Source organism: Lissotriton vulgaris, chromosome 1_2, assembly GCF_964263255.1.
Source record: "Lissotriton vulgaris chromosome 1_2, aLisVul1.2, whole genome shotgun sequence".
NCBI classification, from domain to species: domain Eukaryota; kingdom Metazoa; phylum Chordata; class Amphibia; order Caudata; family Salamandridae; genus Lissotriton; species Lissotriton vulgaris.
In genome coordinates, this window is record NC_141686.1 from 343618472 (window position 1) to 343762650 (window position 144179).

The following is a 144179-nucleotide window of genomic DNA, read 5'->3' on the forward strand; positions in this document are numbered from 1 at the left end:
GTTCCTTTTGTGGGAGGAGGCCTGGGATGTTGTTGCTGGTGCTTTACACATTGTTTCCGGGATAAGCCTTACTGCTCGTGCCATGCTACCAAGGGGGTGAGCAGCGGTTATCTAGGCGTGTAACTCTCTTGCCCTGACGAGGGTGGTGGTTTCTGCCTGGCTTTGGCGCAAGCCTTAGCCAACCAGAAATCCCATTTCTAACAAAATCCAAGATTGAAGGATTCATAATTAGCAAAAACAACTGTTCTAAAAAAAATAAAAGATGCTGATAGTGATGTATTCAAAACTACAAACAAGATAAATTAGCTTAAAAAAAACAGTTCCACTGAAACACTCCTGAAAACACATAGAAAAACCTTACAAGCTATGCTCGAAGGGTAAATGTTAAGCCTATTCTCCGGTGATGATTAACACTGGATTTTAATACAATGTTTTGGGCAGAACCAGTCAGAGAAGGGGACGAGATGCACAGAACTGGCATGAAGTGCAAAATAGCCACAAAGAAGGATTGTCCTCAAGTCAAACCTGAATCGACGGCCATCAAAATGCATCAAACGTCAGGCAATTAAAACAGCTGCACAGTCTGACCTCATTAAATTTATTTAGATTTTTATTTTACAATATTTATTGTAACATTAGTTCCTATGGGATTTTATTTGACGTCTCTACCTCCAATGTTATTTAGGGAGGGTGTTGCAGTTCCAACAGATGGTCGTGTGTGATATTGAAGTTACTCCAGCTCGGAGCTCGATTACATTTAAGACTGTTTTAAGTACATTGTGGCTGTAGTAACTTTAGAAGTGTGTCTTGTAAATTGAAATGGGCTTACTCCTTTAACGGCAAATCTTTTGCCCTTCCCTAAACTCCTCCCTTAGCCGCTCACCTTCATTCATAGGTTTTTCACATTTTACAACCACATCCTTCTGTCCCTCCTACATTTACTACTAAAAGGTATTCTAAAGTGTGGAAACTGGGCAGTTGAGCGAGACAACTCCAACCAGAAAAAGATGGGAGAGGTGGAATGTCTGCACATAGGTTTGTGAATCACATTTATTAGTACTTTAGTCGTCCTATTGTAGTTCATAAATAGGCCTGTTTATCAGTGAGAATCTCTTGGATCTATCTGATGTGATTGTAAAGCGAGTGAGACTGTCCCCAGCAGATGAGTAGCAGGTTCCATTTGTAGCAAAAAGGAAATGATAAGAGGTCACTCGTGTGGTTCTTTGTAGTACGAGGCTGTGCCCCCTTGGAACAGAGGTCAATCGTGTGGAAGTTTGTAATACGAGGCTGTGTACCCTTGGAACAGAGGTCACTCGTGTGGATCTTTGAAATATGAGGCCATGCTCCCTCAAAACAGAGGTCACACGTGTGGATCTTTGTAATACGAGGGTGTGTCGCCTTGGAACAGAGGTCACACGTGTGGATCTTTGTAATGTGAGGCTGTGTCCCCTTGGAACAGAGGTTACTCAAGTGGATCTTTAGATTACGAGGGTGTGTCCCCTCAGAACAGAGGTCACTTGTGTGGATCTTTGAAATACAAGGCTATGTAGCCTTGGAACAGAGGTCACTCGTGTGGATCTTTGTAATATGAGGCTGTGTCCCTTCGGAACAGAGGTCACTTGTGTGGATCTTTGAAATACGAGGCCGTGCCCTCTCAGAACAGAGGTCACTCGTGTAGATCTTTGTAATACGAGGCTGTGTACCCTTGGAACAGAGGTCACTCGTGAGGATCTTTGTAATACAAGGCTGTGTCTCCTCGGAACAGAGGTCACTCGAGTGGATGTTTGTAATACGAGGCTGTGTACCCTTGGAACAGAGGTCACTCATGTGGATCTTTGTAATATGAGGCTGTGTTTCCCTCAGAACAGAGGTCACTCGTGTGGATCTTTGTAATATGGGGCTATGTCCCCTGAGAACAGCGGTCACTCGTGTGGATCTTTGTCGTACGAGGCTCTGACACCTTGGAACAGAGGTCACTCGTGTGGATCTTTGCAATATGAGGCTGTGTCCCCTCGGAACAGAGGTCACCCATGTGGATCTTTAAAATACGAGGCTGTGTCCCCTCGGAACAGAGGTCACTCATGTGGATCTTTGAAATACGCGGCTGTGTCCCCTCAGAACAGAGGTCACTCGTGTGGATCTTTGAAATACGAGGCTGTATTCCCTCGGTACAGAGGTACTCGTGTGAATCTTTGAAATACAAGGCTGTGTCCCCTCAGAACAGAGGTCACCCACGTGGATCTTTGTGATACGAGGCTGTGTCCCCTTGGAGCAGAGGTCACTCATGTGGATCTTTGAAATACGAGGCTGTGTCCCCTCAGAACAGAGGTCACTCGTGTGGATCTTTGAAATACGAAGCTTTGTCCCGTCGGAACAGAGGTCACTTGTGTGGATCTTTGAAATACGAGGCTGTGTCCCCTCGAAACAGTGGTCACTCGTGTGGATCTGTGTAATACGGGGCTGTGTACCCTCGGAACAGAGGTATTTAATACTATTTATGGTGGGGTCAAGAATGGTTTGCATAGGGTTGGTCCTGTCTGTAGTTGCACAAAGACTAGAGAATGATGTGGAGGGATGTTGCAGAGATTAACTACCAGTCCTTTCATCACCTTTAGATTTTCTCAATGATCAGCCCTATGTGGCAAAGGCATGAACAGAAGTGGGTACCATAGTGACCTACGGCAAAGGGACTCCTGCTGCATCTCATGTACATGGGCTGCATTTAAAACTGAAGTATTCATCACATTTAGAGCATCGTTAATTTTCTTTCTCGCTGTGGGTTCGTTCATTTTGAATCAAACGGAATCCCCAGCTGACATATCCTTGGCATTTAGAACAATAACTAGGTTTTGTCTAGTGTGTGTTCTCTTGTGTTGAGTGAGATTACCTTTCTGGCTGAAGCTTTTCTGACATTCAGTGCACTGATAAGGTTTTAGTCCAGTGTGTGTTCTCTCATGTTGGGTGAGATACCTTTTCTGGCTGAAGCTTTTCTGACATTCAGTGCACTGATAAGGTCTTTCACCAGTGTGGATTCTCTGGTGATGTATGAGAGAGACCTTACAAACAAAGCTTTTTTGGCACTCCGAGCACTGATAAGTTTTGTCCCCAGTGTGTGTTTCCTTATGTTGAGTGAGGTGACCTTTCCGACTGAAGCTTTTCTGACATTCAGTGCACTGATAAGGTTTTAGTCCAGTGTGTGTTCTCTCATGTTGGGTGAGATACCTTTTCTGGCTGAAGCTTTTCTGACATTCAGTGCACTGATAAGGTCTTTCACCAGTGTGGATTCTCTGGTGATGTATGAGAGAGACCTTACAAACAAAGCTTTTTTGGCACTCCGAGCACTGATAAGTTTTGTCCCCAGTGTGTGTTTCCTTATGTTGAGTGAGGTGACCTTTCCGACTGAACCTTTTCTGGCATTCGGTGCACTGATAAGGTCTTTCACCAGTGTGAGTTCTTTTATGTTGAGCTAACTTAGATTTACAGATGAAGCTTTTCTGGCTTGCAATGCACTGATAAGGTTTTTGTCCAGTGTGAGTTCTCACATGTTGAATGAGATAGTCCTTACAACTAAAACTTTTTGGGCACTTTGAGCACTGATAAGGTTTGTACCCAGTATGTGTTTTCTTATGTCGAGTGAGATGACCTTTCTGGCTGTAGCTTTTCTGGCATTCAGTGCACTGATAAGGTCTTTCACCAGTGTGAGTTCTCTCATGTTTAGCAAGACTAGATTTCTGGTTGAAGCTTTTCTGGCATTCAGAGCACTGATAAGGTTTGTGCCCAGTGTGGAGTCTCTCATGTTGAATGAGACTGAATTGATAACTGAAACGTTTTTGGCACTCTGAGCACTGATACATTTTGTAACCAGTGTGTGTTATCTTATGTCGAGTGAGATTAATTCTCTGACTGAAGCTTTTCTGGCATTCAGTGCACTGATACGGCTTTACCCCAGTGTGTGTTCTCTCGTGTTTAGTGAGAGCACTTCTCTGACTGAAACTTTTCTGGCATTCAGTGCACTGATACGGTTTTACCCCAGTGTGTGTTCTCTCGTGTTTAGTGAGAGCACTACTCTGACTGAAACTTTTCTGGCATTCAGTGCAAAGATACGGCTTTAGCCCAGTGTGAATGTGCTCATGTTGAATGAGTTGAGATTTCGACTTGAAGCTTTTCTGGCACTCTGAACACTGATGAGGTTTGAGCCCAGTGTGGATTCTCACATGTTGAATGAGAGAGGATTTGCGAGTGAAGCATTTCTGGCATTCAGGACACTGATAAGGGTTTTGTCTGGTGTGAGTTCTCTCGTGTTTAGTGGGGTGGGATTGATAACTAAAGCTGTTCTCGCATCCATTACTCATATTCGAGTTATGTGAGTCTCCATGCTGGGTTTGCTCCTGGACACCGGCCATGTTAAGACTGTATCTGATTATAGAGTCTGTACTTGTTTATGTTACATTCCGCATTAACTTCTAAAAATACACTGCCGATGCTCTTCTTAACATTTGTATTTAACTAAGTATAGCTTTTATCTGGAGATTATTTTCCTACTTTTAAAGGCAGCCTGTCTAACCTGTTTTATAAACTTTCACTGAGGAGCCCCTTGTATTTAGTGAGATGGATTCATTTTCTCCAAGTTATGCCCGGGTGAGTTCTGTCAAGTTAAATTAACTCTTTTTGTGACTCCATTTTATAAAATCTGATTTAGGAGTTTTAAAAGCCCTGATAAGGTCTTTGGGGTTTAGTTTTTGCTGTTTAAGTATATTTGTTCATACAAGTAATGATAGGGGATTAGGGCATGCTAGTGTGGCTTTATGAATTAGCAATACATAGCACTGCCTCCTTTTAAACTTTCTGTCAGTACATGCTTTGTCTCTCTATGGCTATGGCAGGTACATGATCGACTTTGGCGGTCCGGTACACTTTGAAACTACTCAGATCAACCATAAAGACAGAGTTGGTGGGGGATAATGTTTTGGTATTGGAAAGTGTAATCCAGCGTCTTTGCTGTAATGACACTTGAGTAAGAGCATTTACAATTCGTTTTTTCAAACAATGTCTTCTCGTTAACAATCACTTGAGACGTAGACAAATGCTCGTTATTTAAACTGCGTTATAAGTCTTTCTGACAATTCTGTCACATCACGGTCACAGATACATTTTTTTCAGAGAGGTTTGGGTCTCCAGGGAATTTCTTATAAACTAACAGGCAGAATTTACAACACTGATGACTCTCAAATGCTCTGCTTGGGTATCAATTGTTGCCAATGTTCTTCCTTCAACCAATCTTGAAATGTTTCTTTTAAGTGAAAATATTCTTACAATTAGTAGATGCAGACCTTCAATTTACTCTTGAGTTCCATTCATATTTCAGAGATTCCTCAATCTCTGTAACTGACTCTTCGTAAACATTTATTGTCTATTTCTTTAAATATTTGACACCTTTCACATTTAGCAGTTTCTTCGGCTCCAAATTCATCACCATTCCTGGCACATAGAATATGTTTCTCCTCTAGAGCTCGAGAATGTTGTAACTTTCCTTAAAAGAATCCTTTTTATTGTGTTTCACAACATTAAAACCTTCTTTTATCTTTTCATGCTTCGGTCATCTGGAGAAATAAAGTTAGATATTGTAAATCAACATGAAGAAAAAATATTTACAACTTTGTACTTTGCAGTAAGAAAGTATTAATAGAAGCAAGCTAGGCAATCAGTTTGAGTTGCATTTCTGAAAGTGATGAAACAGCTCTGAGACACTGTGTAGAAAGGGAGCTTGAAACCACTAGAACTCAAGGTTGTGAAAGCAAAACAAGTGAATATTTAAGGAAGAATCACAAGTTAGGGATATATTCTGACCCAGATTATCAGACACAACCAATATATTTGTAATACTTTTAATGAATTATCAGATGTTCTTTACTCCACTGCACACTTGGAGTTTTCATCCAATATTTTTTCTAGTGATCTAGGCAATGACATTTTAAAGAACAAAGGAATTGGCCTTGTTGTAATCACTGCTTCAAATGCCACCATAGACTGAGACCGCGTCCAGTTAGCTCAGTGGAAATCACCATTTCAAATTGTGGGGATGATAAGGACTTACTTTGTGGCCTGGAACTCATCACACTTCTCCTACAGGGCCCAGGCACTGCAACACCTGACAAAGGAAAAACATCACAACATTAAAGGAAACCAAAAAGGGCAAGAAAAGAAAAAACACAAAACAAACAGAGGAATTAGAGAAAAAATAGACTATCTTCCACTCTCACCACAAGTACCCAGTATGACCCCTGAAGTGGCAGAGAAGCCAGTAAAGGGCAGGATGGGAGGACGTAAAGAGGTGGAAGTCAGACCCAGAGAGAAAAGACACAGAAAGAACAGGAAGAGGGAGGATAGTATCACGTGCTGTAGAGGAGAAGAGTAATGTACCAATTGTAAAGGAACTGCTCAGCAAAACAGGAGGCAAGTGCTCACAGTCGAGTGCATCCTGACCAGATACGGAACCTGAACTGCACTAGGAGCCAAACATGTTCCATCAGTTTATTATCGGACGTCTGATAGCAACACGAATAGTGTATGGAGGGAGTCAAATGCTGAAGTTGGAGAGACATAAACCGAGAACGAGAGAGGGAAAAGAGAAAGGAGAAACAGGCAACAAGGAAACTTAGGGTGCTAGGAAACACTAACCGATAGTTATGTGTTCCTTCCTCCAAGGGTGTCAGCCTCACCTCACAGTATAGCCTGATCATTCCAGATTACCTTACAAGGAAGTAAAGGGAACATTTTACATAAGATGACAATCACACTTTATCCCATCTTTTAAATTACTGTTATAAACTAAAAAAAACTAAATGAACTGTTGTTCTATGAACACTATTGTGAAGCAACTATGGTTATAAATATACAGACCATGGTCTAGGATCCCACTGCTGGGAAAGGTCTCGGTGCATGTGGAGCGCACCCACACTCTCAGAGAGCAGACCCCAACAACACAGTCCCTTCTTCATAACTCCCATCTGTCCATTTACAGTTCATGAAACTTGCGAAGCAGAACAATCTGGTTCACAAACGGCATGGTAAAGTCCTTCTACATAATTCTGCCCATGAGTCCATACATTAGTCAACCGCACTCTTAGATTTATACAAACCACGCTCTCTGAGAAACAGCAATTCAAGGTCACGCTGATGCAGTGTGGGAATACTGAGAAATGGAAAAGCAACAAGGCATCAACGTGTAGGCGTTTTTTATTTATAAATTATCTAAAGGGATGATGTGGAGGGTCGGTGTCTTGAGAGCCTCAAAGGACGGCGACTCAAGAGCTGGAATTTGGACTCAAACCTTCGCAGGACAAAGCTTAGAACATTGGAATGTTGAGATCTCCATTGAACACAAGGAGCAGCAGCCTCTAAAGCCTGATACAGGCCCGCTGCTCTCAACATTAAAGTGTCTTAATACACAGCCTCTCTCTTTCCCTGGCCTCTCCAAAATATATGTATTGGGCAGAGAAAAGCAAAAGATAGCGGATGTGCACTCGGGCCCCAGGAGCCTTCCCCCCCTTTTTCTTCCTGTAGCTCGCAGTGTCACTGGCGTCTCGGAACAGGGGGGGATTACTGCTCAGCTCCTGCATCTCCCTGGATCACCTGCTCAACAAAAAGAAGTTTAGCCGAGCTCAGGGAGAACAAGGTGAGGACTCCAGCCCCTTTCTTAACTCCTGCTGTTAATGTTCAATAATCAACCACTGTGGCAATGCATGCAGCTCCTAACTGTTGAACATTCACATCAACAGCTGTCAAACAAAGGTTCGGAGTCGCAGGGGTATCTCAACCCCCTCGGTCTCAGTCCCCTTTGTTTTATTAATTAACACATTCTGCCCTCCTTAGTCAAATGATGTAATGGACATATAGTCCACCGCAGCAGGCTATACCAGCCATTAAAGGACCGCTCCCTAGTTAGAGGCCTTTGTCTTTGGAGCTGTAAGGCCACATTAAAGATTTAAAATATTTACAGTAGTCAGAAACATGGTTACTCTTTCAGAGAAATAATCATTATAGTATTTGCAAGAGGATCACATAAAGTATATCAATAGACAGACCAACACAACAACTGTCTGCTAAGAAATGGAAAAAGGTTATTCTGTAACATCAAATAGCAAATTGACAGAGTCTGCTCAGTTAAAATGAAAGGAAAGTTCTTAAGTATAAAATTAGGGGTGGGGTGTAAACTCCACTCCGCCTGCAGATTTCACGGAGGTTTGCCTCTCCACGCGGCAGAGTTTACTGGCATCCATCCTTACTTTTCAGGTGAATCAAGACAAGGAGGCCCCCTGATGTGTCCAAAGCAAGGCCGCCCATGTTGATGATACTTGCACCATATCTATTTTTTTGAATTGGACTTTTCTTTGCATTTGTTGCAGTGCACGACCCCTCGACCCCCAGCTCAGGTGCATGTGCCTCACAATACCAATCCAGTTATCAGGGTGGGAGCTTTCAGTGACACATGGGCACAGTAATGTAAACTTCTCGGCCAGAAGCGAAAAGGCTACTTCTCCAACTGAGAGGGGATGGGCAGTGTGCGGGAGCCCGTACCTCTTGCTGCCCATCCCAGCTGTCCAGAAAGTCCATTTGGGATCACATGCCTCAGAGTTCTCAGACAAAGAAGGTTTCACCCCCTCCCTCCTCCCTTGAGTCTACCCTCCCCCCACCTTGCAATATCCCAACAAAGCCAGAGAAGGGGGCAGCCGGCACTTGAGTGGACTGTGCAGCTCCAGGGTTATGGGCAGGTCCCTTCTTTACCTCACTCAGTGTCTAGCTGGCGCTGTGCAGGCAGAACGCTGCGACCAAGACTGATGCTGCTTCTCGCTGTGATTTTTGCTGTCAGATCAGTGCTGTGCTTGGGTCATCTCCCTGCTGCAAGGAGGGGGGAGCCCTATTCACCCCCCATCAATCTCTGGAGAGCTCGGCTTCCTCGGAGATGGAGGTATGGAGAGACACATCCTGCACAGCCAGAGGGAGGTGATGGGGTGCTGGCCCTGGAGTGCTGTGGTAGTTATGGGCTTAGAGCTGGAGTTTGTTTCCATGTCACACGTTGTGCTTTCTTCATTCTGTCTGGAGCACAATGTCTTTTGCGGGATGACACTTTGTTCTTGAGTGGGTAAGGCTTACAGTGGTTGGTGTCCATGGGGTGAGAATTCTTATTTGGGGTTGAGCCTTTCGTTGAGGTTTATTTGTTTTGACTCACATGGGGCTGTTGTTGCCAGTGCCCCTAAAGTGCAGTTTGTTGACATTTCTAAGCAGGCAAGCGTGAAAAAGATTGATTGTTTGTAAATCTCACGGCTCCGCATGTTACTCTTGGAGGTTTTGTTACCAGTTCCTAAGGGTCAGTCTGTGCAAAGGTGACAGGTGTTAGTAGTATAAATTGTGAGGTTGAGTCGATGGTATGCATGCTTCTGTTTAATTCGATGTTGAGTGCTATTTGAACTTCTCCTCATGGTTACAGAATTATTTCTGAATCCTGGAGCCCCCATATTGGCACCAGCATGTGTTCTTTGCAGAGGGACTAACCTTTCTTGTCCTTTGGAGCCATCAGAAAATGTTGGAGTCGAAATGTGAGTTTTCAGAAGTTTCTAAAGGTTATTTTTAAAAAAGTTAAAGGGTTTCATAGCGATCCTTCCTGCAATGAGACAGGCTACACTCCCTATGTTGACAATGTCTTGCAGTGCCTTAGCCCATGGAATGGAAGGAGTTGAGGGCAGGATTGAATGATTAAAAGATCTAAAGATGTGCCCTTAGCACATGGTGTCCCAGCGATTTCTACCCAGAACAGTGAGGCGCCTACTGTGTTTAGGCTAAATGTGCATACTTCGTACGTCTTTGGGCGCAGAGTTGGATTTACCAACGAGTGTACTCATACAGATGACAATAGGCCCTCTAATGTACCCTTGTTCTCAACACTTCTTGGGAGGATGGGTGTGAGGCTCTAGGATTGCACCACTCGCTCTGACATCAGGGGTCCAGCTTTTGGTTCCTTTCTTCTGTTGTGTGGTTATCAGGTAGGACACAGGGTGTTCCCTAAGCCTCACTGCCTAATTGGGAGTTGAGGTGCTCAAACAAGGCAGAGCTTACAGGCATTAGTATCAGGTGTCTGCAGTGTCACAACTTGCAGGACCACATGCCAAAACTAGCAAGACCTCATTTTTGTCAATTCAATTCAATTCAAAGAAAACTTTATTCGGATTGCAAAAAATCCATAAAAGTCACATAGACATTAAAATACATCTTTTAGAAATAATTTTACACAATTACCATAAAAATAGTTAAAAGAAATGAGAGCAGCAATGATGATGTAAACAGTCAAGATCCGGTTATTAAAGTGCATTCCAATATACATACAGGTAATCAAAGTGCTATTGCATAGGAGACATTCTTCTTAGGTGCATAGGCATTTCAGGGAGGTTCCATAGATTTCCGTGCATAAAAAATAACTTTCAAAAAAGAAGTTGCACGAAAAATCAGATCTACATTGTCTAAGTTTAAAAACATAAGATAAGATTGAATTAGGGAAACTGGCCTTTGTTTTTTAAAATATGGAGCTAAGAACCACTTGATATATTTCATAAAAAATTTACAATGAAAAAAGAAATGCAGTTCATTTTGTCTGCTGCGACCATCACAGGGGCAGGGGCTTGGCTCGTGCCCAAAATTCGAAGTGCTGTAGCCCATGGGAAAGCAGAGTGAGTGTTTTGTAGATCCAGCTCTTAGGCGAAATAGCAGCGACCTCTCCCAGTTTGTCAGAGGGAGTCTGAGGTATAAAGGTATTTGTTGCGGGGATAGATCATTGTTTATATTAATCACATAAGATTTAACAGTTTGTTTTTGTAGTTCTATCTCCAACCTCTTTTCCCTAAAGAGGGCATAAAGTTCGGTTTGTATGACCTTCTTATCTGAGTTCTTAATCTGGGCAGGGTCATTAAAAAGATTGATTTTCCCAATACTGTCCAGGCTTTCCTTTGTTGCCCGGAGCCACGGGATGCTCATACCCTTGTCACAGTTTAGGCATTCAGACACAATATCCTGTGTTAAGGTGGCACGTTCATTAGCCCAGATCGACAGCCAAAATGTTGCGGGTCGCGAGGCAATGAAGTCGGTTATGTAGGGCAGATTGAGCTCGGCGTGACAGATGTACCCAGAAGAGGAAATCGGAGCTCCTAAAACTTTTCTACACAACCGATTTTCTTCTGTCTGCAGGCTTGATGGGCTCACTATCCCCCAAATTTCTGCTCCATAGGTTGCAACCGGAACACATTGCAATTTATAGATTTTCATAATTGCCCCGGTTGTTTCTGACCTTTTTGGTCGTGGCAAGGCAAGGATGGAATTTATGGCCTTTGAGAACTTGCCTGTGGCGTGGGCGAGATGCCCACTCCACAGGCCGTTCGCAGCAAAGACCATGCCTAAATATGGAAATGATTTGGTGGAGTATAGCTTCTCTGATCCAATTGAAATGGAATTCAGTTGTTTAGCCCCTGGCCCGCATGTCATAACAAATGATTTTTTAAAGTTCACCTTCAGGTCCAGTTTCCCCATAAAAAGGGAGAAGCTCTTGACCAGGGCACGGAGAGCATTCGGTGTTAGGCCCATGATCACCGCATCATCTGCGCAGAGGAGTGCGGGTAGCGGGTTCCCTTGGACTTTCGGGACATCCGTTGTCGTCTCTTTCAGGGAGTCACTCAGTCCGTTTATGTAGATGATGAATAACAGGGGTGCTAAAACGCACCCCTGTCGGACGCCTCTTTCTACCTTAATTGCCCCCGAGGTTTCGCCCTCCATTCCGATTCGTACCCGAGCTTTAGTGTCCGCATGTAGATAAGCTAGAAAGTGTACCAAGGGTTCGTCAAGGCCATAGGAGAGAAGTGTCGCCCACAATTTCGACCTATTCACAAGGTCGAAAGCGGACGACAAGTCCATAAAGGCTAGGTAAATAGGAGCGGCCTTGGCTATGGTGTATTTGCCTATTATAAGATTGAGATTCAGGCATTGTTCTGTTGTCCCAATCCTACTTCTAAAGCCCATCTGACATCTGTCTAGCACCCCTGTTTCTTCGGCCCAATCGTTCACTCTGTTGTACAACACCCGGCCCAAGATTTTCAGGGTATTGTCTAAGAGTGAGATGGGCCTATAATTTGCAGGGTCGGATCTTTCACCTTTTTTGTAAATAGGCACTATTGTGCTTGTGGACCAGGTAGCAGGGATGGTACCCAGCGGTACGCTATTGAAGACATTGGCCAGAATAGGCGCCCAAAATTCTGGTCTGTGTTTGATTAAATCAATTGGGAAGCCATCCGGCCCAGGTGCCTTGTTCCCCAGGCTTTGATTAATGGCCAAGAGGACCTCTCCCAGGGTTATGTCAAGTGGGCTCAGCTTATCAAAATTTTGGTTTTCTACAGGAGCAGCGGGGTTAGCATATATATTGGAGAAATGTTGCTCCCAGTTCTGACTTGAAATGGTGCAGCTTATTGGTGACAGCTGTTTACCCATGTCCCGCATCTTCCTTACGGCGGGCCAGAAAGTTGCACTATTTCCCGTAGTAGCAGAAACTGATAGATCTTTCCACTGATCCTCTACCATGGCAGCCTTCCTTATCCCTATGGCTGTTTTGTAGGCATGCCTGGCGGTCCGTACATCAGCGAGGACTCTCGGTTTGGAATTTAATGCCTTGCGAAGTGCCTTGTTTGCCGCTGAGCAACAACTGTCGAACCATCTAGGTTCGTCGTTATTTTTCCTGTGGGGGACTGTCAGAAGAGTTTTAATGACATGGCACAAGTTTTCAAAGTCTTCAATTATCCTGTGGTAATTCCCATCCGTAAGTAGGCAGGAAGCAACTGTTGGTTGGTGATTATTTGTAATTATATCCATAATGGATTCACAGTTCACCCCTTTCCACTTTAGCCTAAGGTTATCTGTTGATGTCGTGATATCTCTTGCTCCCAAAGTGCGGGGAGGTATTTGGGTCGGGCCCATTCTTAGGCTGAGTTCAAGTGCGTTATGGTCGCCAAAGGCTGTTTCTACCACTCCAGCATGGATGACTTTGTCTAGTAGTTCCACAGAAGTGAAGATGTAGTCTACTGTGCTGGAAAAATCTCTCCCTCTGAAGGTTGGAATGTAAGCAGTATCACTATGTGTAAATGTGTCCATTATATTTGATAGGGTGTGGGTATTTATGAAATTTTTCAATTCATTCCCGCGTTTGGTGGCCCTATCTAATTGGTTTGTACTTGCTTTAGTTCTTGATAATTTAGCATTAAAGTCTCCAGCTAGGATGATCCCGTTGCTTGCGCAGTTCTTGGTTGATTCAGTTATCCTTGTTATGTTCTCAAATAGCTCTATATAGTTTTTATTGGGGGTCGAGTGAAAGTCGTTATTATAAAAGTTGATCAGATGTACCGATGATCTACAGGTAAACTCGATGATTTGAATATTTAGGCTCTTAGTTGGTATTGGCCTGATAGCCCCCCCTAGAGTTATTCTGAACCCAATCAGCAAGCCTCCCATGGGGCGACCAAAAGCTGGCTTTTGAGCACAGATGCTATAACATTCAAAGCCCTCTATGGTTATTTCCGAAGTAGCCCATGTCTCTTGGAACATTATAATATCTTTGTTAGATATGAATTTTAACCATTCCTGGTCCAATACCCGTTGTTGGAGTCCGGCTACATTCCAGCTTAAAATCGTTAGTACACTATCAGGGTTTTTATGAATATGTGGGTCTGAAAGGATAGTTGTTATACATCCTACATTATTATCCATTAGTTTGTCTTCCCTTACTAGTGGCAGTGTCGGGTGGTTTTGGACCAGTTGGGTACCTAATGTTTCCTTATCGACCATCTCTATGTTTGTAACCAACTCGGCGGGGCAGCCCTGTTTTGTTCCCTCCAGTTCAGTGTTCAGCAGCCCCGAAAGAGATGGGGGAAGTCAATCAACCATATCGAGACTGCTGAATCTGTTAAAAACTGGTATACCCCAGTAAGCATCTCTGCTTGGTATGTTCCTATAGGGATGTCTATAGTTATTATCTGACTCCCACTCACCCCAGTTGTTTCCCTCAACTTCTTGCCCCGTGTGACACCAGTTTCTCTCAAAGGCATTATGGTGCTGGTTGAATCTCCTAGATGGATAGAAAAAGGAGAGATGTTTTGTTTCTATGCCTTCGCTATACCCCTCGCTTCTCCATGAGCAGATATGTTCTACAGTGCGCGGGTCATCGAAATTAACAATCACACAGTCGCCATGCGTTTTCTGTGTTTCTCGACCCACCCATGGTACTCTTCTAACTGTTAGGATTTTACTCCTACAATATGAAGGTAGGGGTCTGTTGTTATTCAACCAAAAGCTGACTTTATTTAATAGAGACCAGGGTGGCTCTTCGGTGTTGTCCGGTATCTCAGGGACACCCGTCATTACCACTACATATGGACTAGATCCGGGTGGCAAATTAGCATTGAATCTTCTTTGATTACCTTTATTCCTGTCCTTAGAATTGCTAGTGGTATCCCCCTTTGATTGTGTTGGGTTAGGTTGTTTCCCCTGAGTGGATGTGTTTGGGGTGGGTATGGGTGTGTTTGGCTTGTTCGTGACTCCCTTTGGGGGTAAATTTTGCTTATGTGTGATACTAGGGGCTGAGGCTGGGGCTGGTTTTTTCACGGCTTGCCCCAAAGGAGGTTGAATGTGTGGTTTTGCTGCCACTAGGACTGGAGTATCTTTGGGTAGTGGGCTTTTAACTAGGGCGCTTAATTCATTCAGTTGTTTTTCCATATTACCTAGTCTCTTTTCGATGGTGGCAAGATGGGCAGATATAATTTCCCCAACCTTTGTTATAAGTTGATTTGTTGAGGAGCAGTCTTTATATGACCCCTCCTTAGGGGATGGATCTCCTTTATTACTTACTCCTACATTAGGTTTTTTACAGGCCCTTTTTTGGTTATTAGGTGGGTTTTTCCCCTGCTTTCTTTGAGGGAGAGGGCTTCTATTGGATGTTGATATATTTGGACCTTGGGGCGGTTTCTGCTTCTGTACCGCTCCTTCCCTTAACCCTCGCATTGCTCTTGAGTTTGGGGTTGAATCCACGAGTATATGTGTTGTAGCTAAGGCTTGTGGAGGGGAAAAATTTGTAGCCATGGGGTTGAGGTCTGTAAACAAAATTGGGTCAATAGCATGATCACGTGTGGTCTCGGTTAATGAGGTAAGAAGTTCTTGAGACTCTACAATGGGTATGATATCCGAGTTCTCAGGAAAACTCATTGCAGGAATAGAGTTTGTAACGCGATCCAATTCTGTGTTAAAAATATCAGTAACATCTAAGTTAGGTGATTTCTCCAGACTCCGTAAGGAGTCAGAGAGAAGTTGTGTTACTGATAAATCCACGGTGTTAGGCATGGTGTGGATCTCTGCGTTGGCATTAATGATGGCAGTGCCATCAGCAGAGTTGTGTCTAATGGGTGTTTTCGCTGTGGCAAGGAGACCCAAGGAGGAGCGTTTGGCTTGGGCCAGTTCCAGGGATACTCTGCGCTCCAATAATGAAATGCCATGATCAATTGCTTCATTGGCCTTAAAGATGAAGTTGTCAATTGGCCCGGTGACTTTCCCAGCTCCTGCAGCGGTCTTACTGCGACTGCCCCTTGTGGACATTGTAATAGAGTAACGATACAATTTCCAATAGGGACTGCGGGCGTAGGAGACTTACTTGGGGAGTGTTCTGCGTTGATGGAAGTCAGCGGGGTGGCCCGTCCCGTCCTCTGTGGTCCTCGGAGGGCCACAGAGGGCCCGCCCTTTGCCCGGGCTTCGCCCCGGGCGTCCCGCTCGCGTCCCGCGACGCTGAGGGCTCTCCGACTTGTACTGCCCCTCCCGGCGCTTCAGCTGCGTCGGGGAACGCGCCGCCGCTGAGCCTGATGGGAAACGTAGTCCCTAGGCGGCGGCGCGACTGGTGGCGGGGTTCTGGTTCTGTTCTCCGGGCTGCGTGATTCTCCGTGCTCTCTCCCCACACAGAGACGCTCAGGTAGGGCTCCGTTTGTTCCTGCAAGGGCTGTGTATCCCACCCGCTCCACCGAGGGCTCTCCGACTTGTACTGCCCCTCCCGGCGCTTCAGCTGCGTCGGGGAACGCGCCGCCGCTGAGCCTGATGGGAAACGTAGTCCCTAGGCGGCGGCGCGACTGGTGGCGGGGTTCTGGTTCTGTTCTCCGGGCTGCGTGATTCTCCGTGCTCTCTCCCCACACAGAGACGCTCAGGTAGGGCTCCGTTTGTTCCTGCAAGGGCTGTGTATCCCACCCGCTCCACCGAGGGCTCTCCGACTTGTACTGCCCCTCCCGGCGCTTCAGCTGCGTCGGGGAACGCGCCGCCGCTGAGCCTGATGGGAAACGTAGTCCCTAGGCGGCGGCGCGACTGGTGGCGGGGTTCTGGTTCTGTTCTCCGGGCTGCGTGATTCTCCGTGCTCTCTCCCCACACAGAGACGCTCAGGTAGGGCTCCGTTTGTTCCTGCAAGGGCTGTGTATCCCACCCGCTCCACCGAGGGCTCTCCGACTTGTACTGCCCCTCCCGGCGCTTCAGCTGCGTCGGGGAACGCGCCGCCGCTGAGCCTGATGGGAAACGTAGTCCCTAGGCGGCGGCGCGACTGGTGGCGGGGTTCTGGTTCTGTTCTCCGGGCTGCGTGATTCTCCGTGCTCTCTCCCCACACAGAGACGCTCAGGTAGGGCTCCGTTTGTTCCTGCAAGGGCTGTGTATCCCCTTGTCATGTTGTTCCCTAGCAGCTCTCTGCTTCCCACCCAAAATCTAACCTGCTGAAAACAGGACTTATTATACTGGGAAAGGCAGGTTTTGCCCCTGATCCAGGCAGTAATTTATTTCAGCCATGTCTTTATTGTGTTCATTTGCTGGTCTGCACGTGGTGTTCTTGCACCTTCTGGCGTGTCAAGGCAGCATGCTGACATGCAGAAAATCACAGGTAACAGACCATGGGAAGTGCAGTGCACTTACACGTTGGCCCTTTGTATGAAGCCTGAAGCCCAGGAGTCGGGGTAGGGGGCAAGAACTCTTTGTTTCTTGGGTGGTACTGTGTCATAGTCAGGGTGGTTGAGTGGAACTCCGCAGAATCTCACAAAGTTTTTGTAAATCTCACCGGAATTCAATGGAGAAAAACTCAGCGTGTTTTGCCGCCACCATCGCAAATCTATTGGAGGACTGGCATGAAGTCTAACCGATGGAAAAGTGTACAAAAATTCCAGCAAATATCCCAAAAACAGTACATTTGATAGGTTTTCACATTATTGGCATGCTTGATGAGGCAATAATAACAACAACCAATTGAAGTTCGTGAAAAGATAGCGAACCAAATTTAAGTTTTACAAAACACACCTATAAACTGAATAATTAATAGTGACTAAAAGAGAGGGGATGACAATGGACATTATATGTTCTACAATACAATACATCAACATGGGACAGCAATATTACTTTTTCTGAGGTGCTGTATTATTCTCCATTTTCATCTTGTTTTTTTAATTCCCTAACACTCCTTTTAGAATCCCCTGCTCAATAATTTTATCAAGGAGAGGTAGAATTCCCTCCTCCAATCCATGTGTGAGATTGCACCAAGGAGTGTGCGGATTCACTGCAGCCGGTTTCACTGTGGTTGCACTGAGAAATGTGTGGATACACTGTAGTCGGTTTCTTTTTTTTAAATTTCTTTTTATTGTTCTTTCACAGCAAGACTGCAGAGTATCCAATTCACAATTTCAACATTTTCCACAAGTGTAACATAAAAAAAATAGATTGAGTCAAAGCAAAGCTATTACATCCAAATAACATTCATTCCTCATAGTAATCCCTGAACGCACTCCAAATTTTTATGCCCAGTCTTTTTTTCCTCAAGCCTTTGATAGAAAAAAGACTCCACTCCAAATTATATAAACTGAGCATTCTGGCACGCCACTGATGAAAGTCCGGTGGTTTTTCCTGTAGCCACTATGTAGCTTTGCACAGACGTGCTACAGTCATTACAAAGAATATAATCCTGTCCTTTGGAATTGTACCCAGTAACAACATTGCCGGAGTAATAACAACAGATGTTCTAAGCACCAAAGACAACAAGCACTGGCGTTGCCAATAGGTCTCGCAGTAGGAAAGTTGGAGCTATTACAATTGCAAATAACAATGCCTTTTATTTTTGTTTTCATTTTAAAAACATAAAGGGCTTTGTCATTTACAAAACCAATAGCTCCAACTTTCCTACTGCGAGACCTATTGTGCACTGCACAGTGTGGGTGAAAGTGGCACTGCGTGTGTGTGAGTGGCTTTGAGTGAGTTGTGTTGCGTGGGTGAGTGGCGTTGCATGTGTGAGTGGCGTTGCGTGTGTGAGTTGCGTTGCGTGGGTGAGTTGCGTTGCGTGGGTGAGAGTGGGCTTTCGTGGGTGTGAGTGGCGTTGTGTGTGTGAGAGTGGGCTTGCGTGGGTGTGAGTGGCGTTGTGTGTCTGAAAGTGGTGCTGTGTGGGTAAAAGTGACACTGCGTGGGTGTGAGTGGATTTGCGTGGGTGAGTGGCATTGCGTGGGTGAGTGGTGTTGCGTGGGTGAGTGGCGTTGCGTGGGTGAGTGGCGTTGCGTGGGTGAGTGGCATTGCGTGTGTGAGTGGTGTTGCGTGTGTGAGTTGCGTTGCGTGTGTGAGTGGCGTTGCGTGGGTGAGCGGCGTTGCGTGGGTGAGCAGCGTTGCATGGGTGAGAGGCGTTGCGTGGGTGAGCGGCGTTGCGTGGGTGAGTGGTGTTGCGTGGGTGAGTGGCGTTGCGTGGGTGAGTGGCGTTGCGTGGGTGAGTGACGTTGCGTGGGTGAGTGGCGTTGCGTGTGTGAGCGGCGTTGCGTGGATGAGTGGCGTTGCCTGGATGAGTGGCGTTGCGTGGATGAGTGGGGTTGCGTGGATGAGTGGCATTGCGTGGATGAGTGGGGTTGCGTGGGTGAGTTGTGTTGCTTGGGTGAGTGAATGTGATGCATATCCTATTAGTCACTTCAGCGTTGTACACTGTAACTTTTAACGCCTAATAATAAGTAGATACAACTAACAACTACTGCTTTGCTGTAAAACCCCATAAAATATATTTAAAAAAAAATAAAAATAAATATAAAACTAACAAGGTCTTTCCTCTCTTTGCGAGCTTGCCCTTCCGGTTCATTGTGCCCTTGGTGAGGGGGGGGAGGGGCGGCGCTGTCCGCGCGGGAGACGGAACCTGAAAGCCACCGAGACAGCAGAGCTATAATGTTTCATAAAAGAAGGCCACATGAATCACCCCTGGGGAGCCGGAGTGGGAAAGGGGTGAGGTTAGCGCACAACAGGCCTTTTAACCTTGAACATTGAACCTCGAATTGTATCCGTGCAAAAGCTAGTCTGCCAGAACGTGCAGCTGTGACTGTGTCCCTTTATCTTTTGTTTTTGAGGAGGTTCTCAGATGTTTGGTTTAAAGAGTTTCTTTTTGAACGTTGTTATGTTGGACTACATGTGAATGGGAGGCGGAGTACAATGGTGTGCAATCATTTATTAAAAAATATCGCAAGTAAGAATTTTGCTTTTGTGTAGGGCGAAGGTAATGTCATATGGCATTGTTTGAATAGCACAGAATGAAAACAAGGCTGTGTTTGCGGGAGAGAGAGGGGAGGTGCTGGTGTGGGAGGGGGGAGGTGCTGGTGTGGGAGGAGTGCTGCTAGGGCAAGGCTGTGTTTGCGGGGAGAGAGAGGGGAGGTGCTGGTGTGGGAGGGGGGAGGTGCTGGTGTGGGAGGAGTGCTGCTAGGGCAAGGCTGTGTTTGCGGGGAGAGAGAGGGGAGGTGCTGGTGTGGGAGGGGGGAGGTGCTGGTGTGGGAGGAGTGCTGCTACGGCAAGGCTATGTTTGCGGGGAGAGAGAGGGGAGGTGCTGGTGTGGGAGGGGGGAGTTGCTGGTGTGGGAGGAGTGCTGCTAGGGGAGGAGAAGCCCTGGCCGTGAATGCGCATGCATGTTTGCTCGTGAACTGCATGAAAACCGCGGGGCTGAAAGCCCTTGGTTTGAAGAGGATTTTGCCGACTTGAATTCTCCCCATTTCCCATTCCTGCGGAATGGTAAAGGCGAGACCTAAAAACTGTTCAAGATCTACGATGTAACCTCGAAGTTTAACACAACTATAAAAAATATGTATCGCCCCAGCATCATTTTCCCCACACCGGAAACACTTGCCTTCATTTCCCCCTCCCCATTTTGCCATTCCTTTAGGAGTGTAATATAGATCATATAAGGTCTTAAAAAACTGGGCTTTCAAATTTGCAGACATTAAAGCCTCCTTAGATAATATTAGAATGTCTTCCACCTCTATCTCTGGGTCTCCTACTAAATCTCTCCATTTTAGCTTTACTTTTTCTATATCATCATTCTTAACCGACAGTAATAATTGGTATACCACTCCAATTTTAACAGACCTCCTGATTCCTTCAATGACTTTATTTTGTTCCAATTTCCCTCTTCGCCGATTTAAATGATCACAAATTTGTAAATATTTAAAGAAAAAACTCCTAGGCAGCGAAAACTGATCCATCATCTCCTCAAAGGATTTATAAATCCCTTCCCCCTTAATCATATCTGCCAGGATCCTAATCCCTTTCCGCTGCCAAATTAAAGCCATTCCGTCAGAAAAGATACCTGGAAGGAGCCTATATGCGCTAAAGGGCGTGTAATACGATACTTTCCCTATCCCCATTATTCTCGCCAACCATTTCCAAACCTTAAACGCCCCCAGCGCTACCTTAAACCTAGTCCGTTTGTAATAGCTCCCATCAATCTCTTTAAATAAAGATTGCTTTGCACATGCTCCTAACTGAACATCAAAAATATTCGGGGCGTTAGCCACATCAGTTCCTATCTCTCCAGTGATCAAAACCCTCATCCTCCAAAGAAAACAGGTTACATAATACAAATAAAAATCTGGAACCCCCAGTCCTCCCCTTAAATACGATAGAGTCATGAAATTCATTGCCCTTCTTGGTCTTCCTGGGCTCCAGATAATTTCCCACATCTGGCCTGTAATGCCTGTATTTTATCTTTTGAGACTTCTAATGGTATAGACCTAAATAAGTATAGGACATTTGGCAGCACATTCATTTTTAAAACATTTGACCGTCCAATAATAGTTAGATATAGTCGCTCCCATCTATCCAGAGATTGCCTAATTATGGCGATAAGCGTATTCCAGTTAACTTCCCCTAATTCAGTCACATTTGCCCTTAATTGAATGTATGTATGTATGTATGTATGTATAAACCATTTTATAGCGCGCTCCGTTACTTGAGAGTATCCTGGCGCGGGTAAGGGAGAGGCAGACAGCAAAACAAAGAGAAGGCATCTTAGATTACACTCTTGAACAAATGTGTTTTCAGGTGTTTTTTGAATGCAGCCACTGTTGGCATAGAACGCAGATGGAGAGGGAGAGCCTATGTACGTTGCTTCCTTTACTACCCTACAATCCTGCCATACTACAGTCTCAGAGCAAAGAATTTGAGTTTTCGCCTCATTCAGTTTATATCCAGCTACCTTCCCAAAAACCTTCGCCAGCCGCTTGATTTCTTTTATTGCAGTGCCAGGATTTACAGTTGTCACCGCAATATCATCGGCATAGGCAAAAACCGAAAAATAATATTCTTCAGCTTTATAGGGTGGGATCAAAACATTCCAACTTAGTTGCTCTATAAAAGGATTGATATAAAGGGCAAACAAAAGAGGGGAGCAGGGGCATCCTTGACGTGTACCACGTGTAATTTTAACAGTATCCGAAAGAAGGCCCAAAGCGGAAATCTAAGCCATAGGATGTAAATATAATGATTGAATTGCATAAATACATTTCTGTCCAAACCCCATTTTACTCATTAATTTCCACAAATACCCCCACTGTACACGATCAAACGCTTTTTCCGCGTCAAGCAAGATCAGCACGAGATCGTTCCTTTTCACAGCAGCTATATCAAATAAATAAATTACTTTACATGCTCTACCGTCCCTCTTTTTGGTATAATACCATGTTGGTGGTATGAAACTAGAGAGGCCATTCAGTGAGTTAACCGATTAGCTAATATTTTAGAGTAGATTTTATTATCCACATTTAGCAGTGATATCGGCCGGTAAGAGCCTACTAACTCTGGTCGCTTGCCCTTCTTACAGATAACTGCTATAGTTGCTTCAGCCCACGACCTTGGAGGGGAACCAAGCTGGGCCACCTGCATAACTTCTAGTAACTCCTTCTTAATATCATTATAAAATTGTGTGTAGACCTCACTCGGTATCCTATCAGGACCAGCTGCTTTCCCAGTTGCAAGACTTTTCACAGCTTTTTCCACCTCCTCCCCCGTGATAGTACCTTCCAACCATTGTGCCACTGTTGGGTCTAGTCTTTTTAAACCCTCCTCTAACATTACCGCCCAATCTAGTCCACCATCATCCACCTCTTTCTGTTGGTCATATAGTTCTGAGTAAAACTGCTGAAAGATCTTGAGTATTTCTTTTGGATCCGAATGAGCCACCCCCGCAGAGTCTGTCATTTGCACAATATTTCTAGCTGATTCTTTTATTCGCAATTGTACCGCCAATTTTTTCCCTATTGCCTCACCATACTCATGCTTTTCCATCCTGGATGTTAAAAACCTCCTTGCGTTATCTACACTCCAGAATCCCAAAACTTTCGCTCTATCCTTTGCGACTATGTGCTCCAATTTACTTAAGTCGTTCAACCCGCTGAGTACTCCCTTCATCAATAATATTTCAGACTGAATTAGTTGCTGATATAGTCTATCCAACTCCTGTCTCGCCTTCCTTTGATTCAGGGATGAGAAGCTAATACATCCCCCCGGAACCCCGCTTTGAAAGTGTCCCAAATAATGGTTTGCGTGGCAGAGCCCTTATTTTCCTGAAAGAATAACTTAATCCACTTCCTCATATGATCCCTAAAATCACTATTTGCCACCAACTTCCTATCAAATGTGAAATTAAGCTGTCTACGTCTAGATAAACCCGCACCTATCTCGAATACTATAGGAGAATGATCTGATGAGATCCTTGGGTGCACAGTAATTATCGCTCCTTCTAATACAGAGGTCGGGGCAAAAAAATAATCAAGTCTGACCAATTTTTTGTGGGGGTAAGAATAAAATGTATACCCACTGTCCTGTGATCTTATATGCCCCCACACATCCACCAGCCCTTGGTCCTGCACTAGATTATGTAGTGCTTTATATACTTTTGGCTTACGCCCCCTGTACTTAGCAAACTCGTCTCTCAATGAGCTATTGGTCAGGTTAATATTCATATCTCCGCAAAGCACTACAGGCTGAGACCAGATGGCTAATTCCAAATTCACTTCAATTAGAACTTCCGGGTCGTCTAAGTTTGCACCATAAATATTACATAATGTCAACTTTTTAGCATCCACACAAAATTCTGCAATTGACCATCTTCCTTTTTTATCAGCTAGCGTCCTTCCTGATGTTACATTGTTACCCTTACACATAATGGCCACACCACGTATCAGACTAGACTGTCCCGTAGTGATCACTAATGAAAATCCAAGTTCTTTTAGCACGTCGCTTTTTACCCATGGTATGTGCGTTTCCTGCAAACATAGTAGATGTGGTGCAATATATCTCAGCTCAGCTGCAACCTTCTGTCTCTTTATAATATTGTTTAGCCCCGATACATTTAATGAGCAGACCTTTAATCGTTTAGAAGCCATTTATCATATATGTAATATACATGAACTTATCCAAAACCATCACAGACTTTTTTTCCCCATAACTCCATAAACAAAAAAAAGCAAGAATGTAGAATCAAGCAATCCCAATATATTGGAATACTAAAACTAAATAAGACTATAGATTCCTCTGCACCGTACACATTACGCAGTTTGCTGTGTTCAAGAAAATGTTTTCCGCCTTTTCTACCCACACCCCCCTTGTGTACCTCCCCTGAAACCCCCCAACCCTGACCCCCCCCCTTTCTCTCCCTCCAACACTTCATTGAGGCTTTAGGACTTATGGTCCTGTTGATGCGAGCTAGCCCCCATCTACCTGCCTTCGCCCACGGGCATGTTATCCACTCAAAGCGAAATATCCAAAACAAATCAATATTTAAACCGCTGCCATCCGAGAAGGAGCAGCGCAAGAGGGTAAGAAAATAGCAAGAATAACATATATTACTGGCCTAATGAAACATAGCCCATTTATACGCCTCAGTTAGCAATTACAACATATCATATCATATCATATCGAAAAATGTCTTAACCATCCCAAAATAAAGTCCTATCCCATTATATATATATATATATATATATATATGTATCAAACCATTTACATTGTATACATGAAGGCCTTAGCTGCCACAGCCGTCATAAAGTAATGGGTACGCTCTCTGTACACAACTTTCATTTTAGCACGAAACATCAAATAAGCTTGGGTCCCCATAGATTGGAAATCTGGAATTAATTGTCTAAACTGCCATCTCAGATCAACGGATTGTTTACAGAGGTCAGGGCGTACGAAAAAATCACAGTCAAGAGCACTAATTTTCTTGTCCGGTCATGCTTTATTGAAAATGTCCTCACGCGCCTGAAAGCTGTTAAATGCCACTAACATGGCTCTTGGTTTTTGATCCCGGTGATTTGTTCTGATGTTAAAAGGGAACCGGTGTGCCCTCTCCACCTCCCGGTCCCAGTCCCATCTTGTAGACTCAGGAAATGACTTCTTCAAAAGCTCTATCATGAAGCCTCGGGGGTCTGACCCCTCCTTGGTTTCACTGTGGTTGCACTGAGGAGTGTGAGAATACACTGCAGTCAGTTTCACTGTAGTTTCACTGAAGAGTGTGTGGATACACTGCAGTCGGATTCACCATGATTGCACTGAGGAGTGTGTGGGTAGACTGCAGTCGGATTCACCATTATTGCACTGAGGTGTAAGTGAATACACTGCATTCGGTTTCATTGTGGTTGCACTGAGGAGTGTGTGGATACACTGCAGTCGGTTCCAAATCTGTTCCACCATCTTGGAAATGTGCGATGGTGAAGGCTTTGTTAAAAAAACCAAACCTCGACCAGAGCAACTGGTCAAACTATCGCCCCATCTCTCTTCTTCCGTGGCTGAGTAAATTGCTTGAGAGGCACGTGAATAACATCCTAATGGACTATTTAGAGTCCAATAGTCTATTGCGTGCCTCTCAGACAGGCTTCCGTCCTCAGCACGGAACCGAAACCGCCCTCCTTGCGGTAACGGAAGAAGCGAGAGCCGTGCTGGATCGGGGAGGAAAAGTCGCCATCATTCTACTAGACCTCAGCGCCGCGTTCGACACGGTTAACCATGCCACGTTATTACATCGTTTGGCGGGCATGGGCGTGTCGGGCGCGGCCCTAGAGTGGCTGACATCCTTCCTGGATGAGCGTTTTTTTCAAGTCTTTGAGGGTGAAGTGGTGTCTCCCAAACACCCACTTAGGTGCGGGGTTCCCCAGGGCTCTTCCCTAAGTCCCACCCTTTTCAATGCCTACATGGAACCTCTAGACAGGATAGTCCATCCCTTTGGTGTGCGTATCGTCACCTACGCAGACGATACCCAATTGGTGGTCTCTCTAGACCACTCTGAGGGATCGTCCCCCACCTTAGGCCCCTGTCTAGAGGCTGTCGCCAGATGGATGCAATCTTCCTGCTTAAAGCTTAATGAGGAGAAGACAGACATCATCTTACTGGGCAACCCTTCTCCCTCTGCCCTTGCATCCATCTGGCCTCCATGTTTAGGCTCCTTCCCCGTCCCCAAGTCCCAGATAAAGAGCCTTGGGATCTGGCTCGATAGAGCACTCGATTTTTCGGTCCAGGCTACCAAGACGGCCGCCACCTGTTTTGGGCTAATGAGGATGCTGCGGAAGGTGCTCCCTTTGCTCCCATTCCAGGCGAGGAGGGTTATGGTCCAGGCCCTGATACTCTCCCGCCTGGACTATGGGAACGCTCTTTATATGGGAGTCCCCATCTCCGTTACTCAGAAGCTCCAAATCACACAAAACAGTGCGGCGCGCCTACTCTACAACATCCCCCGCTGGCAGTCAGCTAAGAACGCCCTGAGGGAGCTCCATTGGCTCCCTGTGGCGGCAAGAGTGCAATTTAAAGCCATGTGTATTTTACACAAATCGTTCCATCGAACGGGCCCTGTAATTCTACACCCTATGATCACGCCATATGTTCCGTCCCGTTCCCTTCGCTCTTGCACCCTCCAGCTGGCAACGTCTGTCAAAATCAAGAAAGCTCGCTGGGGAGGCCGCTCTTTCTCTCATACGGCTGCGAGACTTTGGAACTCTCTCCCGCTCTCTCTTCGGGAACACAACAATCACATGTCCTTCAGGAAGGCCCTGAAAACGCACCTGTTTGCTAACACCTGCTAATCTACCCCAAGCCCGCACTAAGTAATCATTCACAAGCGCTGCGAGGCCTCCGGGTAGCTATGCGCTATACAAGTGCAATTTTCATTTCATTTCATTTCATTTCATTTCACTGTGCTTGCACTGCGGAGTATGTGGAAACACTGCAGTCAGTTTCACTGTGGTTGCACTGACGAGTGTGTGGATAGACTTACACAACAATCTTGGTGGTAGTGTTCCTCAAGAAGAGAAAACGTCCGCACCTTCTGTTGTTGACTATTTTCACTGTATAAGTAGTACGTGAGGTAACAAAAAGAGGTGCACTGGGAACTTGGTAAGACACCCACCACCAAGGGTGTGAAACAAAGCAACTTAATGCTAGTATCAAAAAATCCGAATTAACCAAGTTACACAAGCACCCTCTAAGAAATCAAATATCCAGGGAATTTCTATAGAGCATTAGTTAGTTCAAGGTTTTTACACCAATGTCACCAAGAGTTCATTTGGAAATGTGGAGCTTCAAAGTATGGGTCCAAACCAGTTGTTGTGCTTCAAAATCTTTATTTTAAACACATTAAAGGTTTTCCAGCTTTACACTGCCGACACGTGTTTCGCCCACTCAGGGGCTTTTTCAAGGCTGGAATCAATAAAAATTACAATAAATAAATATGAAGGGTGTAAACTAAATATATACAGTTTCCCTAAATGTGTGTGGATAGACTGCAGTCGGTTTCACCCTGGTTGCACTGAGGCCTATGTGCATACACTGCAGTCAGTTTCACTGTGGTTGCAATGAGGAGTGTGTGGATACACTGCAGCCGGTTTCACTGTGGATACACGGAGGAGTGTGTGGATACACTGCAGGCCATTTCACTGTAGTTGCACAGAGGATTGTGTAGATAAACTGCAATTGGTTTCACCCTGGTTGCACTGAGGAGTGTGTGGATACACTGCTGTCGTTTTCACCGTGGTTGCACTGAAGACTGTGTGGACAAACTGGGGTCAGTTTCACCGTGGTTGCATTGAGGCGTGTGTGGATACACTGCAGTCGGTTTCACAGTTGTTGCACTGAGTGTGTGGATACACTGGGGTCACTTTCACCGTGGTTGCACTGAGAAGTGTGAGGAAACACTGCAGTTAGTTTCACCATGGTTGCTTTGAGGAGTGAGTGGAAACACTGCTGACAGTTTCACTTTGGTTACACTGAGGAGTGTGTATGGATACTCTGCAGTCAGTTTCAACGTGTCAAAGTGGTTGCACTGAGGAGTGTGTGGATATACTGGGGTCGGTTTCACATGGTTCCACTGAGGGGTATGTAGATACACTGTGGTTTGTTTCACCATGGTTGCACTGAGGAGTGTGTGGATACACTGCAGTCGGTTTCACCATGGTTGCACTGAGGAGTGTGTACATACACTGCGGTTTGTTTCACCTTGGTTGCACTGAGGGGTGTGTGGATACACTGCAGTCAGTTTCACTGTGGTTACACTAAGTAGTGTGTGGATACACTGCAGGCAGTTTCACTGTAGTTGCACTGAGGAGTGTGTGGATACACTGCAGTCGGTTTCACTGTGGTTGCACTGAGGAGTGTGTGGAAACACTGCTGAAAGTTTCACTGTGGTTCCACTGAGTAGTGTGTGGCTAGACTGCAGTTGGTTTCACTGGTTACATTGAGAAGTGTGTAGATACAAAGCAGTAGGTTTCAACGTGGTTGCACTGAGGGCTGTGTACATACACTGCGGTTTGTTTCACAGTGGTTACACTGAGGGGTGTGTGGAAACATTGTGGTCTATTTCACTGTGATTGCACTGAGGAGTGTGTGGATACACTGCAGTCGGTTTCACTGTGGTTGCACTGAGGAGTGTGTGGAAACACTGCAGTAAGTTTCACCGTGGTTGCACTACTGAGGAGTGTGTGGATACACTGCAGTCAGTTTCACCGTAGTTGCACTGAGGAGTGTGTGGATACACTGCAGTCGTTTTCACTGTGGTTGCACTGAGGAGTTTGTGGATACACTGCAGTCAGTTTCACAGTGGTTGCACTGAGGAGTGTGTGGATACACTGCAGTCAGTTTCACAGTGGTTTTACTAAGAAGTGTTTGGATACACTGCAGTCAGTTTCACCGTGGTTGCACTGAGGAGTGTATGGATACACTGCAGTCAGTTTCACAGTGGTTTTACTGAGGAGTGTGTGGATACACTGCATTTGGTTTCACCGTGGTTGCACTGAGGAGAGTGCGGATACACTGCATTTAGTTTCACCGTGGTTGCACTGAGGAGTGTGTGGATACACTGCAGTCGGTTTCACTGTGGTTGCACTGAGGAGTGTGTGGAAACACTGCTGAAAGTTTCACTGTGGTTCCACTGAGTAGTGTGTGGCTAGACTGCAGTTGGTTTCACTGGTTACATTGAGAAGTGTGTAGATACAAAGCAGTAGGTTTCAACGTGGTTGCACTGAGGGCTGTGTACATACACTGCGGTTTGTTTCACAGTGGTTACACTGAGGGGTGTGTGGAAACATTGTGGTCTATTTCACTGTGATTGCACTGAGGAATGTGTGGAAACACTGCAGTAAGTTTCACAGTGGTTGCACTACTGAGGAGTGTGTGGATACACTGCAGTCAGTTTCACCGTAGTTGCACTGAGGAGTGTGTGGATACACTGCAGTCGTTTTCACTGTGGTTGCACTGAGGAGTTTGTGGATACACTGCAGTCAGTTTCACAGTGGTTGCACTGAGGAGTGTGTGGATACACTGCAGTCAGTTTCACAGTGGTTTTACTAAGAAGTGTTTGGATACACTGCAGTCAGTTTCACCGTGGTTGCACTGAGGAGTGTATGGATACACTGCAGTCAGTTTCACAGTGGTTTTACTGAGGAGTGTGTGGATACACTGCAGTCGGTTTCACTGTGGTTGCACTGAGGAGTTTGTGGATACACTGTATTCGGTTTCACCATGTTTGCACTGAGGAGTGCGGGGATACACTGCTGTCGGTTTCTCCATGGTTTCACTGAGGAGTGTTTGGATACACTGCAGTCAGCTTCACTGTGGTTGCACTGAGGAGTTTGTGGATACACTGTATTCGGTTTCACCATGTTTGCACTGAGGAGTGCGGGGATACACTGCTGTCGGTTTCAACGTGGTTGCACTGAGGAGTGTGTGGATACACTGCAGTCGGTTTTGTAGTGAGGGTGTGTGGGTAGGCCTAAGCGACCAGCATGGCCACGTGAGCAGGGGTGGAAGCGCGGATCATCAGCCAGTAAACCACGCACTCATCTCATTCGGAAGTGACGTGCCCGAGCGCGCGTCCATCTTTTATTAGACCCCGCAGGCCACGCCTGGCCTGCGGATGCGTGGATGCGTACGTGCGTCTGCTAGAGTGCTCTACCCAACTCTCGACAATTTCAAACATGTTCAACAAACTGTTCGTGAAAAGAATACACAAAAATGGAGGGGTACTTGCGTGCTCCCCGGTTGCTGGGTTCAGGGGCTCAGGTGACAGACATAGTCAATGAGTCTCTGGTTGGGGCGAGGGTTGGGCCTCAGACTGTAACGGGGTGTGCGGCCCGAGCCTCGATCCCCAGGATGGGCCTGACTCCGGACAGGGGTTGATTGTGTTGTTGCTTCAAGTTCCGGTGTTGGGCCCCCAACGTCTGCTGACGAGCTACTCGCCGTTTCTGGTGCTGTTGCTCCGGGTGTTTCGGAGGTTTCCACCTGGGCTTCGGCGCCTGCATTGCCGGCCGGAGTGACTATTTTAAACCAGGATGAGTTCCTTGACACTTCTTCTCCCTCCTTGTTGGCGGTCACCATCGTGCCCTTCGTGTTGGTGACTGTCCACGGCCCTGGTTCATAGAAGGTCCGAAACTTCCCTCCGGGGCGCCGATTTTTGATAACAACCCGGTCCCCTCGGTGCAGTTGCCTTGGAGCGGCCCTGCGGCGGTGGCTCGTGCGCATATTGTTCATGCACCGACGTCTTTGTGCGAGCTCCTGCATCTCATTCATTTCTTTATCTTCCAGCCTTGGTCCCGGCGGCATGGGGAGGAAATCCCTACGTTGGCCTTGAAACATTAACGACCACGGACTTCTCAGCGTGAAGGGCGGTAGGGGTGACGGATTTGTCGATGTGCAGTTTTATCGGTGCGCATTTGATGCACCCGAGACCCTTGAACAGCTCGGGGAAGCGCTCCAGGAGTTCTTCTACCTGATGGTTCCGTATGTGGTTGGCAAAGGCAATAAGCTTCAGGTCCTCCGCCGTGTGGCTGCTTATCAGCGTGTCAGCCTCTCGATCAATGATGTGGATCGTTGCGGTTACTTCCACTTCGTCAGCCCGTATGGGTATGACTATTTTCCCTTTCAGAGGGAGTGGGGTGTCGGCGCCATACGCAAATATCTTGGTCTTGGAATTTAGGACTTCCGGGCGAGGGCGCAGCTTGTTGAATTCTTGTAGGCCCATGACATTGACGGTGCCCCCTGTGTCAATGACGGCCTTCACTTCGCTCTCACCTACATGGATCACACATGTCGGTTGCGGTCGTCGTCTGATCTTTAGTTCCCTGGCGAAAGAGACTACATACGCCTCCTCCTCGTCCTCAGAGTCCGATTCAACCTGTGACGTTGGCAGGAATTTATCTGTCCTCCCCGGGGGTGATTCTGCTATGGATAGTTGGCGGACTGCTTTGGTGGTTGTCCATGATTTCTGCGAGGTTGGGGGTTTGTTCCTCCGGCGGCAAACCGCTGCAAAATGATTTGGGATTCCGGAGTTCCCGCAGACTTGGCCTTGGGCAGGACAGTCTCTGGCCGCATGGGGTTCGTGTCCACAGTATCCACACCGGCCCTGTGGTGCGTCTCGCTGGACTCCTTTTCTTCCTGGGCCACGTGGTCGTGCCCGTACCGCGTCAGCCCGCTCACTCCTGGTTGTTTCCGGTTTGGCGGGAATCTTATGTAGTGCTTGCTCCATGGCCGTGGCCCTGGCATCTGACAGTTCATGAGCTCTGGCGAGGACAAGGATGTCCTCGAGCGAGATCCCGGGCTTTCGTAGGATGTGGCCCCTCAGCGTTTTGTCCCGACACCCTTGTATCAGTTGGCGCCTGATGGCCTTGGGCTGGTCTTCGTCCGTGGAACTGGCCAGTTCCCGGACCCGAGTGTGGAATTGATTCATGGATTCGCCCTCCCGTTGGCGGGCTTGTCCCAGCTTGAAGACCTCAAAGTCTACATTCAGTTGAGGGTCAAAGTGGTTGTTCAGGGCGGTGACCGCAGCAGCATACGTGGTTACCCCCGCCGAATTGGGTAGGTGTTTGAAGAGTCGGAAGACTTCGTCCCCCGCGTAGTGAGGAAGCAGCGATCGTTTCACCGCGTCGTCCGTTTCTCTGGTGACGACGAAGTAGTTTTCCAGCCTCTCCAGCCACACTTTCCACCGGGGTGATGCTGTAGATGGGTCACTCGCTTCACTGAAGGGCGGCAGCACTCCAGCAGCGGCGTGCTGGAACTGGATGTTGATGACCGGTGCTGCTGCCTCGTCCACCATGGCGGCGGTACCCGAATATTGGTGGGTCGAGCGGTGTTGCGGTGTCTGTATACACCTCGGCGTGTGTCAGGTGCCACGTGTGCCTCGTCAGGCAGCCTCAGGTCACTGGTGTGGACCCACCGGGATGATGGCACGCTGGGGTGTCCTCGCGGTAGGCACCGCGGGTTGGTGCAGGTGGTACCACCCGATGAAGGGAGCGAGGGTCAGGATCCCACCCTCGTCGCCAATGTAGTGAGGGTGTGTGGGTAGGCCTAAGCGACCAGCATGGCCACGTGCGCAGGGGTGGAAGCGCGGATCATCAGCCAGTAAACCACACACTCATCTCATTCGGAAGTGACGTGCCCGAGCGCGCGTCCTTCTTTTATTGGACCCCGCAGGCCACGCCTGGCCTGCGGATGCGTGGATGCGTACGTGCGTCTGCTAGAGTGCTAACCGCACTACAGGTTTCACCGTGATTACACTGAGGAGTGTGTGGATACACTGCAGTCGGTTTCACTGTGGTTGCACTGAGGAGTTTGTGGATACACTGCAGTCAGTTTCACAGTGGTTGCACTGAGGAGTGTGTGGATACACTGCAGTCAGTTTCACAGTGGTTTTACTAAGAAGTGTTTGGATACACTGCAGTCAGTTTCACTGTGGTTGCACTGAGGAGTGTATGGATACACTGCAGTCAGTTTCACAGTGGTTTTACTGAGGAGTGTGTGGATACACTGCAGTCGGTTTCACTGTGGTTGCACTGAGGAGTTTGTGGATACACTGTATTCGGTTTCACCATATTTGCACTGAGGAGTGCGGGGATACACTGCTGTCGGTTTCTCCATGGTTTCACTGAGGAGTGTTTGGATACACTGCAGTCAGCTTCACTGTGGTTGCACTGAGGAGTTTGTGGATACACTGTGTTCGGTTTCACCATGTTTGCACTGAGGAGTGCGGGGATACACTGCTGTCGGTTTCAACGTGGTTGCACTGAGGAGTGTGTGGATACACTGCAGTCGGTTTCACCGTGATTACACTGAGGAGTGTGCAGATACACTGCAGTCGGTTACACCGTGGTTGCACTGAAGAGTATATGGATACACAGCAGTCAGTTTCAATGTGGTTGTAATGAGGAGTGTGCGGATATACTGGGGTCAGTTTCACTATGGTTGCACTGAGGAGTGTGTGGATACACTGCGGTCGGTTTCACCGCAGTTGCACTGAGGAGTGTGTGGATCCACTGCAGTCGGTTTCACCGTGGTTGTACTGAGGAGTGTGTGGATACAGTGTCGTAGGTTTCACTGTGATTGCACTGAGGAGTGTGTGGATACACTGCAGTCAGTTTCACTGTGGTTCCACTGAGGAGTGTGTGGATACACTGTTGTAGGTTTCACTGTGATTGCACTGAGGAGTGTGTGGATATACTGCAGTCAGTTTCACCGTGGTTGCACTGAGGAGTGTGTAAATACACTGCAGTCGTTTTTACTGTAGTTGCACTGAAGAGTGTTTGGATACACTCTGGTCGGTTTCACCGTGGTTGCACTGAGGAGTGTGTGGATACACTGCGGTCAGTTTCACCGTGGTTGCACTGAGGAGTGTGTGGATACACTGTGGTCGGTTTCACTGTGGTTGCACTGAGGAGTGTGTGGATACACTGCATTCGGTTTCACCGTGGTTCCACTGAGAAGTGTGTGGATACACTGTAATCAGTTTCACCGTGATTGCACTGAGAAGTGTGTGGATAAACTGCAGCCAGTTTCACCATGGTTGCAGAGAGGAGTGTGTGAATACACTGCAGTCGGTTTCACTGTGGTTGCACTGAGGAGTGTCCGGATGCACTGCAGTCGGTTTCACCATGGTTGCACTGATGAGTGTGTGGATACACCACTGCAGTCCTTTTACCTTGGTTGCACTGAGGAGTGTGTGGATATACTGTAGTCGGTTTCACTGTGGTTGCACTGAGGAGTGTGTGGATAAACTGCCGTCGGTTTCACCGTGGTTGCACTGAGTAATGTGCGGATACACTGCAGTCAGTTTTACCGTGGTTGCACTGAGGAGTGTGTGGATACACAGCAGTCGGTTTCACCGTGGTTGCACTGTGGAGTGTCCGGATACACTGCAGTCAAATTCACTGTGGTTGCACTGAAGAGTGTATAGATACACTGCAGTCGGTTTCAACTTGATTGCACTGAGGAGTGTGTGGATATACTGCGGTCGGTTTCACCATGGTTGCACTGAGGAGTGTGTGGATACACTGCAGTCAGTTTCACAGTGGTTGCACTGAGGAGTGTGTGGATACACTGCAGTTGGTTTCACCATGGTTGCACTGAGGAGTGTGTGGATACACTGCAGTCTGTTTCACAGTGGTTGCACTGGTAGCGGCAGTCAAACCACTACAAAAAAAACCACTGCCCGGTCCCACCACATTATCTAATCTACGACCAATATCTTTACTTCCAGTGTTATGTAAAATCACAGAGGTCTGTGTAAACAAACAGATCACCAAGTTCCTGGAAGATAATGAAGCCTGGCATCCCAATCAATCTGGCTTCAGGGCACAACATTCCACGGAAACTGCCCTCCTGCTCACCCCGGACACCATTCGTATGGCACTGGACCAGGGTAAGAAGGCCGTCCTGATTTTATTAGACCTGTCGGCAGCCTTCAACACGGTGTCGCATGCCATCCTGATTAATAGGCTTGAAACATCTGGCATCTCTGGCACAGTGTTAGAATGGATTAAAAACGTCCTGAGTGACAGGAGACAAGTAGTCACCCTGGGCGAATTTCGATCTAAGGAAAAACGAATTAAGATGGGCGTGCCACAGGGGTCGACCCTTAGCCCAAAATTGTTTAATGTTTACACTGCTCCTCTAATTAAGCTAATATCGACATTTGGAATTGATGTAGTGGCTTATGCCGACAACACTCAACTGATACTGGTCCTGGACAAAGACACACAGGAATAGGAAGAAAAGCTCAAAGGTTGCCTCACTGCTACATTCAATTGGATGAAGTCTAATCATCTAAAATGCAACACGGGCAAGACAGAGATCGTGCCTATGGGCTTAAATAACAACTTCACTCCCAAAACCTGGTGGCCGGAAAAGGCAGAAATCCCGCCCAACACAACTCAATCGGCACGGAATTTAGGGATCACATTTGACAGCAATCTGTCTTTTAAGCAGCAAGCCCTGAAGGTCGCAGGGACCTGCTTCGCCATGATCAAAGGACTCACAAAGTTTTTCGACCTACTTCCACTAGAGGCCAGGAAGACGGTAACAGTGGCCCTAGTGACATCGAGGATAGACTATTGTAATAGTCTATATGTAGGGACTACCAAAACCACCACCCATAAACTTCAAATGGTGCAAAATGCAGCAGCCAGGCTAGTTCTCAAATGGCCAAAGAAATCATCTGCAACATCGGCACTAAATATACTGCACTGGCTACCAATAACCAAGAGGGTCCTTTTCAAAATATTGATAATTACCTTCAGAGCCACCCATGCCCTAGGACCAAAATACCTACAGCAGAGATTTGCCAGATACCATCCTTTACGCAATCTCCGATCGTCTAGTTCGAACTTGTTGTTGGTCCCTAGTTTTAGGCTTAGCACGAGAGGTGGCAAATCCCTCCCAGTGCTTGGAGCTAAAGCTTGGAATACTCTCCCCCCTTCTCTACGTGCACTAGACAATGAAAAAGACTTCAGAAAGTGACTGAAAACCTGGGTTTTTAAGCTACAGGACACTTGCGCTAGAGCCCTAGTGTAACAGTTGGAGGAGGTCTCACCTACTCCCAACCTGTTTCCTATATCTCTGGATCAGTATCTGGCACCTAGATGCTCCTTGGAGCGATTGCTGCGCGGTACAAATGCTCTGTTACATTACATTACATTACATTACACTGAGGAGTGAGTGGATAGCTTCGGTCGGTTTCACCGTGGCTACACTGAATAGTGTATGTATACACTGCAGTCGGTTTCAACTTGGTTGCACTGAGGAGTGTATGGATATACTTCGGTCGGTTTCACTGTGGTTGCACTGAGGGGTGTGTGGATACACTGCAGTTGGTTTCACCATGGTTTCACTGAGGTGTGTGTGGATACACTGCAGTCTGTTTCACAGGGGTTGCACTGAGTAGTGTGTGGATACACTGCATTCGGTTTCACTGTGGTTGCACTGAGAAGTGCGTGGATACACTGTATTCGGTTTCACCATGGTTGCACTGAGGAGTGTGGGGATATTCTGCAGTCGGTTTCACCGTGGTAGCACTGAGGAGTGTGTGGATAGACCGCAGTCAGTTTCACTGTGGTTGCACTAAGGATTGTGTGGATACACTGCTGTTGGTTTCACTGTGGTTACACTGAATAGTGTATGTATACACTGCAGTCGGTTTCAACTTGGTTGCACTGAGGAGTGTGTGGATATACTTCGGTCGGTTTCACCGTGGTTGCACTGAGGGGTGTGTGGATATACTGCAGTTGGTTTCACCATGGTTGCACTGAGTAGTGTGTGGATACACCGCATTCGGTTTCACCGTGGTTGCACTGAGAAGTGCATGGATACACTGTATTCGGTTTCACCATGGTTACACTGGGTAGTGTGTGGATATACTGCAGTCGGTTTCACCGTGGTTGCACTGAGGAGTGAGTGGATAGACTGCATTCCGTTTCACCATGGTTGCACTAAGGAGTGTGTCGATACACTGCAGTCGGTTTCACTGAGGTTGCACTGAAGAATGTGTAGATATACTGCGGTCGGTTTCACCGTGGTTGCACTGAGGAGTGTGTGGAAACACTGCAGTCTGTTTCACCATGGTTGCACCGAGGAGTGTGTGGATACACTGCATTCGGTTTCACCATGGTTGCACTGAGAATTACGTGGATACACTGTATTCGGTTTCACTTTGGTTGCACTGAGGAGTGTGTGGATATACTGGGGTCTGTTTCACTGTGGTTCCACTGAGGAGTATGTAGATACGCTGCATTTTGTTTCAACATGGTTGCACTGAGGAGTGTGTACATACACTGCGGTTTGTTTCACAGTGGTTGCACTGAGGGGTGTGTGGATACATTGTGGTCTATTTCACTGTGATTGCACTGAGGAGTGTGTGGATACACTGCAGTCAGTTTCACCATGTTTGCACAGAAGAGTTTGTGGATACACTGCAGTCGGTTTCACTGTGGTTGCACTGAGGAGTGTGTGGATACACTGCAGTCAGTTTCACAGTGGTTTTACTGAGGAGTGTTTGGATACACTGCAGTCAGTTTCACCGTGGTTGCACTGAGAAGTGTGTGGATACACTGCAGTCAGTTTCACAGTGGTTGCACTGAGGAGTGTGTGGATACACTGCAGTCAGTTTAACTTTCACTGTGGTTGCACTGAGGAGTTTGTGGATACCTCACAAATCATCTCATTGTGAAAGAAGAGACCTGTCATCAGTAAACATCACAGCCGTTCCTATACCTAGGGGTATAGCATGGGACAGAACTGATTATGACATCTATGGTCCGGTGGAATTGTTGAAGATTCCACACCAGTTTAAGGTTTCTTTGAGTGACCTTGTCGCACCAAGCACATTTTCTGATGATTGGGACTTTGAAACTGTTAACAACATGGTGACAGATTTAGAAATGTCAGCAAAATTTACAGAACATGACTACCTAGAAGGGTCATCAGATTATGAACAAATGTATTGTTTTAATCATTATGGTCACCATTATTTGCATAAATCTGCAAACCCTAGAAATATTTTTACTTACAATCAATGGGAACATTATCCAACGCCGCCAAAAGGTAGCTCAAAAACATTTCAAGAAGAATTTCCGTACTTCTCAGAGTTTAACGTTACAAATCCAGAAACTTTTTATTTTAAAAATATAAATAAGACAGGGATAAAAACTATGTTGACCAATACTAAACAAATTTATTCTGCAAACTTTTATGCTCAGCTGTCTACATTAGGTTTTGACTTTTGGAAAGACAACATTGAGACAAAAACTGTCTGGAGCACAAAAGATTGGCAGGTGCAAGGTTTAGAAGCCCTGTTCAGAGCCTGCATTATTCCAGAACAAATAATGTTTTTAAATGACACTATTCAACAGGCATCTTGTCTTGGCCTGGCTAAGATAAAAGAATTAAACAAACCGTCTATACCTAAGCCCACATCTGACAGTAATGACACTATAGAAAAGGAGATAGACGTAACCAATATTTTTTAACAGAACAGATCTAATCCTGATTGGAAAAAATGGTTAATCTGGCCCACAGACACAAATAACTGTCAAGATAGATTTCTGAACAAAACAAAGGGGTTCACAGTGAATAGGCTAGATCCAGGGATTGTAACTACTTACAGTGTAGGAAAGCTATGCCTTGAATGGCTACATAAATCTAAACTTCCAGAGATCAAACAACACTTATCTTTACTTAAATAAGGCAATGATTTGCGAGATTTCTTAATGGGGCCTCGCAAACCACATCAACAACGTTTCCTATACGCCGGTATATACGCTGCTTACAATGAAGCATGGAAAGTGACGCAAATGGAAACTGCAGAAAGAATACGAGGAATTGATCGTATTAATTTAGAGAAAAGCCTCTCTGTAGTGGACAATGGGTTAACGATTCTGTCCTCCAGAATTTATTCTTTGGACAGCATCGTATCATCTGCAATTGACATAATAGAACAAGACTTGCTAATGTTACAACATGGCCAGTCTCAATTATGTTCTATCATGCTGCTAGGCTGGACATTACAAAATCTCCGTTCAGGCTATGTGCCATGGCGTCTAATCAATACCACCTCATTCTTTACTGTGTTTAACCTTACAGATAAACAAATCCCTTATGCACAAAGAGGAGCAGACTATAGGGTGATAAGCATTGAAAAACTGGAAAGATTACCATTAACAGTTTCTGTGAAACTTGTCATTGAATGGATAATACATGGCACCATCACGATACCAGTGACGACTTTCAAATTCCAGTATTGTCTAAAGCATATACCAGCAGCCCTGTATGAAAGGTTGGGTAAAGAATACATTAAGTCAACCTGGAATTTACCATACACACACAAATGTTGGAATGGGAGACATGAGGTATTCCTTAGTGGTAGCAATTGTAAGAACTCACTAAGTGGTACACTTTTGTGCCAGGGTATTAATTTACACAGAGCGTGTGACGGTGCTGCAAATAACCTCTCTTGCCACCTACACGGTTCACCCTCCATAGTGATAGAACCAATTTTCAGGCAGCTATCCAATGGCAGCTACGTTATGCTCAATGATCACAGCTGTTGTGGCATGTTGCCAGGGAAAGCATATCTCGTGAGTGTGTCATCCAGGGTCACTTGTTGTATGCAAGTATTTTATTCAAAAAGTGAGACAGGAAGGGAGACGGCGTTATGGCCTTCCAGCGACGGCTCGTGGAGGGAGTTACGGTGGGGCAGGAGGGTGGGGAGGGGGAGGGGCAGGGTGGAGGTTGCTAAAAACCGGCATATGGATAATTGCAGGTAAGTAAACAATTTAATTAATAAAACGAATTTCGTAGTGCGCCTTGCATCGCAAAATGCAATGCAGTGCGAGCTACGAAATTCGTTTTATTAATTAAATTGTTTACTTACCTGCAATTATCCATATGCCGGTTTTTAGCAACCTCCACCCTGCCCCTCCCCCTCCCCACCCTCCTGCCCCACCGTAACTCCCTCCACGAGCCGTCGCTGTGGCCTTCACTGAATATCTCTTCTATACGAATTGATACTTTAAGCAGAATGAAAGTCATTATTTTACAAAAAAATGTGCCACTGACCTCGTCTAGAGAAACGTATGATCTGCAAGTTGCAAGGACTTCTGCAGAGATACATACATTATTATCAACAAACTGCCCAGTACATTTCGCAGAAATGTTAAGTCAAATCTTAAACATGTCAGATACTAGTGGCTTCGAAAATGTATTTAAGATGATTTTTTCTGGACTGTTAGCACCATTTGAAGCAGTCCTTGGCATTTTTCCAAATTTCGTGCACTCTGTGTTCGGTGGCCTGCCTCTCATCTTGGGACTCGTAGCAGCAATTCTACTTTTATTCCTTCTGCTCCAATATGGCAAGTTCAGTCACCGGCGATACCCAGAATACCATGGAGGAGACGCTCCTTGCAATGAGGTATCGTGAGAGAATTACACAGATTCTTGGCTTGGCTCGTTTGAGGGATCTGAACATGACTTGGTTCCTTTCGTTCAGACCAATCTGGCTAGATTGCATCTTACGTGTACTACGATGCCTGCTTTGCGGAGAGGAACGCGTGTTGGACATTTGTATTACACTTCCATCAGTCCTGCCATCGGATGTTGACGCTTTGCTAGGTCCGGTAACGACTCATGAATCGTGTTGCCTCCAACGGCTGCCCAGTCTGATGACGGCATTCATTGAGGTCTCATCGGCAAGTCTAACTGAGGGTGAGAGACAAGATATTACAGGCACAATGGTACCACCTACTACGGGCATTGCTAATGCATCAAACGCTGACGGCGATGATCCCCATCTATGCACATTCGACCTGCTAACTGAAGTGGTTCCACTTTCACCTACTATGGTAGACAGTTTATTTGCCAGCCTAGACGATCTGATGTTTTCTCCTGACACTGAGAATAACTTTTGATTCATGCACACAGCGTTCCCTAAACTCTGAGATTCGGCCTTCAGTTTTTCCAAAGCAAACGATATAACGATTTGAACTTTTTACAAAATAGAACTTGTTGGCACAAAGAATTCTGCTTAAAGTAGAACTATTCTTAGAGAACAAGATTTCTTTTGAAAACTTCCTAAATGGCAATATTTGGCTTCAACCTCGAAACAAAACAGTTTGAATATTATGCTATGGGGTGGTCTCTATTTTTTTTTCCGGTAACTTACAGAGATATTTCATGAATGTAATTTCGTATTTCATAAATGTTAGAATGTATGCTCTCTTGCTATGCTTCATATCGGTTGAGACCTATTTCTTTTTACAGTTTATACTCATTTCATGTGAAACAAACCTTTCAAATGCAATTTTGTATTTTGGGGTGGGATTGTAAACACTTGCCTCAGATATGTTCAGTGCTTATACTTCTAGTGTTATTGAACTTAATATCGTGGAGTGGGTGTTGTGTAGGAATCTAGGGCCCTAGTATAATTTTCCCGATTCATACCCATATATAGGTGGGTGCACCATCTGGGGACTGATGTTACCGGGCTTAATGACTCCATTCCCTGGGCAACGCTAGTCAGGGTGTAACTAGTCCACCACGTATACCCACGAGTGACTCTGTCATTAGAACGCCCTATAGCCACCACTGGGTCTACCTTACATCTACCTGTGACCCCCTTTGTTGACCGTCAGGTAGATGTTATTACAACTCTCCACCCCATGAACCAGTTATCTGACACCGGTGTCTGACGAGACACTTATATTTGACTCCTTCCTTGTTTCAACCCCAGCACCCTCCCTTACAAAACTAGGGCGTGCTCACGTGTAGTAATTACTACTATCTTGCCCCGTTTTGAAATAGGTCTCCTAATCTCCTGTAATTACCCAGTGGTGAGTCATGATCAAAGCACACGTTGCTTGCTCACCTCCATCAGTAGAACGCCATCTCCCTCACTTGTTTTACCCTTATCTCTCCCGACCCAAGCAGGCGTTTTGGCATTCCAAAATGCTGGCTGCCGTTACCTTAGTTTTCCCTTACTTGCATGCAAGGCCCGTTGGCCGCGCCTACACAGCTGTTCGCGCATGCGCATTTTGGTCTTCCACCTCGCACACGGAAGTGCAAGCAACGGGCGCCTGCAAGTGTGTACTTAAGCCAGTCTACGTCCACACCTCCTCGCTCCGGCTCCTCAGCACCAATGTCCCGTGAGGTTGACCGATGGCACTTGCACTCAGGCAAGGTAAGTGTGTGCTTACGCTAATGTGCCTGAGTGCTGGTCCTTACGACGGGCCTCCACCCCTGATACCATACCCCTCCCGGTGTCTGGGCTTCCGGGAGTGGCGCCTCTGGGATCCCACTATTTGCACTCTGCAACTATTCGGTAGAACTTCAGAGAACCGCGGTTGAGACAGCCGTGCCCGTGACTATATATGAGCAGGGCATGAGGGTACGCAGGGCTCCTTCCCGTTACCACCACAACCTCTCCCCTGCCTTATTAGTACACTTGGCACTGATGCTCTCTGCGCGTTTTCACAGAGACACTGGGTAATGACAACTGCTTTTAGCTGGGAGCGCATCTCCCGGTTTTTCCGGTCACGGAGTCCCATGTACATTCCCCGTTCCTCCTTCCACCTTCAGGGGGTTAGGATTACAGGAGTTGCTGGTCTGCACGTTGGGAGACGGTTACTCTCTCTCCCTACCACGACAATGGGTCGGCCCCCATACTCACTCTCCCCTTGGTTTCCCCATCCTTGTCTCCCATTAGGGTACTTACACTTGAAGTGCGCCACACACGGTAGAAGACCGCTGAAGCAACGCACATGTACATATTAGGGTGAGGATGAGTTTCTTAGTGTTATGTTCGTCTCGTCAGCTTGCTTTTACTAAATGCATTCATTCACCCGTTGTTTTTAATTATACACATGTTACGGCGGGGTTTATTGTAATCATGATCCTTGCCCACTATACCTTTTGAGACAATAAGGGCATACATGGGATTCAACAGTAATCTCTTTGTGTTTCTCTCCCTGTAACCTTTTGTCATCGCCCCCCAGGTTCGATTATGAAGTGGTAGGACTCCCGGCCTACCCCTGAATTTGCTGTGGAGTAGGTAATATTCGCCTACCACAGCGTGTAGATAGTTTTTTAGTATCTAGGTCCTGATGAATTGCGCTGTATCCTTTCGAACATAATGCATGAAACATGTTGACCGACCACTAGGTAGAGTATACTGTTCTGGATTCTCACACCAGAAAGTCATCTCTCCTCACTGTTTTTAAGAAGGTAGCTAGCCACACCAATAAAGTCATGTAGTGGACTACCTAACCTTTTTTAATCACCACTACTCCCATACATCTACACTTTCACTAGGGCCCTCACACACACATGCACCAACTGGCAGGGACAAAAGATCTCCGTTAAAGAGCCCCACCTGGGTGCCCGTCAGACATTGCACCGCCAGTTTGACGAGGAGCAAAACCCAGATGATGAAGCATGACACCTAGCTTGCTGGGTGCGCAAGGGTTTTGGTCCCGAAAGGGAGGAATCCCCTCCTCCTTTCCTTCCATTCCTACCTGGGGACCTGGCCCCTCCTCTCTCTTCCTCGGTATACCACATTGGGGAACTGCGTACCACACTTTGTTTGGATAGCTATTGCCCAGAGTCACAGTGTGCTGAGCTGATCTGTCACTGGAGCCGGGAATCAAACCGTGAGCCATGTGCTCCGAAGTCAGCTGCTCTGGCCGCTGCACCACACTGCTGCACCCAGGCAAACTATTTTTCTGAACGACATTGTCTGGCAAACAACTTTTCTGGGGTTGGCAAAAATTAAATACTTGAATACTCCCAATATTCCATCACAAAACCTCTTCCTGATTGGCAGTCTTACACATATTATACTGAAGACCAATTAAATGGTATTATACAAAACGGTACCTTTAATTCTTTAATCATGTCTCAAGGTGAGTGCTTATTATGGCCGATAGACACAAATGTTTGTCACTCTTGCTTTTTTAAACACAACATTTGAATTCAAACTAAATAGACCTTCACAAGCCATACACGCTAACACTGTAACAGCATATTCTGTATGTAAATTCCATCAACAGCAGTTAAAACATTACACTTTATCTGCAGTGAAACAACATCTTTCACTCAAGTCCGAAGAATTGGATCTATCGGATTCCCTTTTGGGTCCAAATCACCACGTTCTAAATGATTGGTTTATGCTGCTTACAATGAAATAGTTGCAACTGGAGCCAGCAGTACGTTTACGTCAAATTGACCAAGATAATTTACATATTGCTGTGGTAGACAACATTAATACATTTTCACCTCATATTTATACTTTCGCTAATATTGTATCATCTGTAATTGATATTGTGCAAAAATGAATCATCTTAGATTAATTATGCAATTTACCTGGACATTACAAACACTTAAGTAGGGTTGCGTTCCTTGGCATTATCTTAACAGTACCGCTTTGATCTTACCCTTTTATTGACAGAAACACAGCAAACAATGACAATGAAAGAGGCTAGTTATACTATGTTACACATAGAGAAGCTTGAACAACTCCCCTTCACTGTAGCGGCAACGCCATCAGCAGTGTTGATAATACAAGGGGTTATCTCATTGCCCATCTCAACCTTCCCGTTCAGTGCCTGCATGAAACACTTCCCCATAAGTAGATAAGAACCCCTTGGGAGCAGCTATATACATGAGGTATGGTCCTTGCCCTTTACCTGTTGTTGTCAACATGCTGAAAGAGACATTTTCTTACAGGACAGGAGTGTGACTCGCATGTCGGTCATTCCCTTGGATGTCAACATGTTAAAATTCACGTTGCCTCTAATGTTTCAACCCCAATTTGACTTCTTATTTAAAAGGAACTCCAGTTATTGTAATAATTCCCACTACAACTTTGTTTTCGAGTGGAAGCTATTTAGTCCTTAATAATTAGGGCTGCTGCAGAATGCGGGTGGGTATTCCGTATGTGGTGTCTGTTTCTCAGATAGTCACTAGCTGCAACAATGTCCTGTTTATACCCCCAGATTAGAATGTCGATAGCTCTCTATGGCCTTCAATTCCAACTTTGAAAAACAGATTTCAATAAGCTAATCAAACTCAAAGCGTTATTGTTTCAATAAGAAGTGGGTCTCACTTCGGCTCGCGATACCTTCGATTGGAAGGTGGGAAGAACTTCCAGTGAAATACAGCCATTGTTAAATCCAAATCTCTCCTTATATTTAAGCGAACTGATTCACCAAATATTTAACGTTTCTGGTATCACAGGCCTGGCACACTTTCTAAAACTTGAGGGCGCCAAAACTATTTTGGAGTAACCCCGCTTTTATACATTCTATTTTTTCCAGCGTGTTTGGTGGGTTACCGCTGCTCCTCATTGTACTTTGCAACATTTTTGTCCTGTTCCTGTTATGCCTCAATGAATGCTTCATTTGTGGTCCTGTCAGCGCAGGCCTCACTGCAGCTGTACTGTGATCAACTGCTGCAACTTTTTGGAATGGTGCCCTTAGCAGCTTTGAATGCCGAGTTCTGCTTAACCTTCCGCCACGCCTATTTCACCTGTGAACAACCTGTGTTTCATTGTATCAGGTTCCCCTTTCAATGGGTCGTGGACATCTGCCTGGCTATGGAACCACAAGCTGTTGATGGATTCCTTAGTGACCCATTACAGGTCTATTCCTTGAGTATGCAACTGGTTTGTAGCCCTGCATTATGGCTGATGACCAGAGGTGATTCCTGTGTTGCAGCACAGCGTCTTCTGGATCTCAGCATCATCAAACTTAACACAGGCCTCAACTCCTCTTCACCCAGCTGGAAAGGCCTCACCTCTTCTGCACCCCATGAATAACCCTCCTCTCGTCTGTAACCCATGGACAGCCCCCACTTGCTCTGATCCCTATTGGACAACCTTCACCTCCTCTGCATCCTCCTGCCCTCGGACAGGCCTCACCTCCTCTGCAACCCCATGGACAGGCCTCTCTTCCTCTGCACCTCTGGACAGGCCTCACCTCCCCTGCAACCCCATGGACAGGTCTTACCTCCTCTGCAGCCTCCCTGGACTGGCCTCACCTCCTTTGAACTCCCCTGACAGGCCTCACTGCCTCACTGCTTCTGTACCTCCCTGAACAGGCTTATGCTGCTCTGAAGAGCAGGGATTGGTTAACATCATTCCTGGGAAACAGAAGACAATCAGTAACACTCGGCAACTCTACTTCAACAGAGAAGCAGCTGCGCTCAGGTGTGCCTCAGGGCTCAATTTTGAGTCCCACAATTTTCAATATATACATGGTGCCCCTGCTAGATCTAATATCCTCTTTTGACATTGAGACTGCGTCTTACGCTGATGATACGCAGCTCATCCTTACCCTGGATAAAGAATCCACAGCAGCTGAAGACAATTTCCAACAATGTCTCTTGGCTGTCTTCGAATGGAGGAAGACCAACCACCTTAAATGTAACAGCCAGAAGACGGAGATTCTGCTGCTGGGAAAATGTAATATCTTTTCACCCAAAATGTGGTGGCCACAAACGCAGCCGACCCCCCAATACTGTGGACACTGCAAAGAATCTATGAGTCCGATTTGACACCTCCCTCTCTTTTCACCGTCAGGCCCTGTCGGAAGCAGGAACTTGTTTTCATTTGATAAAAACTCTGAAACAATTCTGTGACCTCCTCCCTGCCATAGCTCGCAAGTCCGTGGCAGTGGCTTTGATCTTATCACGGCTCGATTACTGCAACAGTCTCTAAGCAGGTATAAAGAAGAGCACTCTGAAAAAGCTGCAGATCTGCAGAGCTGCATCTGAGGCTCTCCTAATCCTCCTCTGGACACCCACACACAAGAGAATCCTTGTGATAACACTCAGAGCTGTAAACAAAGTGCTCAAAATACCATAGGACCAGATTAAAAGCCTATCTACCTGCCCGTAATTTGAGGAAAATCTACTAGTACCCCCCCCCCCCCATTTCCATTTGAAGTCCAGAGGAGGAAAATCTATGGCTGTACAAGGGACAAAAGCCTGGAACTTTTTACCCACCCAGTTGAGACTTACACAGACGGAGTACATCTTTAAGAAAAAATTGAAAACTTGGATTTTCACAGTTCCAGATAGTCTGGCTTTATCTCTCATCTGACCACGGCGACATTAGAGACCACACTCCCTTGACACCTAGTCTACCCGCTCTCAGCGCCAAGATGTTCCATTGGAGTGATAGCCAGTGCTTTATAAATGTCATCATTCATTCATTCATTCTGTGGCCCACTTGACAGACCTCACCTCCCCAGGCGCTCTCATAGACAGGCCTCCCCTCCTCTGCACCCCTGGACAGGCCTCACCTCCTCTGCACCCCCGGACATGCCGCTCCTTCTCTGCACCCCTGGACAGGCCTCACCTCCTCTGCCCCCTGGACAGACCTCACCTCCTCTGGCCCTTGGACAGGCCTCACCTCCTCTGCACCCCTGGACATGCCGCTCCTTCTCTGCATACCTGGACAGGCCTCCCCTCCTCTGTACCCCTGGACAGGCCTCACCTCCTCTGCACCCCTGGACATGCCGCTCCTCCTCTGCACAACCTGGACTGGCCTCACTTCCTCTGCGCCCCTGGACAGGCCTCTCCTCCTCTGTACCCCTGGACAGGCCTCCCCTCCTCTGTACCCCTGGACAGGCCTCACCTCCTCTGCACCCCTGGACATGCCGCTACTCCTCTGCACAACCTGGTCAGGCCTCTCCTCCTCTGGAACCCTGGACTGGCCTCACCTCCTCGGGTGCTCTCATAGACAGGCCTCATCTCCTTTGCATCCCCATTAACAGGCCTCCCCTCGGCTGCACATTATGGACAGGCCTCACTTCCTCTGCACCCCTGGACAGGCCTCACCTCCTCTACACCCCTGGACAGGGGTCTTCTCTTCTGCACCCCCTGGACAGGCCTCACCTCCTCTGCACCCCTGGACAGGCCTCACCTCCTCTACACTCCCTGGACAGGCCTCACCTCTTCTGCACCCCTGGACAGGCCTCACCTCTTCTGCACCCCTGGACAGGCCTCTCATCCTCTGCACCCCTGGACAGGCCTCACCTCCTCTGCACCCCTGGACAGGCCTCACCTCCTCTGCACCCCTGGACAGGCCTCACCTCCTCTGCACTGCAGGACAGGCCTCACCTCCTCTGCACCGCAGGACAGGCCTCTCCTCCCCTGACCCCTGGACAGGCCTCACCTCCTCTGCACTGCAGGACAGGCCTCACCTCCTCTGCACCGCAGGACAGGCCTCACCTCCTCCTCCTCTGCATCCTCTGCACCCCTGGACATGCCTCTCCTCCTCTGACCCCTGGACAGGCCTCTCCTCCTCTGACCCCTGGACAGGCCTCTCCTCTCTGCACTCCTCCTCCTCTGCATCCTCTGCACCCCTGGACATGCCTCTCCTCCTCTGACCCCTGGACACGCCTCTCCTCTCTGCACCCCTGGACAGGCCTCTCCACCTCTGTACCCCTGGACTAGCCTCTCCTCCTCACCTCCTCTGGACAGGCCTCTCCTCCTCTGCACCCCTGGACAGGCCTCACCTCCTCTGCACCGCAGGACAGGCCTCTCCTCCTCTGCATCCCCTGGACAGGCCTCACCTCCTCTGCGCCCCCTGGACAGGCCTCTCCTCCTCTGACCCCTGGACAGGTCTCTCCTCCTCTGCACCCCTGACAGGCCTCTCCTCCTCTGACCCCTGGACAGGCCTCTCCTCCTCTGCACCCCTGGACAGGCCTCTCGGTGCTTCTCACAGGAGCTCTCGGTGAAGGATTCTCATTAAGGACAGTGGAGCCCAGAGTTCATTTCACCCCATCCAGCGCTACTGACTCCGCCCTGAACCCGGGGCGCTATGCACAGGCCCCGAAGAGAGACACTGCTCCCCTTCACAGGCCTCACCTCCTCTGACCCCCATGGACAGGCCTCAACTCTTCTGCACCCCTGGACAGGCCTCACCTCCGCTGCACCCCTGGATAAGCCTCACCTCCTCTACATCACCATGGACAGGCCTCATTAACTACACAACGCACCAGACAGGCGGCATCTACTTCGCACAGCCTTCCGGACCGGCCTCACCTCCTCAGCAACCCCATGGACAGGCCTCATCTCCTCTGCACACCCTCCCCCGGCAGGCCTCACCATCTCTGTCCCCCGCCCCCCCCCTCACCCTCCTCCCCCAGCCGCACCTTCTCTGTAACCCATCAGACAGGTGGCATCTACTCTGCACCCCCAAAAACAAGTCTCGCCTCTTCTGCATCCCTGGACAGGCCTCTCCTCCTCTGCACCCCTGGAAAGGCCTCACCTCCGCTGCTTCACCTGGACAGACCTCACCTCCTCTGCACCCCAGGACAGGACAGGTCTCACCTCTTCTGCACCCCCTGGACAGGCCTCAACTCCTCTGTACCCCTGGACAGGCCTCTCTTCGTCTGTACCCCGTGGACAGGCCTCACCTCCTCTGCACCCCTGGACTAACTCTCCTCCTCTGCACCTCCTGGACAGGACAGGTCTCACCTCTTCTGCACCTATTGAACAGGCCTCACCTCCTCTGCTCTCCGTACAGGACTCACTGCCTCTGCATCCCCTAGACAGGACAGGCCTCTCTTCCTCTGCACCCCCTGGACAGACCTCTCCTCCTATGCATAGTCATGGACAGGCCTCACCTAACCTGCACCTCCCCCCTATCCTGGATAGTCCCCGCCTCATCTGCACACACCTCACACTCACTCCCTGGACAGGCCTCTCCTCCTCTGCACCACTGGACAGACCTCACCACCTCTGCACCCCCTGGACCGGCCACACCTCCTCTGTCCCCTGAACAGGCCCCTCCTCCTCTACACTTCTCCCCCTTCCCCAGGACACTGCCTCCCCTTCCCTCTGCACTCTGTGGACAGACTTCTCCTCCCTCACCCCCCCTGGACAGGCCCCACCTATTCTGCATCCCTTGGACAGGCCGCACCTCCTCTGCACCCCTGGACAGGCCTCTCCTCCTCTGCACAACTGGACAGGCCTCACTTCCTCTTCACCCCTGGACAGGCCTCACCTCCTCTGCACCCCTGGACAGGCCTCACCTCCTCTCCACTCCTTGACAGGCCTCACCTCCTCTGCACCTCCTGGACAGGACAGGCCTCATCTCCCTTGCACAGACTTCCCCTCTTCTGCACCCCTGGGTAGGCCTCACCTCCTCTGCATAGTCCTGGACAGGCCTAATCTACTCAGCACCACCTGAACAGGCCACATCTCTTCTGCACTCCTGGACAGGTTTCACCTCCTCTGCACCCCCTGGGCAGACCTCACCTCCTCTGCACCCTTGGACAGGCCTCACCTCCTCTACACAGTCCTGGACAGGCCTCACCTCTTCTTCACCCCCCTGGATAGGACATGCCTTATCTCATCTGGACCACACAGGACAGGCCTCTTCTCCTCTGCACACCTGGACAAACCTCACTTCCTCTGCACCCCTGGACAGGCCTCTCCTCCTCTGCCCCCCTGGACAGGCCTATCCTCCTCAGCATCCCTGGACAGGCCTCTCCTCCTTATGCACCCCTAACAGGCCTCACCTCCTGTGCACCCCTGGACAGGTCTCTCCTCCCATGCACCCCTGGACAGGCCTCTCCTCTTCTGCACCCCTGGACAGGCCTCACCTCCTCTGTACCCCTGGACAGGCCTCACCTCTTCTGCACTCCTGGACAGGCCTCACCTCCTCTGGACAGGCCTCTCCTCCTCTGCCCCTCCTCTGGACAGGCCTCACCTCTTCTGCCCCTCCTCAAGACAGGCCTCGCCTCCTTTGCACCCCTGGACAGGTCCCACCCCCTCTGCACCCCTGGACAGGCCTCATCTCCTCTGTACAGGCCTCTCCTCCTCTGCACCCCTGGACAGGCTTCACCTCCTCTGACCCCTGGACAGGCCTCATCTCCTCTGCCCCTCCTCTGGACAGGCCTCTCGGTGAAGGATTCTCATTGAGGATGTCATGACCTGACATACAGACGACGGACAGGGCAACAGGACAGTAGGGACAGCAACGACGGACAGGGCAACAGGACAGTAGGGACAGCAGACATTAGGACCCTGTGGGTCGTGAGGGAGGTGACCAGGTCACCGGACACCACATCCGGGCAGGGGACAGGAAGAGGGCATTCTGACTAGGACCATAGGAGGGGACAGACGTGCTGAGACCCGCTCCTGTAAGAGAAATAAAAGAAGCTGTAACGACATACCTGTATCCTGTGTTTTATGCATAGCGCGCAAGGACCAACGATACGACATCTGGCGACGAAGGAGAAACGATCGTCACGACGTGCGTGGAAAAATTGTTGTGTGTGGAAAATCATCGTGGAAACATCAAGGTGACGCTAGGAGCTACACGGGAGCCCACCCCGATCAGCGTTCTACAAACAGCAACAAAGCGTGGTAAGGAGCACTTAGGAGCAGTGGAGCAGCGCTAGTGCCGAGCAAAGTTGTGAGGCGATCGCGCTCGCGCATTTAAACGCGAAGTCTCGCGAGAGGTGACAAATCCCGGCGGCCATCTTTGGATCAGGCAGAATAAGCCAATGGGAGCACAGCAATAACGCGGCGGCCATTTTGAAGTCAGGAAAAGCGGGATTTAGAGCGCGAAATCTAGCGAGAACAAGGGGCGGCCATTTTAAATGGGACAAAAATACTAACAACAAGAGGAAAAAGACGGCGGCCATTGCAAGGGCAGGCAAGAAAAGAAAATAGCAGAAAAACAAAGAAAAGTGAAGAATAAAGGGGAGAAAACAAAGAGAGATCGCCCAAAACAAAGAATAACTGTAACATATCATAAACAAGAAAAAGAATAGGAGGCAGAAAAAAAAAAAAAAGTGTCACAATAACAGGAATACAACAAAAGAACAGAAAGGAGAAGAAAAAGAAAACAAAAGGACAAGAAAAGGACAAGAACAACCTAGAGAAGGATAAGAAGAAAAAGAAAGAAAAAGAAGAAGAAAATAAAAGGACAAGAAAAGGACAAGGAAAGAAGGGAGACACATGAAAGAAAGGGGACACAAGAGAAAAGAAAGTAGAAAAAGTTAAATCATGGTAAAACACAAGAAGAAGAAAAAGACGAGAAAGACGACAAAAGGTAAACACAGAAGACAGAGCAGATAAAAAGAAGAAGGCAAGAATGGCAGATCCAAAGCCCAGCGCACAATACAGGAGACCACTACCGTTCAACTTATCGGAGCCACAAACAGGAATAAGGTGGGAGAAGTGGATCAGACGGTTCGGAAGATATTCAGAAGACACAGATGTAGCAGCTGGAAAGAAACTGGGACTACTGTTGAATTTGGCAGGGGACGACGTCGAAGAACTTCTGGTGACACTGATGACCGAAGAAACAAAAACATATGACCAACTAAAAAAATGTCTAACAGCCAAATTCGACCCGCAACAAAACATTGACTTTGAACGATATACTTTTACCATTGCATGTCAACAAGTCGGCGAAACACTAGACAACTTCGCGACACGGCTGAGGAAATTGGTGACCCATTGTGAGTTTGACAAATTTGATAACGAGCAAGCAATAAGGCTACGGATCATAGAAGGCTGTTGCGGCACAGGATTCAGAGCAAGAATACTTAAGGAACCGACCTCATTGGAGAACATCCTGTCACTAGCGAGAGCAGAGGCGAGAGCAACGGAACATGCCAAGGAGATGGAAAGAGGGAAGAGCGTTGAAACAGAAACTGCACACTTCACGACAAACAGATATCGCACAGACCAACGAAAGAATGACTGGAGGGAACAAAAGGAGAGGAGACGACCTGAAAGAACATGCTACAAGTGCGGAATGGAGTTTCCACACAGAGGTCCATGCCCAGCATTTGGCCAGACGTGCAGAAGATGTGGTGGAAGAAACCACTACGCCAGCATGTGCCAAGGTGCCCCATTCAGAGACGACAATGGGAGAACAGGAAGACAACAGGACTCGACAACAAGACATGTCAGGTATGTCGAAAATGAAAGGAGGAGTTCATCACGAGGGTCAGACGAAGAAGAGGAAGTAGGGAAAGTGGAAAGACTATATCACATATCGGAGGTGCACACCGAGCAGAGCGAGGAAGAAGAAGCCAAAAAAACAACACAGCCAGCAGACAGAAACACCCGAGGAAAGACAGACCATGCAAAGATAAGAATAGAAGTGCATGAAACAGACTTTGTATTGGACAGTGGTGCAACCTGCAATGTCATGTGCGCATCGGAGTATGAGAGAATGGAAGTAAAACCGACCCTGAGAGCGTCCAAAGTAAAGATTTTTACCTGGGGAGCAAGGAAAGAAGTAACTAACTTGTGGAAGTTCACAGAGGAACTGAGATACAATGACAAAATAAATAAGGAGGACATTCATGTTCTACAAGGCGATGTCCCAGGGCCATGCCTGATGAGCAACAGCACCGCCAAAACGATGGGCCTTATGAAAATGACATATAAAAAAGACAACAGCCATGCTGAGAGCAAGCAAGGAGTAGACTCAGGGAACAAAGAAAGAGGAAGAGAACAAAAGAGAATAGTGGAGAGAACAAATACAACAGACGGCGGTTGCAGAAAGAAAGGAGCAGGAAAGAAAACGGAGGGCAGAGAACAACGATCAAGGCGACGAGAGGCCGGCAAGAAGGGAGCAGAAGAAGGACAACGGAAGAACAGAAAGAAGACTAAAAGGAGAGAGAAACGACAAAGAGAAAGAGCGACTGGCAAACAGAGAACAGACGGAGAACAGTTGAAGAGCAGAAAGAAAGACGACGGCAGGAAACGACGACCAAGAAAGGGATGCAAAGGGACAAAGAGACTACGTAGAAAGAAGTAGGAAACAGAGACTGGGGAGAAGGGTCGACAAGACTGACAATCTCTCTCTCTCTCTCTCTCACTGCAACGGCGAGCTAATGATGTGAGGGTGGTGCCATGGAAGTGATGAGTAGACCTGTATCACGAACTGTTGTTTGCAACAAGGGGGGAGATGTCATGACCTGACATACAGACGACGGACAGGGCAACAGGACAGTAGGGACAGCAACGACGGACAGGGCAACAGGACAGTAGGGACAGCCGACACTAGGACCCTGTGGGTCGTGAGGGAGGTGACCAGGTCACCGGACACCACATCCGGGCAGGGGACAGGAAGAGGGCATTCTGACTAGGACCATAGGAGGGGACAGACGTGCTGAGACCCGCTCCTGTAAGAGAAATAAAAGAAGCTGTAACGACATACCTGTATCCTGTGTTTTATGCATAGCGCGCAAGGACCAACGATACGACAGAGGACAGAGGAGCCCAGAGCTCATTCCACCCCATCCAGCGCCTCTGACTCCGCCCTGAGCCTTGGGCGCTATGCACAGGCCCCGAAGAGAGACACTGCTCCCCTGGACAGGCCTCGCCTCCTCTGCACCCATGGACAGACCTCACCTCCTCTACACTCCCTGGATAGGCCTCTCCTCCTCTGCAACCCAGGACAGGTCTCACCTCCTCTGCACCCCTGGACAGGCCTCTCCTCCTCTGTACCCCTGGACATTCCTCACCTCCTCTACACTCCCTGGACAGGCCTCTCCTCCTCTGGAGAGGTCTGTCCTCCTCAGCCCCTCCCCTGGACAGGCCTCTCCTCCTCTGGACAGGCCTCTCCTCCTCTGCCCCTCCTCTGGACAGGCCTCTCGGTGAAGGATTCTCATTCAGGACAGAGGAGCCCAGAGTTCATTCCACCCCATCCAGCGCCTCTGACTCCGCCCTGAGCCTCGGGGCGCTATGCACAGGCCCCGGAGAGAGACACTGCTCCCCTGGACCTGCCCAGAGGCCTCGGATGCAGCTGTGGCTCGAGGCGCTTTAATCCCAGGGTCTCTTCAGCATTGTTCAAACCCTCAGTTTAAAGCTCACTCCAGATACGAGGCGCTACACACTGACAAGTGTCACTCAACGTGATGAAAAGACAGAAATGTCCTGATTCAGCCAAGGGCCCTGATCCGCTTCAATTAATGATCCATCTCCAAAAGAGTGACCTTTGACCCTGGAGTGCCCTCTCCTGGAGGGGGCAGATCTGTGCTGTGTCCTGTGCTGGTGACACTGCACCCACTGCACCCCACTAATGTCTGTCCCTCTGGGGGGTCACACTGTGTGTATCTCTTCTGGTGAGTAACTTGCGATAATAAATGTTTAATCCGAGGCGCCTCGACTCCCCCCGGCCTCGTTCACGCTTTATAAACCTCCTCAAATAAATACAGAATAAACCCCCCCTGGGGGGACTGCGGCTGCCCCCCTGGGGCCCCTGTAGAAGGTTAGGAGGGGCCCCTGCTCCTCCTTGTGGGAGGGGCCCCTCTGCTTCTGTATGAGGGAGGAGCCCTCTTCTCCTGTATGAGGGAGGGGCCCCTCTGCTTCTGTATGTGGGAGGGGCCCCTCTGCTTATGAGCAGAGGGCCCCTCTGCTGCTCCTTCAGGGAGGGGCCCCTCTGCTTCTGTATGAGTGAGGGGCCCCTCTGTACCGGCGGGAAGCCTCTGGAGGAGGATGAGGCAGGGAGGTTAGGAGTGGAGAGGTTCAGACTCCGGAAAAATTGTTGGTGTCTGTTCCGTATGAATTGAACCACACTGGACCCGAGGCCCCATCCGGAGCCTCCCTGTCCCCCGCTCACTACTTCCGATGCCTTGCCTAGGGCTGCAACCACAGCTGGAGGACAACTACTCAGCACTGTCCATGAGCACACTGGCACGCCGGACGGGAGGCTCCGCCGGACGGGAGGCTGCCATCGCAGTTGCTGATGTGCTGTGGACACGAAAACTGAGTTCTTTGATGGAGTGCAGCGTCGGAATATCGGGGCTATGATCTGCGAGGGTCTTGGATGCTGATAATCACCTGGGATGACGATTAGGAGGAAAAACGGCTGCCGCGGCGATCGTGAAACAAAATGGCGGCGACCGCGATATGAAATGTGAGCTGCCCCTAACTTCCCTGGACCGTAAGATGTGTGTGGAGACGGTCCTAACGCCCTGGTGCTGCTTATACTTGCTGGGAGCACCAGCGACTGAAGTTTCCTGGTGTGAACGCCAACAGTGAGTACCTAACGGCGTGCGTTCCACCGCACCTCGGAAAGAGACAAAATGGCGGCCGCAGTGGAACGCAAACCACCAGAGCGCGCGAATGAACTTAAATGAGCCCGCGAGCAGTGCCTTCGTCGTTCTGCTAACTGTGCACTTTATCCCTTTGCGGACCAAAATTGTCTGTGTAACGTTGGCCAGTTTATGTGCTGATTGAGGAGCCTGGTGACCTTCATTAAATGCAACTTCTGCCCGGAGGCTGCACAACCAGCAAGGTGGCATCGCGCTAATGGGTACGACGCAAGGCGACGCTAAGCAGTGAATCTGGTGCTCTGGGTGACAGCTAACATTGCTGTGCCTGGCGGTGTACACGGCTGGAGATACGTGCTGAGAGCAGCTGAAGTCGTAACCGTGAAGCTGTACGCTACGTACGGTTGCTCACGCGAGATGCGTGAGCATTTGTGGGGGCCGTCCATCTCTCTCGTTCGGAACGCACAGGAGCCCTGCGAAGCGTACACCCTGCCCCAAACTTGCTTCAAGTAGCAGAAACGCGGGGAAAAGTAACTTAAATGACCACAACCTTTGCAAATTGACACGCTGGGAACTGAGGCGCCGGCGCTTTGATCTTAAAATGGCAGCTGCAACTGAGGATGAGAGATGTCCGTCGGTTCAACAGCAAGGGAAATTAATAGAGTGACTTGGGTAAGCGCGTAATCAGCTAATTTGGTGTGACTGTAATGAGTGGTTGACCGCAGCGGTTAAAGCGTAGCCCAGACCCAGCTGTTGTCTCAATCTACTGACTATGCCTGACCCCGTCATGGCCGCCAAGTAAGACTGAGGTGAGCATTGTTTCCTGCGCGTCGGATTGGCGCTGAAGTCCTGGTTAATTTGTTGGGCACAGCGCTTGAGTGCGAAAATTCCTCGCTGCCAATCTACTGCTTTGGACAAGCTTAGCCAAATGGATGTCGGAAACAGATTTAATTTCAGTGCCAGATGCACCATTTATGCCTTCTACAGCTGCGCAGCAAGTAGTGCCAACTGCACCGTTTAGGCCTTTTACAGCTGTGTAGCAAGTAGTGCCAGCTGCACTGTTTAGGCCTTTTACAGATGTGTAGCAAGTAGTGCCAGCTGCACCGTTTAGGCCTTTTTCAGCTGCGTAGCAAGTAGTGCCAGCTGCGTCGTTTAGGCCTTTTTCAGCTGCGCAGCAAGTAGTGCCAGCTGCTTCGTTTAGGCCTTTAACAAATGTGCAGCAAGCAGAGCTGTTTACAGCTGCATTGTTTTGACCCTTTTCAGCGGCGCGGCTATTAGTGCCAGCTGCACCCTTTTAGTTACTTCTCCATGGGGTCAGCTCTGTTTAAGTGGAATCTTGCTACAGGGACAGCACCATCGATACTATGGTTTCAGGGCATTTGAGTCCCCCTCCGAGATGGCCAGTTGGCCAGGGAGTCTGCAAGACTTGTAGGGCGCCAGGCTAGTACATATATGTTGGTGCTAGAAATTGCTTTTCATGTAGTATGTTCTCCGCACCCTGCTCTGAGCACCTCTACAGATAGTCTTAAGATGATGAGGCTGTTGTGCACACTTAGGCTTTGCTAGTCCTGGACGGCACATTAGCTCTGATATCCTCACCTTAACGTCTGGATTATGGGCCCCCTTTATGTCTTTTTATTTCTCTTCTCCACCGCTTTCCCAGTAACACCTTCCTCTTACCCCCCCCCCCCCCCCACACTCCTACGCCACACTTTCCCATCATGGCCACCACTCGAGTTAAGGCTGGTACTAATTGCTTCAAAATCATTTATCCTCCCAGACTGACTAAAGCTGCAACTAAACGATTGAAGCATAACACTATTGAACGTTTCCTGGACTCCCTTTTTGTTGATCAATTTCACAATAGTCGTTTTGGGAGGCTTAAAAATGATTTCATTTTCTTCACTCACGACATCCCCTCTTGGTCCAACAGTTTTTTCAATTCCCTTAACGTCACCTCCTCCTCCTCTATCCCTCATGGGAAACAACTAAAAATGTCCCCCTCTGCGTGTTTCAATGGTTACCTCACTATCTCACTCTATAACAACGATACTGTCTTGATCCAAGGCAATGACACCTGTCTCTCGCTCTTTGACCACCTCTTCTCCTCCCTACTCCCCTCCTCTGCAACCGGGTTTCTCCCTGACTCTCCTTCCAGCTCCACCCATTACTCCCTTTCTCCTCCGCCGACCCCACCTCACTACAATTGGCTGCTCTCTCGAGAAGCACAGGTCGGCCCTCTTCCCTCCCCCTCCCCTGTGACCTCCTCTCCTATTCCTCCCCCCTCACAGTATGTCCCTTCACACATCACGTCAGCCTTACCACTAGCCAATACGCTCCTCGTCCCATCTGCACCATCCCGTTGCTCCAATCTCTTCTCCTCCCCCATATTCCTTCCCATCACCCCCCTTTTTAGTCTACCTCTCCTCCAACCCTCTCCCCCAGTGAACTTTCCCTATGCCCCCCTTATCTCTCCTTCCATCCCTCCTCTCCATCCCCTCCTCCCCTCGTTATTCACCCCGTTTTCTCCACAAACCCACTGCATCTCTCTCCTCCCTCCCACTCCTCCAGTAATGCTGCACTACTCCACTTCCCCGCCTAGTAACCCCTTCCACTTCCCTCCCTCGGGCCCAGCAGAACCACTTCCTTTCCTCAACATCCCTTTCTCCCAACCCCCCTCACTCTGCCAGATGCCAGTTCCCTCACAGCCACCTCTCCTAGCCGACAGGACCTCCACAACCACTGCACCTCTTTTCCTCCCAAACCTCCTATATTCTCATGACTCCACACAGGCCTCCCCTCTCCCTCTACCCTACCGCCGTGTTCCACTCCATTCTCCCCCTAAATTTGGCCTTAATTCCTCTCCCTCTTGCAACACCAACAAAGACAACTCTCCCTTAACCTCCGATTCACTAACTTCCGCTCCCAACCTCCACCTTTCCCCACTCATGAACCCCACACCCCAAATTACCTCCGGTCCCCTCACCTCTTCCTGCCTTCCACCACCAATTCCACCCCCCTGCCTCAATGGAGCGACCCAACCTCCCGTGCTCTGCCTCATTCTCACTGGAAGATATGCTAGGCTCTCTTATCACCTCCATCTCCCAACTTACAGCTGCCATTTCACTCTTATGCTCTAAGATCTCTACCCCATAAGTATCTCTACTCCTTCCCAACTTCCCACGAGATGCACCCCGCCCACTCACCCCAATACAGCCAAGCCCAACCTGTCGTCTGAGAACTTCGTTAACTCACACAAGCCCTTGAACGCCACCCTTCTTCAACAGGCATACCCTAGCAACCCCACTATCTACACTATTCCGACCATCACCTCTGTCAGAACATAGCATCCACCTAAACCCTCCCGAGCACCCCCGCATAAGTACAATATCCCGATCACCCTTCAGAGCCCAAGTGCCCCCGTCACCAAAACAGTCCTGACAGAGCTGCGCTGCATGCTTCACAACTGCAGATCTGCAGTAAAACACAAACTTGAAATCTCTGATACCATCACCCTTCATAATATTGACATGCTCTTCCTCACAGAGACTTGGTTCAAAGATACCTCTCACTCTATAATTGATCTCCTATTACCCACAGGCTATTCTTTATTTAGTAATGACAGAACTGACAACACTGGGGGAGGTGTTTCAGTCATCTTTAGCAACGTCCTCCAACTTAAGGCCTCTTCTAACAGCTCCTCCCACACCTTTGAATGCCTTTCTCTTGAGCTTCAATTGCAACACCGCTCACCCCTCAGATTCCATGTCATTTACCTCCCGCCTCGTAGTGGCCCTTCGTTTATGGAAGAACTCACTGACTTCATCAGCGACCAATACTCACGAAGTGACAATCAGACCTTCGTGGGTGACTTCAATCTCCACTGGGGCGTACCGCAAGACTCCTCTGCGAACTCACTGGCCACCTTCCTGTCACCTGTCACAGCGCATAGCTGATTTAACTGCGATTGGTATCGTTTTTTGATCGCATTGCTTGTTATTAATTAACGCATTAAGGTTGAGCGCCTGCCATCGTCTATGCTCGCATTGCTTAATAGTATTTCACTGTTCATAGCGGCTGATGTAACTCTGGTTGAAGCGTCTTTTTGGGAACTTAGTATCTGTATTCATTGAGTGTAGCTCCGGCTGTGCCCCAGTTTCGTTTTATCACCGGGCGGCCATTTCAGATTGTTTGTATTTTTCCCGTGTCTCCTCCCAGACCCCGCCTCCCAGCTGACCCTCCCACGCTCCGCCCCCTCCACTCTCCATTAAATGCCTGATGTCCCAACGCGCAGCGTCCACGCGCTACGGCCGCGCCGAAGGTGCGCCAAAGGTAAGCCCGTCTACGCCCGTCAGCGCCTGGACCGCGCCCAGCGCCAGACCCCCTGGTCCTCGTAATGCCCACCCCTCCCGCATTACTTACGATGCCACCACCCTCCTAGCCCTTAACCCCGGCCGTTCCCCCAACTGCGTCCAAGCCGCTCCTGGACACACCCATGGACCCTTCTCTTGCAACTCCTGCAAGTTCGACAGCACCAAGAACAACTCCTCATCTACGAACACACAACAGATATCCGACCCCAACCACCTACAATGCATCCTGCTCAACACCTGCTCGGTCCACAGGCACGCCATCGACCTCTGGAATCTACTAGACACCATCTCTCCGGACGTCGCCTTCCTAACAGAAACATGGATGAACGCCACATCAGCCCCAGACATCACCATTGCCATCCCGGAAGGCTATAAGATCATTCGCAAGGACCGTACCGGCCAAACAGGAGGAGGCATCGCTATCGTCCATAAGAAATCCATCCGCATCTCAACCAGCTCAGACGTCAATCTCGCCAACACTGAACACCTTCACTTCCAGATCCACATCGACCCCAAGACCACACTCAGAGGCACCCTCCTTTACAGGCCACCAGGACCCCGCGCACAATTTAGTGAAGACATCACGGACTTCATCACTCCACACGCGCTCCCCTCCGAGGATTACATCCTTTTGGGAGACCTCAACTTTCACCTTGAAAAGAACAACGACTGCAACACCACCACCCTTTTGGACAACCTCGCCAACCTCGGACTTAAACAACTTGTCACTACCCCCACCCACATCGCAGGTCACACACTCGACCCTATCTTCACCTCCAGCAAACATGTCTCCTTCAGCCACACCACAGCTCTCCTTTGGACTGACCACAGCTGCGTTCACTTTACCTACAAGTCCACATCCAACAACCACCCCCAACCCACTCTGCGAAGAAACTGGAACAAAATCACCATCGACCAGATCTCCTCATCGCTTCTTCAAAACCCCCCCGCCCACTCCTCAAACCCCGACCAAGCAGCCACCAACCTCACCCAATGGTTATCCAACAGCGCCAACATCCTAGCACCACTGAAAAAACGACAAATCAAACTAGGCAGCAAGAAGGCCTCCTGGTTCAACGATGATCTTAAGAAATCCAAGAAACTCTGTCGCTCCCTTGAGAAGGCCTGGAAAAAAGACCCAACCACCAGCACCAAGGACGCCTTCAAAAACGCCACCCGCATACACCACCAACTGATCCGGAATGCCAAGAAAGCCGCTTTCAAGGACCGACTAGATAGCAACGCCCACAACAGCAAGGAATTATTCAACATCGTCAAGGAATTTACCAACCCCTCAGCCAACTCCAACGACATCACCCCCTCTCAAGCCCTCTGCGACTCCCTAGCCTCATTCTTCCACAACAAAATTGCAGACATCCACAACAGCTTCGACAACCGACCCGAAGACCAACCCACCCGACCCTCTGCAGGACCCCCACCCCCCTTGAACATCCTCAATGACTGGAACCCAATCTCCACTGAGGACACCATCCGTCTGATGAACTCTATCCACTCAGGATCCCCCACAGACCCATGCCCTCACCACATCTTTAACAAAGCAGACTCCATTATAGCACCGCACCTCCGAGACGTCATCAACTGCTCCCTCAACTCCGCAACCTTCCCGGAAAGCTGGAAACATGCCGAACTCAGCGCCCTCCTGAAGAAACCCACAGCTGACCCCACCGAACTCAAAAACTACCGCCCTATCTCACTCCTTCCATTCCCGGCCAAAGTCATTGAGAAAGCGGTCAACAACCAGCTCGCCGCCTTCCTCGAAACCAACAAATCCCTCGACTCCTCACAGTCCGGCTTCCGAGCCAAGCACAGCACTGAAACCGCCCTCATCGCAGCAACAGACGACATTCGAACTCTACTGGACAATGGAGACACAGTCGCCCTCATCTTCCTCGACCTCTCCGCAGCCTTCGACACGGTCTGTCATAGCACCCTTTTACAGCGCCTCAGAAACGTCGGAATCCAAGGAAAAGCACTGGACTGGATCACCTCGTTCCTCACCGGAAGAATCCAGAGAGTCTGCCTTCCACCATTCAAGTCAGAGGCCACTGAAGTCATCTGCGGCGTACCACAAGGATCTTCACTCAGCCCCACCCTCTTCAACGTATACATGAGCCCCCTCGCGGTCATCGCACGCCAACACAACCTCAACATCATCTCCTACGCCGATGACACTCAACTGATCCTATCACTCACCAGAGACCCTAACACTGCCAAAACCAACCTGCATGAAGGAATGAAAGAAGTAGCCGAATGGATGAAGCACAGCCGTCTGAAACTGAACTCAGACAAAACAGAAGTCCTCATCCTAGGCACCTCCCCCTCCACCTGGGATGACTCTTGGTGGCCAGAGGCCCTTGGAAAAGCACCCATCCCGACGGACCACGCACGGAACCTGGGCGTCATCCTGGATTCCTCACTCTCGATGAACAGACAAGTCAACGCCGTTTCTTCATCTTGCTTCAACATTCTTCGCATGCTCAAAAAAACATTTCGCTGGATCCCCACCGAAACTAGAAAAACGGTCACCCACGCACTGGTCACGAGCCGACTGGACTACGGAAACACCCTCTACGCCGGTACCACTGCAAAACTCCAGAAAAAACTCCAACGGATCCAGAACGCTTCAGCCAGGCTCATATTAGACATCCCGCGTAAAGAACACATCTCTGGTCACCTGAAAAACCTCCACTGGCTCCCCGTCAATAAGAGGATTACTTTCCGCCTCCTAACCCACGCACACAAAGCACTCTACAAAATCGGACCCGAATGCCTCAACACACGACTGTCCTTCTACACCCCCTCCCGCCAGCTACGATCCTCCAATCAAGCCCTTGCCACTGTACCTCGCATCAACAAAACCACCATTGGAGGTAGATCCTTCTCCTACCTGGCAGCTAAAACCTGGAACTCACTTCCCACTCACCTTCGCCTCACTCAGAACCACCTAGCATTCAGAAAGCAACTTAAAACGTGGATATTTGACAAGTAATTCCCCACCCTTCTTCAAGCGCCTTAAGACCCTCTGGGTATGTAGCGCGCTATATAAAATCTATTGACTTGACTTGACTTGACTCTGCCAACGATCTTATCCAACACCGCACTGAATCAACACACTCCAAAGGCGCAATCCTGGACCTTGTTATTTCCAAAGCAGGCATGCTTCCTACCACTACCCCAATTCACGTAGACTGGTCCGACCACCTCCTCATACCATTCTCTCTTCAACTATCACACTCTATAACTCTTGGCCAACCCAAGTGGGCCATCTCATGGTTCCGTGATGCCAAAAATATTGATGTTGGTCCCCTCTGTGAATCAGCTTTGTTATCACTTCCAAGGCTAGACCCGAACATAGATGTTGACCAACTCACCTCCCAATGCCTCACAGTTCTTGCAGCTGAAATTAATAATGTCGCTCCACTCAAAAGCAAAAGGTTATGGCCCACTCCCTCAGCACCTTGGTTCAACAAATCCCTTTATGAGGAAAGGAAGCAGCTAAGATTCCTGGAGAAACAATGGAGGCAAGTGCCCTCCACCGACAGTTTGGCCATGCTTCGCTCAGCAAGATCCAAGTACCACAAACACATCTTCCTTGGGAAAGCGGCGCACTTCAAAACCCTCCTTGACTCTGCCAAAAATAGACCCAAAAAACTTTTCGATCTCATCAAGATTCCTGACTGCTCTCCCCCAAGCTCCAAGGTGGAGGATTCTACAACGAGAGCAGCAGATTTCGCTATTTTCTTCAATGAAAAAGTGAAATCACTTGTGGATCAGGTCTCTCATCCTACCTGCCAGAGGAGTGAAAATCCTTAGCCATTTGGCAGAACTTTGACCCCATCTCTGAAGATGCCCTCCTCAAGTGCATCCGCGAAACAAAGCCCTCCAACCATCATCTGGACCCCATCACAGGTGCCATTGCCATTGACTTTTATACCCTTTCCCTCTCCTACTGGACCACTCTGGTCAACCTCTCCCTCTATCAAGGCTCCCTTCCGGCCTCCTTCAAAACTGGGCAGGTCACCCCTCTGCTTAAAAAACCAACTGCTGATGCGAATGACTTCAACAACTTCCGCCCCATCACTAACCTTCCCTTTCTTGCGAAGGTCACAGAAAGATGTGTAGCAAAACAACTCTCTCGTCATATCAAGGACAATGATCTTCTTGACAATTGTCAGTCCGGCTTCATTCAAAACTGCAGCACTGAAACAGCCCTGCTCCAAGTGATTGATGACGCGCTGCGGATACTCGATTCAGGGGGGTCCTGTCTTCTAATTCTTCTTGACCTTTCCGCAGCCTTTGACACTGTCAATCACAACACCCTCCTCAATATTCTTCAACAGAGAATGGGCATGGAGGGCACAGTGCTTAAATGGTTTGCATCGTTCCTTTCTGACAGATCCCAAATGATCCAATTAGCGAACAGTCTTTCATCTCCTGTGGCGGTGGGTCAAGGTGTTCCTCAAGGCTCTATACTTGCACTCACATTGTTCAATCTCTATTTAGAACCACTGGGAAATCTCCTAAGCAAATCCGGGATTCACTATCATCTCTAAGCAGACGACACTCAACTCTACCTCAAGGTTGCCTCCACTCACGATCTAATCAATCAATCAGTGACACTTATAGAGCGCGCTACATACCCGTAGGGTCTCAAGGCGCTGGGGGGGGGGGGGTGCCGCTACTGCTCGAACAGCCAGGTCTTCAGCTTCTTCCTGAAGGAGAGGTGGTCTTGGGTCAGTCGCAGGTCGGACGGGAGGGAGTTCCAGGTCTTGGCGGCCAGGTAGGAGAAGGACCTTCCTCCTGTGGTTGCTCTTCGGATGCGGGGGACGGCGGCGAGGGCGTGGTTGGCTGATCGGAGGTGGCGTTTGGGAGCGTAGAAGTTGACTCGGCTGTTGAGGTAGCTCGGGCCTTGGTCGTGTAGGGCTTTGTGTGCGTGGGTGAGGAGGCGGAAGGTGATTCTCTTGTTGATGGGGAGCCAGTGAAGGTCTCTCAGATGTCCGGAGATGTGGCTGGATCGTGGGATGTTGAGGATGAGTCTGGCTGAGGCATTTTGGATCCGCTGGAGTCTCTTCTGGAGCTTGGCGGTGGTCCCGGCGTAGAGGGCGTTGCCGTAGTCCAGTCGGCTGGTGACGAGGGCCTGGGTGACGGTCTTCCTGGTCTCTGTGGGGATCCACCAGAAGATCTTCCGTAGCATGCGTAGGATGTTGAAGCACGCCGAGGATCTCTCCATCCTAAGCTCCACTCTCGACTCCATTCAAAACTGGATGTCAACTCATCAACTGATTCTGAATCCCTCCAAAACTGAATTCCTCCTCTTCTCCTCCTCACTCTCTCCTCCCCCAGTTCAATCATGGATGGATCAGATGAATCTACTAAACAATAATCCCATCATTGTCGACAGCGCAAAATCCCTTGGTGTCATACTAGACAAAAAACTCAATCTAATCTCTCACATCAATTCCATTGCAAAATCTGCTCAATACCAACTGCGCCTTCTTTGGGGAATCCGTTGCTTCTTCCCGGAGCAGGACCTTATAACCTTGGTGCAATCGCTGGTCCTCTCCAGACTAGACTACTGCAATTCTCTTCTTACTGGCCTCCCCAAATCCCACTTGTCCCCACTCAAGTCTGTTTTCCACTCAGCAGCTTGTTTCATTTATGGGGCCAAAAGAAGCAATCACATCACACCGATGTTATCTACCCTCCGCTGGCTTCCCCTCGAGCTAGAGCTATCTACAAGACCGCTTGTATCACCCACAAAGCCTTGCACTCCTCCTCTCCTCGCTACCTGGCGAATAAACTGAAACTCTCTGTAGGCTCTAGACCTTCACGCAATGCGGAGAAGCTACTGCTTGAACCTCCCACTTTCAAGAAGGAAAGAACGATGGCCCAATCCTTTTCAGGCAACGCAGTGAGAATCTGGAACTCGTTTCCGCCTCAGCTCCGGACCACCGCCTCCGCCCAGGCCTTCAAAAGGGACCTCAAAGTTCTCCTCCTCCAGAGACACCTCCAAAAGTAACTCACGTCCTCTCTGTTATCTGAAGGAAGACCTCCCACTACTGAAAATTTCTACTTTCCATGACCATGGAAGTGCCTTCCCAGTGTGTTCTTGTGGTGGGAGTGTCTGCCTTTTACTGCAGTATTATCCATGTACTTGTGTTCGGTGCCCTCTTGCAACATGCACTCACCACTTTGCCCTTGTAACACACGGTTTTCTACCTCTTTCATGTTTTTACCTTTGATACTTGCACAAGTGCCTTTTTCGCCTACGTAACGTTTGTTCTCGTGCCTGAGTGTCTAGCATATATTGCAGTATTATACCTCAAATTATACTTTGTTTTCTCTTGTAACCTGCACACTTGTCACTTTTTACTCTTGTGCACTTTTTACTACCTCATGTATTTTTGGTTGCTCACAATTTTTACTACCTCATGTATCTTTGTTTGCTCACAATTGTCACTGTACCGTATGCAACTTAACGTTTGCTTTTGTAATTGTTCTCGTGTAATGTTTTCATCCTGTATCATTTCTGTTCCTTTTGTGAAGCACTCTGACACCTTCGGGTACAGTCCGCGCTATATAAAATTGCATAAATAAATAAATATGAGCAGAGGGGCCCGTCTGCTTCTGTATGAGGGAGGGGCCGCCTGCTTCTGTATGAGGGAGGGGGCCCTCTGCTCCTGCTTGTGGGAGGGGCCCCTCTGCTTCTCCTTCTCCTTGTGGGAGGGGCCCCTTTGCTTCTGTATGAGGGAGGGCCCCCCTGCTTCTGTATGTTGGAGGGGCAGGGGCCCCCTGCTTCTGTATGTGGGAGAGGCCCCACTGCTTCTGTATGAGGGAGGGGCCCCTCTGCTTCTGTATGTGGGAGGGGCTCCTCTGCTTCTCCTTGTGGGGGGGGCCCCTCTGCTTCTGTATGAGTGAGGGGCACCTCTGCTTTTCCTTGTGGAAGGGGCCCCTCTGCTTCTGTATGAGGGAGGGGCCCCTCTGCTACTCCTTGTGGGGCGAGGGGCCCCTCTGCTTCTGTATGTGGGTGGGGCCCCTCTGCTACTCCTTGTGGGAGGGGCCCTCTGCTACTCCTTGTGCGAGGGGCCCCCTGCGTCTTCTTGTGGGAGGGGCCCCCTGCTTCTCTTTGTGGGAGGAGCCCCCTGCTTCTCCTTGTGGGAGAGGCCCCCTGCTTCCTCTTGTGGAAGGGGCCCTCTGCTTTTCTTTTTGGGAGGCCCCCCCTGCTTCTTCTTGTGGGGCGAGGGGCGGTGTAGCAACCAGGGCCGGACTGGCCTTTCATTCCACCGGGCAGTTCCCTGGGAGGCGTCCCCTGGTCTCTCTGTCTCCCCCAGCTCCTGGAGGTGCTTCTAGAGAGGTAGAAGAGAAGGGAAGAGAGGGAGGGGGATAGGGCAGGCACACAGGAAGCTGAGGCTCGCCCCCCCAAGCCCCTGCCCCCCTCATTACGCTGCTTCCTTGAAAAGATCTTCCGGTTCTGTGGTTCAGAACCGCGATCTGCACACCCCCTGCTCACCCTCCAGAGGCAAGAGCACAGCACACGCTCACGCATGACACAACAGAGAGAATTCACACTTGAGCTTGAGAAATGCTGTTTAAATTCAACACACACATTCAGTAGCGGCTGGCAGGGAACGGAAGTGAAGAGGCGAGGGGAGGGAGAGGGGGGCATTACTCAATTTATGACTCAATGTGTCATCCCTCATCTCTCCGGAACCAGGAAGCTCCCAGGCTTCCTCCCCTGACCAATCACAACACTGCAATGCAGCGTTGTGATTGGTCTGAGCGCCGTAGCTCGGCGCTCTGATTCGACCTGAGAGAGTTTGCATGTTTCTCACCAGGATGTGTAATGCAGGCTAAAAATAAAAAGGTTGTGCAGGGGCTTGAAGATTTAAATGTTTCTTCTTTGGAATAATTCCAATAAAGTCACATTAGTTAGTGCAGAGCGTATTTATTGGCACATCAAGTGAACAGCCAACACGTGTTTCACCCCTGAGCGGCCAGCAGGCCTGGGGCTTCTTCAGGGCAATATTGATATACTTATATAGTTCCAGCTGGTAGCGTGGTCATGAAGATAAATGGTTAATCTAATATTCACGGCGCAATGCCTGATTTCTACTATATCGAATCAGATAGCAGGTCGGTCTAGAGCGGTCCTCACCGACTATGTAAATAATCGTGTTCGAAAAAAAAGCAGGCAGGCTGGTGCGGAACATGTAAAGTGTGCATCAAGTCAAGTCAAGTTTAAATTTGTATAGCGCACTACTCACCCAGAGGGTCTCAAGGCGCTTGAGGGAGGAAGGGAGCTTACTTATCAAAGTGTTTAGTTGTTTTCTGAAGGAGAGGTGGTTCTGTGTGAGGCGGAGGTGGGTGGGGAGGGAGTTCCAGGTCTTGGCCGCTAAGTAGGAGAAGGATCTTCCTCCCATGGTGGATCTTTGGATGCGTGGAATTGCGGCAAGGGCTTGATTGGACGAACGAAGATTGCGGGTGGGGGTGTAGAAGGACAGGCGCGTGTTGAGGTATTCGGGTCCTAGGTCGTAGAGGGATTTGTGTGCGTGGGTGAGGAGACAGAACGTTATTCTTTTGCTGACGGGGAGCCAGTGGAGGTCTTTCAGGTGACCGGAAATGTGAGCTTGTCGGGGGATGTCTAGGATGAGTCTGGCTGAAGCGTTTTGGATGCGTTGGAGTTTTTTCAGAAGTTTGGATGTGGTTCCGGCGTAAAGGGTGTTTCCGTAGTCTAGTCGGCTTGTGACCAGTGCATGGGTGACCGTCTTTCTAGTTTTGGTGGGGATCCAATGGAAAATTTTGTTGAGCATACGTAGGATGTTGAAGCATGATGATGAGACGCTGTTGACTTATCTGGTCATCGAGAGGGAGGAGTCCAGCATGAAGCCCAGGTTACGTGCATGGTCCGTCGGTTTGGGTGCGCTGCCCAGGGACGGTGGCCACCATGAGTCGTCCCAGGCGGAGGGGGATGATCCTAAGATGAGGACTTCCATTTTGTCCGAGTTAAGTTTTAAACGGCTGTTCTTCATCCACTCGGCTACTTCTTTCATCCCTTCGTGTAGGTTGGTTTTGGCGGTGTTTGGGTCTTTGGTGAGGGATAGGATCATCTGGGTGTCGTCTGCGTAGGAGATAATGTTGAGGTTGTGTTGGCGCGCAATGGATGCGAGGGGACTCATGTATACGTTGAAGAGGGTCGGACTGAGCGAAGATCCTTGGGGTACGCCGCAGATGACTTCGGTGGCCTCTGATCTAAAAGGGGGAAGGCGGACTCTCTGGGTTCTTCTGGTGAGGAACGAGATGATCCAGTCCAATGCTTTTCCTTGTATTCCGACGTTGCTGAGGCGTTGTATAAGAGTGTTATGACAGACTGTGTCGAAGGCTGCAGAGAGGTCGAGTAGGATGAGGGCAGCAGTTTCTCCGATGTCCAGTAGAGTTCGAATGTCGTCTGTTGCAGCGATGAGGGCGGTCTCGGTGCTGTGTTTTGCTCGGAAGCCGGACTGTGAAGGGTCGAGGGATTTGTTGGATTCGAGGAAGGTGGCGAGTTGACTGTTGACGGCTTTCTCAATGACTTTGGCAGGGAATGGGAGGAGCGAAATGGGGCGGTATTTCTTAAGTTCAGTGGGGTCTGCTGTAGGTTTCTTCAAGAGGGCGCTGAGTTTGGCGTGTTTCCAGCTTTCCGGGAAGGTGGCGGAGTTGAGGGAGCAGTTGATGAAGTCTCGAAGATGGGGTGCGATAAGGGAGTCTGCTTTGTTGAAAATGTGGTGGGGACATGGGTCGGTTGGTGATCCTGAGTGAATGGTGTTCATCAGGCGGATGGTGTCTTCAGTGGTGATCGGGTTCCAGGCGTAAAGGTTGTTGGAGGGGAGTTTTAGTATGGAGGTAGGTTGGGTGGGCTGGTCTCCAAAGCTGTTATGTATGTCAGCAATTTTGTTGTGGAAGAATGAGGCCAGAGAGTCGCAGAGGTCTTGGGATGGAGTAATGTCGTTGGTGCCGGCGGTGGGGTTGGTAAACTCTTTGACGATGTTGAATAGTTCCTTGCTGTTGTGGGCGTTGTTGTCGAGTCGGTCCTTAAATGCTGATTTCTTGGTGGATCGTATCAATTGGTGGTGTTTGCGGGTGGCGTTCTTGAAAGTGGCCAGGTTGTCAGTGGTTGGGTTTTTTCGCCAGGCTTTCTTAAGGGTGCGACAGATCTTCTTGGATTTCTTAAGGTCATCATTAAACCAGGGGGCTTTTTTGCTGCCTTGCTTCATTTGATGGTTTTTCAAGGGTGCTAATTTGTCAGCGCTGTGGGTGATCCATTGTGTGAGGTTGGTGGCTGCTTGGTTTGGGTCCGATGATTTTGCAGGGGGGTTTTGGAGAAGTGATGTGAAGAGCTGGTCGGTGGTAATTTTATTCCAGTTTCTCCGGGGAATTGGTTGTAGGTGGTTGTGGGTCGTAGTCTTTTTGTAGTTTAAGTGAACACAGCTGTGGTCCGTCCAGTGGAGAGCTGTGGTGTGATTAAAGGAGATGTGCTTGCTGGAGGTGAAGATTGGGTCGAGCGTGTGCCCGGCGGGGTGGGTGGGGGTGTCAACAAGTTGTTTGAGTCCGAGATTGGCGAGATTTAAGCATGGGCAAATTTTGCGAATTCGCGATGCGCGGATTTGCAAATTCGCGATCTGCAAAATTCGCGAATTTGTGCGAATTTGCAGATTTTTGTTTTTTGCGTGTTCGCGGGGTTTTTTGCGTGTTTGCGGGGTTTTTTGCGTGTTCGCGGGGCTTTTTGCGTCTTCGCGACCCGCTTGCATAGCGAAGTTACCCTTGCAGTCGTTTATGGGAGAGGGAGAGAGAGATAGATAGATAGATAGATAGATAGATAGATAGATAGATAGATAGATAGATAGATAGATAGATAGATAGATAGATAAAGAGAGAGATAGAGAGAGAACGAGAGAAAGAAAGAGAGGCCGGATCTCTGAAGGGCCAGATTCCTGAGTTGCCCCTACAGAACATACAGCTTTTTATTTTTAGCAAAATGCATATGAAAATTGTGCTGTAAAGGTCTCTTTTAGTTTAACCCCTCCTGACAACTCAAAATGGGTGTATTTGCCATCCTCTCCCTTCTTCCTGTTTTTTATATCTGTAAGTGCTTCCTGATGAGGTTTAATTCCTTGGACAGGTGCCTCGTTGCCTACTTGTAACTATTCTCTGACCCTGCTTCAAGGGTCAGAGCAGGGTCAGAGAATAGTTGCAAGTAGGCAACGAGGTGCCAGGAAGCAATTAGCAGCAGGTGTCCAAGTTGAAGTTAATTTGTTTGTAACCCTTTTGTAAAAGGTTACAAAGAAATTAGGTTCAACTTTTGCACCTGCTGCTGTAACCCTTGCTTGGCTGAAAATTAGTCCCCTCTGATTCGCGGATTTTACCGCGATTTCGCGAGATTCGCGGATCGCGAAATCGCGGAAAATCCGCAAATTTGCCCGCGAAACAGATTTTACGCCCACACTTAGCGAGATTGTCCAAAAGGGTGGTGGAGTTGCTGTCGTTGTTCTTTTCCAGGTGGAAGTTGAGGTCTCCCAGTAGGATGTAGTCCTCGGAGGGGAGGGCGTGAGGGCTGATGAAATCAGTGATGTCTTCGCTGAATTGTGTGCGGGGTCTGGGTGGTCTATAGATGAGGGTGCCTCCGAGTGTGGTGTTCGTATCGGTGTGAATCTGGAAGTGAAGGTGTTCGGCGGATGTGAGGTTGTCATCGGAACTGGTCGTAATGCGGATGGTGCTCTTATGAACGATGGCGATGCCTCCTCCTGTTTGGTTGTAGCGGTCCTTTCGGATGATCTTGTAGTCGTCCGGGATGGCAATGGCAATGTCGGGCGCTGATGAGGCGTTCATCCAGGTTTCTGTAAGAAATGCGACGTCCGGTGATGTGGTGTCGAGTAGGTTCCAAAGTTCAATGGCGTGTCTGTGGACCGAGCGGGTGTTGAGCAGGATGCATTTCAGGTGGTTAGTGTCGGAGCTCTGTTTGGAGTTTGTGGATTTGGTATGGGTCCTGATGCAGTCGAACTTGCAGGCGTGGCAGGTGAAGGGTCCATGGGTGTGTCTGGGGCGGCTTGGTGGCAGTCTGGGAGACGGCCGGAGTTGAGTGCTGAAAGGGTTGCGGTATCGTACGTTATGCGGGTGGAGTGGGGTTTGTGGGGGCCAGGGGTTCTGGCGCTGGGCGCGGTCCAGGCGCGGACGGGCGTAGACGGGCGTAGACGGGCTTACCTTTGGCGCACCTTCGGCGCGCATAGGTCGCATTCGCTGCGCATGAACGCTGCGCGCAAAAGCATCTGTCATAAGTAGATAGGGGAGGGGGGTGGGGCGAGGGAGGAGCAGCTGGGAGGCGGGAGCGGGGTGGAGAGCCGGGCTGGGAAGGCACAACAACAAACAACAAAATGGCAGCAGGCCAAAAGCCACACAGGACGAGACCCCAACAATCGGTATTAACATGGAAGCGTCACCGGCACAATCAGGCACTAATAAATCAAAGGCAGCAATGCACAATCGAATTAATAATCAAAGCGCAGCTCAGCAGGCAGTATAGCGCTACGATACAAATGCACTCAGGCACTAATAAATCATAAATAGTTCCAGGGGCAATGCCAGCGATGGGCAGCTGATTATACAGGCAAAGAGCACTCAGGCAGTATAGCGCTACGATACCAGAATGGGAGCAGGGAGCAGCGTGAGGAGCGACAAGGAGCCCAGCCCATCCCAACCTGCTTGTTGGACTTGGCCCTTCTGGCAGGTTCACCCCTAAACTTTTTGCTTTTAATGGTGACTTGGTGATGGTGATTTTTGGTTTCTGCGCACTTTCACTGTGTCCCAGTGAAAAGTGCGTGCGCACTCTGAGTGCGTGGAGTAAGGTTGGCCTGCCCTCCCATAGGAATACATGGGGAATGTCTGTGTCCCTGGTAGTTCCTGATGCGTGAGGTGTGCACCCTCGTGTTTGGTATGAGCCAACTCGTGTGATTGAATGCTTCGCAATGATATATCTGGCATGATGGTGTCTTGTGCGGAAGTGCCACTTCTAGGAGTTGGCATATTAGTGTAAAATATGCCTGGCATGTGATTGGCTGGAGCTGGCTGGTGAGCCTGGCTCCAGGAAATCCCGATGGGTCTGCCCGGTGGTGAGTGTGAGATTAGCATGCTGATGGCCGGGGAGGAGTGTACCTGGTTCCTGAATGGGGCTGGGCTTTCCCCACACAATCCCCCTTCACCCTGGGATAACAATTGAGAGACTCGTGCCAATTGAGCTCTGGGTTGTTGTGCGGGGTGGTTTGGGGAATAGGCATCTCTGTTCCTGTGCTGCCTAATTAGAAAGAGTTTTCTCGGATCCTGATACTCCTCCCCTCTCCAAACGGAACAATTAGAGGCAGAGGATGCAAAGGCCGACGTTTGTGATGCAGATAACGTCTTTGAGTCAGCATACTATGTAAGTGGGTAATTTCACAGGTCCTTGCGTTGAAGTTTGGCTCTGCCCTTGTTCTGTGAGGGCCTGCTATTCGGGAGTGTTGAAGTGAAGAGTAAATGATGAGGTGTTAGTGCAGCGCGCAGTTCTGAGCCACAGAATCTGAAGATCTTTTCAAGGAAGCAGCATAATGAGGGGGAGTGTGGGGGGGCAGTGGCTCGGGGGGCGAGCCTCAGCTTGGCACAAGCCACTTATTTTTACATAAAAAAGGGAATCCGTCTAAGAGCCATCAACGCAAGATGTAAAAAACGGCTTACAAATTTAGCTTGAATTCCAAGGCTGATTCACGCCAGATGCCCCGGATGGGACAGACCAGTTTGAAAAGAGACCCTTAACCTGTCCGACCAGCAGACCTTTAGTTATGGTTGGAACCTGTAGGGAAAGGAAACATTAATATCTGTTGTGTTCCTACACTACCTTACTAAATACTCGATTTCTTATCTCTAAACCTACCAGTATGCTCCCAAGATAGTGACTCTCTTCTGTGCTGCTTGTAGGAGTTTGATAACTAGTCTATTCCTCTATATTCTTCAGGAACTCTGTAGTCTGTTATCCTCCTGAATGCTCACTCTCTTCTTGGTGTGTACACTCCTGTATATTTAATCAGAAGAGATTATTCTAACTCACTATTCTATTATTACCGGTAACTAAATACTTACTTAAACTATCTGTGTATGTGTGTATCCTCTTCTTATATTCTTTAAACTAACTTCTTGTTCCTTTCTTTTCCTTGTAGGTTCAGTGAAGTCAAGATTGTCTAGTGGTAAGTACGATTAAACAACACCTTATATTAATACAAGTCTTTAGTTATTTGCATTGACTCTGTGCGAAATCCTTCATATCACTTATCTCTGTTGTTTCGTGTTTCTTCTCCTCAGGTACCCGACGAGGCTGACTGAGTCTGCGATTCTCGGCGGAACTTCTGACTCCAAAGGCGCAATCCAAGACTGAATGAAAACGAACAAAAAAGGCTCACCGAAGATGGTAAGCTTCTACAACTAGTCTTCTGACTGGAAACTTAAAGTTTTTAACACTTTAGCGCTACAAATCTCTCCTCACTCGAACTCCATGTTTACTCTGACCAAACGACTCGGTGAAGTGCGCAGATGACAATCAGCGCGCGCTTCACCTGAACTGCGGTGGCAACTAGGTGGAAGACTAGACCGCTGGCTGAACGCGCAGACTGCCGCCATCTTAGAGTGCCGAACTTGCATCAACATTGACCAGGAACCCCGTGCTGGCGTTATTCTCTTATCCACGACCTTGTGTGTGTCACAGTGGACACTTGAGGCGTGAGGGTCCCGACAGGGAGGGGGAACAGAGTTTGTTCAGTCAAAGGAAGACCTATGAATGAACAGCGTATTATTCCCTCTCAGCTCCTCAAATCATCATCGCCTTTCAATTATCTGAGCGCATAAATAATTAGCTTTTAGAGGGTTGTCTTGTTGCAGCATTTCTTCCATCAGCCTATTAATTTGTAAATGCATGAAGACGGGGAAAGGTGAGAATCTTCCTGTTTCCCTTGTAAGCCATGGGACGGACATTGGAGGAGGGGTGGAGCCGGGCGCTCTGCAGGAGAATCTGACCTTCCCCCTTGTCTTCATGACATTAACAGGCTCACAGACGAAATGTTGCAAAAATTAAACCGACTCGCAGAGTAACCAAGAGTGTCTGTCTCAGCCAGCAGGTCTGCTTCTGACGCCTCTGGAATTTTAAAGGCAGCTCTAATCACCGTGCCTTCTGCAGAGCCCGTACCTTGAACATTGCAAACCAGCCTTTCAAAATCCCCATGTGTGGGTATTTTCTTGCCTTACTTGCAGGGCAATGTATCCAGAAACGTGCAAAAAACTGGTATGAATTTAAAGGCCTGGCGTCATCTAATCTGGCGTTCTAAAGTGCTGGGAGATGCGTCACGTTGTAAAGCCCTGCGCCACATGTGGGCGTTCCGGTGCAGGGGGGGGCATTCTGGCACAGGAACGCCTCCTAAAAGTGGCTGAGTGAAATATACAAGATTTCACTCAGTCACTTTTAAGGCCAATGCTGCGTCAAAACCCTGCGCCTGCTTGAAGCAGGCGAAAGGATTGACGGCTAAGTCCTATCTCCAGCTGCATTCATTCCTGTTTCAAGTTTCCGACACACATGAATAGACTGTTGTGACTTTGTCTAACCTGTCCTTACAGTGTCTCCACAGCATTTGGGGGGGTCCACGTGTGGTGTGTTTGAGATTTAGGGGTATATTATCAAGGAGTAGCGATATTTATTGCTAAATGCTCTTAGCACAAATTTTTGTAATCGCTTGCTATTGCCGATATTATCGCTGAGATAACGTGCTATTAGGAACGTTCATCTCCAATGCGATAAAATATCCTGCGATAGCGGCTCAATGAGGGAGTATCGCTGGAAATCCAGCGATATTCAGGCATTAACGCCAATGGGGACTTAACCTGAATATCCACCTCCCATTGGATAAACAGGTTAAGTCCTGGTCTGAGCAGGCGTTAGATTTTGGTGATATTTGGCTGCTGTTAGCGACCACTTACTGATAGGGTGATACAATTATCGCCACTTTAGCAGGATAAAGTGCCGCTAAAGCGGCGATAAGGGCCCTTGATAATATGCCCTTAGTCTCTTATTTGAAATACTGAAACAAGCCCGGGAGCAAAAGAGAGGCCGTGCGGTGCGCGTGCACCTCAGCTATCCACAGATTTACGGGAATGGCCTGTTTTCTCTCTGTGACTTAGATCCCCCTTTGTGTCTTCACACTCATGGGGCAGATTTACAAGCCCCTTGCGCCACTTTTGCGTCATTTTTGCCATGTTAAAAATGACGCAAAAGTGGCGCAAGGGATGTTCCTTTCTGAGCAGTGCCTCCGACGTTCGGGGGCCCGGGCTTGGCTGCTTCAGGCACGTGGAGGAGGGGGCGGTCGAGCCGCAAGATACACGGGGGCAGATTTACAAGCCCCTTGCGCCACTTTTGCATCACTTTTGACATGGGAAAAGTGACGCAAAAATGGCGCAAGGGGCTTGTAAATCTGTCCACGGTGCCAAACAAACCCTCGGCCGCAAACACTGCTGCAACTTGGATTTACAAGGAATGTTCATCCCAGGGCACCGGAAGTCTGCCTGTAACACAGTGAAAGGTGCAGACAGATGGGGGCGCCACTGATCAGTTTCCGAGTTAGACCTTTTCAAAGTCCTTGTCATGTTCAAAGTCCCGCTGAGCGCTGCTGAGGAGCGGAATATGTTTAAATTGGTTCAATCTCAGCCTCCAGTCGCTTCAGAGGGTGATGTTGTCTGAGGCCAGCCTCGGCTCTGCTGTGTCATGTTGGCAGCGCCTCGTGCAATGCTTGTTTGTTGTGAGGGTGCAGGTATGACCTTTGCCCTCCAGAGAGGCTTGCAGCAGTCAGTGCCCGCACATGTGTCATGTGCCTCTGTCCTTTCAAAACAAAGTACATGTATGTTTACATGTATGTTTACATGTATGTTTACATGTATGTGTTCAGACAATTCGTGAAGTTTTCCTCCCTCGGCTCTTATTCGTCCAGATGTTCGGCTGAGGTTTGGTCACAGCCTTTTGTGCAAACTTCAGAAACCACCAAGGTCCCCCTCCCCCCCCCCCCCCCCCCCCCGCCCCCTTCTGATGAAAGCGCACTGGGCCCTCTCGGCTCTTAGCTTTTTTATGTTTTTTTTTATTGTTCTTTAATCTAAAGGTGGATAAAAAACAGAAAGGCTACTTGCTTTAGAAGAAAATTGATTTTGTATTTGATTAATGTATATTTCAAACCTCTCAATAGCACGGCCCACTATATGCTCTGAAATACAAGAACATCCGATGTAACATTCATTTCACTAGAGTTTTGCGAGCTTGCAGTTGGAATATCCCCCTCCTCATGGCTGACCTGAAACGTACGTCATTAAAAGTAGCAGCAGTGCCCCCCCCCCCCCTCCCTCTCCCTCTCCCGTGAGTAGGATTTATATAAAGTCAACATTTCTCTCCTGTGCTCATGCTTTGCTATAACATGCGAGGGAGGGGCCTGAACAGCTGCCCCCCCTGACCCCCCCCCGCCAGCCAGAGGGAGCCCCGCCTGGCCCCATCACATCAGTACCATACACCACGTCATTTCCGGCCCTTCATCCTCAGACACGTGTTTCTCCTCATTTTACTCACCTCAGGAGGCGGCTGTGATATCCTCAGCTCTGCCGCAGTCGTGGCTCTAACAGCGGGTCTCCCTTCTCCCCATCATTCCCTCCGCGCTGCAGCGCCTCGAGGCCCATCAGCAGCTCCCTCCGTGAGGATAAAAGGCAGAGACTTCTCTAAACGCCACTTCCGGCGGCAGAGCCACGTCAGCCACAGCGGATACTCCACCCACCCTCCAAGGGAAGTGACAGCTCTGCCTTCCTTCCTCTGCCCCGGCCTCACCAGCTTAAAGTTTGTTTCTGGTCTTTAAATAAACATTGGAATGCAGGAAGGATCGATCATGACTTGAACCCCCCCTGGCAGCTGCAGGAAAGCAGATTTGGAAACCTTTTGAAAGAGTTAAGTGATTCTGTATAGATTGTCGAGTTTGGTCGGAGTGAAGTCTTGTGAGCAGTTGAATGTGCAGATGACTGAGTGTTTGGATGAACAGATGTGTGAGTGAGAGGATAGACGAGGAATGAATGGGGCATAACTGCACACGCATATGGATGTATGCGTCATTGCATAGATGGGCGAGTGCATGGGTGCTGAGGTGAGTGGATGCATGGTTGAATGAGTCATTGCATAGAGGGGCGAGTGCATGGGTGCTGAGGTGAGTGCATGCATGGTTGAATGAGTCGTTGCATAGATGGGCGAGTGCATGGGTGGTGAGGTGAGGGGATGCATGGTTGAATGAGTCATTGCGTAGATGGACGAGTGCATGGGTGGTTAGGTGTGTGGATGCATGGTTGAATGAGTCATTGCATAGAGGGACGAGTGCATGGGTGGTAAGGTGAGTGGATGCATGGTTGAATGAGTCGTTGCATAGATGAGCGAGTGCATGGGTGGTTAGGTGAGTGGATGCATGGTTGAATGAGCCGTTGCATAGAGGGGCGAGTGCATGGGCGGTGAGGTGAGTGGATGCATGGTTGAATGAGTCATTGCGTAGATGGACGAGTGCATGGGTGGTTAGGTGTGTGGATGCATGGTTGAATGAGTCGTTGCATAGATGAGCGAGTGCATGGGTGGTTAGGTGAGTGGATGCATGGTTGAATGAGTTGTTGCATAGATGGGCGAGTGCATGGGGGGTGAGGTGAATGGATGCATGGTTGAATGAGTCATTGCATAGATGGGCTATTGCATGGGTGCTGAGGTGAGTGGATGCATGGTTGAATGAGTCATTGCATAGATGGACGAGTGCATGGGTGGTTAGGTGAGTGGATGCATGGTTGAATGAGTCGTTGCATAGATGGACGAGTGCATGAGGGGTGAGGTGAGTGTATGCATGGTTGAATGAGTCGGTGCATAGATGGGCGAGTGCATGGGTGCTGAGGTGAGTGCATGCATGGTTGAATGAGTCGTTGCATAGAGGGGCGAGTGCATGGGTGCTGAGGTGAGTGGATGCATGGTTGAATGAGTCATTGCATAGATGGGCGAGTGCATGGGGGGTTAGGTGAGTGTATGCATGGTTGAATGAGTCGTTGCATAGATAGGCGAGTGCATGGGTGGTGAGGTGAGTGGATGCATGGTTGAATGAGTCGTTGCATAGAGGGGTGAGTACATGGGTGGTGAGGTGAGTGCATGCATGGTTGAATGAGTCATTGCATAGATGGGCGAGTGCATGGGTGGTGAGGTGAGTGCATGTATGGTTGAATGAGTCATTGCATGGAGGGGCGAGTACATGGGTGGTTAGGTGAGTGTATGCATGGTTGAATGAGTCATTGCATAGAGGGGCGAGTGCATGGTTGGTGAGGTGAGTGGATGCATGGTTGAATGAGTCATTGCATAGATGGAAGAGTGCATGGGTGCTGAGGTGAGTGTATGCATGGTTGAATGAGTCATTGCATAGAGGGGGAGTGCATGGGTGGTTAGGTGAGTGGATGCATGGTTGAATGAGTCATTGCATAGATGGAAGAGTGCATGGGTGCTGAGGTGAGTGGATGCATGGTTGAATGAGTCATTGCATAGAGGGGCGAGTGCATGGGTGGTTAGGTGAGTGGATGCATGGTTGAATGAGTCATTGCATAGATGGACGAGTGCATGGGTGGTTAGGTGAGTGGATGCATGGTTGAATGAGTCATTGCATAGATGGGCGAGTGCATGGGTGGTGAGGTGAGTGGATGCATGGTTGAATGAGTCATTGCATAGATGGAAGAGTGCATGGGTGCTGAGGTGAGTGGATGCATGGTTGAATGAGTCATTGCATAGAGGGGCGAGTGCATGGGGGGGTTAGGTGAGTGGATGCATGGTTGAATGAGTCATTGCATAGAGGGGCGAGTGCATGGGTGGTGAGGTGAGTGCATGCATGGTTGAATGAGTCATTGCATGGAGGGGCGAGTGCATGGGTGGTGAGGTGAGTGCATGTATGGTTGAATGAGTCATTGCATGGAGGGGCGAGTACATGGGTGGTTAGGTGAGTGTATGCATGGTTGAATGAGTCGTTGCATAGAGGGGTGAGTGCATGGGTGGTGAGGTGAGTGCATGCATGGTTGAATGAGTCATTGCATGGAGGGGCGAGTGCATGGGTGGTGAGGTGAGTGCATGTATGGTTGAATGAGTCATTGCATGGAGGGGCGAGTACATGGGTGGTTAGGTGAGTGTATGCATGGTTGAATGAGTCGTTGCATAGAGGGGTGAGTGCATGGGTGCTGAGGTGAGTGGATGCATGGTTGAATGAGTCGATGCATAGAGGGGCGATTGCATGGGTGCTGAGGTGAGTGGATGCATGGTTGAATGAGTCATTGCATAGAGGGGCGAGTGCATTGGTGGTGAGTGCATGCATGGTTGAATGAGTCGTTGCATAGATGGGCGAGTGCATGGGTAGTTAGGTGAGTAGATGCATGGTTGAATGAGTCATTGCATAGAGGGGTGAGTGCATGGGTGGTGAGGTGAGTGCATGTATGGTTGAATGAGTCATTGCATGGAGGGGCGAGTACATGGGTGGTTAGGTGAGTGTATGCATGGTTGAATGAGTCAATGCATAGAGGGGCGATTGCATGGGTGCTCAGGTGAGTGGATGCATGGTTGAATGAGTCGATGCATAGAGGGGCGATTGCATGGGTGCTGAGGTGAGTGGATGCATGGTTGAATGAGTCATTGCATAGAGGGGCGAGTGCATTGGTGGTGAGTGCATGCATGGTTGAATGAGTCGTTGCATAGATGGGCGAGTGCATGGGTAGTTAGGTGAGTGGATGCATGGTTGAATGAGTCATTGCATAGAGGGGTGAGTGCATGGGTGGTGAGGTGAGTGCATGTATGGTTGAATGAGTCATTGCATAGATGGACGAGTGCATGGGTGGTGAGGTGAGTGGATGCATGGTTGAATGAGTCATTGCATAGATGGACGAGTGCATGGGTGGTGAGGTGAGTGGATGCATGGTTAAAAGAGTCATTGCATAGATGGACGAGTGCATGGGTGCTGAGGTGAGTGGATGCATGGTTGAATGAGTCATTGCAAAGAGGGGCGAGTGCATGGGTGGTGAGGTGAGTGCATGCATGGTTGAATGAGTCATTGCATAGAGGGGCGAGTGCATGGGTGGTGAGGTGAGTGGATGCATGGTTGAATGAGTCATTGCATAGATGGACGAGTGCATGGGTGGTGAGGTGAGTGTATGCATGGTTGAATGAGTCATTGCATAGAGGGGCGATTGCATGGGTGCTGAGGTGAGTGGATGCCTGGTTGAATGAGTCATTGCATAGATGGGCGAGTGCATGGGTGCTGAGGTGAGTGGATGCATGGTTGAATGAGTCATTGCATAGAGGGGCAAGTGCATGGGGGGTTAGGTGAGTGCATGCATGGTTGAATGAGTCATTGCATAGATGGACGAGTGCATGGGTGCTGAGGTGAGTGGATGCATGGTTGAATGAGTCGTTGCATAGAGGGGCGAGTGCATGGGTGGGTAGGTGAGTGGATGCATGTTTTTTTTTTTAACTCCTTATTCGTGACTGTCGTAGGATGTTATACATTACTTTACATTTTCTCATCATATCACATATCAGTCTTTTCCATTTTCTTTACCATTAACTTTTGGTAGCATATCCTTTCAAACATGAGTCGTTTGTCTTACAATTTCCCGGATGTTTCTCAGTTATGATCTTTAAACAACATAATCATGACTTACATAAGTGTTAAACCCCAACAGCCCCTCCCTCCCCGCCCACCCACCCCCCGTCTCCTGGTCATTCTCTCTTATACACTCTACATTCCGGGCCAAGGTGCCTCAGTCTACCTGGAAATTGTTAAAGGGTCTAGGCCCGGTCTAGCCCTCGTGAGTGGTAATGACGCTCGTGAACCCCGGCCACCCCCTGCTATATGTATGTGTTCATCCCATCGGGTATTCCGAACTGGTCATGTCTATCTTTTCCATTTCGATCATCATTAAGTCCCATTCCTGTGCTATAGGGTATTTGCGAAGGCCTTTGCCCTCCTCTTCCCGCAGCGCCGCAGATTCGACTTTGCCCCATTTCAGCAAATCAACTCGCCACATTTCTACCTGCGGGGCCCTGGGCGATTTCCATCGCATAGTGAGCACCCTGATTGCCAACAAGAGTGCCAGGTCCATAAATTTCAGTTGTGCTTTACATGTTTTGGGTCGTTTCCTGTTCCCTATCAGGCAGGGTAATGCCCCCTCAGGGATCCGGAGTGTTGTTATGGAGTGTAACGTGTGTTTGATCTTCCCCCAGTAAGTGCGTAACTTCGGGCATGTCCATAGCACGTGAAGGATATGTGCCTCATCTTGTTGACATCTTGGGCAGCAGTGGCAGGGAACATCCTATGGAGTCTCTGGGGCGTAAGGTATGCTCTATGGAGAATCATGGCCTGTATGAACTGAAACTTAACATTCCTAGATACTCTCCTATGATGTCCAAGAATAATTTTCCACTCCCCGTCTGTTATGGTTTCTCCCGAGTCTGCAGTCCAGGTCTCCCTAAGTGTGGTGATCGGCGACGTCACATGTTCTCTGATACCGACATACAGCCATTTCACCAGGTTTCCCCCGTGCCCATATAATGTAGGAGGTGCACTAATTCATGTTGTTCTGGTTTCGTACGTTGTGGAGCCCAAGCTCGCCGCAAGTAGTGCGTCACCGAGGCGTGTAATAGGTATAAGCGCGATGGCGCTCCCGTGGTTTGCACAAATGAAGCGTGATCCAGTATGGTGTCGTCACCAAACAGGTCTCCCACTCTGTCCACCCCGGCTTTCGTCCAGGGGCGTAGTCTGCGTTGTGTTAGGGTCCTCTGTGGTGTCGGGAGTCCCAGAAGGGGGATATTGTCTGCGTATGGAGAGGTCTCAGCCGTGTATGACAGTGCTTTCCTCCAGCAGGTCAGAGCCACATGCAGGAGGGGGTGGCAGTCTCTGGGGATCCTAGCATTGGGTAAGAGGAGGGAGTGTAGTTCCCCACGTGCTAATTTGTCCGTCGTGTAAGCGATCTCATGTAGATCTCTGCCCGCCACCCATCGGGTCAACCATTGGAGCTGGCTTGCATAGTAGTAACTTCGCAGGTCCGGTACGCCCAGGCCTCCCTGTCTGGTGTTCAATTGTAGTTTTTTAAGGCAGATTTATCTTCTCCCCGAGCCCCATATAAGGTTGATCAGTAATGTATTTAGTGTGGTGAAAATTTGTCGCGGGAGCAGTACCGGCAGGTTTACAAAATAATACAGAATGCGGGGGAGCAGGACCATCTTCGAGACCGCTACTCGTCCCATTACCGATAGGGGCAGGGACGTCCAGAAGCCTATACTACCTCGTAGGCCAGTAATGGCCTTACGGATATTACCGTCAATTTGGTCCTCCGGGTCCCGGTATACATTTATCCCGAGTTATTTAAACGTGGTCGGTGCCACCTGGATTTCATAGGCACTGAACTGTATATGGGGGGCTGTTGTCCGTCTCGGAAGAAGAAACCTGGATTTATAGCCAAGCCAGATATGGTCTCAAAGCGTCTGAAGACAGTCGCCAGGAGTGAGTGGTCCCCCCGCAGGTTCCGGAGAAACACCAAGATATCGTCGGCATATATAGAGACCATGTGGTTGGTGCCTCCCACTGGTATGCCCTCCTCCTAAGTTCTATTTCGGAGCCCAATAGCCAGGGGCTCCAGCGTCAGTACAAACAGTAGCGGCGACAGTGGGCAGCCCTGTCGGGTGCCCCTTTGGACTTCATAACTGTCTGATGTGTGTCTTCCCGTGCGCGCCCTGGCCGTCGGACCTGTATCTAATAAGCGGATCCATTTTATAAGTGCCTCCGGGAAACCAAAGCGATGCAGGACTTCGAACATGAAGTCCCACGTCAGGGAGTCAAACGCCTGGCGGAGATCCAGGGCTATATAGCCAGCGTGTGGTAAGTTATGAGGGGTAGTTGTCATAAGGGCGTGGAGTCGTCTCGAATTTTGGGAGGTGCTCCTCTCTGGGAGGAAGCCACATTGATCAGTATGGATCAGGCCAGGGAGGTGGTGTTGGATCCGCATGGCAATAGCCTTACTAAGGATCTTATACTCCGTGGAGAGCATGGAGAGGGGCCTGTAGTTACTTACATCTTGGGTGTCCCTACTGGGTTTCGGGATAGAAATCACCAAAGCCTGCATGGTGGTAGCCGGGAGATGACCAACCTCGTAAGCGGTGTTGTATATTTTCTCCAGGACGGGGGCCAGCACATCAGCATATGTTTGATAAAACTCCCCTGGCAGGCCATCCATGCCTGGGGTCTTGCCTTGGTTAAGTGTGTGGATTGCTATGTTTATTTCGTGCTGTGTTATAGGCCCAGCTAGGGCCGCCTGGATTCCCGGGGCCAGCACTGGGAGTGTTAGCTCTCCCAGGAATTCCGCCATTTCGTCCCTGGCATCTACAGAGGGGGGAGCATAGAGGTTCTCCAGGTGAGTTTTAAATACAGTGTTAATTCCCAGTTGTGTGTGCACCTGTTCGCCCGCTGCGTTCCGGATAGCGTTATTGTAGGGCTCTCTGGGGTATCCCGAACCAGCCGAGCAAGCAGAGCACCGGATCTGTCCGCCTCCGCCTGTTGGCGTTTCAGATAGGCCCCATAGTCCATCACCCTCAGGGTTTCCAGCAATTCAGCCTGCTCAATATTACACAGTTGTAGATCAGCTTTTCGGTCGGGGTCCTGCCCCGCCGCAGTTTCAAGGTCTCGCAAGCGCTTCTCCACTTTGCATAATTTACCATGGATTTCCTGTCTGGCTCCCACTAGTCGGCCTTTAGCAGCCCCCCGTATTACAGCTTTCATTGCATCCCACACAATCAGATTCGAGGACGCAGAGTCCCAGTTTGTATCGAAGTAATCAGTCAAGGTGTCAGCTATATGTGATCTAAACGGGCCATCCTCAAGCAGCGTGGGGTTAAGTCTCCAGGTAGGGACTGGTGAGGGTACCTTTCCCCAGTGTAAGTCAAGTGTTAGTGGCCGATGGTCTGAAAATGTTTTAGCAAGGTAATCCGATGTGACACATCTAGCCGTGACGGAGTTGGAGCATACAAACCTATCTAAACGGGTATGTAGGTTGTGCACAGGGGAGTAGCATGAGTATTCTTTGTGTGTTGGGTGCAGTGCGCGCCAGATGTCAACCAACCTCCAACCCTGGAGCCATGTCCCAAATGTTTCTGACAGTTTATGTATTCCCGCCGCCTGGAGGGGGGTGTGTGATCTGTCAAGGGTCACATCTAGTATCATGTTCCAGTCACCTCCCAATATCCAGGGGACATCTACCCAGTCCGCCAATGCCCGGCCCACTGCAGCAAGGAATCTATCTTGGTCGAAATTCGGGGCATAGATGCTGCCCAAGACTACCACCTCCCCGTCCAGGGTGCCCCTCACCAATACATGGCGCCCTTGTTCGTCAGTTCGTCTCTCTAGTTCCACAAACGGAGTGCCGTGGCGTACCCATATCGTGGCTCCTCTGGAGAAGGCAGAGTATGTTGTGGAGAATATAGTACCCCTCCATTTCTTCCGTAGTAGGAGTGCCTCGGAGTGTGTTATGTGTGACTCCTGTGGGAACACTATATGTGCCTTTTGTCTAAGCAAGAAAGCATGTACTCTGTGTCTCTTCTGAACCGCCCCCAGCCCTCTCACATTCCAGGTGACCAGCCTATACTTTCCTCTTTCGTCAGCCATATCCCTCTGTAGGTCTTGCAAGGAGTGTTCCCATATGTCTTAGCAAGTGATTCTTCATTGTCAACCAGGAGACAGTTCCCTCCCTATCCCAAACCCCAACTGTGGAGGCGCAGCCTCTAAACCCTGCTGTGCCGAACCATAAACTTTGAAACATAAGTAAACAGGTTACGGTGCATACGCTAGCTGGGGGTCGGCCAAGCATGTGCCGTGTCCATAGAGCCATACTCGGTCAAGCCGCCGGCTCAACGGCGCCCCCGGGAGAGTTCTCTCGAATTTTCTCAGTATATGTAGCCACGTCTTGTGGAGGAGGGGGGGGGGGGAAGGATAGGGGAGGGGAGGGGGGAAATAAGGGTGGCCACTTCCTAATACAGTCAACAAGCTGCAGCCATGTGTCTTAGGAGTACAGGAGGTGTATGAACCTCATCCTACAAGCCATGTACTTAAGTCTCTTTCCCCTCCCGAGTCCAATCCACATAGTGTTCGCCAGCAAAATAAGGACCACATATATACTCCATGCAAACATAGTCTCCCCCCTCCCTCGCCTCCGCCACCCCCCTAGTTTATACAGAAAAGGATATCATGTTGTACTCAAGCCTCAGGTCTTATCCATAGAAGGTATTATTCTTGGGCATTGTCTATAAGTTCGTCCGCCGCTCTGGGTGTCACAGTCGGGAACAGTACCATACTGTTGTCCGGGTTCGAGTGTATAGTGCTATCCTCAGTGTCCGTGTTAATTGTCTCTCGGTCGTCTCTGAAGGAGTCCACCGCTGCCACTGCATCATCTTGTCCCTGCTTCTGTTGGTGGGCAGTAGGTTTGCGCTGCTTCGGGTGATTGAGTCGGGCGCCTTTCCTGTTCTCCTCCTGAGTCGAGCTTTCTTTAGACCCATTGTCTGTAGAGTCCTGCGTCGGGTCCAGATGTTACTCAATCTCCATCACTTCCATCCATTCCTCCACGTCGGTGGGGCTTTCAAAAAAATTAGTTTTTTTGTCATGGATCACCTTCAGGCGCGCAGGGAACAACAAGGCGTAGCGCAGTTTTGCCCTTTGGAGTCTTTTTTTTACTTCATAGTAGGAGGACCGTTGTTTCTGCACCTGAGTGGTGTAGTCCGGATACAGTGATATTCGTTTGTTCTCCCACTGTATGACCGATTTTATTCTGGCCTGGCTTAGTAGCATGTCTCTGTCCCGGTAATTTAGGATCTTGACAATAAGCGGCCGTGGTGGTTGTCCCGGTTTTGGTTGGCCAGTTGGGATCCTATGAGCTCTCTTTACACAGAAGAACGGTGACAGACCCTCAGAGGCAACGTTATCTCGGAACCACTGTTCCATGAATTCCGTCGCGCGAGACCCCTCGCTTCTCTCCGGCAGGCCAATAACGCGGATGTTATTGCGTCGATTAAGCCCTTCTGCATCCTCCACGTCTTCCATCAGGGTTTTTACTTGATGTTGGATCAAGTGGATGGAGTCAGTGTGTTCCGCCACCGCCGGGGCAAGATCAGCTATCGACAGACCTTGATCTTTGACTTTATCCGCTAGTTTCTCATGATCTTCTTTAAGCAAGGAAAGGTTGGTGGTGAGGGTGCCCATCTGCACAGCCCTGGAGTCTCTGATCTCTTTAAGTATGAGATCCAGCTTGTCGCCTTGCTGGCTCTCCGAGATGGTGGAGGTCAGTGTCAGCGGCGCAGAGCCCCCCGGGTCCGCATCCAGAGTGGGTCCCGTGATCGCTCCCTCCTTGCCCTCCACATTCTTCACACCTTTACGCACCATGGCAGACGTCAGATGTCCGTTTGGCGGCAGGGGTGCGTCTCAGGGCGAGTGTCAGCCACCCGATGTGTGCTTTACTCCCCGGCAGTCTCCCCGCTGGCCTCCCTTAGCACTCACACCCGGGGGCAGCTGCTGACAGGTTCTCAGTGATTCCGCGGGGGGCCGTCTCCCACCTTGTCCAGGTTATAGGGGCGTCGAAGCCTTCCACAGTATCATCCACCGTTAGGCGATATGATGCTCCCCCCACCAATCTGATTCCGGCGGTCAAAGGCCGGCAGCAGGATCAATTGGTCACCGCCACGTGTGTCCTCCTAGTCATGAATAAACGAGGGGGCAGACGTAGTAGGGCTGGCCGGTGGTTCACTATTAGTGGCGCTTCGGGGGTGTCATCCGTGTCACCTCAGGTCCCGCCGACGCCCCAGGCTCCGGCCCACCGCGTGTAGGCAGGCCCTGTACCACCCCAGCTCTGCCGCTTCTCAGTCGAGCAATCGGGACTCCGCAGCAGGGTCCGAACCCATGGGTCCCTGCCCGCCACAGTCCGCCTCCTCCTACATTCAGGGCATTAACTGTATCCGAGGCCCCGGCTCACTGCACAGCGCAGGGCCACAGGGGTCCTCCCCTCTCTCCCTCGGGCTCCTCACCTCCAGTCTCTGCGGGTGTTCAATGGGCCAGGCGGGGGGAGCTCCAGTCGGCAGTCACCATCGGCGGTGTGATTAGGCGGTCCTCTGCGCCCGTGCCCCGAAGTCCCAGCCCACAGCGCAGGACCGTCTACAGGCTCCTTCTCCCTTCCGGGCACCAGGTTCCTCAAGGCACCGTCCGCACCCCTCGGTATCTTCAGGGGCAGGGTCTCCGTCGCAGGGGTCCGCCTCCGGTCCGGGAGGTTCCGCCGTACCGCCGCCCTCTGTTCTTTGCTTTCTGGGCACTTCCCCCACTCGAGGCCCCGGCCTGCGGCGTGACGCTAGGCCCTAGAATCGAGCACGGTGTAGCTCCGGAGCCCCTGCCGCGAGACCTCCAGGATTTTCAGCGGGGCAGGCGGGGGGTCTTAACTTCAGGATACAGCCGTTCTCTGGTGAAAACGGCCCCTCGGCGTGGGCTACAGGATGTTTACTCTCCCGGCGGCACCGGAGCCCTAACAAACTCCGTCCGCCATGTTGGCCTGCTAGCCACGCCCCCTGAGTGGATGCATGGTTGAATGAGTCATTGCATAGAGGGGCGAGTGCATGGGTGGTGAGGTGAGTGGATGCATGGTTGAATGAGTCGTTGCATAGAGGGGCGAGTTCATGGGTGCTGAGGTGAGTGGATGCATGGTTGAATGAGTTGTTGCATAGATGAGCGAATGCATGGGTGGTGAGGTGAGTGGATGCATGGTTGAATGAGTCGTTGCATAGATGGGCGAGTGCATGGGTGGTGAGGTGAGGGGATGCACGGTTGAATGAGTCATTGCATAGATGGACGAGTGCATGTGTGCTAAGGCGAGTGGGTGCATGGTTGAATGAGTCGTTGCATAGATGGGCGAGTGCATGGGTGCTGAAGTGAGTGGATGCATGGTTGAATGAGTCGTTGCATAGATGGGCGAGTGCATGGGTGCTGAGGTGAGTGGATGCATGGTTGAATGAGTCATTGCATAGATGGACGAGTGCATGGGTGGTTAGGTGAGTGGATGTATGGTTGAATGAGTCATTGCATAGATGGGCGAGTGCATGAGGGGTGAGGTGAGTGCATGCATGGTTGAATGAGTCGTTGCATAGATAGGCGAGTGCATGGGTGGCTAGGTGAGTGGATGCATGGTTGAATGAGTCGTTGCATAGATGAGCGAGTGCATGGATGGTGAGGTGAGTGGATGCATGGTTGAATGAGTCATTGCATAGATGGGCGAGTGCATGTGTGGTGAGGTGAATGGATGCATGGTTGAATGAGTCATTGCATAGATGGGCGAGTACATGGGTGCTGAGGTGAGTGGCTGCATGGTTGAATGAGTCATTGCATAGATGGACGAGTGCATGTGTGGTGAGGTGAATGGATGCATGGTTGAATGAGTCATTGCATAGATGGGCGAGTGCATGGGTGCTGAGGTGAGTGGCTGCATGGTTGAAGGAGTCATTGCATAGATGGGTGAGTGCATGCGTGGTTAGGTGAGTGGATGCATGGTTGAATGAGTCATTGCATAGATGGGCGAGTGCATGGGTGCTGAGGTGAGTGGATGCATGGTTGAATGAGTCGTTGCATAGATGAGCGAGTGCATGGGTGGTGAGGTGAGTGGATGCATGGTTGAATGAGTCGTTGCATAGATGGGCGAGTGCATGGGTGGTGAGGTGAGGGGATGCACGGTTGAATGAGTCGTTGCATAGATGGGCGAGTGCATGGGTGCTGAGGTGAGTGTATGCATGGTTGAATGAGTCATTGCATAGATGAGCGAGTGCATGGGTGCTGAGGTGAGTGGATGCATGGTTGAATGAGTCATTGCATAGATGGACGAGTGCAAGGGTGGTTAGGTGAGTGGATGCATGGTTGAATGAGTTGTTGCATAGATGGGCGAGTGCATGAGGGGTGAGGTGAGTGTATGCATGGTTGAATGAGTCCCTGCATAGATGGGCGAGTGCATGGGTGCTGAGGTGAGTGTATGCATGGTTGAATGAGCCGTTGCATAGAGGGGCTAGTGCATGGGCGGTGAGGTGAGTGGATGCATGGTTGAATGAGTCATTGCATAGATGGACGAGTGCATGGGTGGTTAGGTGAGTGGATGCATGGTTGAATGAGTCATTGCAAAGATGGGCGAGTGCATGGGTGCTGAGGTGAGTGGATGCATGGTTGAATGAGTCGTTGCATAGATGGGTGAGTGCATGGGTGGTGAGGTGAGTGAATGCATAGTTGAATGAGTCATTGCATAGATGGGCGAGTGCATGGGTTGTGAGGTGAGTGCATGGATGGTTGAATGAGTCGTTACATAGATGGGCGAGTGCATGGGTGGTTAGGTGAGTGGATGCATGGTTGAATGTGTTGTTGCATAGATGGACGAGTGCATGGGTGGTGAGGTGAGTGGATGCATGGTTGAATGAGTCATTACATAGATGAGCGAGTGCATGGGTGCTGAGGTGAGTGTATGCATGGTTGAATGAGCCGTTGCATAGATGGGCGAGTGCATGGGTGCTGAGGTGAGTGGCTGCATGGTTGAATGAGTCTTGCATAGATGGACGAGTGCATGGGTGGTTAGGTGAGTGGATGCATGGTTGAATGAGTCATTGCATAGATGGGCGAGTGCATGGGTGCTGAGGTGAGTGGATGCATGGTTGAATGAGTCGTTGCATAGATGGGTGAGTGCATGGGTGGTGAGGTGAGTGAATGCATAGTTGAATGAGTCATTGCATAGATGGGCGAGTGCATGGGTTGTGAGGTGAGTGCATGGATGGTTGAATGAGTCGTTACATAGATGGGCGAGTGCATGGGTGGTTAGGTGAGTGGATGCATGCTTGAATGTGTTGTTGCATAGATGGACGAGTGCATGGGTGGTGAGGTGAGTGGATGCATGGTTGAATGAGTCATTGCATAGATGAGCGAGTGCATGGGTGCTGAGGTGAGTGGATGCATGGTTGAATGAGCCATTGCATAGATGGGCGAGTGCATGGGTGCTGAGGTGAGTGGCTGCATGGTTGAATGAGTCATTGCATAGATGGATGAGTGCATGGGTGGTTAGGTGAGTGGATGCATGGTTGACTGAGTCATTGCATAGATGGGTGAGTGCATGGGGGTTAGGTGAGTGTATGCATGGTTGAATGAGTCGTTGCATATATGGGCGAGTGCATGAGGGGTGAGGTGAGTGTATGCATGGTTGAATGAGTCGTTGCATAGATGGGCGAGTGCAAGGGTGCTGAGGTGAATGGATGCATGGTTGAATGAGTCATTGCATAGATGGACGAGTGCATGGGTGGTTAGGTGAGTGGATGTATGGTTGAATGAGTCATTGCATAGATGGGCGAGTGCATGGGTGCTGAGGTGAGTGGTTGCATGGTTGAATGAGTCATTGCATAGATGGGCGAGTGCATGTGTGGTGAGGTGAATGGATGCATGGTTGAATGAGTCATTGCATAGATGGGCGAGTACATGGGTGCTGAGGTGAGTGGCTGCATGGTTGAATGAGTCATTGCATAGATGGACGAGTGCATGTGTGGTGAGGTGAATGGATGCATGGTTGAATGAGTCATTGCATAGATGGGCGAGTGCATGGGTGCTGAGGTGAGTGGCTGCATGGTTGAATGAGTCATTGCATAGATGGGTGAGAGCATGGGAGGTTAGGTGAGTGGATGCATGGTTGAATGAGTCATTGCATAGATGGGCGAGTGCATGGGTGGTGAGGTGAGTGGATGCATGGTTGAATGAGTCGTTGCATAGATGGGCGAGTGCATGGGTGGTGAGGTGAGGGGATGCACGGTTGAATGAGTCATTGCATAGATGGACGAGTGCATGTGTGCTAAGGCGAGTGGGTGCATGGTTGAATGAGTCGTTGCATAGATGGGCGAGTGCATGGGTGCTGAGGTGAGTGGATGCATGGTTGAATGAGTCGTTGCATAGATGGGCGAGTGCATGGGTGCTGAGGTGAGTGGATGCATGGTTGAATGAGTCATTGCATAGATGGACGAGTGCATGGGTGGTTAGGTGAGTGGATGTATGGTTGAATGAGTCATTGCATAGATGGGCGAATGCATGGGTGCTGAGGTGAGTGGATGCATGGTTGAATGAGTCATTGCATAGATGGACGAGTGCATGGGTGGTTAGGTGAGTGGATGCATGGTTGAATTGGGTCATTGCATAGATGGGTGAGTGCATGGGGGTTAGGTGAGTGGATGCATGGTTGATTGAGTTGTTGCATAGATGGGCGAGTGCATGAGGGGTGAGGTGAGTGTATGCATGGTTGAATGAGTCCCTGCATAGATGGGCAAGTGCATGGGTGCTGAGGTGAGTGTGTGCATGGTTGAATGAGCCGTTGCATAGAGGGGCGAGTGCATGGGCGGTGAGGTGAGTGGATGCATGGTTGAATGAGTCATTGCATAGATGGACGAGTGCATGGGTGGTTAGGTGAGTGGATGCATGGTTGAATGAGTCATTGCAAAGATGGGCGAGTGCATGGGTGCTGAGGTGAGTGGATGCATGGTCTAATGAGTCGTTGCATAGATGGGTGAGTGTATGGGTGGTGAGGTGAGTGAATGCATAGTTGAATGAGTCATTGCATAGATGGGCGAGTGCATGGGTTGTGAGGTGAGTGCATGGATGGTTGAATGAGTCGTTACATAGATGGGCGAGTGCATGGGTGGTTAGGTGAGTGGATGCATGGTTGAATGTGTTGTTGCATAGATGGACGAGTGCATGGGTGGTGAGGTGAGTGGATGCATGGTTGAATGAGTCATTGCATAGATGAGCGAGTGCATGGGTGCTGAGGTGAGTGGATGCATGGCTGAATGAGTCATTGCATAGATGGGCGAGTGCATGGGTGCTGAGGTGAGTGGCTGCATGGTTGAATGAGTCATTGCATAGATGGACGAGTGCATGGGTGGTTAGGTGAGTGGATGCATGGTTGAATGAGTCATTGCATAGATGGGTGAGTGCATGGGGGTTAGGTGAGTGTATGCATGGTTGAATGAGTCGTTGCATAGATGGGCGAGTGCATGAGGGGTGAGGTGAGTGTATGCATGGTTGAATGAGTCGGTGCATAGATGGGCGAGTGCATGGGTGCTGAGGTGAGTGTATGCATGGTTGAATGAGTCGTTGCATAGAGGGGCAACTGCATGGGTGGTGAGGTGAGTGGATGCATGGTTGAATGAGTCATTGCATAGATGGACGAGTGCATGGGTGGTTAGGTGAGTGGGTGCATGGTTGAACGAGTCATTGCATAGATGGGCGAGTGCATGGGTGCTGAGGTGAGTGGATGCATGGTTGAATGAGTCGTTGCATAGATGAGCTAGTGCATGGGTGGTGAGGTGAGTGGATGCATGGTTGAATGAGTCGTTGCATAGATGGGCGAGTGCATGGGTGGTGAGGTGAGGGGATGCATGGTTGAATGAGTCATTGCATAGATGGACGAGTGCATGTGTGCTAAGGCGAGTGGGTGCATGGTTGAATGAGTCGTTGCATAGATGGGCGAGTGCATGGGTGCTGAGGTGAGTGGTTGCATGGTTGAATGAGTCGTTGCATAGATGGGTGAGTGCAAGGGTGCTGAGGTGAGTGGATGCATGGTTGAATGAGTCATTGCATAGATGGACGAGTGCAAGGGTGGTTAGGTGAGAGGATGCATGGTTGAATGAGTCATTGCATAGATGGGCGAGTGCATGAGGGGTGAGGTGAGTGTATGCATGGTTGAATGGTATGCATAGATGGGCGAGTGCATGGGTGCTGAGGTGAGTGTATGCATGGTTGAATGAGCCGTTGCATAGAGGGGCAAGTGCATGGGCGGTGAGGTAAGTGGATGCATGGTTGAATGAGTCATTGCATAGATGGACGAGTGCATGGGTGGTTAGGTGAGTGGATGCATGGTTGAATGAGTCATTGCATAGATGGGCGAGTGCATAGGTGCTGAGGTGAGTGGATGCATGGTTGAATGAGTCGTTGCATAGATGAGCGAGTGCATGGGTGGTGAGGTGAGTGGATGCATGGTTGAATGAGTTGTTGCATAGATGGGTGAGTGCATGAGTGCTGAGGTGAGTGGATGCATGGTTGAATGAGTCATTGCATAGATGGACGAGTGCATGGGTGGTTAGGTGAGTGGATGCATGGTTGAATGAGTCATTGCATAGATGGGCGAGTGCATGGGTGCTGAGGTGAGTGGATGCATGGTTAAATGAGTCATTGCATAGATGGACGAGTGCAAGGGTGGTTAGGTGAGTGGATGCATGCTTGAATGAGTCGTTGCATAGATGGGCAAGTGCATGGGGGTTAGGTGAGTGTATGCATGGTTGAATGAGTCGGTGCATAGATGGGCGAGTGCATGGGTGCTGAGGTGAGTGCATGCATGGTTGAATGAGTCGTTGCATAGAGGGGCGAGTGCATGTGTGCTAAGGCGAGTGGGTGCATGGTTGAATGAGTCGTTGCATAGATGGACGAGTGCATGGGTGGTTAGGTGAGTAGATGCATGGTTGAATGAGTCATTGCATGGATGGGCGAGTGCATGGGTGCTGAGGTGAGTGGATGCATGGTTGAATGAGTCGTTGCATAGATGAGCGAGTGCATGGGTGGTGAGGTGAGTGGATGCATGGTTGAATGAGTCGTTGCATAGATGGGCGAGTGCATGGGTGGTGAGGTGAGGGGATGCATGGTTGAATGAGTCATTGCATAGATGGACGAGTGCATGTGTGCTAAGGCGAGTGGGTGCATGGTTGAATGAGTCGTTGCATAGATGGGCGAGTGCATGGGTATTGAGGTGAGTGGATGCATGGTTGAATGAGTCGTTGCATAGATGGGTGAGTGCATGGGTGCTGAGGTGAGTGGATGCATGGTTGAATGAGTCATTGCATAGATGGACGAGTGCATGGGTGGTTAGGTGAGTGGATGCATGGTTGAATGAGTCATTGCATAGATGGGCGAGTGCATGGGTGCTGAGGTGAGTGGTTGCATGGTTGAATGAGTCGTTGCATAGATGGGTGAGTGCAAGGGTGCTGAGGTGAGTGGATGCATGGTTGAATGAGTCATTGCATAGATGGACGAGTGCAAGGGTGGTTAGGTGAGTGGATGCATGGTTGAATGAGTCGTTGCATAGATGGACGAGTGCATGGGTGGTTAGGTGAGTGGATACATGGTTGAATGAGTCATTGCATAGATGGGCGAGTGCATTGGTGGTGAGGTGAGTGGATGCATGGTTGAATGAGTCGTTGCATAGATGGGCGAGTGCATGGGTGGTGAGGAGAGTGGATGCATGGTTGAAATAGTAATTGCATAGATGGGCGAGTGCATGTGTGCTAAGGCGAGTGGATGCATGGTTGAATGAGTGGTTGCATAGATTAGCTAGTGCATGGGTGCTGAGGTGAGTGTATGCATGGTTGAATGAGTCGTTGCATAGAGGGGCGAGTGCATAGGTGGTGAGGTGAGTGGATGCATGGTTGAATGAGTCATTGCATAGATGGACGAGTGCATGGGTGGTTAGGTGAGTGGATGCATGGTTAAATGAGTCATTGCATAGATGGGCAAGTGCATGGGTGCTGAGGTGAGTGGATGCATGGTGGAATGAGTCGTTGCATAGATGGGCGAGTGCATGGGTGGTGAGGTGAGTGAATACATGGTTGAATGAGTCATTGCATAGATGGGCGAGTGCATGGGTGGTGAGGTGAGTGCATGCATGGTTGAATGAGTCATTGCATAGATGGACGAGTGCATGGGTGGTTAGGTGAGTGGATGCATGGTTGAAAGAGTTGTTGCATAGATGGACGAGTGCATGGGTGGTGAGGTGAGTGGAGGCATGGTTGAATCAGTGGTTGCATAGATTGGCGAGTGCATGGGTGCTGAGGTGAGTGGATGCATGGTTGAATTAATCGTTGCATAGATGGGCGAGTGCATGAGTGCTGAGGTGAGTGGATGCATGGTTGAATGAGTCATTGCATAGATGGGCGAGTGCATCGGGGTGAGTTGAGTGTATGCATGGTTGAATGAGTCATTGCATAGATGGGCGAGTGCATGGGTGCTGAGGTGAGTGTATGCATGGTTGAATGAGTCGTTGCATAGATGGGCGAGTGCATGGGTGCTGAGGTGAGTGTATGCATGGTTGAATGAGTCATTGCATAGATGGGCGAGTGCATGGGGGCTGAGGTGAGTGTATGCATGGTTGAATGAGTCGTTGCATAGATGGGCGAGTGCATGGGGGTGAGTTGAGTGTATGCATGGTTGAATGAGTCGTTGCATAGATGGGCGAGTGCATGGGTGCTGAGGTGAGTGTATGCATGGTTGAATGAGTCATTGCATAGATGGGCGAGTGCATGGGTGGTGACGTGAGTGTATGCATGGTTGAATGAGTCATTGCATGGATGGGCGAGTGCATGGGTGGTGAGGTGAGTGGATGCATGGTTGAATGAGTCGTTGCATAGATGGGCAAGTGCATGAGTGCTGAGGTGAGTGGATGTATGGTTGAATGAGTCATTGCATAGATGGACGAGTGCATGGGTGGTGAGGTGAGTGGATGCATGGTTGAATGAGTCATTGCATAGATGGGCGAGTGCATGGGTGCGGTGGTGAGTGGATGCATGGTTGAATGAGTCATTGCATAGATGGACGAGTGCAAGGGTGGTTAGGTGAGTGGATGCATGGTTGAATGAGTCGTTGCATAGATGGGCGAGTGCATGGGGGTTAGGTGAGTGTATGCATGGTTGAATGAGTTGTTGCATAGATGGGCGAGTGCATAGGTGCTGAGGTGAGTGTATGCATGGTTGAATGAGTCATTGCATGGATGGGCGAGTGCATGGGTGGTGAGGTGAGTGGATGCATGGTTGAATGAGTCATTGCATAGATGGACGAGTGCATGGGCGGTTGGGTGAGTGGATGCATGGTTAAATGAGTCATTGCATAGATGGGCAAGTGCATGGGTGCTGAGGTGAGTGGATGCATGGTAAATGTAAATGTAAATGTACAGGAATTTATATAGCGCAAAATCACCTAGCGGTTTCTAAGCGCTTGCTTAGGGAACCCGTCGTGGTATTCCCCTGTGAGATAACCCGAGCAGGGTATCCGCAAGGTGAAAGCCAGGCATCTCGCCGCGAGGGGCCGTTGTGGAGATTAAGCAAGCTATTGCCCAGAGTCGCAGAGTGTGAACCCGTGAATCGAGTAGGCACCGGAGCGAGAATTGTCGAGTCCATAGACATTTTAGGACTCAAGACCCCGCTGAGCCGGGAATTGAACACTGGTCCCGGGCTGACCTCTGCTTCCAGGTCTGTCTCCTCCAACCAGTGATCAAAAACAATTATTTTGATCCGCAAAGTTTTATTCACTGTGGGATCCAGTGTAATGAATACACGTATCATAGCAAAAAGTCAACTGTATTGGAGGTCATACAGTGCCCCAGGAGGGAAAGGGGAAGTGATAGTGAAGAGGTAAGGGAAGTGGTGGGATTATGTGACAGTAAAATCAATCATTTAAAGAACTTTTCATGCTATAATTCGTATAGCAACAGCTGCCATGAAGCATGGCGACATTATTTTCAGAGAGGCATACAACACAAGGTACAGTGTATATACAAAATATTGGTGTGAGGTTGCCGCAATTGGAAAAACAGTCGACGTTTCGACCCTCTGAAACTGCAGGAGAAGTTAACCTTGCTGCGGGGTCTTCATCAGGACCAGGGGGAGGGGCAGGGAACCACAGGGTCAAAAGTCCTCTGTGTGGTCTTGTGATTGATTAGGGCAATGACAGTAGTAAAGCTGCACCGATAGCGGCGTCATGCACTCAATCGGTGTTCGGTAGAATCAGACATCATAGGAATTGATCCAAAGTTCGGTAGGTAAGATTTAATCTGGGAGCTCCGTACGAGGGCAGCCGTACGGAGCTCCCAGATTAAATCTTACCCAACGAACTTTGGATTGGATTATATGTTCCTTATCCACACTGGGACCCCCTTCTCCTAGTACTTACTGAACCCAGGTCCCAGTGACTGTAATTGGGTAACCCCCTCATCTATAATCTCCTCTAACCAGTGAGCCACACTTCTCCACATGGTGGAATGAGTCGTTGCATAGATGGGCGAGTGCATGGGTGGTGAGGTGAGGAAATGCATGGCTGAATGAGTCATTGCATAAATGGGCGAGTGCATGGGTGGTGAGGTGAGTGCATGCATAGTTGAATGAGTTGTTGCATAGATGGACAAGTGCATGGGTGGTTAGGTGAGTGGATGCATGGTTGAAAGAGTTGTTGCATAGATGGACGAGTGCATGGGTGGTGAGGTGAGTGGATGCATGGTTGAATGAGTCATTGCATAGATGAGCGAGTGCATGGGTGCTGAGGTGAGTGGATGCATGGTTGAATGAGTCATTGCATATATGGGCGAGTGCATGGGTGCTGAGGTGAATGTATGCATGGTTGAATGAGTCATGTAGACCATGCTTTGATGGCTGAATGGGCGAGTGCATGGGTGGTGAGGTGAGTGGATGCATGGTTGAATGAGTTATTGCATAGATGGACGAGTGCATGGGTTCTGAGGTGAATGTATGCATGGTAGAATGAGTTGTTGCATGGTTAGGTGAGTGGATGCACGGTTGAGTGAGTCATTGCATAGATGGGCGAGTGCATGTGTGGTGAGGTGAGTGCATGCATGGTTTAATAAGACGTTGCATAGATGGGCGAGTGCATGGATGGTGAGGTGAGTGAATGCATGGATGAATGAGTCGTTGCATGGATGGGCGAGTGCATGGGTGGTGAGGTGAGTGGATGCATGGTTGAATGAGTCGTTGCACAGATGGGCGAGTGCATGGGTGGTGAGGTGAGTGGATGCATGCATGAATGAGTCATTGCATAGATGGGCAAGTGCATGGGTGATGAGGTGAGTGGATGCATGGTTGAATGAGTCATTGCATAGATGGGCGAGTGCATGGGTGGTGAGGTGAGTGGATGCATGGTTGAATAAGTTGTGGCATAGATCGGCGAGTGCATGGGGGTTAGGTGAGTGGATGCATGGTTGAATGAGTCATTGCATAGATGGACGAGTGCATGGGTGGTGAGGTGAGTGGATGCATGGTTGAATGAGTCATTGCATAGATGGGCGAGTGCATGGGTGGTGAGGTGAGTGGATGCATGGTTGAATGAGTCATGTAGACCATGCGTTGATGGCTGAATGGGATAGTGCATGAATGCTTTAATAGCAAGTGAGTACAAGGAGGGCTGGGGGAAAGGGTTCACCATATACCCACACCTACCATTCATTACCCAATTTATCTAATCATCCACTTACACTCGTCCTTTCATCCGCCCATACATTCTTCTATTCATCCATGTGTTCCACTGTACCATTCATTTAAGCATTCATTTATCCACCTGCAGTTACATTCATCTAGCCATCCTCATTCATCATTCACCTATTCATGCATTACCTGCCTTCCTGTGTGAGCAAGGAGCCCTTGTACACACTGTATATGTGTCTGCAAGTGTGTGTTCTTTTTGCATGGGTGTCTGTATGTCCATTAGTAGTAGTGTACTTCACACTTGTGGCAGGGTAACCTAACAAGCATTGGCATCGCCAATATGTCTTGCCTTTGGGACCTTATAAGTGTTTAGTTATCCAGCGCAATATCCTTGGTGCAACAACATCAACTGTTGCATGGCTAAACACTTATAAGGTCCCAAAGGCGAGACCTATTGGCTATGCCAATGCTTGTTCTGTTTTAAATGCATCCCATTTTCCTCCAAGGAAAACGGGCTGCATTTAAAAAAAACGGCTTTATTTAAAAAGCAGTCCGAGACATGGAGGTCTGCTGACCCCAGCAGGCCAGCAGGCCAGCATACCTGGGAGTGCCGGCCATTCCCAATGGGGTTGCAAATCGCGCTTACCTCATGAATATCGATGAGGTATGCAACTCGCGACCCTATTGGGAGTCTGAGACACTGTTGAACTTTGCATTGTACGAGTTGCAAATTGCAAGTCGCAAAGTGACGCAATTTATGAGTCGAAAATGCAAGCGTCCTACATCTGGCCCTTCGTCTTATATTTTGGATCAACTTGCGGTCATGTTTCATTCGAAACTTTCAGCAAAAAGTCTAAATTCCAACCTCCCGCTATCTTGGATATGCCACTGACCTTGGCATAAGAGTGACTCTCATTTGTTAAAAACATCCTTAGTCAAATCAAATTTAGCACCAAGCTGGGCTAACCTGCCGCCGGGGATCGAACCGTGAACCCAGTAGTCCGCAGTCAGGCTCCCTGGCCCAGCTTAATCTTACCGACGGCCCCCAGCGCCAGGACACCTCTCCGGAGGTAGCTGTGCGCTTTACAAATGCTGGTATTTCATTTCACTTCAGCCTATAAAGTCACAATCTTAGAAGCTAAGTCTAGTTATTTTACTTCTAACATTGAGTCCTCTATCAATGCTCCTAAAGAATTCTTTGCCGCAGTGAAACAACTCACCAAGCACCGGTCATTTCTTAGCCTCTTTTTTTTGTCAGAATAAAGTTAAGTCGTCTACAATTTGTCTGCAACTAACCACATACCTACTTGCCCACCTGAGGATAAGGACATGCTTGATGCCTGGAATCAGTTGTAGTAATCTCCCTCGACAAAACTGCTCTAGTAAGCAATTCAATAGATCAATGCCCCACTCTTGTGGAGGGGACCCGCCCTTCAGGAAATGCGGTTCAGACAACCTTTTCTCCTTTAACCCCAGATTTTGATCAAACTCTACTTAGGCAAATCTCCATCAGGTGCTCATGCACCCCTGCACCCTAGGATGGGAAACATCCTATACAACGCAACCATTACAACGCGGTATGGTTACATCATGGTTTTGACAACGCAAGTCATTACATCGACTTGCACTGGCGATTCATACACAAATCGCAGATTCTACACTTGCTGCTGCTCGGCTTCTTTTGAGCATTCCCACATGTCAGTCAGTGTCTCATGCCCTTCCTCAGCCTCATTGGCTCCCCATCAGCAATATTATGGACACTTGGAAAACATTTGCTTCCAATTAAGACCAGTTTAATAAAATAATTAGTGTCACTGGACATATACGTAACAAGGTGACCTTTATCTAAGAAAATTGAACTCCATGCCGAATTTCTTTTTGAATATTGTAAAACAGGAGTCAAACCGATTGGCCTTCAAGTTATTCATAGAAAACTAGAAATTTAAACATACATGGACCCTTCTTGCCAATAAATGTAGCAGAGACTGGATGCTACTGGCTATAGAGGCAGCCCAGGAAATAATTATGTTGGAACATAAGGAAATCGAAGAGTTAGAACAAAGTTTGAGGGACAACACTGCTTTAGATAAAGTGAAAAAGGAACTGGAAGAGATGAATCAAGAAATAGATAGATATAAGGTTTATTTGGTGACTAAGAAAACAAATAAACTCAAAAAATATATGAATAAGTTTAAACCGGAAGTGGTTTACTCCTACTTGACGAAAGAGTACTATGAGGAACAGGGAAATGACAAGGTCCATGATAGATCCTGCAACGAGAGACCCAATCAACACAGACCTAGAACATATGCCGCGTTCTCTGAGACGTTAGGATCCTTCACCCTGTCATTAGAGCAGATGGGGAAAGAAGTAGAGATTTTTTAAAGAGCTGTTGAAATTGGAATCTGAACATTTTTAGATAATACGGTTTCTCAACGTAATAATCTCAGTTATGAAAATAGGAAAGCCCTAACAAACTTAGGAGAGATCACTTGAGAACAATCAAGCCCGCCAATAAAGGCGCAGGTAGTAATTTTCTATACCCCTGTCTATGAGGAAAAGGTGATGAAGTTATTGCTGATTATGGAACATTAGCAGAAAATCCCACGTCTGAGTCTGGACAGACTTAAATGTGAGGTGTTTCGCTTCCTAGATGACGCAAAAGAAAAAGGTTGGATCTGTGACGAAGAGTTAACATTTTTAAAACAGGATGAACGCATTATCCCTGCCATTTATGTGTTTCCTAAAATACATACAAATATGGAAAATCAGCCCCCAGACCGATTGTGTCATGCATTGGCTCACTTATAGATCCTCTTAGTAAATATGTTGACAATGTCCTCAAACCCCAAGTGAGTTTGCAGCCGTCCTATATGAAGGCCTCTGCTCATATGATTTCAAAGATTGAGGGTTTAGAGTATGAGGATTCCACATTACCCTTGACATCGAAGCCCTATATACCAATATTCCGCAGGACGATACCATCAAAGCCATATAACAGACTTCGGAGTATTACAGGATACCGGGTGTCAACAAGGAGTTCCTAGTATCCTGTGTTAGGATGATTTGGAAAAACAGCATTTTCCTATTGAAGGATGAGCTTTTTTTATAACTCTAAGGGACCAGCATGGGAGCCCCCTGTGCCCCAAGTCTGGCTTGCCTATATGTTGGGGAGTTTGGAAAAAAAAGTATATAATGAGGGGGCTCCCTTTTTGAAAATGTTAGACATTTGTCACGCTTTATTGATGACATTTTCTTTGCGTGGAGGGGAACCAATGAAGACTTAGTGGGCTGCATTTCCCAATTAAATTTGGGAGACGCAAATATTCATTCCACTGCCCCCAAAAGCAGGACCAAGTGAGTGTTTACATTATTCCAGCTATCACCCTAGAACATAGGTCTTCAATCTATGGGGCGCGACCCCCAAGGGGGTCGTGGAGTCATTGGAAGGGGGTCGCGCATTCACCTGCCTCGCTGCTGCCTCGAATCCAAAACGTTTACCTTTCGTTTTGGATTCGAAATAATTACACTCAGAAACCTCTCTGATTGGAGGACAGGGCAAAATAAGCCAATCAGAATGTAGCTACGTCTTTAATGCCCGTCCTCCAATCAGAGACTGCAGCATGCACACCAGGAAATGCCCGCGAACTTTGTCCAAAAAGATGGACCAGCACCTTCGACAATGCAGCCTTTATTTCCACGTAGTTCTGCGCAGTCACTGCTGCCTTTCACTGGACCCAGCGGTCTGTCTTGCCCCTGGCTGCTTTCACCTCGTGTCCCTTTTTCCAACACTTCTTCGTGGCTGCCTCTGCATTAGGATCTCCTTCCCGGCTGGTTCCCAAGGCAACCCGAAGCTTCCAGGAATAATTAGGTAAGCCCCCTCCTCGTCCCCCATGCCCTGGCTTTTCAGGTGCAGAAGACGTACATTGAATCTTGCACGCACCACGCAAAGACACACAGAGAGATTATTATCTGTTTCTTCCATTGAGCAATGTGGGTGGGGGTGGGAGGGGGACAGGAAAAAGGCTCCAGTTAAATTTTATGACTGTGGAATTGTGTTTGTTTTCGGTGTACTTTCTGTTTTTGTTGCAGCAGTTTCATATTCATTTTTGTAACATGGAAAGAACATGGAAAATAAACATTTCAGTTTTTATTTTTGACACAGGAGATTAATATGATGCCTTTGTGCAACTACAGTTGATGTGGTTTTTGTAGTACAAAAAACGTTATAACGTGGAGGAATCATTTAAAACCTGTCTGGGAAGAGTTCATCTGAGGACATCATTTTTTGTCAAAAAGTTCTAAATAGATTGGTGAATATGAGCTCATAGAAACCTCATAGAAACCTGAATAGCCTTCTGAATTTCAGCTGTGGTTAGAAACAGATAATTATGTCCTGCAAAGAAAGATATTGGTGCTATACACATTAGAAAAATTATGACATGTGTTTTGCAAAGAAACAAGATTCCAAGACATGGAGTATTTAAAATTGTGTAGTTCAAATGTATTAAGACAGCTTCTATAAATGACGAGCAATAGAAGTACTATTTGCGGTAATACAGCAAAAAATAAGAATATGCCAGAACATTTAGTCAGGCATGTAGCTACAACTTCAGTTTTAATGCATAAGTATCTTCTCATGACTAAAACCATTGCATTAGTCAGCAAACGTGGCCAAGCACTAACTCTAGAAATGTCCATTTAGTTAATTCTTAACTTTTTCATACCTCTTTTACTATTCTGACCCCCCCCCAAAAACAAGTCTTTCTAAACTCTTCCCCCTCCGTCTCCCTTTTACTCATCCCAAGCCTCCTACTACTGCCGTGAGCTCCAAAACATCCCTTCACTATCCTTCTCAATCCAAATAACATAATACCATATCCACCACTCAAATTACTTGCCTTTTTCACTATACTAATTTTACCACTAATGCTTTATGGGTTCTGGAGAAGCATGCTACTTGCTAAAAAAGCTTTCTGACATTTCTTCAGGGGTAATAAGCGCTATATAAATGCAATTACAATAAAATACAATATCTTTGACACACTGCAGCAGTGAATGCTCTGTGGGTTTTCAGTTCATATAAAACACATCCCGCCATTTTGTTTGCAATGAGATTTTGTGTCCTAAACTAAGCACAAGTGACTCAACGCTGAATGGAGCCTCCGCATATATGCTGTTGTCATTGTGGTATTGAATACCAATGTGTGCCAAAACTGTTCTCTCGTGGCATAATTTTCCATGACTGGTCTATAAGTTTGCCAGCAATAAATTGTAATAAATCACCCAGATACCAGGGAGGGGAGAAGGAGGCCACAAGGGTGTGAGGTAAATAGTTGGAATTGCTGTGTGTGCTAATTTGGAGGCTACTCCGCTCCTCACCGACTGCCTGTGTGATCTTGAATGATCTAGTTTACCTGTCTATTAGATTACCGACCTCTGGGTACAATGAACTTCACCCACAAAAAAGAAACAACTGGTGTCTTTTGGCTTCCATCTCTAGACTGTGTTTTGCTACCTTTCACAACCTCTCTTCTGACCCTCACCCTGCAAAGGCCTTTCCAAGACGAAGGCTCAGTTGAGCCATTTTGACCGTGCAACACGTTGTCCTCCACCTGCACCAAATGCATGGAAACACGTGTTTACAATGGGTGCCATTCTCCTTCCAGACACTAAGCCTCCCACTGTACTGAATATCTGGCCTGCATAGCAGGGCGCTTCTAGGGGCACTGACATGAACAAGGTCATAGGTCACCTGCTAGGGACAGGAGATACACCGTGAGCATAGGTAGTCTACTTCAAGATGACCTTTGTGTATAGCCCAAGCACACACATCACAAGGGCATACCCCATGGTCGTTCGTTCACCTCATGAACATAATTATAGCCCAGGTTACTGGACACCAGTGCAGCCAGCCTCTTAGCATTTTCTCGTGGCCTTCAGAAGTTACAGTTCACTTGGTCAAAATGATTCCAAAAACTGAAACAAATAACAAAACCCCAAAAAATATCGGGTGAATTAGCATGACCCTGTTCCCCCAGCCAAATAAATCTGAAGCATCCTTCTCTGCACATAACAAACACATAAGGGCAGTAATAATTGGGGGCGCTTTTGGTTGTCTATGATGATGAGTACAAAGTTCTAGAATTTTTTGTCGGAGGGGGTCCTCACGCCTAACTTTTTTTGACAGGGGGGTCTCGGCATCATAAAGTTTGAAGACCTCTGCCCTAGAAGCTAGCGGAAAAATAAACTGTTTGGACAATTTCTTTGTCATCGAAGAAATTGCATCTCTATGACGGATTTTGATAGACAATCTAACTCCCTCAAAAGTAAACTTAAAGATAGAAGGTACCTTAACAAACTGATAAAAACACTCCTATAAACAGGTTAGGTATCACCAGAGGGACAGCATGTTTTCTAATGAAAACAATAAACCATCTATGGATAAGCTGTTCTTTGTCAGTAATGTCTCTGGTATTAGCAATCGAACAAAAAATTTGATCAACAGGAACTGGAAAATCTTGAACGGTGAACAGGGCAGAAAATAAGAAAAAACACTGTTCGAATTCAGGCGAAACAGAAATCTCAGCATTACCCTAGTCCACAGGTATAGAGAGAGAAAATCACATATTCAAGGCATGGATAGAAATAGCAGAATATTGCATTAGGGACCTTAGCGTCTCCTGCGATGGGGTTTGGAGCTCGTCTGAAGAGCACGAGGAGAGGAGCGCTTGAGAGGTTTGGTTTGGAGCTCGTGTAGTGGAGCGCGAGGAGAGGAGGGCTTGAGAGGTTTGGTTTGGAGGTTGTGTAGAGGAGCGCGAGGAGAGGAGTGCGTGAGAGGTTTGGTTTGGAGGTTGTGTAGAGGAGCGCGAGGAGAGGAGCGCTTGAGAGGTTTGGTTTGGAGCTTGTGTGAAGAGCAGGGGGAGAGGAGTGCTTGAGACATTTGGTTTGGAGCTCGTGCGAAGGGCCCGAGGAGAGGAGTGCTTCAGAGGTTTGGTTTGGAGCTCGTGCGAAGAGCACGAGGAGAGGAGCGCTTGAGAGGTTTGGTTTGGAGCTCGTGTGAAGGGCCCGAGGAGAGGAGTGCTTCAGAGGTTTGGTTTGGAGCTCGTGTGAAGGGCCCGAGGAGAGGAGTGCTTCAGAGGTTTGGTTTGGAGCTCGTGCGAAGAGCACGAGGAGAGGAGCGCTTGAGAGGTTTGGTTTGGAGCTCGTGCGAAGAGCACGAGGAGAGGAGCGCTTGAGAGGTTTGGTTTGGAGCTCGTGCGAAGAGCACGAGGAGAGGAGCGCTTGAGAGGTTTGGTTTGGAGCTCGTGTGAAGGGCCCGAGGAGAGGAGCAATTGAGTAGTTTGGTTTGGAGCTCGTGTAGAGGAGCACAAGGAGAGGAGTGCGTGAGAGGTTTGGTTTGGAGCTCGTGTGAGGAGCACAAGGAGAGGAGTCCGTGAGAGGTTTGGAGCTCGTGTGAAGAGCGCGAGGAGAGGAGCGCTTGAGAGGTTTGGTTTGGAGCTCGTGTGAAGAGCACGAGGAGAGGAGCGCTTGAGAGGTTTGGTTTGGAGCTCGTGTCGAGGAACACGAGGAGAGGAGTCCGTGAGAGGTTTGGTTTGGAGCTCGTGTTGAGGAACAGAAGGAGAGGAGCACTTGAGAGGTTTAGTTTGGAGCTAGTGTCGAGGAGCGGAGCGCTTGAGAAGTTTGGTTTGGAGCTCATGTGAAGAGTGTGAGGAGAGGAGAGGAGTGCTTAAGAGGTTTGGTTTGGAGCTCGCGTGAAGAGAACGAGGAGAGAGCGCTAAGGAGGTTTGCTTTGGAGCTCGTGTGAAGAACACAAGGAGAGAAGCGCTAGAGAGGTTTGGTTGGAAGCTTGTGTGAAGAACATGAGCAGAGGAGTGCGTGAGAAGTTTGGTTTGGAGCTCGTGTAGAGGAGCACGAGGAGAGGAGCGCTTGAGAGGGTTGGTTTGGAGCTCTTGTGAAGGGCCCGAGGAGAGGAGCAATTGAGTAGTTTGGTTTGGAGCTCGTGTAGAGGAGCACAAGGAGAGGAGTGCGTGAGAGGTTTGGTTTGGAGCTCGAGTGAGGAGCACAAGGAGAGGAGTCCGTGAGAGGTTTGGAGCTCGTGTGAAGAGCGCGAGGAGAGGAGCGCTTGAGAGGTTTGGTTTGGAGCTCGTGTGAAGAGCACGAGGAGAGGAGCGCTTGAGAGGTTTGGTTTGGAGCTCGTGTCGAGGAACACGAGGAGAGGAGTCCGTGAGAGGTTTGGTTTGGAGCTCGTGTTGAGGAACAGAAGGAGAGGAGCACTTGAGAGGTTTAGTTTGGAGCTAGTGTCGAGGAGCGGAGCGCTTGAGAAGTTTGGTTTGGAGCTCATGTGAAGAGTGTGAGGAGAGGAGAGGAGTGCTTAAGAGGTTTGGTTTGGAGCTCGCGTGAAGAGAACGAGGAGAGAGCGCTAAGGAGGTTTGCTTTGGAGCTCGTGTGAAGAACACAAGGAGAGAAGCGCTAGAGAGGTTTGGTTGGAAGCTTGTGTGAAGAACATGAGCAGAGGAGTGCGTGAGAAGTTTGGTTTGGAGCTCGTGTAGAGGAGCACGAGGAGAGGAGCGCTTGAAGTGTTTGGTTTAGAGCTCGTGTAGAGGAGCACGAGGAGAGGAGCGCTTGAGAGGTTTGGTTTGGAGCTCGCGTGAAGAGCTTGTGTGAAGAGCGCGAAGAGCACGAGGAGAGGAGGGCTTGAGAGGTTTGGTTTGGAGGTCGTGTAGAGGAGCGCGAGGAGAGGAGCGCTTGAGAGGTTTGGTTTGGAGCTCGTGCGAAGAGCACGAGGAGAGGAGCGCTTGAGAGGTTTGATTTGGAGCTCGTGTGAAGAGCACGAGCAGAGGAGTGCTTCAGAGGTTTGGTTTGGAGCTCGTGTGAAGGGCCCGAGGAGAGGAGCAATTGAGTAGTTTGGTTTGGAGCTCGTGTAGAGGAGCACAAGGAGAGGAGTGCGTGAGAGGTTTGGTTTGGAGCTCGTGTGAGGAGCACAAGGAGAGGAGTCCGTGAGAGGTTTGGTTTGGAGCTTATGTGACGAGCACGAGGAGAGGAGTGCGTGAGAGGTTTGGTTTGGAGCTCGTGTTGAAGAGCATGAGGAGAGGAGCTCTTGAGCGGTTTGGTTTGAAGGTAGTGTCGAGGAACACGAGGAGAGGAGCACTTGAGAGGTTTGGTTTGGAGCTCGTGTTGAGGAACAGAAGGAGAGGAGCACTTGAGAGGTTTAGTTTGGAGCTAGTGTCGAGGAGCGGAGCGCTTGAGAAGTTTGGTTTGGAGCTCATGTGAAGAGTGTGAGGAGAGGAGTGCTTGAGAGGTTTGGTTTGGAGCTCGCGTGAAGAGAACGAGGAGAGAGCGCTAAGGAGGTGTTGGACAGGCCACGTGAAGGGCTTGCTCCCTCCCCGCATGACAGGGCCCGAGCCCGGCCCTCCAGGTGTTACCCACAGCAGTACCCTGCACCCCGTCTCATACGGGACTCCTGCCCCCGGCATCTCTGCATCATGGGGCCGAATCACTACCGGCCCCCTCGGCCGGCCTGGCCGCCATCTTGGACACTGCACCACGAGCCCGCGTGGCCTCAGATCGACCCTAACCCTGGGCCTGGCCAGGCCCCGACATCCCGGCACCACCATCCACCCAGGAGGTGAACGGACCACTTGGCAGGTCAATGGGAGAAAGAAGTGTCGATGGCTCTCCCCCGCCAGGTGCCGATTGCCCCCAGCTCCCCCAGGCGCTGGCTCCACCCCCCTGCTGGGTGTCTGGACTCCCTCATCCTGGACCTCCCGACCTCCAAGTGCGAGGGTCCGGACATCAAAGGGCGCCAGGCCTATAACTGGGGCAGCTCCAGAGCAGGAAGGCAGTTGTATCCTGGAGTCGAGAGACGCAGTGAAGAACTCATCCTTGACGGACTACTGGCGCTGCCGTAGCCCTGCCTTGTGAACTATTGCCTTGCCTGCTGGCGCTGCCGCAACCTTCTGAAGCCTTCATCCTCGTCGGGACCTGCTGGCGTGGCCGCGGACCGTTTGTAACTACCACCTTCACCGGGACCTGCTGGCTCCGCCGCGGACCGTCGCTATCATCGATCATCTCGGGACCTGCTGGCTCCGCCGCGGCCCGATCATCCAGAACGCCGAGCTCGAGGATTGTGAGCTATCCATCTTATCATCACACCTACCAGATTGGTAACAAGACTGTCCCGCTACCCCTTTCCCTAACCAAGAGACTAGAATCGAGGGGACCCCTGAGTCCAGACCTCCTTGTACCATTCCACCGTACTTAAAGATTGCTATAAAGAACGTTGAATCTTATCTTTGTGTGGTGTACATCTGTGGGCGGGAAGTTACTCGTCTGTACGATCGCTGGAGACGGCTCTCCCCGGAGACCTCTTCTCTTGTCCTCGGCCGACCCTCCCGGTCCGTCTAACATTGGTGGCCAGCGGCGCGATCCGAATCAACGCGTAATCGTACAGAGAGTAGCTCACCCCACGACAAAACCACAATGTCAACCAAAGAGAGCGGATCCACCGAGAAATTCCAGATGGAAAAATTGGAGGAATACAGCCATCGTGAGTTGAAACAATTCTGCATTGAACTTGGTATCGCTACCACCGGTCTGAGTACTAAAGACGATTTCAAGCACGCCATTGAGTCTTGGGCAGAAACCGGGGCCGTCAGACCCCCGGACCAAAATGTTGCAGCATCCGAGAGGAACACCACGGCTCCCGAAGAGCGAAGAACGGGTCTCTCGCAGGAAGAGATCCAAGAGCGAGAAAGAAGCAGACTACATGAATTAGAAATGGCCCGGCTAAAAATGGACGGTGAACTCAAATTAGCCGAACAAAAACTGAACCTGGAACATCTGCGGCTCCGAGAAGAACGGGAAGAAAAACAGAGACAAAGAGAACTCGAAGAAAAGAGACTGGCGTATGAACACGAGCGCAAGCTAGCAGAAATAGACTTACGTAAGCAAAACAAAGAATTAGGGGTGCCCGAGCAACCACGCACCCCGGGAGCGACGGAAAAGAAAGTACACATCCCCAAGGATGTCGTTCGAGAGTATTTCCGAGATGACGACATACAACAGTGGTTCAAGGCCTACGAGATCGCCATGACCTCCCACCGGATCGATCGAAGTGACTGGGGAGCCGGTCTATGGGGGAGGTTCGTCAATGAGGGCCGCGATGCCCTGTTACAGCTCCCAGACCACCTGATGACCTCCTATGACCACATGAAGGCTACCCTCCTCACCCGCTATGGGCTCACACCCGAAATGTACCGCCAGAGGTTCCGAGACTGCACCCGAATCCCGGGTACAACTTGGGTGGAGTATGTGAACTATTTCAGCCGAGCCTTCGAGGGTTGGATCAAGGGAAGCAATGTAACGACCTACGAGCAGCTCTTTAATCTCATGGTGTGGGAGCACCTCTCTAACAACTGCTTCGTCGAGCTCAGGCAGCACCTCCTCGACAGTAAATTGACGGATCCACGGCAGCTCGCCGCCGAGGCTGACCGGTGGGAGATTACCCGAGTAGGCCGGAATGGGCCACATGAACAGAACCGGAACAACCAAGGTCAGCACCGTCCCCGAGGAGGAGGAGGAGGCCAGGGACGAGGAAGAGACACCGCCCCGGCCGCTCCCGCTGCCAGCACACCGCCCCCGGCCAACCGGGGCAACACCCCGGCGCGCCCGGGGTACAGAGCCAATGTCACGTGTCACCGATGCCAGCGGGTCGGACACTACGCAAATGACCCGAGTTGCCCACAGAACCAGACTTCGAGACCCCGCCAGATGGCTGCCGCCGCCCTGGGGAAGAACAAATCTCCGAAGAACAAGAGGAGTGCGAGCAAGTACACCAGGAGTGGGAACCAGCCGCCATGGTTCTAGCGTGCCTAGGGGGAAGAGACATGGTCCCGCGGGCCCCCCTACCCGCCAACACCAGGAAATACAGTCAGTGGGTGAACATTAATGGGCGCAGGGCCGAAGCCCTACGTGACACAGGGGCCAGTGTGACAGCCGTCCGCTGTCACCTGGTGACCCCAGAACAGATCCTGCCGAACATTCTCTGCCCCGTCCGTTCAGCCGACAATTCGGAGAGTCTGTGTCGGATGGCCTGCGTCCCCTTCGAGTGGGGAGGAGTCTCCGGCATGTTGAAGGTAACGGTCCGAGATGATGCCCCCGTGGACTGTCTCCTGGGGAATGATCTTGAGAGTTCCCCGTGGGCCGCAGTAGAGAGAAGAGAGCACCTGGGGATGTTGGGCCTCCCCGACTGGGCGTGCGTAACCACCCGGTCCATGGCTGCCCGTACCATCCCCCCGACCCGAAGAACCTGAATGGCCGGCACCTCCTCCCCCGGTCGCTCCAGTAGAAGACATCGACCGTGCCGACCCTCCAGAGCAAACCCCCGACGGGCTCGCTCAGCCCCAGGACCTTCCCGACCTGGCTCAGTGGCGTCAGGAAGGGGGGCCCACCCAGGAACAGTTCCGTCAAGAGCAGAAGACCTGTCCCTCCCTCGAGGGACTCCGCCAGCAAGCCCTCGCCCAGAGCGCAGGGGATACCTCCGGAGCCCATTGGATCTATTGGGACAACGACCTGTTGTACAGTGAACAGAGAATCGCGGAGTTAGGGGCCAGTCGAGTGCTAGTGGTGCCCCTCCGCTTTAGAGACTTTTTGCTAAACCTGGCCCACGATGTCCCCCTGGCTGGTCACCTGGGTCAGGACAAAACCTACAGTCGCCTGGTGACCCACTTTTTCTGGCCCAAGATGAGGAACGACGTACTCAATCACTGCCGGTCTTGCCCCACGTGCCAGGCCAGCGGGAAAAGTGGCCGCAAACTTAAAGCACCTCTGCAACCTTTCCCAGTTGTCACCACCCCGTTCGAGAGGGTGGGAATAGACATTGTGGGGCCCCTGGACCCCCGTACAGCACAAGGACATCGGTTCATCCTGGTACTGGTGGACCACGCAACCCGCTACCCCGAGGCTGTTCCCCTGCGAACTGTGACAGCCCCGGTAGTCGGCCGGGCCTTGATGGGGATCTTCTCCCGGGTGGGCTTTCCCCGAGAAGTCGTCAGCGACCGAGGCACAAACTTTATTTCAAAATACATGAAGTCCCTCTGGCAACAGTGCGGGGTCACCTACCGATTCACGACCCCCTATCATCCTCAAGGAAACGGACTAGTCGAACGGTTCAACCGCACGCTCAAAGGGATGATTGGGGGGTTGGAAGAGCCCCTCCGTCGCCAGTGGGACGTTCTACTGCCGTGCCTCCTCTTTGCATATCGAGAGGTCCCCCAGAAGTCCCTCGGCTTCAGCCCGTTCGAACTCTTATACGGACACCCTGTGCGAGGGCCCCTCAGCCTAGTCAAAGAAGGTTGGGAGATGCCCCCCTAAAGAACCCTCCAGATGTCTTCAAGTACCTCCTGACCCTACGCAATCAGACCAGGCGATTCAGGGAAATGGCAAAAGCGAACCTTGAGGCCAGTCAAGAAGACATGAAAAGGTGGTACGATCAAAATGCCTCCTCCATCGAATTCGAACCCGGCCAACAAGTGTGGGTGATGTCCCCCACCGAACCATGCGCCTTGCAGGACAAGTGGACAGGGCCCTTCAAAGTGGTCGAGCGCAAGAGCCCTGTCACCTATCTCATCGATATGGAATCCTCACGGAACCCCCTCCGGGTCCTCCACGCCAATAGATTAAAACCCCACTTTGTGCGTTCGGAGCTCAGCCTCCTGATGGCTACAGACAGCGGAGCCGAAGAGGACTCCGAACCACTCCCTGACCTCCTACGAACTTGGGAGAAGGATGGTTCCGTGGACGGGGTCCGACTCTCAGAGGCCCTCACCCCGGAACAGCGCCAAGGCTGCCGAGACCTCCTACTGCAGTTCGCAGCCCTGTTTTCCCTCACCCCAGGGGTCACCCCCTGGTGCTTGCACGATGTGGACACTGGAGACAGTCCCCCTATCCGACATCGGGCCTACCGCGTACCAGATCGGGTACGGGCCTGCATCCAAGAGGAGGTGTCCAAAATGCTCACCCTCGGGGTCATCGAGCCCTCCGACAGCCCCTGGGCCAGCTTAGTGGTACTGGTCCCCAAAGCTGCCGCCCCCGGCACCACTCCTGAGCTCCGATTCTGCGTCGACTACCGGGGCTTGAACGCTGTCACCAGAACCGACGCACATCCCATCCCCCGAGCAGATGAACTAATCGACCGCATGGGGGCTGCCCGCTACCTCAGCATCTTCGACCTGACAGCGGGCTACTGGCAGATCGGTCTCACCCCCCGAGCCCAAGAACGATCCGCCTTCTCCACCCCGGATGGCCACTTCCACTTCAAGGTCATGCCATTCGGCATGAAGAATGCCCCAGCAACTTTTCAGCGGCTAGTGAACCAGGTCCTGGCGGGACTCGAGGAATTCAGCGCCGCCTACCTGGACGATATCGCTGTGTACAGCCGCCACTGGTCCGACCACCTCCACCACCTCCGAGAGGTCCTACAGGCCCTCCAACGAGCTGGCCTCACGATCAAGGCCAGCAAATGCCAAATTGGCCAGGGGTCCGTGACCTATCTCGGACACCAGGTGGGAAGCGGTCTGGTGGCCCCTCTTCAACTCAAGATCGCTGCCATCCAGTCTTGGCAGCCCCCCATCACCCAGACCGAGGTCCGCGCCTTTTTGGGGCTCACAGGCTACTACCGGCGGTTCGTGAGGGACTATGGCAGCATTGTGGGGCCCCTCACGGAACTCACATCCAAAAACCACCCAAAGAAGGTCAACTGGACCCCCGACTGTCAAGCGGCCTTCGAGAAGCTGAAGGCCGCCATGTGCTCCGCCCCTGTGCTCCAGGCCCCCGACTACAGTCGGGAATTCATCGTCCAAACGGATGCCTCCGACCATGGCATTGGGGCAGTCCTGTCCCAGTTGAACCCCGAAGGACTTGACCAACTAGTGGCTTTCATCAGCAGACGTCTCCTGGCCCGAGAGCAACGCTGGAGCACCATCGAGAGGGAGGCCTTCGCCGTGGTGTGGGCCCTCAAAAAGGTCCGGCCTTATCTCTTCGGTACCCACTTCTGGGTGCAGACAGATCATCGGCCCCTGCAGTGGCTAATGCAGATGCGGGGGGAAAACCCAAAACTATTGCGTTGGTCCATCTCCCTGCAGGGGATGGACTTCACTGTGGAACATCGACCTGGGCAAGACCACGCCAACGCGGATGGCCTGTCACGCTTTTTCCGCCTCGACGAGGAGAGTCCCCAAGAGGATGGGTGACTCTCCCCGCCTTCAGCTGGGGGGGACGCATGTTGGACAGGCCACGTGAAGGGCTTGCTCCCTCCCCGCATGACAGGGCCCGAGCCCGGCCCTCCAGGTGTTACCCACAGCAGTACCCCGCACCCCGTCTCATACGAGACTCCTGCCCCCGGACATCGCTGCATCATGGGGCCTAATCACTACCGGCCCCCTCGGCCGGCCTGGCCGCCATCTTGGACACTGCACCACGAGGCCGCGTGGCCTCAGATTGACCCTAACCCTGGGCCTGGCCAGGCCCCGACATCCACCCAGGAGGTGAACGGACCACTTGGCAGGTCAATGGGAGAAAGAAGTGTCGATGGCTCTCCCCCGCCAGGTGCCGATCGCCCCCAGCTCCCCCAGGCGCTGGCTCCACCCCCCTGCTGGGTGTCTGGACTCCCTCATCCTGGACCTCCCGACCTCCAAGTGCGAGGGTCCGGACATCAAAGGGCGCCAGGCCTATAACTGGGGCAGCTCCAGAGCAGGAAGGCAGTTGTATCCTGGAGTTGAGAGACGCAGTGAAGAACTCATCCTTGACGGACTACTGGCGCTGCCGTAGCCCTGCCTTGTGAACTATTGCCTTGCCTGCTGGCGCTGCCTCAACCTTCTGAAGCCTTCATCCTCGTCGGGACCTGCTGGCGTGGCCGCGGACCGTTTGTAACTACCACCTTCACCGGGACCTGCTGGCTCCGCCGCGGACCGTCGCTATCATCGATCATCTCGGGACCTGCTGGCTCCGCCGCGGCCCGATCATCCAGAACGCCGAGCTCGAGGATTGTGAGCTATCCATCTTATCATCACACCTACCAGATTGGTAACAAGACTGTCCCGCTACCCCTTTCCCTAACCAAGAGACTAGAATCGAGGGGACCCCTGAGTCCAGACCTCCTTGTACCATTCCACCGTACTTAAAGATTGCTATAAAGAACGTTGAATCTTATCTTTGTGTGGTGTACATCTGTGGGGGGGAAGTTACTCGTCTGTACGATCGCTGGAGACAGCTCTCCCCGGAGACCTCTCCTCTTGTCCTCGGCCGACCCTCCCGGTCCGTCTAACAGGAGGTTTGCTTTGGAGCTTGTGTGAAGAACACAAGGAGAGAAGCGCTAGAGAGGTTTGGTTGGAAGCTTGTGTGAAGAACATGAGCAGAGGAGTGCATGAGAAGTTTGGTTTGGAGCTCGGGTAGAGGAGCACGAGGAGAGGAGCGCTTGAAGTGTTTGGTTTAGAGCTCGTGTAGAGGAGCACGAGGAGAGGAGCGCTTGAGAGGTTTGGTTTGGAGCTCGTGTGAAGAGCGCGAAGAGAGGAGCGCTTGAGAGGTTTGGTTTGGAGCGCGTGTGAAGAGCACAAGCAGAGGAGTGCGTGAGAGGTTGGTTTGGAGCTCAACTGAAGAGTGCAAGGAGAGGAGCGCTGTAGAGGTTTGGTTTGGAGCTCGTGTGAAGAGCGCAAGGAGAGGAGCGCTTGAGAGGTTTGGTTTGGAGCTCGTGTGAAGAGCGAGAGGAGAGGAGCGCTTGAGAGGTTTTGTTTGGAGCTCGTGTGAAGAGCACGGGGAGAGGAGCGCTTGAGAGGTTGGTTTGGAGCTCGTGTGAAGAGTGCGAGGAGAGGAGCGCTTGAGAGGTTTGGTTTGGAGCTCGTGTGAAAGCACAAGCAGAGGAGTGCGTGAGAGGTTTGGTTTGGAGCTCGTGTGAAGAGTGCGAGGAGAGGAGCGCTTGAGAGGTTTGGTTTGGAGCTGGTGTGAAGAGTGCGAGGAGAGGAGCGCTTGAGAGGTTTGGTTTGGAGCTCGTGTGAAGAGCGCAAGGAGAGGAGTGCTTGAGAGGTTTGGTTTGGAGCTCGTGTGAAGAGCGAGAGGAGAGGAGGGCTTGAGAGGTTTGGTTTGGAGCTCGTGTGAAGAGCACGAGGAGAGGAGTGCTTCAGAGGTTTGGTTTGGAGCTCGTGTGAAGAGCGCGAGGAGAGGAGTGCGTGAGAGGTTGGTTTGGAGCTCGTGTGAAGAGTGCGAGGAGAGGAGCGCTTGAGAGGTTTGGTTTGGAGCTCGTGTGAAGAGCACGAGGAGAGGAGTGCTTGAGAGGTTTGGTTTGGAGCTCGTGTAGAGGAGCGCGAGGAGAGGATCGCTTGAGAGGTTTGGTCTGGAGCTCGTGTGAAGAGCACGAGGAGAGGAGCGCTTGTGTCAGGGTAAGGTACTTGTAACTATAACCTTCACAGGAGCAGGATGACGCAAGAGCCCAATGCCCTACTCAGAACTCTCCCTGTTAGGTTTTCTTGTTCCGTCACAGGTAAGTTCTAAGGGGGGAAAGGGGAATGGACAGAGAGGAGACTCCTCCCAGAATCTGCCTGTTCCATGTCGTTAACTTCTTCTGCTTCTTACAGGTCTGTCAACATTTTACAATTATATTTATACTCACTGCAATTTATAACTGTAGTTCTTTCTTTACTTTTACTATAAATTCTTATCTTACCAGAATATCTTGGGTAACTCGCTCCTCTTCTTACTTCTCACTTTTTTATTAGCATTGCATGAATGAGAAGTCTTCACCCTACTCTCTTCTTGTATTCCTAGATTTGCTTTACACTGGATTCCTTCTGAAACCCTCTTCTAGAGAGGAAATAAGGTAAGTGTTAGTGTGTTTTTATTCTTCAAAAGATTTCTCAACCTTCCCTTACTCCATGTGACTTACTATGAAGAGATATGAGTGAGGAATTATACTGGGGGTTCTGTTCTGCCTTGATGTAGCTTTAATCTTCTTACTCCCAGAAAGAATATGTTTTGAATTAAGAAGTTCTTTTAAAGCTCATAAATTGTTCTCTGTAAATAATGTCTTTTAAACGCTCCTTCTTTTAGACCTTAGTATTTTTTTAGCCTTCGAATATATGAGCAATGCTTAAATTATTTAATCCTCAAGATAAAATATTTATTGCGGAAGTTTTTGAGATGATTAACTGCTCATATTTATGGGAATTAGCTTTGTTCAAACGTCGAGCCTTTGGACTGCTTACCCGCGTCTAAACCCATTCTTCATCTGTTAGCTGGAATGAATTCACCAGACGCAACCTGTGAAAAGGTCAAGTCCTCGTCTAATGGATTTCAGAGCATGCCAAATCAATTTACTGCTGGCTTTTGAACGCGGAAGGAAAAAATGATCCCCGCGTTATTCTCAGACCTTTTTGCTCATATTACTTTGAGGAAATATTGAAATTGTTTCCTGTCAGACGCAACACTTTGAGTAATGCGTCTGGCAGAACTACAACACTTGACTGAATGTCAAAAGAAATAAGCTCTTCACATAGCTCACTTCTTCCTTTGAGGGTTTTTACTTGGGGATGATACTCCCTATTTTGCAAATATTTGAAAACAAGACAACCAATTTTAGTTCACTGATAATTTTTACAATAATTTTCCTTTAAATTCACTAACTTTTTATCAGGAGGGGATATATAAAGGTACCGGCGAAGCTAACCCTGTATATTCCGCAAACTACCCTAGCTGGCTAGCACGACGCAAGAATTTCAGATGCTCTTCTCCTAATCTCTTCAATGTAGTACGCAGTAGAATGTTGGCGCACAGTTCACCAGCTATTCAAAGGCTTAAAAGACTAGACCGCTGACAGCAGAATGCAGTCGCAGTATGTGCATATTGGCAGCCATCTTGGAATTCCAACGATGCCAACATGCACCCCAACTTAAAGAATTAACAGGCTTTTGGGAATCTTGTGAAGAGGAGATGGTGGCCAGAACTGCGTTACAGGGAGGAAACGTCCAGCGAGTCCTGACATCTTGAGAGGTTTGGTTTGGAGCTCGTGTGAAGAGCACGAGGAGAGGAGTGCTTCAGAGGTTTGGTTTGGAGCTCGTGTGAAGAGCGCGAGGAGAGGAGCGCTTGAGAGGTTTGGTTTGGAGCTCGTGTGAAGAGCGCGAGGAGAGGAGTGCTTCAGAGGTTTGGTTTGGAGCTCGTGTGAAGAGCGCGAGGAGAGGAGCACTTGAGAGGTTTGGTTTGGAGCTCGTGTGAAGAGCACGAGGAGAGGAGTGCGTGAGAGGTTTGGTTTGGAGCTCGTGTGAAGAGCGCGATGAGAGGAGCGCTTGAGAGGTTGGGTTTGGAGCTCGTGTGAAGAGCACGAGCAGAGGAGTGCTTCAGAGGTTTGGTTTGGACCTCGTGTGAAGGGCGCGAGGAGAGGGGCAATTGAGTCATTTGGTTTGGAGCTCGTGTAGAGGAGCGCGAGGAGGGGAGCGCTTCAGAGGTTTGGTTTGGAGCTCATGTAGAGGAGCACCAGGAGAGGAGCACTTAAGAGGTTTTGTTTGGAACTCGTGTAGAGGAGCACGAGTAGAGGAGCGCTTGAGAGGGTTGGAGCTTGTGTGAAGAGCGCGTGGAGAGGAGCGCTTGAGAGGTTTTGTTTGGAGCTCGTGTGAAGAGCGCGAGGAGAGGAGCACTTGAGAGGCTGAAAAAATGCTAATCAAAAGATGCTTGAAGGGGTAAAAAAGGAAGAAAACAAAAAATCTAAAAACTTACTGGAAAATCCAAAAGGTTTTTTTGATTGCCCTCACCCACTGTGTAGTGGCATGCTTCATCATAGTGCCGCTGACACCCTAGTGTAGACCAACGCTCAGAGTCGAGCGCTTGTTTTTTATATAAAAAAGAAAAGAATCGTTTTGTATGAGGGATCGCAATTGCAGAAACAATATTCTTTAAGACTGTCTAAGTGGGTGCCTGTACATTTATTTATTGTTCCCCCCAACCCTTGACAGTGTTAAAAATTAAAAAGCGAGTATGTTGGAGGAGCTACATCTCCATTACCCCACCTGCCTGTACCGACATGTTTCAGCCACCTAGAAATGACCTACTGGGTCACTGGCCTTCCTCAGGATACTGCCCCCTTGTTACAATCCTAATCCTTCAGAGTTTATTTACTAGATAGCAAGGACAGGTATGTAGCTTTCCTTGCCTTTAAGTAGACACACTCGAGATGAGTTCCTGAGTCTCATTATAGCTTCTCCAAACTCGGGCCAGAGTGGGAACACCGCCCTACACTTACATCAAGGTGCAGCGTCTCCTGGCAGACTACTCTGCACCCTCCGATACCTAATCTGACACTTACTTACAGAGGACACAGGCACAGAGGAAAGAAGCTTCCCAGCGCACGAGGACCCTTTATCCAGCGTTCGAGGCTTCCTGTCAACCCCTCGCCGCACCCGCTCCGCGGGTGCCGCTTCGCTGCTGGGTTACAGCGCCAGCAGCCTTGGGAGGAGACGTGAGGAGTTTAGCGGCAAGGCGGTAAGGGGCGCGAGGCATCAGCAGGGCTGCGAGCGTGCAGGGACTTCACTTCCCAGAAGTCCCTGCGAGACCAAGGAAGAGCTTCCGGTCCGCTCTCCCTGCTGGCCCGTCCCCCGCCCATCAAAGTTCTTTTAAAAGCGTTCCTGCTCAGACTATCAGTGGGACACTTACTTACAGAGGACACAGGCACAGAGGAAAGAAGCTTCCCAGCGCACGAGGACACTTTATCCAGCGTTCGAGGCTTCTTGTCAACCCCTCGCCGCACCCACTCCGCGGGTGCCGCTTCGCTGCTGGGTTACAGCGCCAGCAGCCTTGGGAGGAGACGTGAGGAGTTTAGCGGCAAGGCGGTAAGGGGCGCGAGGCATCAGCAGGGCTGCGAGCGTGCAGGGACTTCACTTCCCAGAAGTCCCTGCGAGACCAAGGAAGAGCTTCCGGTCCGCTCTCCCTGCTGGCCCGTCCCCCGCCCATCAAAGTTCTTTTAAAAGCGTTCCTGCTCAGACTATCAGTGGGACACTTACTTACAGAGGACACAGGCACAGAGGAAAGAAGCTTCCCAGCGCACGAGGACACTTTATCCAGCGTTCGAGGCTTCCTGTCAACCCCTCGCCGCACCCGCTCCGCGGGTGCCGCTTCGCTGCTGGGTTACAGCGCCAGCAGCCTTGGGAGGAGACGTGAGGAGTTTAGCGGCAAGGCGGTAAGGGGCGCGAGGCATCAGCAGGGCTGCGAGCGTGCAGGGACTTCACTTCCCAGAAGTCCCTGCGAGACCAAGGAAGAGCTTCCGGTCCGCTCTCCCTGCTGGCCCGTCCCCCGCCCATCAAAGTTCTTTTAAAAGCGTTCCTGCTCAGACTATCAGTGGGACACTTACTTACAGAGGACACAGGCACAGAGGAAAGAAGCTTCCCAGCGCACAAGGACACTTTATCCAGCGTTCGAGGCTTCCTGTCAACCCCTCGCCGCACCCGCTCCGCGGGTGCCGCTTCGCTGCTGGGTTACAGCGCCAGCAGCCTTGGGAGGAGACGTGAGGAGTTTAGCGGCAAGGCGGTAAGGGGCGTGAGGCATCAGCAGGGCTGCGAGCGTGCAGGGACTTCACTTCCCAGAAGTCCCTGCGAGACCAAGGAAGAGCTTCCGGTCCGCTCTCCCTGCTGGCCCGTCCTCCGCCCATCAAAGTTCTTTTAAAAGCGTTCCTGCTCAGACTATCAGTGGGACACTTACTTACAGAGGACACAGGCACAGAGGAAAGAAGCTTCCCAGCGCACGAGGACACTTTATCCAGCGTTCGAGGCTTCCTGTCAACCCCTCGCCGCACCCGCTCCGCGGGTGCCGCTTCGCTGCTGGGTTACAGCGCCAGCAGCCTTGGGAGGAGACGTGAGGAGTTTAGCGGCAAGGCGGTAAGGGGCGCGAGGCATCAGCAGGGCTGCGAGCGTGCAGGGACTTCACTTCCCAGAAGTCCCTGCGAGACCAAGGAAGAGCTTCCGGTCCGCTCTCCCTGCTGGCCCGTCCCCCGCCCATCAAAGTTCTTTTAAAAGCGTTCCTGCTCAGACTATCAGTGGGACACTTACTTACAGAGGACACAGGCACAGAGGAAAGAAGCTTCCCAGCGCACGAGGACACTTTATCCAGCGTTCGAGGCTTCCTGTCAACCCCTCGCCGCACCCGCTCCGCGGGTGCCGCTTCGCTGCTGGGTTACAGCGCCAGCAGCCTTGGGAGGAGACGTGAGGAGTTTAGCGGCAAGGCGGTAAGGGGCGCGAGGCATCAGCAGGGCTGCGAGCGTGCAGGGACTTCACTTCCCAGAAGTCCCTGCGAGACCAAGGAAGAGCTTCCGGTCCGCTCTCCCTGCTGGCCCGTCCCCCGCCCATCAAAGTTCTTTTAAAAGCGTTCCTGCTCAGACTATCAGTGGGACACTTACTTACAGAGGACACAGGTGTAGGAGAGTAGGGTCTGCAATCCTATGATCACCCAGATTTTTTGCTTTTGTTTCACTGGTTTACGACTTTCTCTGGCTGTGGGCCTGCTAATCAGACCCACAGCCCGGCTGTTCTCTTTCTAAATTACGATATGTACCCTAGATGCATTTACCAATTGGTACTGGGCCACCTTATCAGACCCCGTAACGCAGGGCATAGGTGTACCCAGGGCCGCCAGGGGCTGCAGCATGTATTATGCCACCACTGGCCGGCCTCTTAAATCTGACACAACTGGCTGCACGACAGCTGGGGCGAAGACGTGTAATCACCCTTCGCTTTAGGTATAGTAGCCCTATATCTAACCATACAATGGACACCCGAGTCCCTATCAGTCACTCCTATGGCAGGCCTTATCAATCCTGAAGGCAGAGTGCGTGGGCTCGTGTGAGCTAGGTTCAGGCCCGAGCCGAGCCCGGCTGCAGCTTGCGGAATCAAGACCCAATAGCTGTTCCATGATAACGCGTACCATATCGGTAACTCCGGTATCGCGTTATCAAAACATGTCGAGTAAGGTGTCATACGAATCGGGGTGCTGCCCTCTCACCAATTCTGGCGATGAGGTTAGTATCCCACCCTTCTAGAGGGACACGACATGTACGTAACTGTGAACCCCGGTTAAAGTTAACTGAAGCCTCAGCTCCACAAAATGGATGCTGCCACCACAGACACAAGTCTGATCTCCTGCTGCTGGGAGTCCTTCCAGCGAGGAGCACTTGGACAAAGGGTTTCCTGTCGAGGGCGCTGTTCGCACCGTCCCAGACAGGGTTTGTGTATTCTGGGTAGGTAGGGCTTTGGCGAGAAGGTGACTGCGGAGTGGCACCCCGGTGCTCACTACGCATCTGCCGGTTAGAACCAGTTCCAGGGGCGACAGCCCTGGCCTGGGGAAAGCCCGGCAGGGGAGAGGGGCGTAACTACCCCCCTTCCTGGTCCCACCCTTAGGGCAGGACCTAGTCATGTACCCACCCCTTTCTTTAGGATAAAGACCGGAGCGGGGACCCTTCCAAATTAGATCATCTTTGAATCAAGAATACTTTCTACGAAAGGACTTCAAGACTCTTCTCAAGATTTCTCCCTTGTGGCTAAGGAGTAGTCACCCTGCATCAGCGGGCACCAACTAAGAACTCTGCGGTTTGCTGTAAGTCTTTCCTCAAGGAATCCGACGGCCCAGCTCGACGAGAACCGGCTTCCCTGGCAACTCTGACCTCTACCCACGTCATCAGCTCAGCTGTGATCTGTGGGTGCGACGAGACCTCGAGGGACCGACCATCATCAGAACCTGCACGCTCTTAACCAGCACGACCATCGAGGTAACTCTCTAGTGAGTGCTCTGGGGTCCGAGAAGCCCCAATCCTGAGCCGCTCTAGCACCGAAGTGCAGTCTCCCAGCATCTCCACGATCTGCGTGGGGCCCTTCTGCTCGCTGCTCAGCACGTTGTCTGGTCACTCGCCGCTGGCTTGTGCCCTTCTTTGACGACATCCGAGAATCCTCACTGCTGGTCTGGTTGCTCCAGACTGGCCCTTGCTTCCATCTTTGCGAGAAGCACCCCGGACCCTCCTGGTCCACTCAAGACGCCATCTTAGGCCCACTCCGTGGCCCTGAGATCTGCCAAGGCTTGTTGCCCCATCCTGGGCCCAGCGACGCCGACAGCATCATCCTTCGTGGGACAGCTCGCACCTCCACCGTGGTCGCCGACAACGCCTCCTGGTCCGTGAGACTGCAGAGCCTAGCGTCGCCCACTCACCTAGTCGAGGTGACGGCCAACCGGTGCCTTCCTGGTACCCTCTGACTACTGGCTAGTAGTACGAACTTGGTCCCCTCTGCTTTCAGGTTTCATCCATCTCCGATCCAGGTTTGGATCTCTACGAACTATTCAGCACTGGTCGCCGGCCAGCAACTCCTTTCTTCCGGCTCCTGGCTCGTCAGCGAAGACCCCGACGCCTGTAAGACTTGTGCAGCCGCAGCCCTCGTGGCTAGGTAACTCGGCATTTCGGTGCCTGCATAGCCTCCTTACTCTAGGGTCCCGAGTCCCTCGCTTCCGACTTGCCTTATCGGGTCCGCCCGAGACCTTAACCTTTCCGTGTCCTCGGACACTTGTTTTAATTGTGCACTTGAAGTATTTGCTAAAGAGATTTGGTTTGTGCTTAGTACCCTGTCCTCATAAAGAGTGCAGGGCTGTTGTGATTCTTAATAAATATCCTGTTTATTTTCATAACACTTGTGTGGTGTCCTTTCACTGGGTGTTCAAGGGGTACATGTGTGGTAAACAGCTGGCTTAACACGCCCTCTCGAGTCTTTAGCCTTAGACTGCTCGTATCCACGCTACTAGGATAGCTGGTCTATAGGTTGACTTACAACCAAACACCATAAGGGTCGTTGGAACGATACATAGCGGTCGCTAGAATAGCGAACGTTGCATATCGGGCCAACTTCTCACATTGGTGAGCAGCGGTTGGGATTTGAGCTTGCTGTTGTTTTACCACACGTATCCTAAGAATATCTTGTTGAAAGATCGCACAAGTACTGTTAGTACATATAACTAAAAAGCTTAGAATACTCTGAGTTCTACTGAACCAGCTGTTGTAGCTCCTCAAGGCTTAGCACACCTTGGCTACAACTCTTAGCAAGGGAACAGTAGGTAAACACATAGTGTAGGTAGGTGCATCACTTACACCACACTAGAAACAGTATGTCGGACAAAGGGGGAAACTCTGGGTCTCCCCTTGTGTCAGTTGACCCTCCACAGGTCATCCCTTCAGGATATACTGTGCTGAGCTTCAAGGAGTTAAGATGACTGTGTCACTCCAGGAAGATTCAGCAGGGGTCTAACCCCACAACGTCCTTTCTGATTGGTCTCTTGGAGACTTATGATGCCAGGAAAGCTGAGAAACTGCGCAGCTCTTCTAATCCAGAAGGAGACATGCCTCTCCTCGAGGGAACCCGAGACGATCCTGACCTCATTCACCTCGCAACCGAGAACGAGGATGTGGAGGAGGATGAGGATGAGGATCTCTCTGGGGATGAGGCAGATAAGGGACAGGTAGAAGTCGTCAGACTTAGCAGGTCCAACTTAAGCAAACATGATAGCGGTACTGGGGGACCCCTGGGGCCACTATCAGGTCAGCTTAACATTGGGAACGGACGAGCCAGGTCTCTGTCAAGAGGCTCTGGCAGATCCCTTCAAACCAATGGCTCTCACAACTCGTCTCAGAGAGGGATGACGTCCCCCCAGAGGAGAGTGTACGAAGCTAAGGAAAGGGCAGCTAATCTAAGGATTGAAAGGGAAGAACTTGCCCTGGCCAAGGAGAGGCTTGCCTTTGCAAGAGAGCAACAGTTAAGTGGGGTAGTCCCCACTGGTGGCAGCAATGTACCTAGTAATAGGGAAAAGAGTTTCGATACGAAACACCTTGGTAAGATAGTGCCCCCCTTTAAACAAGGGGACGACATCCACAAATGGATTACTGCTTTGGAGAGGGCCTGCACTGTGCAGGGCGTTCCCCAGAGTCAGTGGGCAGCTATCTTGTGGCTCTCCTTTGAAGGAAAAGGAAGAGACAAGCTCCTCACCACAAGGGTAGAGGATGCTAACAATTACCAAATCTTGAAAAATACGCTCGTTGAAGGGTTCGGCCTAACCACTGAACAGTACAGGGTGCTGTTCAGGGATACCCAGAAAACGCAGTCTCAAGATTGGTCTGATTTTGTCGATTGTGCCACTAAGGCTTTTGAGGGCTGGTTGCTGGGCAGTAAGGTTACTGATTACGAAGGATTGTATAATTTGATGATGAGAGAACAAATTTTAAACAATTGTCAGAACCAGTTGTTGCATCAGCATCTTGTCGACTCGGATCTGACCTCTCCCCAAGAATTGGGAAAGAAGGCAGACAGATGGGTTCGTCCAAGAGTTAAACAGAACCAGGGCCAGAATCAAGGTGGTCAGAAGAAAGCAGACCAGAAGGGTAAAGATTCTAAGGGGGAACAAAATGACCAGAAGTCTTCGACAGGTCCCCAACAACCCAAAGAGGGTGGGGGTCAGGCTCCCCAAAAGAAGAAAGAAGGCCAATCCAAAAGATGGTGCCAGTACTGTAAAAGTAAATCTCACTGGTTTAGTGAGTGCACCAAGAAAGGAGGAGGGCAGACTCCTGCCACTGCAGCCCCTAAGGCACCTGTGCCCCCTAGTACAGTCAGCAGTGGTAGTGCGCCTCCCAAGGGTTTAGTAGGGTTAACCCTGGGTTCTGAGGGGCGTGACAACTTAGTTGGCACACTCACTCAGGCTGTCCTTGTCAGTACAGGGGACGTGGACGTGTCCCCTGACGTAAGCCCCAATTCTTTGGGCAAATACAGACAGACGCCTTTCATAAATGGAAAGATGGCTCAGGCCTATAGGGACACTTGTGCCAGCGTCACCATGGTGACGCCTAACTTTGTGGACCCTGGACAGATCATGCCAGGTACAGAATTCCTGGTGACCAATGCAAGCAATGTCACTACCAATCACAGTATGGCAATTGTAGCTTTCTCCTGGGGAGGGGTAACTGGCCAAAAGAAGGTTGTAGTTAGTCCAGACCTCCCAGTGGATTGTTTGTTGGGCAATGATTTGGAGTCGTCACAATGGTCAGAAGTGGAGCACCGGACTCACATGGAAATGTTAGGTTTGCCAGCACATGTGTTCGCTGTGACTAGGTCACAGGTCAGGAAATGCCCCACTGAACAGGTGATGGATCCTGGAACCACGGACCAGACACCTCCCAAGAAAAAGAGCAGTAGGGTTAAGGCGGCGCCTTCCCCCTTGCCCCAGGTCGAGGATCAAGTCTCAGAGGAGGCTGACCTACAGGAATTGAGGGAAACTGAGCCGCGGGAGTTCGAACTTGATCAAGTTGAATTCTTGGGCTCAGGGGGACCCTCAAGGGAGGACCTGGGGAAGGACCAGTTAGACTGCCCTACTCTTGAACCCCTCAGACAGCAGGCTGCTGCTGAGGCTGCTGGGAACGCCACAGGTACCCACAAGGTATACTGGGAAGATGGACTCCTGTACACTGAGTCAAGAGACCCCAAGCCTGGCATGACCAGGAGGCTGGTTGTACCCTTGTCTCAGCGTGGTTTCCTACTTACCTTGGCCCACGAGATTCCCTTAGCAGGTCACTTGGGCCAGACGAAAACGTGGGACAGGCTTGTCTCACACTTTCACTGGCCACACATGAACGAAGATACCAAGGAGTTTTGCCGCTCCTGTGTCACTTGCCAAGCCAGTGGTAAGTCAGGTGGCACGACAAAGGCCCCCCTTATACCATTGCCTGTGGTGGGGGTACCCTTTGAACGGGTGGGGATCGACATCGTCGGTCCCATGGAACCACCTACAGCATCAGGGCACAAGTTTATACTGGTGGTAGTGGATCATGCCACCAGGTATCCTGAAGCTATTCCCCTTAGGACCACTACAGCACCTGTTGTGGCAAGAGCCCTAGTTGGAGTGTTCTCCAGAGTGGGCTTCCCTAAGGAGGTCGTCTCCGACAGAGGTGCAAACTTTATGTCGAGCTACTTAACTGCTATGTGGAAGGAATGTGGTGTTAACTACAAGTTCACTACACCCTATCACCCACAATGCAATGGGCTTGTTGAGAGATTCAACAGGACCCTAAAAGGGATGATTCATGGACTACCGGAAAAGCTTCGGCGTAGATGGGACGTCCTGATCCCCTGCCTCTTGTTCGCCTACAGAGAAGTCCCACAGAAGGGGGTTGGCTACAGCCCTTTTGAACTTTTGTACGGGCATCCTGTAAGGGGACCCCTGTGTTTGGTGAAGGAAGGATGGGAGAGACCTCTCAAAAAGCCTGCAACCAACATAGTGGACTATGTGCTTGGCCTCCGCTCGCGGATGGCTGAATACATGGAAAAGGCATCTGAAAACCTTAAGGCCAGCCAAGAACTCCAAAAAGCTTGGCATGACCAAAAGGCTGTCTTGACTGTTTACCAGCCCGGACAGAAGGTGTGGGTGTTGGAGCCAGTGGCCCCAGCAGCACTCAAGGACAAGTGGTCCGGGCCCTACACCATCCTGGAGAAAAAGGGAGAGGTCACCTACCTGGTCGACCTGGGAACTCCCCGGAGCCCCCACAGGGTGCTCCATGTCAACAGGCTAAAAGCATATGTCGACAGGAAGGACATGAGTTTGCTCATGGCCCTAGATGAGGGACAGGAGGAGGAGAGTGACCCTCTCCCCGACCTGCTCACTCAGAATCCTGACGATGGATCGGTAGATGGTGTTGTCTTTTGTGGCAGCCTCTCCGAACATCAACAGAGCGACTGTAAACAGGTTCTTCAGTCGTTCAGACATATGTTTTCTCTAACACCCAGCCAGACCGATTGGTGTACCCATGAGGTTGACACTGGTGACAGCTTGCCCGTGAAGAGTAAAATCTACCGGCAGCCTGATCACGTTAGAGACTGCATCAAGAGTGAAGTGCAGAAAATGTTGGAGCTGGGAGTCATTGAACCCTCGGATAGCCCTTGGGCTAGTCCCGTAGTTCTAGTGCCGAAACCTCACACCCAGGGTGGTAAGAGAGAGATGAGGTTTTGCGTAGACTACAGGGGTCTCAATGCAGTCACTAAGACTGACGCCCACCCAATACCAAGGGCAGACGAGCTTATCGATAGATTGGCTTCGGCCAACTACCTAAGTACGTTTGACCTGACAGCTGGGTATTGGCAAATCAGGTTAGCTGAGGACGCCAAACCTAAAACCGCATTTTCAACCCCTGGTGGGCATTATCAGTTCGTGGTGATGCCCTTCGGTCTGAAAAATGCACCTGCCACCTTCCAACGGTTGGTGAATCAAGTCCTTACTGGGCTGGATGACTTCTGCGCGGCGTATCTTGACGATATCGCTGTCTTTAGCTCCACCTGGGAGGATCACCTGGTCCACCTGCGGAAGACGTTAGAGGCACTGCAAGCAGCAGGTCTCACTATCAAGGCCACCAAGTGCCAGATAGGGCAGACACAGGTTGTATACCTGGGCCACCTTGTAGGTGGAGGCCAGGTTCAGCCACTGGAGAGCAAGATACAGTCAATCAGGGACTGGGCTCCTCCAACCACCCAGACTCAGGTTCGAGCTTTCTTGGGCCTGACTGGATACTACCGGAAGTTTGTCAGGAACTATGGTTCCATTGTGACACCATTAAACGAACTGACAAGCAAGAAAATGCCAAAAAAGGTTCAGTGGACAGCGAGCTGTCAAAAAGCATTCGATGACCTAAAGCAGGCCATGTGCACGGCGCCTATCCTCAAGAGTCCGGACTACTCCAAACCATTCATTGTCCAAACAGATGCTTCTGAGTTGGGTGTGGGAGCTGTTCTTTCTCAACTGAATTTTGATGGTCAAGACCAGCCCATTGCTTTTATAAGTAGAAGGCTGACCCCTAGAGAGAAGAATTGGTCAGCTATTGAGAGGGAGGCCTTTGCTGTGGTTTGGGCTCTGAAGAAGCTGAGGCCATACTTGTTTGGCACTCACTTCAAGATTCAGACCGACCATAAGCCCCTCTTGTGGCTAAATCAGATGAAGGGTGAAAACCCCAAACTGCTTAGGTGGTCCATTTCCCTACAGGGGATGGACTTTACAGTGGAACACAGACCTGGTACTGATCATGGCAATGCCGATGGGCTCTCCAGATATTTCCACTTAGAACAAGAAGACTCACCTGGTCAAGGTTAGCTTAGTGTTCCGACGTTTGGGGGGGGGTCATGTAGGAGAGTAGGGTCTGCAATCCTATGATCACCCAGATTTTTTGCTTTTGTTTCACTGGTTTACGACTTTCTCTGGCTGTGGGCCTGCTAATCAGACCCACAGCCCGGCTGTTCTCTTTCTAAATTACGATATGTACCCTAGGTACATTTACCAATTGGTACTGGGCCACCTTATCAGACCCCGTAACGCAGGGCATAGGTGTACCCAGGGCCGCCAGGGGCTGCAGCATGTATTATGCCACCACTGGCCGGCCTCTTAAATCTGACACAACTGGCTGCACGACAGCTGGGGCGAAGACGTGTAATCACCCTTCGCTTTAGGTATAGTAGCCCTATATCTAACCATACAATGGACACCCGAGTCCCTATCAGTCACTCCTATGGCAGGCCTTATCAATCCTGAAGGCAGAGTGCGTGGGCTCGTGTGAGCTAGGTTCAGGCCCGAGCCGAGCCCGGCTGCAGCTTGCGGAATCAAGACCCAATAGCTGTTCCATGATAACGCGTACCATATCGGTAACTCCGGTATCGCGTTATCAAAACATGTCGAGTAAGGTGTCATACGAATCGGGGTGCTGCCCTCTCACCAATTCTGGCGATGAGGTTAGTATCCCACCCTTCTAGAGGGACACGACATGTACGTAACTGTGAACCCCGGTTAAAGTTAACTGAAGCCTCAGCTCCACAAAATGGATGCTGCCACCACAGACACAAGTCTGATCTCCTGCTGCTGGGAGTCCTTCCAGCGAGGAGCACTTGGACAAAGGGTTTCCTGTCGAGGGCGCTGTTCGCACTGTCCCAGACAGGGTTTGTGTATTCTGGGTAGGTAGGGCTTTGGCGAGAAGGTGACTGCGGAGTGGCACCCCGGTGCTCACTACGCATCTGCCGGTTAGAACCAGTTCCAGGGGCGACAGCCCTGGCCTGGGGAAAGCCCGGCAGGGGAGAGGGGTGTAACTACCCCCCTTCCTGGTCCCACCCTTAGGGCAGGACCTAGTCATGTACCCACCCCTTTCTTTAGGATAAAGACCGGAGCGGGGACCCTTCCAAATTAGATCATCTTTGAATCAAGAATACTTTCTACGAAAGGACTTCAAGACTCTTCTCAAGATTTCTCCCTTGTGGCTAAGGAGTAGTCACCCTGCATCAGCGGGCACCAACTAAGAACTCTGCGGTTTGCTGTAAGTCTTTCCTCAAGGAATCCGACGGCCCAGCTCGACGAGAACCGGCTTCCCTGGCAACTCTGACCTCTACCCACGTCATCAGCTCAGCTGTGATCTGTGGGTGCGACGAGACCTCGAGGGACCGACCATCATCAGAACCTGCACGCTCTTAACCAGCACGACCATCGAGGTAACTCTCTGGTGAGTGCTCTGGGGTCCGAGAAGCCCCAATCCTGAGCCGCTCTAGCACCGAAGTGCAGTCTCCCAGCATCTCCACGATCTGCGTGGGGCCCTTCTGCTCGCTGCTCAGCACGTTGTCTGGTCACTCGCCGCTGGCTTGTGCCCTTCTTTGACGACATCCGAGAATCCTCACTGCTGGTCTGGTTGCTCCAGACTGGCCCTTGCTTCCATCTTTGCGAGAAGCACCCCGGACCCTCCTGGTCCACTCAAGACGCCATCTTAGGCCCACTCCGTGGCCCTGAGATCTGCCAAGGCTTGTTGCCCCATCCTGGGCCCAGCGACGCCGACAGCATCATCCTTCGTGGGACAGCTCGCACCTCCACCGTGGTCGCCGACAACGCCTCCTGGTCCGTGAGACTGCAGAGCCTAGCGTCGCCCACTCACCTAGTCGAGGTGACGGCCAACCGGTGCCTTCCTGGTACCCTCTGACTACTGGCTAGTAGTACGAACTTGGTCCCCTCTGCTTTCAGGTTTCATCAATCTCCGATCCAGGCTTGGATCTCTACGAACTATTCAGCACTGGTCGCCGGCCAGCAACTCCTTTCTTCCGGCTCCTGGCTCGTCAGCGAAGACCCCGACGCCTGTAAGACTTGTGCAGCCGCAGCCCTCGTGGCTAGGTAACTCGGCATTTCGGTGCCTGCATAGCCTCCTTACTCTAGGGTCCCGAGTCCCTCGCTTCCGACTTGCCTTATCGGGTCCGCCCGAGACCTTAACCTTTCCGTGTCCTCGGACACTTGTTTTAATTGTGCACTTGAAGTATTTGCTAAAGAGATTTGGTTTGTGCTTAGTACCCTGTCCTCATAAAGAGTGCAGGGCTGTTGTGATTCTTAATAAATATCCTGTTTATTTTCATAACACTTGTGTGGTGTCCTTTCACTGGGTGTTCAAGGGGTACATGTGTGGTAAACAGCTGGCTTAACACGCCCTCTCGAGTCTTTAGCCTTAGACTGCTCGTATCCACGCTACTAGGATAGCTGGTCTATAGGTTGACTTACAACCAAACACCATAAGGGTCGTTGGAACGATACATAGCGGTCGCTAGAATAGCGAACGTTGCATATCGGGCCAACTTCTCACAACAGGCACAGAGGAAAGAAGCTTCCCAGCGCACGAGGACACTTTATCCAGCGTTCGAGGCTTCCTGTCAACCCCTCGCCGCACCCGCTCCGCGGGTGCCGCTTCGCTGCTGGGATACAGCGCCAGCAGCCTTGGGAGGAGACGTGAGGAGTTTAGCGGCAAGGCGGTAAGGGGCGCGAGGCATCAGCAGGGCTGCGAGCGTGCAGGGACTTCACTTCCCAGAAGTCCCTGCGAGACCAAGGAAGAGCTTCCGGTCCGCTCTCCCTGCTGGCCCGTCCCCCGCCCATCAAAGTTCTTTTAAAAGCGTTCCTGCTCAGACTATCAGTGGGACACTTACTTACAGAGGACACAGGCACAGAGGAAAGAAGCTTCCCAGCGCACGAGGACACTTTATCCAGCGTTCGAGGCTTCCTGTCAACCCCTCGCCGCACCCGCTCCGCGGGTGCCGCTTCGCTGCTGGGTTACAGCGCCAGCAGCCTTGGGAGGAGACGTGAGGAGTTTAGCGGCAAGGCGGTAAGGGGCGCGAGGCATCAGCAGGGCTGCGAGCGTGCAGGGACTTCACTTCCCAGAAGTCCCTGCGAGACCAAGGAAGAGCTTCCGGTCCGCTCTCCCTGCTGGCCCGTCCCCCGCCCATCAAAGTTCTTTTAAAAGCGTTCCTGCTCAGACTATCAGTGGGACACTTACTTACAGAGGACACAGGCACAGAGGAAAGAAGCTTCCCAGCGCACGAGGACACTTTATCCAGCGTTCGAGGCTTCCTGTCAACCCCTCGCCGCACCCGCTCCGCGGGTGCCGCTTCGCTGCTGGGTTACAGCGCCAGCAGCCTTGGGAGGAGACGTGAGGAGTTTAGCGGCAAGGCGGTAAGGGGCGCGAGGCATCAGCAGGGCTGCGAGCGTGCAGGGACTTCACTTCCCAGAAGTCCCTGCGAGACCAAGGAAGAGCTTCCGGTCCGCTCTCCCTGCTGGCCCGTCCCCCGCCCTTTCAGCTCCTCCTATAAAAAGCCAACTAACTCCCGCAGCGCGGGACGCAGCCCGGGCTAAGACTGGGCAAAGACAGGGCCGTTTAAGGCCGTTAGAGACCGTTTAAGACCGGACCGGGCCACTTCTCTTGGTCTTAATTTTTGAGTTCCATTAGTTAGCTTTCCTGCACTATTTATATATCTATTGTAATAACCCTTCCACACAATGTCCTCACGCGAAACCAGGAGCAAGGCTACCAAGACCTCCAAAAAAGCCACAGGCACCTTAGATGATTTTATCACCAGGACCAGCCTCTCTATTGATAACGAAATAACTAAACTTCAGCACAAAGTATCAATTGAACTTGAGTGTGCAAGGAGGCTCTCAACTGAACTTGCACTCAGAAAAAAATCTTCTTTAGGCAGCATTGCAACTTCCAAAACTCCTGAACGCATTTCTGGCCCAAAACCAATCATAACTTTGGCCGAGGTTTATTCGACAGTAGAGGAAACAATTCCTCCTAATAACCATGAACCTCCTGGGCCTTCCGTTAGGGCCGAGTCCGAAAGCCCATTACAGCTGATTCTTTTAAAGGAGAGTGTTGAGGACATTCCAAATGGGGCATCCTGTCAGTCACTAGTAGAGACGGAGTCTATCAAAAGCCAATCACCTACCTGCCGGCTACCAGTTGAGACAGAGTCTAACAAAAGCAAGTCACCCGCCAAGGCACCATCAAAGCATAAAAGAAAGCGCAAACACCTAACCGCTTTCGCTAGGAAAAAAGCAAAAGTAGCACTTAGCCACAATATTAGGGGGGGAATATCAAATATGCCTACTGTAACAACTGAGAACACTGTACACGATGTAGCGCCAGTAACTGAAGAAAATACTAATGCCAGCATAGATGAACAAATCTCTATTACTATGTCTGATCATTTAGTTAGTGAGGGGCAAAGAGTCTCTTCTGACATGGCTGAACAAGATGGTGGAAGGGAAGAATATTTAACATTAGTGTGGGAGACGCTTAAGAGACTACTTAAACCACTAGAAATTAGGCTAACTGGCATTGAGAACCAGCTTCTTGAAGTTGAGAAAAGTGTCATCACCCTGTCAAGTTTAAGCCTTAACTGTACTGAAGTGCCTAGAGCCACTCAGCAAGTTCCAGTCCCCGCCCCGGTCTTAGCAACAAATACAAATACTAATCCATTGAATGTGCAGCAAAAAAAGGAGGGGATAGTAAGTAATACAAATGCTAATCAATCAACTAGCACTAAAAACAAATCGAATCCAACTCCCTCAACTTCTGCAGCTGTAAATACTACTAGTAAATCCTCACAGAAAAATCAGGTACATAGTAACACTTCCCAATTGCCAATTCCTCCCTCTACCCACTCTTCTAATCAGAGTGTATTAGCCCCAAATAAACCCCAATTCAATCCGCCTGTATACCCTTATATTACTTCTGCAAGCAATCAATCCTTGCCTGATAAATCTTTTTTAAATACCACCCATAAGCCAAACCATCAGTCTAGCCACACGTATAGCAATTTTAGAGGAGGGTATATAGATCTGCCACCAGACGCTAGTCCATTTGTAGCTGTTCTCACAGGGGTGCCAGAATTGGACAGCCAATATGAAGAAAACTTCCAATCGTTAAAAAACAAAGTGATTTTTTGGCTAAATAAATATAAACCCATTCCTAACCAGATGAAAAGTAAGATCCTTATGGTTAGGAGGGTACCATGGGTAGGGCCAACGGCCAAATCAATCACGGGTGACTATATTGTCATATCCTTTGAAGAACCCCAAAGTGCTGAACAAATCTGCAATTGGAAATCGTACGGTGCGAATCCCCCCATCGAAGCCAGACCCCTATCATTCTTTTACCCTCCACCTAGACCCATTCATCATGGCCCCAAGTGGAACCCTGTCAACCATTATTATGGCAGTGCTCCTAACTTGGCTAGACATGGTGATTATAATATGTGGTCTGGCATTCCCACCTTCAATAGATTCAGTTGCCTAGATGCTGTCGATTGACTTGGCACTATGCCTGACTGTATCTCTGAGTTATATGACACCTTCTGTAGAATGGGCAAAGGTAATTCCCATTTTAAAAATGTCCTACAATTGCAAGATGATGATCAGATCACTAAGGATATGTTGCATAGGACCATCTCAAATCCCCTGAAAATGGAATTATCTTATAAAGCTGGAAATGTATGCTATAGTACAGCTGAGGGTGGTCTGGATGGGGGATTAATTACTGCAGATAGAGAAAAAGCCAGGGATGCAGAGAAAGATATATCAAATCTGCAGGTAGACAGCCTACCCAAACAGTGTGTAGCCAATCCTTCCCCTGACACTAAGAGCATTGCACCTCGCTTACTCATTCTATCATGGAACATCGCAGGTGTTTGCAAGAACCTAAAAGACCCTGACTGGGCAAACTATATTGACACCTGTGACATTTGTCTCCTACAAGAAACTTGGGCTATAGAAGTTCCACACCGGGTAGGATATAAAACTTATGGTATCAAGGCAGTCCAGTCTGATAGAGGAAGACCATCAGGGGGCCTAATAATTTGGCTAAAAATTACCCTGGTCATGCAGGTTGAATTTGTTGATACAGGTTCTCCGGATATTCTGGCCCTAAGGGTCACTCCACCCTGTGGAAACGAATGTTACATCGTCAATGTTTACAACAGACCGATCAGCCACTCCAAGGTGTCACCAACACTCGAAGCCCTGGATCTCCTCTTGAAAAACGTAGTTGGAGATACCCCGGTCATCTTGGGAGGAGACTTAAATTGTAATTTCGAACCTGTCTCGGGCATCTCTGATGTGTTTGAAGACGAGGACCAAGCGTATAACATTCCCCAGCTTGAAACCACCAAATCTGTTAAATATTCTACATTGGCCAGCCAACTATTAAGACTCACCGCAGATCACGGCCTCAGAGCAGGCAATGGCCGTCTCCCATCGGACTTGCAAAAACAACCAACCTTCTCTAAAGCTAAAAGTAATCTAGACTTTGTACTCGTTTCTCTTAGCATCTGGCACTTTTTGATTGATCTGAAAGTAGTAGGCAGGGGGGAAAGTGATCACTATCCTTTGGAACTTTACATCAACATGAACATGGTTAGTGACACCATCACAACATCAACTGAATCTACCCATGTCAGCATATGTGAGGACGTCCATATAAACAACAACAGACGCGCAGTAAGATGGCCACGTGTTCTGGCGGATGGTAAGGCCATAGCGTTGGTGTATTCTCTCTTTGAGCAAATGTTTGCACATATAGCTGACCATGCCTTCTTACCTGAACACTTTGATCATTTTGTCGATCTACACAAAGTCTTCTTTTCAGAACTAAAAACGTATCTATCAAAAATGCCGAGAAAGAAGCAACAAAACACAAGAGTGGCCAATCACGGAAAGTTATGGTATGACCACTCGTGTAGGATTGCTAAAAGAACCTTATTGCTTGCCATTAAAAATAAGGCAAAAGAAGAAGTTAAGCTTGCAAGGGTGGAATACAAACGTATATTAAAAACATCCCAAAAACTTTGGGAGGAATCAATTTGGGCTGAAATGCTAGCTGCTACAAAAATTAATGACAATGTTGGCTTCTGGAGGCTAGTGGCTAATGGGGGGCATGCTGGGAGAGCCGTGAAAGATGTATTCCTGGATGAGATGACCTGGGTAACTCACTTTACAAATCTCTACAAACAATATGATGGTGACAGCCAAGGGAGCTTATGGTCCTCCCCCCCTATTGAACCCCTCAACTTTACATTGGAAGAGACAGTAAGGGCGATCAACGAACTTAAAAACACCAAAGCCCCTGGTCCGGATAAAATACCGGGGGATCTTTACAAACACGAAGTTGACGTCTGGGCCCCCTATGTGAACCGTCTGTTCAATGTCTTATCCTCAAACTGCAACTTTCCAGACAGTTGGCGGGCAGCGGAGGTTGTGTTAATATTTAAAAAGGGGGATAGACTGATACCCTCTAATTACAGACCAATTAGTCTGATGGACACGCTCCAAAAATTATATGCTAAACACTTGCTATTCAGGATCAACGACTGGCTGGAAGATTCGAACATAATTTCCAAATTCCAAGCTGGTTTCAGGAGTAAGACCAGCACTATAGACCAAATTTTTCGATTTTGTTGTTTGATTTGGAAGTATGTGCAACTCAAAAAAGGTCATCTGTATGTAGCCTTCGTTGACCTGAGGGCTGCATTCGATCTTGTCCCACGCAGTCTACTTTGGAAAACTTTGAGAGAAATAGGTTTACCGGGATGCCTCCTAGCCCAAATAGTCGAGCTGCATGCTGACAATTTCGCAAACATCAGGTGGGGCCCTAATGGCGAGTTGACACGCAATATTCCCATCGAACGCGGGGTTCGCCAGGGATGTGTCCTGGCCCCTACCTTGTTCTCTCTGTTTATTAATGATGTCCCTGAATATTTGAATACTTGTGTTAATGATTCCCCGCAGCTCAATGGTGTAAGGGTGCCCGCGTTGCTCTTCGCAGACGATACAATACTTATATCTCAAACAAAAAAGGGCCTCCAGGCACTCCTTAATTCCTTCAGCTGCTATTGCCAGACAAAGGGCTTGGAAATTAATGCTAATAAAACAAAATGCATGTCATTAAATCCCAGTATGCCAGATAGAGGGCTTCTGACCTTGAATAGTCAAAAACTAGGTACTGTGGATAACTTTTCCTATTTGGGTGTTGTACTCGATTCCAAGCAAAGTTGGAAACCTCAAATCGAGAAAAGTAAGATAACATATGCCCAAAACGTCAAACCAATTTTATGCAAAATGAATACTAGCACAAGCAAAAGTGTAACCCCGGTTTTAGAACTTTTTAAATTTAAAATACAGTCTGCTGTGCTATATGGAGCAGAGATATGGGGCCCGTGGGCAAAGAATAGTTTTCAAATTCTGGACAATAAATTCATGCGTGCATCTGTAAGGGTTCCTAATAGTACACCCCTTTTATCTCTCCAACTTGACCTGAACTTCAGGAGAACAGACCATCTAGTTATCCTAAGGCCATTATTATTCTGGGTTAGGCTTTGGACTACTCCAGAGCTGATAGAATATAGAAATGGCCTGCAAGAACTGATGACTCTTGATTCTTTTAACTCCATCCATTGGCTAGTGCATATTAAAAAATGGTTCACACTCTTGGGCTTATATTCAATGTGGGAGACTCCAGACAAAATGCCCACATTTTCCAAACTAGTAGTTAAGCGAGCCTTCTGGACCCACATGAGTGGAAAATTAGTGGATGGTAGTAGTGTTGGTTCCGCAGTCAAGGCCTTCTTATCATTTAAGGATGAATTCCGTTTTGAAACATTCTTGGACGAGATTGAGCCACCCAGTGCAAAAACCCTTTACTTAAAGTTCAGATACGGGATACTTATGCTGAATTACAATACCGAAAGATGGGCACAAAAAAGACTGGGAGAATCGAATGTTAAAACTGGGTGTTGCCCTATGTGTTCCAATGTCTGTCCTGAGAATGAGGTTCACATGTTTTTTTGTTTGTAGCGCATACATGAATGCTAGAAAGAAATGGCTAAAACCAATGTGTAACCTCTTGGGAACCAGGTCCTGCTCAATAGCCTTTAGGATCATGAAAAGTAATTCGACCCAGTACATTGTATTTAGCATAAGTAAATTTCTATATTCTGCTTACATAACCCGTAAAAAACAAGGACATGTACTTTGAGTTGGAAAGGTGTATATGTTTACACAACCCTTACATTTTTAATATTTTTATATATTTTTAAATTTGAAATGAAATATATTGCGTGTTTGTTTTTAAAAAATGAATTGTAAAAGCTATTCTTTTTCCATGTACCATTTTCTTAATTACTGCCATGCTTACTGCTTAATTTTCTATGTATGTATGTGACTTTTATGGCCAAATTGGCCGAAATAAAGTAATAATAATAATCTCACCTTAGATTAGGCTGTAGAGTTAGCAGTAATAGAGTACACAGCAGCCTTCATGTCTCAAATGTGCCTTGTGGGTAAATTAACTAAAGATGTCATGGCTGATGACTGTGCTTGTGATAAAAGGAACGAGAAAAAAAAGAAAAGCAAAATGTTACTATGCTGTAGATGTGGTAATGCCAATCATTTAGGGAATTCATCGTCATGTCCTGCTCGCGATAAAGTATGTTTGGGATGTAAAAAGAAAGGGCATTGTGTAAAAAGTGTGCACATCGAGGATGAAAAATGTCAAACCCAAGGTGGTGAGTAGTGTGGATGAACATGGAGGGAGCACAGATAGTGTGAATCAATCAATGAAAGTGTTGTTATGTATTGATGTCACTCAAGGTCAACCCCCAATTGTTAGCATGATTAAAAGACCTTGCTGTCAGATCTTGGTCAATAACGTAGGTGTTAACATGATGGCAGATTATGGGACTCCATTTACGCTAATAGGTATAGATGATTGGAAAAACATTGGTAATGTGCAACCTGTAAAATCATCCATTAGACCCTTGGTGTATGATGGTAAACCTATTGAAGCAAGGGGGGGTGGCTTGGAAAGACATCATTGCGGACACCATCTGAACGAGCTCTATCTCACCAAGTCCAAAATCCGACAACATCCGCAATAAATCTCCCACAGATATTTATCCCAGTGAGGGGACATCCAGGCGACGATCTAGTGCCAGTGTGGTGTTGCCAAGGTAAGCGAGAGCCGGGCCCCAGGGGGAGCTGCCCCAGCCCGCCTTTGTGACCCCTTTTGCTCCACTGCCTGCCCCACCTGCGCAGGAGCCGTGACTTTAGAGAGCCCTGGGGGACTCTCACAGACAATCAACCCGGAACCCCAGGGTGTGGAGAAGCGGATGGAGAAGTGGTGTGGTACAGCCGGACCTTGCTGATTCGCCCCACCGAGGCCTGGGCGTTGACAGGGAGAATGCAGGCCGACCGACACATCCCCGCAGGAGACACTCATAAGAGATCCCTGATGGGGTCCAGCTCGTCACTTCCTGCCGGGTGGAGGTGGGGGAGAAGTATATATCCCTCCCCCGCCCACCTGGCGGCCTCTTTGTCCCCTCACCCTGTCGCCGTTTGGGTGCCCTCTGGTCGCTCCGTCCAGAGGCCTGGTCTGGCGTCGGTGCGCTGTTTTCTGGCGGTTGGGTGAGTCGTCCCCTCTTGGGGACTGGTTTTAGTTTTCATTGTTCCGCTTAGTCTTGGCTCCTCGGAGAGGTAGGTGTACGGAGGGATGTGGCACGCCTCTTGCGGTTTTGTCAGCAGAGAGCAGGCATTTTGGGTTGCGTGCACTTCGCTGCAGCCCCCTCTTTTAGGTCCCCACGCCAGTGGTCCCGATATCGAGCGGAGGCATGTGGGACATCGGGGTTCTTCAACTAATTTTGTTCCGGATAGCCCGGGGAGGGGGCAATAGCGGGACTGAGGTTTGTGGAGTGGATTATTCCTGACTCTTTGTGTTCTCGCAGCTTTTATTGCGTGGTGGTGCTGGGCAGAATACTTTTCAGCGAACAGAGCACTGTAGGAAGGGGGCGATGTTATAAATGTTATCAAGTATAGAATTAGGGAGTGCTAACACTTCATTGAAGTGGCTACAGCGACAGAACTAAGGGAACACGAAGTGGGTGTTCGACTTGTTACTGTTTGCTCGTGCATGTGCATTCCTGGGGGTGCAGTAAGACGTTCACACAAAGGGGTGGCACTGTAACCCTGTTTAGGTCTGCCTACACGCCAGAGTTCGGTATGTTAATAGCGTAGGGGGTTTTATGCTTTTCTTCACCCCTGGCATTGAGAGTAGTACATTCGCGATGTTACGCCTTTAGTTACTGGCCGGACGGGGAGTGGTGCTACAGTTCTCTGACACCGTGACATGTTACTCAGGGTGCTCATGGGGAACATCGCGATGTCCAGCTAGTCTCAGCGTAGGCCAGACAGGAATCGCAGTAGTATTAGAATACGGCCTCTTTTTGCGCGCGTTCGAGGGTTTGTTATTACAGCTCAGATGCGCTTGGCTGGGCTCATAGCGGGTCTCGCCCTAAGCTCCCCTTCTTGGTGTGTGCCCTCCAGGTCCCGCACTGTGAGGTTCTGTGGTGGGGGCCTCTTGGCCAGCCACGGGCTGGGCACTGCGACACAGGCTCCTCCCATCTTGGCCCCACCACTACGTGCCTCAGAATAACAAGTTGCGCAGGGTCATCACGCACAGTCCGCAGGCAGTTGGGGGAAGGCCTGGGCTGCGTCCTGCACGTGTGTCGGGTCTTGCCCTGCCCCTATTATTGCATCAGGTCCACCGAAGCGCTCCAAAAGGCGTGGGGCACGAAGGGATTAGCGGAGACCTTTCCGCCATAGTGATGTAACAACGATCTTGCTGTATTGTGCGGGCGTTCCTAATTTTGGGGTACTAAGTTTGTGGTTTTTTATTTGTATGGTGGATTAAGTCCTCAAATGGGGGCAAAGGACCCCGGGTGTGTAAAGGTTTACAGGTTCCTCTGTAACAAAGACTGGGATTTCTTTAACACCTTAGCTGCTTTGGAACGTCCAGCTCCAGTGCTGAACGTTCCATTGCGCAGGTGCAGCTGGAACGTCCAACGGCCGACGGCAGCACTCCCGAGGTATTGGTGCCGTCGGCCGTTGGTATAGGCGCAGCACTTAAGAGGTTAAGGCATAGGATTACTTTAGAAAATTCCATACCAGTTCTCGACGGGTTCACGGATCGGGGGACAAATGTGGTAAGAGCGATAGTGATGCTAGCGTGAGTGGCTTTGTCTATGTTTAAGTTTAGTACATTCCTCTGTGCCGAGTAGTTATGTAATCCTTACCCCTTCCCAGCAGCTCCGGCTCGCAGTCGCTCCGCTCTGGCTCAGAGCCCCCACACTGGCAGGGTGGGCGCTGGCAACGGGCCCCACGAGTTTCGAGTAAAAGGCACGGCCACATGTAGCACGCATTAGTTATGGTAAATGTTCGATTTTGTGGTGCCACAGTGCTCGGGATATGTACGCACGAGGAAATGGAGAGCACCCGGTCTTTGCCAATTTTGTTTGTCCTCGAGGAGGGATAGGTAGCAGGTGGATTTGGCGCTGCTATAAACTTAAATTAGGGACCGGGTGAACAATTTTTAACAATTTTATTTCACGTCTCTGTGTTTTCAAAAGGAAGGCACGGCACATGGAATCCGGTTTAATTTTAAAAATGGCGCCCACGCACGGAAGTTGCACATCCTCCCTCTGGGTCACGAGGTTGAGAAGGGAGCAACACACCCTGTTTCCTGTTTGGGGCTTACAAAAGGGTTTTATGGCCCGTTTTCTATTTCAGGTTGTATATCCGTCCTCGGGCATCGTTTTACTGTTTTATGGGCCGCTGTGTCCAGGTAGCTCCTTGGTTTATGCCCCTGCTATTTTAGGGGGAATTGTGGGCAGAGCAGTAGAGTAATAGGCACGTTATTCTTTTCAGCTACTCGCGCGTGTTCATTATGGCGGGTTCGCCACTATGTGGAAAGGCACTTTCGGCTTCGTTCGAGCAGGATCAGGTTAGGCATGTTGGTGCTGGGACTGAGGGTGGTCGACTTGCAGGCGAGCGCGCATTGAATCTGTATGGTGCATCGACATCCCATACCCCACGTCAGGTCTTGACCAACTAGTGCGACGACCATCGCAGCTTTCTCCCGGTGTAACCTTTCACAAGGGGCACTTCTTTGCCATGTGTTTATGTTCAACTTATGCTGTTAGAATTTTTTCCCCTTGGGTTTTCTGTCATTAAGTGTGACTAGCTTTCCGTGCACATGTAGTTCTAGGCTGTGGTGGTGTATGTAAACATCAACACATATCCTGTGTCTTCCAGGTGGGGGGAGTACAAGGGAGACAGAGGGTGCTTGGCAGCTCCCTGGGAGTTGGGGGGAGTATGAGTGTTGGCAGTTGGTTGGCAACTCGGCCAGGGGCACGGCATTTGGTTTTTGGTAGCACTTCTCACACCATTTGGCCGGTACTTTACCTCACTTGTTCCTTAGTCCAGCAGCCCTCATTGTTTCTTCTTCGCAGATTCGCACCACATACTGAGCTGTTATTCGGCTGGATTGTTCATGTCCGTTTGGGCCGGGTCGAGATAGCTGTGTTTTGGCAGTCTTCCAGGTCAGCCCTGGGCTCAGTTAAATAAAGTGAGGGAGTTCAGATCCCTGCAACCTACAGGCCTGTTGGCCCTCCCGTGATGGTGCCTTCAGCGCTGGTCGTTGCCTGAAGAGTTTTTGTTCCCATTTGGGCATCGTCTGATGGTTACATGAGATCTTCCTGCATTCTCTTGGGCTGGCTATCGTGGAAGTGTCTCTAGAGACGACATTGCAGTCCCCTTAAATCATGGAAAGGTCACTTATGACAACACTCCTCATTGGCAGCTATCATCTTGACCGCAATCCCACTCTATATCTTGCCTTTATATAGCGCGGACTCTACCCATGGTGTCAAGTGCTTCACAATGGAACAACACGGAGACTTTGGAGCACTTTCAGTGAACTCCTTACATAAACAAACGCTATGTTACAAGAAGCATAGTGACTAACATGGCCAATTATTACAAGAAGGAGGTAACAGTGCTTTTCAGGAGGAGAAAGTGTCATGAGCGCAGGTTCTAAGCGTACACTTGTCCAAGTAGAGGTATGAGACTGCAATACATAGCAGACAGTCTTACACAAAAACACGTTACGCAAGCAATGGTGGCACTTGCGCAGGTACCGGAAGCGAACACGATGTAAGAGGTAGCAATCAGTGTGTTACAAGATATAAGTGACGTGTGCATGTTCATAAGAGTTCCTAACAGGTAGAAGGATAATTCTGCAATTCTGCACTCTCTACCACAAGACCACTCTGGGAAGACACTTCCGTCAAGGACAATAGAACTTACTATAATAAAAGATCTTCCTTTAGATATTAGTGAGGGCATGTATGGCTTTTGAAATTATATTTAAAGAAGGAGAACCTTGAGTGTAGCCGGTAGGCCGGGGATGATGAGGTGTTCCTTGGGTCGAAT

At 49.7% G+C, this 144179-nt stretch overlaps 1 protein-coding gene across 2 annotated transcripts; it reads right to left on the minus strand.

Moving 5' to 3' along the window:
* Positions 1 to 592: 592 nt before the first annotated feature.
* Positions 593 to 77920, minus strand: LOC147736730 (uncharacterized). 2 transcript variants are annotated; one of them, XM_086953442.1, is made up of 4 exons: positions 77739 to 77920; positions 6679 to 6750; positions 6095 to 6148; positions 593 to 5600 (listed from the first exon to the last, which is right to left on the minus strand). In XM_086953442.1, exon 4 carries the CDS (start codon positions 4401 to 4403, stop codon positions 2796 to 2798), a length of 1608 nt encoding a protein of 535 aa, XP_086809568.1. In that variant the 5' UTR covers positions 4404 to 5600; positions 6095 to 6148; positions 6679 to 6750; positions 77739 to 77920; the 3' UTR covers positions 593 to 2795. The 2 variants fall into 2 exon arrangements, with proteins under 2 accessions (XP_086809568.1, XP_086809569.1); XM_086953443.1 differs by lacking the exon at positions 6679 to 6750 and having other exon boundaries at positions 77739 to 77885.
* Between the last annotated feature and the right edge of the window lie 66259 nt (positions 77921 to 144179).

What these genes read in the sequence shown, in the direction of transcription:
- LOC147736730 (XM_086953442.1), bottom strand. Translation starts at nt 4,403, where the DNA reads ATGGCCGGTGTCCAGGAGCAAACCCAGCATGGAGACTCACATAACTCG.